This window comes from Colossoma macropomum, unplaced genomic scaffold (genome assembly GCF_904425465.1).
Source record: "Colossoma macropomum unplaced genomic scaffold, Colossoma_macropomum, whole genome shotgun sequence".
Classification (NCBI taxonomy): domain Eukaryota; kingdom Metazoa; phylum Chordata; class Actinopteri; order Characiformes; family Serrasalmidae; genus Colossoma; species Colossoma macropomum.
Window position 1 is genome coordinate 27,440,637 of NW_023494803.1, and position 142,591 is coordinate 27,583,227.

The 142,591-nt window shown below is 39.3% G+C and overlaps 10 protein-coding genes across 17 annotated transcripts; 2 read left to right on the top strand and 8 right to left on the bottom strand.

Annotated features, from left to right (window-relative positions):
- Positions 1-227: 227 nt before the first annotated feature.
- On the bottom strand, positions 228-12,851 carry egln3 (egl-9 family hypoxia-inducible factor 3). 2 transcript variants are annotated; one of them, XM_036592750.1, is made up of 5 exons: positions 12,019-12,851; positions 2,612-2,731; positions 2,365-2,501; positions 2,183-2,256; positions 228-2,082 (listed from the first exon to the last, which is right to left on the bottom strand). In XM_036592750.1, exons 1-5 carry the CDS (start codon positions 12,508-12,510, stop codon positions 2,054-2,056), a joined length of 852 nt encoding a protein of 283 aa, XP_036448643.1. In that variant the 5' UTR covers positions 12,511-12,851; the 3' UTR covers positions 228-2,053. The 2 variants fall into 2 exon arrangements, with proteins under 2 accessions (XP_036448643.1, XP_036448644.1); XM_036592751.1 differs by lacking the exon at positions 12,019-12,851 and adding an exon at positions 9,713-11,729 and having other exon boundaries at positions 232-2,082.
- A 3,271-nt stretch (positions 12,852-16,122) lies between these two features.
- Positions 16,123-19,661, bottom strand: sptssa (serine palmitoyltransferase, small subunit A). Its single transcript, XM_036593928.1, has 2 exons — positions 19,505-19,661; positions 16,123-16,516 (listed from the first exon to the last, which is right to left on the bottom strand). Exons 1-2 carry the CDS (start codon positions 19,605-19,607, stop codon positions 16,413-16,415), a joined length of 207 nt encoding a protein of 68 aa, XP_036449821.1. The 5' UTR covers positions 19,608-19,661; the 3' UTR covers positions 16,123-16,412.
- Positions 19,662-21,591: 1,930 nt separating this feature from the next.
- LOC118823630 (e2f-associated phosphoprotein) lies at positions 21,592-24,904 on the bottom strand. Its single transcript, XM_036593349.1, has 6 exons — positions 24,737-24,904; positions 23,083-23,267; positions 22,882-22,995; positions 22,674-22,788; positions 22,433-22,558; positions 21,592-22,274 (listed from the first exon to the last, which is right to left on the bottom strand). Exons 1-6 carry the CDS (start codon positions 24,802-24,804, stop codon positions 21,962-21,964), a joined length of 921 nt encoding a protein of 306 aa, XP_036449242.1. The 5' UTR covers positions 24,805-24,904; the 3' UTR covers positions 21,592-21,961.
- A 1,472-nt stretch (positions 24,905-26,376) lies between these two features.
- On the bottom strand, positions 26,377-31,173 carry snx6 (sorting nexin 6). Its single transcript, XM_036593616.1, has 11 exons — positions 31,056-31,173; positions 30,770-30,891; positions 30,547-30,670; positions 30,227-30,322; positions 29,850-29,955; positions 28,944-29,019; positions 28,760-28,799; positions 27,649-27,735; positions 27,294-27,453; positions 27,044-27,129; positions 26,377-26,884 (listed from the first exon to the last, which is right to left on the bottom strand). The coding sequence occupies exons 1-11, from the start codon at positions 31,068-31,070 to the stop codon at positions 26,831-26,833; spliced, it is 966 nt and encodes a 321-aa protein (XP_036449509.1). The 5' UTR covers positions 31,071-31,173; the 3' UTR covers positions 26,377-26,830.
- Positions 31,174-41,088: 9,915 nt separating this feature from the next.
- On the bottom strand, positions 41,089-44,182 carry cfl2 (cofilin 2 (muscle)). Its single transcript, XM_036593288.1, has 4 exons — positions 44,049-44,182; positions 42,407-42,714; positions 42,244-42,320; positions 41,089-42,069 (listed from the first exon to the last, which is right to left on the bottom strand). Exons 1-4 carry the CDS (start codon positions 44,049-44,051, stop codon positions 41,957-41,959), a joined length of 501 nt encoding a protein of 166 aa, XP_036449181.1. The 5' UTR covers positions 44,052-44,182; the 3' UTR covers positions 41,089-41,956.
- A 1,545-nt stretch (positions 44,183-45,727) lies between these two features.
- Positions 45,728-66,161, bottom strand: baz1a (bromodomain adjacent to zinc finger domain, 1A). 6 transcript variants are annotated; one of them, XM_036593576.1, is made up of 28 exons: positions 66,048-66,161; positions 65,508-65,688; positions 64,217-64,495; positions 60,259-60,405; positions 60,053-60,148; positions 59,388-59,475; positions 59,115-59,249; positions 58,728-58,815; positions 58,417-58,583; positions 58,139-58,234; positions 57,914-58,052; positions 57,604-57,750; positions 54,581-54,676; positions 54,086-54,310; positions 53,720-53,885; positions 53,430-53,537; positions 52,523-52,620; positions 50,936-51,475; positions 50,518-50,681; positions 50,145-50,287; positions 49,813-49,961; positions 49,568-49,648; positions 48,673-48,920; positions 48,367-48,575; positions 47,917-48,248; positions 47,198-47,370; positions 46,840-46,927; positions 45,728-46,662 (listed from the first exon to the last, which is right to left on the bottom strand). In XM_036593576.1, the coding sequence occupies exons 2-28, from the start codon at positions 65,618-65,620 to the stop codon at positions 46,490-46,492; spliced, it is 4,488 nt and encodes a 1,495-aa protein (XP_036449469.1). In that variant the 5' UTR covers positions 65,621-65,688; positions 66,048-66,161; the 3' UTR covers positions 45,728-46,489. The 6 variants fall into 6 exon arrangements, with proteins under 6 accessions (XP_036449469.1, XP_036449468.1, XP_036449464.1 ...); XM_036593575.1 differs by having other exon boundaries at positions 47,198-47,367; positions 60,053-60,151; XM_036593571.1 differs by having other exon boundaries at positions 60,053-60,151.
- A 2,915-nt stretch (positions 66,162-69,076) lies between these two features.
- zgc:109986 (uncharacterized protein LOC553566 homolog) lies at positions 69,077-75,392 on the bottom strand. Of its 2 annotated transcripts, XM_036593579.1 has the most exons (9): positions 75,199-75,392; positions 73,457-73,578; positions 73,237-73,375; positions 73,007-73,128; positions 70,726-70,836; positions 70,531-70,637; positions 70,147-70,169; positions 70,070-70,105; positions 69,077-69,702 (listed from the first exon to the last, which is right to left on the bottom strand). In XM_036593579.1, the coding sequence occupies exons 1-9, from the start codon at positions 75,293-75,295 to the stop codon at positions 69,659-69,661; spliced, it is 801 nt and encodes a 266-aa protein (XP_036449472.1). In that variant the 5' UTR covers positions 75,296-75,392; the 3' UTR covers positions 69,077-69,658. The 2 variants fall into 2 exon arrangements, with proteins under 2 accessions (XP_036449472.1, XP_036449471.1); XM_036593578.1 differs by having other exon boundaries at positions 70,070-70,169.
- A 452-nt stretch (positions 75,393-75,844) lies between these two features.
- On the top strand, positions 75,845-82,616 carry srp54 (signal recognition particle 54). The gene is made up of 17 exons (XM_036593581.1): positions 75,845-75,957; positions 77,363-77,494; positions 77,587-77,687; positions 77,838-77,929; positions 78,015-78,099; positions 78,403-78,507; positions 78,737-78,803; positions 78,906-78,963; positions 79,512-79,662; positions 79,782-79,930; positions 80,027-80,127; positions 80,221-80,307; positions 80,512-80,585; positions 80,703-80,811; positions 80,903-81,073; positions 81,379-81,474; positions 81,676-82,616. Exons 3-17 carry the CDS (start codon positions 77,610-77,612, stop codon positions 81,765-81,767), a joined length of 1,515 nt encoding a protein of 504 aa, XP_036449474.1. The 5' UTR covers positions 75,845-75,957; positions 77,363-77,494; positions 77,587-77,609; the 3' UTR covers positions 81,768-82,616.
- A 459-nt stretch (positions 82,617-83,075) lies between these two features.
- Positions 83,076-102,493, top strand: sec23a (Sec23 homolog A, coat complex II component). The gene is made up of 20 exons (XM_036593580.1): positions 83,076-83,183; positions 84,167-84,409; positions 85,002-85,059; positions 85,166-85,252; positions 85,997-86,233; positions 86,581-86,660; positions 87,287-87,431; positions 87,696-87,854; positions 89,518-89,633; positions 89,878-90,001; positions 90,095-90,175; positions 90,392-90,481; positions 96,707-96,813; positions 97,485-97,638; positions 97,781-97,858; positions 97,972-98,133; positions 100,237-100,323; positions 100,732-100,887; positions 101,257-101,322; positions 101,663-102,493. The coding sequence occupies exons 2-20, from the start codon at positions 84,189-84,191 to the stop codon at positions 101,750-101,752; spliced, it is 2,298 nt and encodes a 765-aa protein (XP_036449473.1). The 5' UTR covers positions 83,076-83,183; positions 84,167-84,188; the 3' UTR covers positions 101,753-102,493.
- LOC118823776 (histamine H2 receptor) lies at positions 92,119-94,555 on the bottom strand. Its single transcript, XM_036593582.1, has 2 exons — positions 93,862-94,555; positions 92,119-92,379 (listed from the first exon to the last, which is right to left on the bottom strand). The coding sequence occupies exons 1-2, from the start codon at positions 94,553-94,555 to the stop codon at positions 92,222-92,224; spliced, it is 852 nt and encodes a 283-aa protein (XP_036449475.1). The 3' UTR covers positions 92,119-92,221.
- Positions 102,494-142,591: the final 40,098 nt, after the last annotated feature.

Consider the following 142,591-nt stretch of genomic DNA (forward strand, 5'->3'; position numbering starts at 1 on the left):
CTTTGGGTTAATATTTTCCTTGCATCACCCTGCATGTACCCCTCTGCCATGAATGGTGGTGTTTACATCACATTGCGGTGATGTAAACCCCAGCTCCTGTGCCGCTAAAAGTAATGTGTATATACATATATATATATATATATATATATATTATTTTGTATATATGTGAGTGTGTGTGTGTGTGTGTGTGTGTGTGTACAGTTGAATTCAGAGAAGAAAAAGTTACATTTGTCAAGATTTAAGTTTTTTATTTGCCATTTACAAGAGGGCATTAGAAATCTTACTCACTGAGTCTGTCTAATTAGTGACATTGTTTAATCCGGTCATGTTACCATTTCAACAATGTTTCCTATGCCTATACAATTCTGTATACCCATCTGGTCACACTTTCTAGAATTCCTTTTCAAATATACATTTCAAATGTCACAAACACATCACATTTACAAGAGGACTAAGGCATGGTAAAAAAAAGAAACAAAACAAACAAAAAACTGAATGTCTTCCTCTAATAAGCATCAAATGCTGTGGAGCCATGAACAAAGGCATTTTTACAACAATATTATTAATTCAGTGTCCATAACCAGCATTGCTGACCAGCATGCAAGCTGTCTGACCATTTAAAACACATGGACATATAAGCATTCTATTCTTTCAAACAAAAAAGAAAATGGTGTGTGGGTGGGGGGGGGGGGGGGGGGGTCATACAGTCACTCACAATAAAGATGCATGTATTTATCAATAATAAACCTTGAGAGGAATAGCAAATCTGGATTAGTTGTATGGTCTATTTGCAAGCTGAGCTATTACACATTAGCCAGTGAGAAACGCATCTTAGTAGCCTAACCTAACCTACAGTACACGGTATTTAAAACAGCCGATAATAGGATAATAAAGATGTAACCAGTATAAATATGTTATAACTAATCCAGATGAATGTAATGTCTTAAAGCTGTGCCCTGTGATTTTAAGCCATTTTGTGTAAATCATTATACATTCATTCTCAGAGACATTACTGTCAGATGCCTCAGAAGTTAAGCACAACTTTCTTATCTATCACGTATTGATTCCAATGAACACAAACAATGATAGAGTAAACAAAGTGACTGGACCTTTGAAGTTGAAGATTTATTATTGGTCCTGTTCCAAAAACTCAAGCAACTCATTGAGCAAGGTAAAATCTCGTTTGATCCACTAGAAGACTTAGGACACATGCTAGCAGCAAAGCCACCATTTGTTGTTGCAAAATTATAGAATGTATCTTATATATAATTTTTTACAGATTTTAATCCAAATAATTGTCATTGCAATCACATTCATTAGGGGGAAAAGAATTCTGAAATCAAGACATACAAGCTGATACCTATAAACTGCCAGATGGCTATAACAGTCTTCTGCCTTTGTAGTGTTCACTGCCTGTCCATATGACACTTACATGGTGATAAATAGAAGAACAAAACAATTATAACCACCCACACTCACCACGTGTCAAGGCATCAGCAAAATGCATGACCTTGCTATATAACATAATGCTATAGCCTGTTTAACCGAATACTGTTTAACCATTTAACCATTTTCTTAAAACATCACCACTTTGAAACACAAATATGAAAACAGCTAAGTGACAAAACAGAATAAACGAAAGCTGATATTTCAAACACAGACGAACATTTCTTAAAAGAAAAATAACCAGTGTTATGACACCAAATTGTCATAGATTCTTTCATTTCATCCACACACACTTATTGGAAACCATTTAATCATGATTATCACAATAGGACTTAATCTGAATTCACTGTGGTAAAAATTTTTGTTTATAGAATTAGGTATCCTCCTATGGGACGCATAGCAGCAAAACAAACACAGAGTATACACAGCTCTAGTTTTCAAAGACGGCAACGCAATTGTGGCTTGGCAGAAGGAGGGGAGAGGAGGTACCTTAAGTGCACTATCACAAAGGGCCAAAAACCCCTAAAAAAATAAACAAAAACACACACAACTCACACACGCATAAAAAAAATCCTCTCAGTGAACAGTTGTGTCTTAAATTCTTCTGCTAAGACGTGGTGCTGCCTTGTGAAGAGGCTGAAATAAAAAAAAATGATTTACGTAAATTACTTTCTTTATCATGTCTTAGTTCTTTAGCAGTAAGGGGACACATCATATTTACAATAGCTAAACAAACCTGTTAAGTCTTTGAATCTTCTTTTTGCTTCAGCTCTTTCCTCTGAATCAAAGTACCACACTGTGATTGCATACCTACAACACAAAATCAAACAAAATCAAATTAAGAATTAAGTTTATATATAACTGCTATTTAGAAATCCAGACAAATTTGTATCCAAACACAGGCACACATCCACAGACCTGGTAGCAAATGATGGTTGTACTTCATGAGGGTTCCTACGGTCTGACCAGAAGAGCAGCAGTCGATCAAACAAAGGTTCAATGTCAGCTACATAGGATTTTCCTTCAGGAAATATCCGTAGAATTCCCCCATGCTCCTAAAAAGAACGAGAAACAGTACCATGATTTACTGTATATCTCAGGACTTATGAAGAACAACACAATGTAGAGGCTGGTAACTGGTAGAGGCTGGTAACATCCAGCGTACCTTGGCATTCCAGTTTTTGTTCAGGTAGTAGATGCAGGTGACACAGCGCCCGTCCGCATTAGGGTTATCTACATGTTTCACGTAACCTGCCCCATTGCCTGGATAGCATGCCACCATAGCCTGAAATGGAAGAATACAATCAAAACAACAGATTTGTGAGCCACTTATTAACCAAATTCCATTTCCATTTATTTTAAATCTCTGCTTTTATCAAGTTAAACAAGATGCTAACACATTGCACATTGTTTTATGAGATGGTCCTGTACCCAAAGCAGTACTAAGACTAAAATACTCTCAACCAACAATCGTGGAAGCTTCTGTTTTTTATCCTAAGACAGTCCTTAGGGTGACAGCAGACTCACATTACACATATGCTGGCTTTTTCTGCTTATCTGACTATTTGGAGCCTCTCCCTTCATCAATCACTCTTGGCCCCTGTGGAAAGTTCTAAAGGTCTGGCATACATACTTAGGCATGTCCTGGAGCTCGTGAGCGTGCCTGCTGTGTGGCCTTCCCTATGCAACACAATATCAACACGCCTCATTCTCACAATGAAACGGGAAGCAGAACTCCCTCCACATCACCTCACCCCCACCTGGCCTTCTGACCTTGCACAAAGTTTAGCACGCAATATACCCCGTTGACTATACCGTAGCGCACAGTCATTTCCTTCTATTATGAGACCCTGAAATCAAGTGCTCTACAAATGCTGTTTGTAAATACTATATTTGGCCAGTTCCTTATTACAGTATTTTAAAATAAGAAGTACAGTCATGGAATTATGCATTCTGAATAGCAAAACAGTAACTACAGTGGATTAAAAAAGGAAAAAGACAAAAAATATGATAACAGACATTTTTGAAAAATAAAGTGATTACTTTAAGGACTATAATAGGCTAATTTACAAAGTGTTTTTTCATTTGCACTGGAAGGCAATTAAAGTGGTAACGCTTTCTTTTACATTTCCTTACATTCTAGGCATTAACCAGGTAACTGTGAGGTACAAACTCTAAAGTACTATGTAATTGTTTTGGGTAACATAATGGTAAGTTCAGAGACTTTAGTTTAACTAAATTACACTGAAATGCCCAGCAGGTTCTAACTATTAACTGAGTAAGTAACAAGACAGTATAACTAAATTACACTGAAGTGACTAACAGGTTCTAGCTATTAAGCTGATAAGGGACGTAATAAAATACCTCATAAATATGTGGAACAACAAGGTGATAAATACAAACATACTAACACCAATGTCACACATTTAGGCAGGAAAGTAAATCAGACACACCTTCAATCACTAAACTATAAAGTTTTCTGAAGTAAATGGTAAGGACTGAGTAAAGCTATAAGAATCACTGATTTCTTTTAGGGCCCAGATTCAGTTTCGTTATAGGTAAAAGACAGGTACATACCACATAAGAATCATTGTACTTTCTTTGTGTGCCATCCTTTTATGCCATGTAACTGCACAGTACCTTTTACCCCAAATAATTACACAGCGCTGTGGAATTTGTACCATATACTCATCAAATTTATACCTAGAACCTGTTGGCATTTCAGTGTAGTTTAATAAGACTGCTGTGGAACTTACCATCATGTTACCCAAAATAATTACTTAGTTATTATTAAATTTAGATTTGGGTTTTCTCTTTACATGAGCTACATAAAATCTTAAGCTTTCAGTTTGTCCCTTAAGCATTTATCTTAAGATAAATACTTAAGGGGCTGGTTTCCTAGACCTGTATTAAAGCTAATCCTAGATTCAAAAGAATTTCCAGTTATGATTTACCACTGGCACGCTAATATAGTTTTACTCCTTCATGAAGTAATTACATTTCAGGGGAAAACGGGTGTGGAAATCTATGCAACCCAGTTTACAGGTTTAGTGAGTTAGTTCATGTTCCTTCCTGGAGTAACAAATAATTTGTTAGCTAACCTTAATGTCTTACTTTGACTAACTGCTATTGTGTTAACTTGAGGCACTGTTCTAATTTTAGCAATTAATTTTATTTCTTTGTTTTTGCAGTTGCCTTGGAATTGTTAACATCTGTGTATGACTCAGGAAAATGAGTCAAGGCTGCTTTTTAATATGTAACTGATTCCAGTAAAAAGGTAATCAGTAATCAGTAAAAAAATACAGTTTGTAAGTAGCCTTCCCAATCCTGCCAACATTAGTAATTATAGCCATAAATGGCCTGTAATATACACTTTTAAAGCTCTAGCTGCACGCTGATACTTCCGAAAATACGTCACAAACACAATAGCTAAATCTGTTTCAAAACATAACCCCATTTTCCCTTAATCATCGTCACGACAGACCCCGCCACACAAACGCAGCAGTAGCCATTCACTGGCGCTTGTGTTTACATTTCTGCAAACGAGTTTTTATCATGGTCTCTTTCCCACAATGAGGGCACACACGTAGGTTTGCCGTCATAGCACAATGTAAACATGTATGGAGAGGTCTGGACGGAGGAGAGTGTGTGTTTGTGCATGTGCATGTGTGTGTGTGTGTGTGTTGGTGGGGGGGGAGCGAGAGCAGGGCTGGCAGACTGCCAGCACTATGAAGGTTTAATGACAGTGCTACGTGTTGAGCGTGAGGCTGCTGCTACACCCTGCACTCAGTTCAGTACACAACAGCAGTATTCAGCTCCAGCTCCCAAGCTCCCTCCCCCAGGGGTCAGATAGCAAGTACATCCAGCCCTCTTTCACGGCATTCCGGCTAAAGACTACTCTTGGACAGCAAGCACGGGATCTTTCATTAGAACTTGAATTTGACCTCTTTTTTTTTTGTTTTACTTGCCCCGTTATAGGAACTTTTCTTCCCCGAAACATTACGTAATCACAGAGGGCGGCCTGTGCTTTTTTTCAAGGCTGCCATGCTGGGGTACCCATATAGATTCCCCTCTAATCCCTATAGAAACACTTTATGTTGGAGCTGCAGTGTAGCGTGACAAACTGCATGCATTCTTCACTTCAGTAGTTTTGCCAACAGTTCCAGTTTTTAAACTTTTTGTAATTTATACTATTAATACTTGACTGCAATTTCAATTAAATGTTCTACTTTTTACTCCACTACTTTTAAAACTATTTTCAGCTACACTGAACAATACTGCTGAGCACACACAATTAATTATCAGCCGGAATATGTTGACCATTCCCGTGCCGGTCAGGACCAGATGCATAGCTTCACGTCCACAGTCGGTTTTGCAATTTGGTGCCTCCCACATATTAGTTTCTGTTGTGTAATTAGATTCCAGATCTGCAATCAGCATAAACAACCGACACAGTACGTGACAAAAGTAGTGTACCCACACAGTTGACCAGCAAAAAATTAGAACGAAGTAAACATTTTACTTGCATGTTAAAAAATTATTTAGGCTAATTCTCTAGTAGTCTCTTGTAGGGTCATTTTATTTTATTTTTTCATGTTTTAAGTATTTTCTCCACTACTTCTCTGGTGAAATCTGCTGTTAAGTACTTTTATCAAGGACACAACAGCAGTGATCAGACAAAGGGCATCTCACCACAGGCAATATGAGGTTTAAGGGGATGGGGAGATATGCAGGGGCCCAGCAGCTGACTAAAGTGAAAGTGGCTCACTCACTCACTTCCCGTTGCCTCAGCCTTGGCTTCCTGTGAAGTGGAAGCTGTGGGGAGAGTCACGTACTACTCGTGGTACACTCTCGCATGGCTAGGTCTGACAGCCTATCTGTTGCATTCATCACCTACCACACCACAACATAACAAACAGCTACTGTAACTGTACTGAAAATTGCAGATAAAGGAGGACGATGAGAATGTATGTACTGTATGTAAGCTACAAATAATAAATACACTGGCCTTTTTTTAAATCGTTGTTTTTCCTGCTTTGTTTACCAGATATTCTGCAGATGTGCAGTCAAGCTGTTAATACAATGGTATAATGTACCTATAATAAAACATTTATTATTGACGATTGGAAATAAGAAAAGCTAATGAATTGTTGATAAAATTAGAGAGAAGCACAAAATCACTTGTACTGTGAGCCTTACAAGTAATGATACGTTTGGCATTTCAAGATACAGTGTGTGGTAATACATTAACAGTAAAATGAAAACAGTATCAGATACATATGAAATTGTATTCAAACAGATGTTTTATACTCATTGTTTACACTTTTAATACTTGTCATCACTCTTAGTTCAACATTCCAACAGTCACTAAAATTCAGAATTTCTGGAAAATGAATGACTATAATGACTCTTTTGAGCTACCCAACTGAACTCTGCATACTTTACATTGTGTTTAAAGTAGCCTCTTAAAGTATCAGAACACATGAAATATGAATACATGATTGAAATAAATGATGTTTTCTCGTATTTCTGCATATTACTGGGCATATTGTATGTGTGTTGTCTGATTAAAATAGCAGTACATTTTGTGCCTCCACTTCCAACAACTTAGACAATATGTACTTAAAGAGAGTGAAATTTAAATCTTTTATATTATAACAATATCATGCTGTAATTTCTTTGATTCCTGTCTTTGGACTATGTATGCATAAATCATAAAGACACAAGCGCTCTAGAATGTGGCAAGAATTCAAATCATACCCATACTACAGAAACTGAGCGTTGCACTGTCAACAATTTTAAGTATTTTTGGGGAAAAAGTTAAAAAAACAAGTAAAAATATAAAAATTAAATGAACAAAATTCAGAGGACTCAATATTACAAAAATACATACACTAGCATTCAAAAGTCTGAGGTGACTGCTTTCCATTCAAAAAAATAATAAAAAAGTTAACGATACATGTGTGAAAATGTATGAAATTGCTCTACAACTGCACAGATCTCAACTAACATGGAACTATGAAAAAAGAAGAAATGTTAATGTTTAGACGTGTCCGGAGTCATGAACAGAGTTGTCTATATTTGAGCATGAAATGAGCATGAAGAGCATAAAGTAATAGTGAAATTAACATAAAATACCTTCTTGTGTTTAGCAATTATATCAATCTACATGTTTACATCATTTTTGAATAAAATAACATGATATGACAAGTGATTTCAAACTTTTGCTAGTTGTTTATACAACTCAGAATATAAACAATTCAACAAGTGTGAACACTTTATTTCAGTGCTTTCGGAGAGCATTGCATTAGAACACACTGCAAATAAATGAAGTAGGAGCTGCCCAAATGGCTAAAGCAATCTGTTTAATCATAGAAAGTTTATATATTATATAGTGTTGTTGTCAACTTTTAAGTCAAGTTTAATAATGTTTTCCATTTTACAGTCTACAAAATTGGTAGTCATCATATACATTTGATTGCATCCTACTTTAATGAATTACTGTAATATTTAATATCTAATTTGGAGCTAAACTGTTGGGTTTTTTGTGGACCACAGATTAACTCTGTTAACTTTGTTTATCCCGTCCTTAACAGGTGACTATATTACAGTTCAGCATATCTGCTTCTTTCAGAAAGTACAGAAATTGATATTTTAACTGTGAGAAACAAACTCTAATGTCTGAATATTCGTTCCATCTGGACCTGTTTCCTCTTTGTTTACTTAAAAGGGAATTCCATCCATTTTTTCAAATGTTGAACTGTAAACAGTCATTCAGAGCGGTTTGGTGTGAAATTTATTGTTCATTTAAGAGAAACTTAGAAACTCAGATTTCATTACAGTAGTGGTGATACGAATCAGGTGTGATGTCTACAAAACAAATATAGCCACTTTATTTACTATCCAAAATGACCAGTGAATTCACAAGTCTTCCGAGTTGTTATATGTAACACTGATAATGGTAAAATAGTGGTAAATCTGAAGAACTAAGCTTTCTTTTGGGACTGTTTTGCCTGACAGCTCGATATGCACTGCTGTGAATAGGTTTTTATATACATCTTAGGCCTAAAGCTGATCTCAAAACTATTGTAAAACAATGTCTCAGGCATCAGACAGAATATTGATAACCATGTCATGTAATAACGTTCTGTGAGAATTAGCTTTTGGAGGCATTAAACTCCTCAGATGTCTGGTTCCCATCACAATTCTGACTCTGCAAGTTTCTCTAGAACTGAACACTTACATCAAAACGCTCTAAATGACTGTTTACCTCCTAATGGATTTAACTATGCAGACATGTTTGAAAAATCAGTGGAGTTCCCATTTAAACAAACAGTTCCATTTGTGCTTAATGGAGATCACCAAGCTGACACCAATCAGCTAAGTACACTCGTCAGCGATGCGCGTTCACGTTTCTGTGGTAAATAAAACGGGTGCACCTGCTGGGTTATTCTCATGCGCATGCGCACTGTACGCTACAGATGCTACAACTTCAGCCTGTGTCTCCTAGAGCATCTTAGTGGAGCTCTACTCGAATTTACCGCATCGTGCATGTGGAAAAAGGCAGAGCCGTCTGTTTCATGCATTTCACAAAACCTGTGAAAATCTCAGACTATATAGGATATGCAGGATATATAAAAAAGATTGGTGTGCTTTCATTTGGCTGCAGTGAAGACGAAAATCATTTTTTTAGCTCTTCTACACTTAAAAAAGATGGTTCTTCAAAGGGAATGGTTCTAGAGTAATGGGTTCTACATAGGATCTTTTCATGCTTAAATAGTTCTTTGCATGGTGAAATGGTTCTTCAGATTGATGGAGAATGTGTTGTATATGGTTCTATAGAACCTTTTTGAAAATGGTTCTATCTAGCACCAAAGGGGGTTCTTACATCGTAACAATAGAAGAACCCTTTTTGGCATTATACAGAAACATTGAAAAAGGTTCTATATAGAACCGTACACAACACATTCTTAATCAATCTGAAGAACAATTTCATTATGCAAAGAACTATTTAAGCATGAAATGATTCTATATAGCATCATGACTCTAAATAGAACCACTTCCTTTACTAAAGAACGCTTGAAGAGCCGTCTGTTTTAAGAGTTACAGGCTAAACAGCTGAACAGTAGCTGAAGAGAGTAAGTAAGGGTTAATCCTGAGTTCAGCTCAAAGTTAGCTCATATAAAATGCTCTACCTTCTTGGTGGTTATGTCTGAAAGAGACAGTATTTACTGTAAAAGAGCTATTTGGGCAGAAAGCCTCTCACCTTCGATCTCTCACGAATCACGTTTTTGCCCAGCCGTCCGATGCACAGAGAAACCAGCTTGTCGATCAGTTTGAGTAAGAAGTTGATGGCCTCCGCGCCCCTCTCTGTTCCGCTCACCCAGGCTATTTTATCGCCCCTTATGTGTCGTTTGGAAACGCCCGAGCCTCGACCAGCGAGCTGTCCGTCGTTCAGAAGCCCAGAACAGTGCATTTGCTTCACCTGCCCTAGCACCATACGTCCAACCGTGTCGCCCAAAAAATTATCCACGTAAAAAAACCCATGATCCCGGAGAGCGGGCACAATGTGCTCCAGAGCCAGCTGCTCCAACTTCATGTCCGCAAGATGCTGAAGAAACGGCATGTCTGCTCCGAGCTTTCTCCGCAAAATTACTGTCCTACAGCCTGCTGGTCCTTCAGCTTCACCAAAACGCTTCAGTCTCAGACAACTCGAGCCATTCAAAACAGCTAAAGAAGGTTAAAGTGAGTAACTCTAATCAGAGTTGTATCTGTTTACTTGTTACTGCAGACGTTGTACTCACGGAAGGAGCTGAAACACGCCCCCTTAACCTGCTTGGAAGTGTGCAACGTGCAGATCGTGTAGTAGCGCGCGACGGAGGGAGTGGGGCGGGGACCAGACCACCAGCATCAAACCCATTCACTGTGTTTTACTCTAAAGCGAGAGACCAACACGTTTGCCTGAAAAAAGCACCACTCAAACTTAATGAAGCTTATGAACGAGATCTGTAGAGTAACACGACACAGAGACACGACTCACTTCAACGACACGCGTCCAATATGACCAATAAATCTGACACGTCCAATGTGTGTTTATTTATTTATTTACGCTCGGCTACAGATGGTGGGCTATTGTAATGAGTTGTTCATATCGCGGTGGTATTTACGCTTTTATCATAAAGCACTGCTAGAAGTTGTCGTAAGGCGTCCTCCCGCCGCCCCCCGCCATTGAGGATGCGGACGGGAGCATGTAGGCTACAGCTCGCGCTGCACGTTCATCCAAACACACGTGCGCACCGTGTTTCCCTACCCGTGTTCCATCAGACTCCTGCCTCCTGTGATTGGCTAGTCGTACCGCTCCTAGTGTGATGATTGGCTAATCTAATCCCGCCCACCGGCATTAGGATTGGCCAGTAGTTCACACTCAGACCAAGTCTGTCGGAATATGGGTGGGAAACGTAATAACCCCGCCTTCTTTCATCTCGAAAACGTGTACAGTTGCAGTTGTTTCATGTCGAAAAAGTTTGGGCATTTTTTCTCTCGAATGGGCACAGCACAGCTGGAGCAATAACACAACACCACAGTATGTCTACATCATCATCATTCCCTTTTTATATGCTATTATGCAGAACTAACGACGGAAACCATCTCATTCTGTAAACATACATACTATATTACTCTAAAGAAATTACAAACAGCAACTAATAACTCCGTTATACAAATATAACACATTTGTTTACAAATGTAGCACAAGGTAATTACTGCTAAGACTCTACCCACAGAAACCAGTTCACTAAATTCTTATGAAGCATTCTTGTTCTTAACAAACCACCAACACAACTCGTATATTTTCATTACACTTTGTTTACATTATATTTGCTTACAGGTTCAGCGTAAGCTGGCCTTTTAGAAACAACCAACAACAACTGCCAACTCATTACATTTTGGCTATTATATGGCATATATTACACACACATTGTGTATTTAAGGGTCCTATATTATGTATTTGTTTACAGATGTCATTTATATACTTCAAGAAACTGCCAGCAGACCGTCCACTCTCAGAAAAAGGGTACTAAGCTGTCACTGGGAAGGTTCCCTCAAGGCTATGTCTTAAAAAAAACCTTTAGTAAAAGGACATAATATTAGTTTTCTAAGTTGTTTTGACTCCACACAGCCTGTCTGTCTTCGGCCTTTTTATTTTGTTGTTCTGTTTTAAAACACTGGGTTATGAAAAGGTACAAACGTGTACTTTCGCCTGAGAAAAACTTATTTAAGGTACTTAGTTGGACCTTAAAACAATTGTTGTGCCTTTGAGGGTGTATTTACGTTGTTTGTACCTTGATGGACAAAAATGTACGTACAGAGTACCTTTTTCTGACAGTGTTGTAGAGCAGTGCAGCCTTTAAATGTGTAATTAATGCACTTTTGTGCAGGCGGTCACTCTTGATTAAAGGGTGGTGGTGTAAAGGTTAGAGCCTAATTGTGCGGATACATGTGTGGCCATAAATCTTTAGTATTATTATTGTTGTTGTTGATGTTGAGGTTAAAGACATATACTGGAATCCTGACCTTGTGTCTCCCTCTGATCTTGTAGCTCCCAAGTTGGCCGTCCGCGACCGTGATGAGTTTGTCCATCCTGGACAGCAGGAAGCCGATGTTGTGGCAGCCCGCCTCGGTTCCGTCCACCCACGCGATCTTGTCCCCCCGAATGGCTTTGCTCTTGCCCCGCGTCTGGCACGCGAGCTGCCCGTCCTGCATCCTGCCGCCGTCGTGGATGCGCCGGACCTCGTGCAGTACCCGCTCTCCGATTCGGTTCCCTAGAAAGTTGTCCACGATGCACAGCCCGTACGACTTCATGCACGGCGCCACGTACTGCAGCACGAGCTTGTGCGTGTTGAGTCGCCGCCGCTCGCTGCTGACCGGCCGGTTGCTGCGCGGTTGCCGGAGCTCGCGCGGCACTCCGTCCTCGGTGTTGTCTCCTGAGCGCCGGCGCCTCGCGCCCCTCGCGCCCTCTCCAACCGCGCTGTCCTCAGCGCCGCTTCTCACGCTCGCGTCCTCCATCTGTCCGTGCGTTAACGGAGCTGCTGTGCGTCTCGCTGCTCGCCTTTCTCGCGCTGGATGGGCGCGCCCGCGCGTGCTACGTGAACGGGGAGCCGTGCGCCCGAGACCACATTTATCACTCTAGCACTCGCTCGCTTTAGGCTACCCTATATAACATATCAGCTGAGTCATGCATATGGAAGGCGTATAGGCAATAACTTCTCAGAAAACTCTGTGGTCCGCGTTAAGGCCTGTCCGAACGGTAAGAGGTCGCTCGGTGGCGCGCGCGATCGTGCGGAAAGTGTGCTCTGCACGCAGCTGCTTTTGCTTTTACTTTTCGAAATGCCGAAGTGTGAGGAGGAGGCAGCGCGCTGAGCGAAGCCTTTAACTTACAGATGTGTTCAAAGTGAAATTAGAGCGCAGTTAAACACTCTCTGTGAACTCCAGACTGGTCTTAAGTTTATTTTGGTGGAGTGAACGCGTGAGCCTGACATTAGTCCCTTTTTGTTTTATAGGCCACTAGCAAGAACCGCAAATGGTCATTTCGGTCATTTAGGCCTGCTGTACATTAAAATGGACCCTGCATGTACAGTCTGAAAGTTAAACCTGGCTGAGCATGAACTTCATCTGGTTGAACATGAATTTAACCCGATTAAACATGAATTTAACCCAGTTGAATACAAACTTCATCTGGTTAAACATGAATTTAACTTGATTGAACATGAATTTAACCTGATTGAACATGAATTTAACCCGATTGAGCATGAATTTAACCAAGCTAATATAGATTTGCTTTATTTGTGGCCACATAAAAAAATTGCAGTTCTGAACCTTTTTTGGCAGTTTACTAAGGTATGTTTAAATTGCATCTGTGTCCACATGCATACTGATTACATGCCATAAAGTAGGCTGTGATTCCAACATGGTAATAAACTCTCCTTTCATTCAAGTTTGATGTTGTTTACTTCTGAGCAATCAGCCTCCAGATCAGACACCATTTTTCCCAAGTGTTTATATTATACTCAATAATGACTTTCCTCACATGTTACTTAACTATTTCCTTTACACTTTTAGCAAATAGAGTTCTATACAGCACCAAAAAGGTTCTATAACTTTATAACAATACTGGAACCCTTTTTTGGTGCTATATCAAGAACCACACACTACAAGAACTGTTTTCCATCATAAAGAAGAACAATATAACTATGCAAAGAACAGTTTATGTATTTAAATAGTTCTTTGAGTAGTTTTTATGTTATCTTTGCTTTTACCTTGAATAAACCTTGAAGAGCCATTTTTAAGGGGTATACATGCATGTTTTCCACAATCTAATAGTAATCAGCACTCTATGCTTGCCTTTTATGGTGGTGTAGCAGTGGTTACCTATGATCAGCCTTGGGCTGAGTGTGTGTAATTTTACAGGAAGTGGGTAATTTTCTGGAGAGCCGCTATGGATATCTACTTAAAGCAGATGCATCTAAAAGGTTCCTTACAGGAATAAAAATAGACTTCTTTGCAAGGATATAACAGGAACATAAAATCAATGCATTGTTAAGGGAATAGCAAACCATCACATAATACTAAGGTTTAAATAATAATTGTACAAGTATTTTACCAGTGCCACGTTCAAAATTAGTAAGTCTATATGTGATTCTGATGCATTTAGCTGTGGCTGGTGAGGGACTTATATAGATTTGCCTTATATGCTGGCACTGAGCTGGGAGAGGCCTGTTAAAGGTTTGTTGGTCCTGTTTACTAACACCTTCAGGCAGTTGCTCAAAGCCAGTGGAGCAATTATAATTGCAGTGTTAGCAGGTCACTATATTTGCACTATATCTGAGGTGCAAACTCCAGGCAACCCATGAGCATGTACGTGAGAACATCCTCATCCTGCAGTTTAAACAGTAACCAGCTGCTATTTTCATTCTGAGTCCATGCCAGCAAGATGAATCTGAGAACTGGATTGAATGTCATTGGTTGGTCTGGAAGGTCCCACCCATAATACATCCTGCAGGTGGCAAGCCCACACAAGTAGTGCCTGTACGTATTCCTACACATTAAACGTAAGCTTCTGAAGATTAACCATACAGATCAAGCCACTTTGCCAAGACTTACATACTTGTTCTTGTCAAGAATCTGATTTGCTCTGCTCTCTGAGTGACCAGTCTTTTAAACTGCAACCACCATGAACAGCAAGCGTAGTGAACTATAATAATCAAAAGATTATCACACTCTTCATAGTTGTCAAGAAAACGTAATCTATACATAGCTTTAATAATGACACTTTTGGAAGGTAACGGGTGAACGTACGATCAGACTGTAGTCAGGTGACCTTAAAAACTCACATTTGTAACACCATCCCCCCTTTAGCCATATTCTGTCCAGGGTGTGGCATTATTCAGTACAAATTACAAACAAGATAAGAGCAACGCACTGAACAGTAACAGTGAAAGTTGTCACATTCAATAGAATTTGTTTATCCAAGAAAAGACTGACCTCACCAACTGAACCATGGTCGACCCTGACATTGGCCGATGACATTTCAAAAGAAAAAGTCGCCCTTTGTGTGTAAACAAGATTGTTGACGTTTAGAAATTCCAGGCATCCAAAATTTTTCCAGCATACAAGATTCCATTTCCTTTTCAAGAACACGATCAGTGGCATACTAGATGTAGCATATGAAACTCTCCATGGAGACTACGACAATGTCTCGATGGAAGAAAATGGGCCTGTACTACATTTTCCCTTCTTTATAATAAAAGCCTTTGATGTTATACTGTTAAAACTTTCAAAATGTACTGTACACCCTTTAGTCCATAGTCCATATATGCAAATGAAGCTATAAAAACATCCCATTTTGATATGTGTTTTTGTGATGTCACATTTACATATACAGACTAGCAGATTACTATTGAAGTGAGCAGTTTAGCCCTGTCCATTCATATTCAAGTTATAAGAAGTGTTTCAGACTAGACTGCTTTCTGAATGAGATACAATACAGGGCAACCAATCAGAACAGATGACATTTACATATACCTGCCTTAAAGGCACAATAACAAAAAAAACAGCCTGTGCAGCTATAAGGGACAATTGGAAAATGTCACATAAAAATGACCTCTGACAGTTTTTGTACATAAAATCACACAAATATCATAAATAGACCTCATGGGGAAAAAGTGCAAGAAAAAAAGGTTATGGGCTCTTTATCCAAATTTCTTTTCACATCTCATTTGTCACAGCAGTAAAAAAAAAATAAATAAAAAATAAAATGAAAAGGTGGACACGGTATAAAGTGATGGAAGTGTTTATTTAAGTAATATTTAAATACACATAAGGGAGAGGTGCCACACAGTTACCACCTGAGAAACTTGTTTAGTTTTAAATTAGTAACATTCATGAGACTGAACATACAGGCAGTTCTCTGCAAGGGGTCATACAGAAGATGAATGGCAGGGGGTGGAAAAAACACAGGTTATCTATACAACGCTACATTGTGGTAAAACAAAACTCATCACCAGCCAAAATAATTCTTTATAAAATATTACAAATATGTATACATTGAAATATACACATTATCACAAAATATTTACTATCTCAATAAACCACTGCCATCAAAGGAAATTGAAGCATTATAAAAGTGTCAGCATTATATAAAAAGATGCATCAGGGCAGTATGTGCTCAGAGTCTGAGAGACTGCACGCTTACATGGGGCTACACAGCCACAGACATTAACACTACAATGGATCTGTGTATTTGCCTCCTTTGCCGATTCCTCTTCAGGCTTCTCCACTGTCTCAGCCCACCAAACTGTTCATGTCTCCAGCGATTGTAGGCACAGGGTAAAAAGCCCTGCAAGAGAACTCCTCTTTCTAACCGCAAGGGGGAAACCATGGGCATCCTGAAGTGTCAGATGCTCAGACTGTCACTGGACCACTTCAAAGTAGTGTAAAATGGCCATGATGTGCTGGGGCATGAACACATAGCCTGTGTACACCGCCATTGCTGCTACAGAGATCAAGAGAGAATCTGACATGATGTTAAAGAAACTTTACTTTTTAGAGAAGAAATAACCAGGGTAATTTGACATGCTGTTTATTTGAAAGAAACACTGATGTTCACAGAACTTGTGCCATAAAGTCTGTTCTTAAATAGTGCATACAAGGGTATACCCTATTTTTATTCACAGAGTGAATAAAAGGTAATAATAATAAAACCTTCACCAAAAATAAAACAAATTATTCAGTTGTTGGGCTATAAACACCTAGAATAGGGGAACATAAGTACCATCACTAAAATACTGTTGTGCGGACAAGATCGGATATTATTATAATAATAAAAACAAGGAAGTGGAACAGGTTCATCTTTTGTACTCAAGGTGGAAACCATGATACCGCTCCAACAGGTGCCTTTACTGCCTGCTGTTAAACTGTGAGAAATTCTTTAATACTAACTAAGATCAAAGGTCACATGTTTTAAGATCACTTTTTAACAGCTACAGCCATAAACTCCTGTCCCAAAAGGCACCTTAGTGACATCACTTGAAGTCAACAAGATAAAAGCATATAGAAGATCTTAAGGACACATGGTTTAAAAGTATGCATTTGGGACTAGCGATCGGGGATCGATTCCAAAAAGAGTCCATTCCTTGACTCCAACACGTGTGGAAGTCAGGGTCAACTCTCAGCCCAGGACTCAGAGTGAACTCTTGGAGTCAACTATTTAACTCTGTTGACTTTGTGTTTTTTCACTGTAATTGGTTGAGCGACCTATTGACGGAGGTGTGTGTAATGCAGAAAAGAGTCCGAGTTTGAGGAGCATGACTTTGTTAATTAAACAAGCTTTAAACAATGGCAGCGCTGCTCCCCAGCCACTGACCAGCTGGTCACAAACTCTGCTCACAATCTTTCCGGTATGTCCTACACTGCTATGCCATCCATTTTCTTCATGATTAGGGGTCAATAAACAATGATTTGAAACAGTACAAGGGACAAAAAACAAAAACAAACAATATTTTTCACAGAACATTGTGGAAAAGAAGATGAAGCTGAAGTTGGCTTCTTATTTGCCAGCATTTCATTCTAATTTTCTGTTCCACTTGAAATGGTGTTGCAGTTAGGCTGGTGCACCATTAAGGTAACTGGTGCACCATTAGATCTATTCTACTCTAAACTATGTTTAGGATGGTTTAATCTCTGCTATATCCTTTAATCATCAGTTCTGGTGCTGACTTGGTAAAAAATAAATAAATAAATAAATAAATAAATAAAAAAAGACACATAGAGTCAAGAGTCTGAGTCAATGCCAGAAAACTATTTGTGCACTATTTGGGACAGACTTGTGCATTACACTGGTTATAAACATACTATACCCAGTGAAACAGTCATCCTTCATACTTTTTTTTTTTAATTAGCTAATTTGCTTATCTACAATGGCTCAACCCAGATTATTACAACAAATATATTTAGCAACAAATACATTCTGGCTCACACTTCAATATCATCTTCTCAGCCTTGTTGGTCAGACCCTATTCTAGCGCATGGAAAATTGGGCCAGAAGATGCAGAGGACAGTTGTGGCCCTTGCCAAAGTACCCCTTTGAATTGCAAAAGAGAAATGGGACACTCTGTGGCCTTGCAGGTATGTACAAATAAGGACCTGATAACCACCAACTGTGACCCTAGACTTCACTAGGCTAGTCTGCCTCACAACTTCTATGTGAAATAAAGTACTAAATACTTTGATAAAAGCAGTTTAACAGGAATAAATAACTTAGAGAAGTAGTGACATCCATTGTTGTTGAGTTAAAGGTGGGATCCCTGGGGGGCATATGTGGATTTCACAAAGCAGGATTTCTCAGTAAGCTGGACAACTTTAGCCAAAACTTGAGAACTGTCCAACAGGAATGTTCCTTAGCTCTTCTCCTATTTTACAGGCTTGATTTTGGCCTTTGTGAAGTTATGTTTCGTAAAATGCCTCCTGGGCTTGATACTGAGCTTTGTTAATGTTAGATTTATCTTAATTCTTCCTGAAAACCCGGAGTCACTATCACAAGCCTCTCAAAATGGTGGGCGTGGCGATCAATGAAAACACTTTGAACCGAGAATCATCTAATGTTTGCAAGCCCTACAAAAACTCGTTTAGATAAAATACAGATCATGTGTAAGATATTTCAAGCTTATTTTAAACCATTTCTGTCGTGATGCACGTAGGCCGAGTCTTGATATGGAACACAAACGCCCTTCTTCCGCACGGTGGCGGAACGACGTGATGACGTAGGAACGTAGCCATTAGCGCTGAGCAGATCTTGTGATCTCCAAGTCATAAGTTATGGAACTTTAAGGGAGACAACGATTTGAAGATCTGGCCATCAGCCCGCACGCAAGTCCCAACGTAAGAAACTGAACACGGCCATGTAGATCATTGTTCAGATTACTTAACTATTAGTAGTTACTACTTTATATTAGGAATATTACAGTACTATAATAATAGTGCTTCCTATTGTTACTGATGTTATAACTCTAGTAACTGTACAAAACTGTTAGTGTTCCTAGTAAGCTGATGCCTTGCTCTGATGAATCACCCCAGATAATTACACCATCCAAGTTTCTCAGCTTATTCTTCTTGAGTTACGGGGCTAAGCCGGTTATCAATGAAATGTTCGGTTCGTATTCGGTGTAAATTAAAAATCTAGAACGTAAAGACTTCTGCTAATATTATTAGCTGCTAAGCCTATGGGTGACTATTAATTATTTCGCTCACTTGTTGCTATCTGTGGCCACAGAGCTAGTTACTTACGAAGCTGAAGCCAGCTTCTTGTTCGAATTTCCCGGCCCACCTTAAATGGTGCAGCAGTTACATTCTGGCGCCTAATTTAAGGTGGAACGGAAAAATGCCAACAAGAAGCTGGCGAATAGGAAGCCGACTTCTGCCTTGAGCTAATTAGGTTAACGTAGGATAATGGCACAGAAAGTCACCAAAATAAAAAGGGAAAAAACACAATTTCAAGAAAGGATACTGAAGACGGTTCGCTCCCAAGGCTCCAACATGTACAGTGCGGTGACAAGCAGATATTGGTAGTAAAACCAAGATATTTGTTTCCAAGCATCTCCAATCGCCATGTTCTCCTTACTTGCTCGTCTTGATTCCTCCGCTCCCTTCCGGCTTCTTCACAAAACGCGGATTGGTGGAAGTGCACAGTGACGACACGGCGAATCACGCGCCTACTTTCACCCGATAGGACGTTTCTGTGTGGGGTGGCTGTACAAATTTACATACTCGTTTGCATACGGCTTTGTGATTAGATATTTATCCAGAGAAACAAACAATGGAGCTAGATAACATTTTATTAGAAAAATCAGGATTAAATATTACTCATAGAGATACATTTCGAGAAACGTTTAGAAATGATGTGGGAATTTTGCAACGCAAAATTAATTTAAGCTTGAAGCTTGAAAAAAATCGAGATTTGAAAAGAATTATTTTTGAAGAAAGAGGAGTTTCTTCTATAATGATCTGAGAAAGCTGAGTACGGGGCAGAGGAGAGAGGATTTAAGACCTCTATTTTTAAAAACGGACACTAGATGGCAGTATACCTGCATTTATTCTACTGTTGCGATATTATACACTATATGGCCAAAAGTATGCGGACACTTGACCATCACACTTAATTGAGGTTGTCGGACATCCTATTCCAAAACCATGGGCGTTAACATGGAGTTGGCCCTCCTTTTGCAACTATAACAACTTCCACTGTTCATACAAAGCTTTCCACAAGATTTTGAAGTGTGTCTGTGAAAATCTATGCCCATTTAGTCAAAGAGCATTTGTGAGGTCAAGACACACAGCATATTATCAATGAAATGTTCATATTCTGTCTTCTGCTAATCACATTAGTTCCAAGTTTATGAGTGAATATTAATAATTTTGCTCACATAGCGGTACCCACCAAGCTAGTTATGAAGCTGATGCTGGATGAAAAGGCTTGCAATCAACATTCCAATTCATCCCAAAGGTGTTCAGTGAGGTTGAGGTCATGGCTCTGTGCAGGCCACTGGAGCCCCTTCATACCAAACAGGACACACTTATGCTGGAACTGCAGAGTCTTCCCCAAACTGTTGCCACGAAGTTGGAAGCATGTAATTGTCTAAAATGTCTTTGTATGCTGTAGCAGTAACATTACTTTTTACTGGAACTAAGGGGCCGAGCCCAAACTCTGAAAAACAGTCCCAGACCATTATCCCTACTCCTCCAAACTTTACTGTTGGCACTGTGCATTCCAGTAGGTATGAGGTGTTCTCCTGGCATCCACCACACTCAGATTCATCCATCTGCCTGCCAGACAGTGAAGCATGATTCATTACTCCATAGTCCAGTGATGGCATGCTTTACAACGTCAGTCCATGCTCGACATTGCGCATAGTAATCTTATGCTTGTGTGCAGCTGCTTGACCATTGGAAACCCATTTCACAAAGTTCCCAACACACCGTTCCTGTACTTATGTTGCTTCCAGAGACGGTATGTAGTGAGTGATACAACAGAGGATAGGTGATTTTTAGGCACTACACAGCAGGCCCGCTCTGTGAGTTTGCATGGACTACAGGTTTGTGGCTGAGCTACTGTTGCTCCTAGATGTTTCTATTTCAAAATAATAGTACATGCAGTTGACTGGGGCAGATCTACCAGGAAAGAACTTTCACAAAGACAGTTTAAATTTCTACATCCGCCACCCAGAGGGAATGCAGTCTATGTTCATTTGCTCTTTGATGATGTGTAATTTTAGTAGGAAATGCGCTATGTTAAACAGGAGGAGTGTCACTCTATAAACTCAACCCCACACATGGAATTTACTATCACTATTAATGTAAATATGAGCATAAAGTCCTTGGTCATAGTACAGCTGAACAAACCCCCCAGGACTCTTGACAAATACATAAAACATACAATTTTACGATAAATCTTGGGATCTCAGTGAGCTATCGGTTACATTTGAAGATTGGAACAGAACCCAGTGTAAGGTTGCTACTAGTCCACAAATTCAGATTCACAGTCAATTCTTGTAACAGGTATCAGCCATTATAATACACCATCTTTAAAAACAGCAGTCTCAAAAAAAGATTTATTTAAATAATGCAAGAAGTGACTAACACAGAGTCTGTTTGCTTGTAACTGTTTGTGAGATATTATTCCTACTTTTTCATTCAATGTAAGACTATATCAAATGTCCTGCATCACTTAAAGTAAAAAAAAAGAAAGAAATACACGTAAATCTATTTGTAAATCAAAAAAAAAAACTAATTGTAAAAACTTTTTACACATATTTTACATTAACGTCCATGAATACAGAAGTGAAAAACAGATTAAATCCTTTTCTACAACATTCCCTTATTCTCACCTGCGTTTCATAATCAACCTGTAGACAGTGATTTTAGGAATAAAGGCTGTCTGGAGTCCTGTGTCACACACATTATCTCTTCAGCTGTGGCTTGCGAGGATGTTGAAAAAATGGTAGACCTCATCTTTATCAAACACAGCCACTTCGGTAGAACACTCTGTACATTTGACTGGATGATATATCTCTTCCTCATCCATTCCACTCAGTCTGGAATCAGTCAGACCTGCCTCTGCCTTTGTCTCTGTGGATGTAGATGTGGCCACAGAGCCTTGATGACCTTTCTTCCTGCGTCGGTTCTTCTGTTTGGCTGATTTATACTTCAGCACTTCATCCTTACTCACTGTACAGTTCATCACAAACATGGCTCGGTACTGCGTCCTATACTTCTCATGTCTGTGGACAAAGAGAAGAAGAATCCTTTACGTAAAATGTTATATATTTGCTATTTTCAAATGGGTGCGGGAAAGTAAAACCAGGTTTTGATTTGACAGTGACAATATAATTAATCAAAATGGGCAGCTACTGGTGGACTAGTGCAATAATGCCTTCACCTCTGACAGTCCAGACATAGTGTGGTCATACATGCAGGACAATTGAGGACAGCATCACTGCTCGGGAGAGGGCGAGATTTGTTTCTTTTGTCTGTAGATGATGTGGCCCTTCTGTGGCTTCTGTACCTGTATCCAAGCAAACGTTTATGCAGAAAACATGAGCTAATTTTATGCTTTTGTCTGTGTAAGCTAGAATTTGATTACTGTAGTAATTTTAGCTGTCCTTCGGTACAATACTCACTCTTTTCTTCTGGCATCTACCCATGCCTGATCCCGATCATCTTCATCTGGGTCATATAACAGCTCATCATTTGTAGGTTTAAGACGCTGCTTTCTCCTCTGACTCTGGGAGACACCTGAAACAGATCATCAAACCCACAATGAATACTGATGTCTCTAAGGGACAGCACGTAGCGCTGTTGCATTAGTGCTTTTCCTGGCATCCTTACCGGCTTGGCTGTCTTCATCTGAATCTGAATCAAAGTATATGTTGTCATACTGCTGAGGGTGCGTTCTTGCCATGTTTTGTGTTGCAGCATTGCCACCGGTTTGAGAGGTCTCACCTACAAGTAAAATGACTCTCTGTAAGTAATCACATAAGTCCTCCACAGATCAGGCACAGCTTCGACTGGGAATGTTATAATAGTAACCTTGAGTTGATGGAAAGTTCCAGTTGCACTCCATGGATTTCATAGTGCTGCTCAGCTCTGCCTCCATCTCTTTCTCAAACTCATCGCCACTGGATGACTCGCTTTCCCCAGTCAAATACTCTCGGATGAGCTTCTTCTTCTGATCTGGAGTTCCATTAAGAAGAATGTCGAGCTCATCTTCAGAGCTAAAGGACAATACATACAAACAAAGTCAACCATACTGCTTCATTTTTTGCGATTAGTGCATCAGGTCAGATGCAATCACACACACACACACACACACACACACACACACACATACATACATTATATATATACACCGATCAGGCATAACATTATGACTACCTCCTTGTTTCTATGCTCATTGTCCATTTTATCAGCTCCACTTACTAAATGGGTGCACTTGGTAGTTCTACAATTACAGACTGTAGTCCATCTGTTTCTCTGCATACTTTGTTAGCCCCCTTTACCCTGTTCTTAAGTGGTCAGGACCCCCATGGACCCTCACAGAGCAGGTACTATTTGGGTGGTGGATCATTCTCAGCACTGTAGTAAAACTGACGTGGTGGTGGTGTGTTAGTGTGTGTTGTGCTGGTACGAGTGGATCAGACACAGCAGTGCTGCTGGAGTTTTTAAACACTGTGTCCACTCTATTAGACACTCCTACCTTGTCAGTCCACCTTGTAGATGTAAAGTCAGAGACGGTAGCTCATCTGCTGCTGCACAGTTGGTGTTGGTCATCCTCTGGTCCTTCAGTAGTGGTCACAGGATGCTGCCCACAGGACGCTGCTAGCTGGATAGTTTTGGTTGGTGGACCATTACAGTGACACTGAGGTGTTTAAAAACTCCAGCAGCACTGCTGTGTCTGATCCACTCGTACCAGCACAACACACACCAACACCCCACCACCAGGTCAGTGTCACTCCAGTGCTGAGAATGATCCACCACCCAAATAATACCTGCTCTGCTGTGGTCCTGTCCTAACCATTGAAGAACAGGGTTAAAGGGGGGTAACTGTAGAACTACAAAGTGCGCTTATGTTAACTGGAGCTGATAAAATAAACAATGATAGGAGATACAAGGAAGCGTTCCTAATAAAGTAATCGGTTAGTGTGTGTGTATATAATCTAGCCAACTCCAGCCACGTTTTAATACTCTTGAAATCAGTGGTATTAATTTTCCTGAGGTAACAGTCTTTACACTTCTAGGAAGGCATTACACGAGAAGTTGGAACACTGCTGTGAGAATTTGGTTGCATTTAGCCACAACAGCATTAATGAGGGCAGGTAGTGATGTTGGATGATTAGTTCTGGATCTTAAATACCACTCCCAGCTCATCCCAAAGGTATTTAATGGTGCTTCATCACTCCAGAGAATGTAGTTCCACTGCCCCACAGCCCAACTGGGCACGATGACCGCAGACTCATGTGCAGCTGCTCGAGAGCGTCATTGCCATTCATTTGGCAATACTTTTCTATGAAGATTGTACAAGCTGTGTATGCTCTTAAAGCAGATTCCGTGTAGAGCTGCTGATCTTTAAGAATGTATCTGTACAGTTATATGGAGTGTAAACCACAACGTGTACATACAAAACTAAAAGCCACAGTCAAGTCCACACTGGTTCTGTTTACAACATTATTACAGCACTTTCTACCTGACTGCTCTCTCTTCGTCACTCGGTTCCTCAATCTCGTAGGAGTCATATTCTTCTTTTCGGTTCATTGTTTTTCTTTAATCCAGAAAAAGGATAATATAACAGAAAATTTCTTTCGCTCTGATAACGGCAAATATACCAGATGATGAGACGGGAGCACTGACTGATTCCGGGTTAATTATTTTCCGTCCATGCGATGCTTCAAAATAAAAGTCATTTGAGGCTACAGGTTAACTTTAAAAAAATATTTACCAGAGATGTAACGTTTATGAGTTTTTATGGCCGATTTCTTTACAACCATTTTTATTGAGTGAACAAAATGCTCTTTTATTATTGGCATTTTAAATTTCGTAAATGAAAAATCAAATAAAGTTCTACATTGAAAGTAAGAGGCAGCTGGCTGTTTACCACAATCAGTCATCAGTCATGCGGCGTGGTTACCTGACCTGTGAATGGACCAGGCCCCTGGATTTCAGTTGGAAGTCTATGAGCTGAGGTGGCGCATGACTTTTTTTATTATTTCATATACTAAGTCATTTGTATGTATCCAAGACCTTTTCATTCATTTCATTTTTTACATCTGTAGTGGATTGTCTTGAGTCTTTGAGCCTCAGGCCTTGTGATCAGAGGTCTCTTGGCGCTGGCCTCACTGGCCTTGTCCGTATTCCACCCCTAACAGGAGCATTCAAACACAGCAAGAGTGCACTTTCCTGCCCCAGTGTTTACAGTCACAATATTTACAGACATAAAATTTGGCATAAAACTATAACACAGATTTGTTTAAACTAATATCAAGTATTAAGCAATGAAATTTAGATTGAGACCCTTATTAGTCCCACAACAGGGAAATTTCACCTCCGCAATCTAACCCATCCATGCAGTGAAACACCACATACACACTCGTGAACACACATCTAGGGGGCAGTGAGCACACTTGCCTGGAGCAGTGGGCAGCCCTATCCACAGCACACAGGGAGTAGTTGGGGGTTAGGTGCCTTGCTTAAGGGCACCTCAGTCATGTACCGTCGGCTCAGGGGATCAAATCAGCGACCTTGCGGTCACAAGGCTGGTTCCATGACCTCCAGCCCACAACTGCCTGCTCTAATGAGTTAAGATTTTCTTCATATCTCAGTAGAACAGCATTCATATGGGCAGCAGTGTTGACGGTTAACGTTATTTCCTGGAATGTACCTGGCTAGAGTATGATTCAGAAGACTCTTAAAATTGAACAGAATTTTCTTCATGCTGAGCTTTTTCCACTCACATGAAATGAATTCTATCACATAAGGTAAACAGTATTATTTATTTTTGTCATGTTCATTACCATTTTATCACCATTTTTACTATTTATGTCAGCATTCCTCCATCTGAATAAATGGAAGCTTTGGTCACATACTGTGGAAAAAAACACATTCATATACAGTGCACTTAAAAAGCCGGGGATGTATTCATTTATGATTTTTACAATATCTGATTAGTCTACATATTAAGGCAAACAATGATCCATTATTTGTTAGGAATGAAAAAAAAGGAAAAAATGTATTAATTTTGCTAAAGAGCATGATACAAAAGGAAAACTATGAGTCTGATTAAGATGATCAACAGCAATACAGCGAAAACTAATACAACATGTACAAGGCTTTGAGTGACCATACACTTTAATCATAGTAACAATCAGCTCAACTTGAACAAGACAACTGAGCAGCATCCATACAAAAGGATTACCGAAACTAAAGACTCTGGGATTACAATAAGCAAAAATAAACACGTAAAAAGAAAACAATTAGACAGAAATTACAGGAACATAAATGTGTTCATGAAGCAATTGTCATGAAAAACGTCAATTAACAATCAGAAGTTACAAGACGCGATTAACTGAATTTGTTGGTTCTTGTGCTGTGTGGACTTGGGAAATCTTCCACAGTGGGCCGCGTCACTTTAAGGCGGCAGTGGAGGGAGTATGGTGTCTCTGGTAGTGATACATACAGATGTTTCTTGACAAACAGACCCCAGGTATGCTCTCTCCTCCAATCCTCCAAGTAAAGACGGGACCAAAGCAGGGAAAGCCCTAGACAGAGAAGCCTGTTCTAGGGTCTAAGTGTCCCCTTTTAGAACAGCCAGACAGCTTTGCAACAATTGTAGATTACCCTTTAAAAGAAGACAGTGAACAGTGAGTATCAGGGCAATGTAAAGATTTTCTCTGATTTTCTTCCATTAATACGCTCAGTGACATAAAACCACATTAAATTAGGTTATATTTCTGCTTTTAAACGAGGTGAAATCTTTCCATCATGGAATAAAATTTACCTTTGCATGTTTGAGTTCAAGCTCAGCTAGTTCCACCAAGTTCTTTCTGAATGCTGCTACTCTTCTTGTTTTGAAATCTATCAGTTCTGTTTTGGTTGGGGGAAAAAGTCCACACATAAGCAGCACCATAATTTAAACATTCCTTCTGTACAATAAGTCTTTAATCTATGGGAAATACAATACTGTTTATGTAAACTTCAAAAGGAAATTACTGTGAAACTGTGCAATGAAAGAAAATATCAACAAGTACCTTGTTTAGCTGATTCTGAGATTTTCTCAAACTTCTGACAGCACACCTGCTGGGTGGTTTCTGCTTGAAGGACGTCTTTGTTTTTGGCCCTGGCTTTGTCCAGAGCTTTGTTGGCATTCTCGTAATCAACTAATGCCCTTCCTCGTCTGTACAGAAGGTCCTGAAAGGCAGCAAAGGACAGATCAAATGAACTCAACTCTGCTGTTCAAACACAAAACTAACACTCTTGACCACACATGAAATGCTGAGCCTGTTATCACACATGCTGTAATCTAATAGTGTAAACAATCATGAAAGCAGCATCTGAAATGGCTTGCTATGTGATATGAGGGATGGTAAGGGTCAGACAGCATACCTTGGCAGCTTGCGACTCCCTGAGGTAATACTTCAACAAGTCAGCAAGTTTTAGGTCCTCATCAGCAGCAACTCGTGCTTCAATTTTCTGAGCAGGAAACATACAGACGGCATGAGATGGACTGACAGGAAGAGAGCAGATGACCTTATGATCCTTGACACACTGTGCTCAATTAGTATGGCCTTGTTGTAAAACTGCTGACGTTCACTGTGCATTCAGCACCAAATTAGCTGCCTCTCTCTTCAGAGAGAGAAAAGAGCTTTAAGGCACTTCCTCATTAAGAGTTGAAAGACTCTTATTCATGAGGGGCTACCTTCAGATCTCTCTTCAAACCTTCTCAAGGCTTAACTTGAAAAACTAAATTGGGCCATGGTGATACCACAGTTTGCAAACTAGCATAACCACAGTAAACTACAACATATAGTTAAATTAAATATGGTATTAAAGGGGGAATTCCACCATTTGTTTCAGAATTTCTGCATAATTAAATGGTTAGATGTAAGCAAGTAACTCAGAGTGGTTTGATGTCAAATTTTCCTAGCTAGAATTGTTCATAGCGTTGGTGATAGGAACCAGACATCCGAAGCTTTTAAAAAAGCTTTAAACGCCTCTAAAACTACCTCTCATAAAGTTATCACATGACATGGTTAAGAATACACTGCCTGATGTTGTGGATATTGATCTATATGGTTTTGAGCACATTTTTAAAGCCATTCATTGCAGAGAAGTACATGCAAAGTGTAAAAAATAAACAAATAAATAAAAGAGTATGTTTTTTCCCAGACATACCACTATTTTACCTTTATCAACATAACAAATAAATGCTCAGAAGAGATGCAGGATCACTGACGGTTTTGGATAGCATATGAAATGGCTATATGTTGCATGGTTTACATAGCAACCCCTGGTTCCTATCACTACCACTGTAAAGAAATGAGTCCGTAAGTTTTTCTACCACTCTGAATGATTTTGTTTACACTAACCAAATTATGCAAAAATATATGAATTCCTCTTTACTGTTGGAAACCATATACTAGTTCCTTCCTGTGGTTTACCATGCCTACAATAAAATGACACTGAAGTAAAGCAGTTAAAAATGCTTTGCACATACCCGTGTTTTCTCAAAAAGCTCTGACACTTTCAAGAAAAATCTGAAAAGAAAAAGGAAAAAAAAACGAATTCACCATAAGACACAAAGTTATGTTTATGGAGGCTAAAACAAGATTAAAAACTGTATATACAGCAGCTTGGTCGATCCATCAAGCTAAAGTGGGGGTGGGGACAGCGTTACATACTTGCACATATCCGTTGAGTCCTGGGTCCCTAAAGTGTATAGTGTGGAGGCAATTCTGTTGATGTCATCTGCAGCACCTGTAAAAGACCTTCTGTTACACCTCCATACGAAGCACACAGATATTCAGCAAAGTGCTCAGCTCTGCAAACTCAAGGCCAATACTTATCCATGCACTGACTCACTCAAGCCATTCATTCCTTCAGTTAAAAAGCACTCACTCTGATTTTCAATTTTCCACTTCAGTGTGTCATGTTTCACTGCCACAGAAAAGAATACACTTCACCCAAGACTCACACACCAAACAGGAGACAACTGATTAAAGAGGAGACATGCCAGGTGACTGCACATACGCTTGCCATAAACTGCTAGTTGCCGTGATGAACAGCATTAAAGTCGCCAGACGTATCTAAAGAACACTGACAGAGTTATATCAGATATACAGTGTGGCTCTCCTGCTCAGGCATACAGAGAAAACTGCACTTACCAGTTTCCACATTTGTAAGCAAATTAATGCAAAACAGAGTAGACATAAAATACTGTACAGAACATAACACACAATGAAACATGACACACGTGGCATTTTTGGAGAATTTTGGAGAGTTGCATGTTTGGTCCTCAGATTTATCAGTTTGGCCTGAGGTGAGGCATGAACTGTTGCCAGAAGACAAGATTATTTTCCATTCCAAGACTGTTTTCCATTTCCAAACGTACCACATATTGCTGACACCCCCCTGTGATGTGTGGTCAAACTATACCACTTCTTAGTGGTGATGATAGATCTTCACAAGTTAAAAATGCATAAGTGATATATTTTTCTGCTTACATATGTTGAAAGTGTATTACAAGCATGTAAGTGAAGAGCTTACCTTAAACAGTGACAGTTAAGAGAAGGGGAAGAGAAACTTACTTTTGTGAGACCTGATCATTCTGTCAGATTTGGCGGAGGCGTCTTTGACGCGGTTATGGTACTCTAAAAGGAATGTCTTCTCATGTTCAAAGAAGTCATCTACATCCTGTATTCAAATGGAGAGAGGGGATGAGGGCTGTTTAAGTGAAGATAAATTTATTCAGAGCAGTTTTCCTGAATATGCTTATAACCACTTTGGGTCAACATATTCAAAAACTTGTCCACAAAAAGACTACTCAGAGCTATAATTAACATTTAAAGAATCCTAAGCAGCCACTAGTAAATAATTTCCCAGAACAGTAATTTCCTCCTTTACACCTTCATCGCTCAACCTGTGTCACATGATAGTCATATGTCCCAATGCAGGGTGATCTCACCTTCACTCCTGCCACTATTACTCCATCTGCAGACTTCACCACATTCTTGAAGAAGTCCTCCAGTTTCTCCTTCTTGTTTTTGCCTCGTACGCTCAGCTGCCAATGCCAGAAACAAGCAATATGTCCAAGTCAGTTTACCTCTATTCAAAGCTTAACTGTTGCATGAAGTAATGAGTTTTAATGAAAAAGTAAAATGGGCTAAATTTTCTTTCTGTTTTTTTAGTGAATAAAATGCAGCTGAACAAAGGGAACACATTGGCAAGCAGAGGTGTACTTTCAAATAACAGGATAGAAAATGTGACACAAAAAATGGCACTTACATCCTGGTTGTACTCTAAGAAAACATGAAAGTTCAAGTCTTTGCGCAGGACAGGATGGGCAGCAACACGGCAGAGAAAGACTTCATGCATTGCCACAGTCTTCTTGAAGATGGCCAAGTATTCGCTGCAACACAATACACATTACTTCTAGTGTTGCAGAAACAAGCGTACATCAAAGCAACCGTAAAAACAAAGTAAAAATATATACATGAAAGTGACTTACGCCTCAAGTTCCTGTTTCATTTTAGTGAACTCCTCCTTGGTCATGGAGCCTTCTCCCTCACCCAGCTTCTGTAGCTTCTCTCGTGAGGCATCAAAGTCTGGTCTCGGAGGAGCAGGAGGAATCTGAGAATAAAACAACACTCCATCAGTCATGTAACTGTTCCGACGGTCTTTATGTTTCCAAAAACCTTTTGTCGTTTGACATTCAGAGAGTAATGCTGATGGAGCATACTAATGATATCAGTGTTCACTGTGTCAGTCTGCAAATGCATGAAGTAATCTCTCACAATGTTAAGTGACATGAATAATTCACTTCAGATGTGATGGTAGTGCAAAATGCTTTCCAGTGCCAAGAACCATGGCTGCCTACGTCTAAAGTATATTCCAAATGAAAGGGCAATAGATCAGACAGCAAGGGTGACCCATCCTGCAGAACATTAACCAGAGCCCATAAGACTTCGACAGCAATTTCCCAGTGCCACCCCAACCCATTCTTCTTCCATAAGAGCAGACCTTAGTTCTAAGAAACTGATTCAATTATAAATAATGCCGTATCAGCTCACTCAACTGGACTTTCAAAAAGCAAAATGTCAATTTTCCTTTTACTTTGTCTTCTATCCTACATAATGTTACAGGTACCTTTGCAAATAAACCCTAAGTATCTAATGCAAACAGTTTAATCTAGAGGTGGCACAATAACACTTTTTCCTTTTCCGATATCTATACCAATACTGAAACCTTGACTGCTGACCTATACTGATCAAACATTTCTTCTTTAAAAACTACTAAGCTTCATTGAAATTTTCATTGAAGCACTTCACTTAAGACGAACTTCTGAAAGTAGACGATCATGCTCAAATTACTCAAAAAACACTCTACTAGCCCTTAGGAAGGACAGATTTGTTACATTACTGGATCAGAGTCGTTCTTTTTTCATCTCCAATATCAGAGCCAGCATTTTCTGCTGATAACAACCCAATACTGATACCTATTATCGTAACGGAAGCCATCACCAGTTTAAGCAGTAGAAAACTGGTTTGCTACTGGTAGCACACAATGGCCCTGCTAGAAGGAGTTTTCAATGTAAAATATGCTCTGTCACGTTACAGTGAACACTGTGCTGTGATGTCTTTGCAGAAGTGGGCCAATGTCATTATTATGATTTTGCATGATGCACTGGACTACTGCTAGGTAAATTTAGCTTTATTAAAGGAGCACCATCCATCAGCTGCTGCATTAAACGTGTGCTTGTGTTCACCCTTTATAAATAACAAACTTTTTTTCTTCAGGGAAAAGTGAATGTTCAAAGAGCCACACTTTAGTAAAACTTATTTATAAGAATGAAGGCTTATATGTTCAGAGAGGCAGAGAAGTATGTTTTAACACAGACCTAGACCTTCTTTTAAATCAAAACAGCAAAACATTTCGACTTCCATTTGGACCACATCCATTCAATAATTGTTACATTTCTATGTAATGCTTATCCAGGTAGATGTAGTGCCATTTTAAAAAAATGTTTATTTGTTACACATCAGCAGATATGTACATGAAAATACTGGATACGTGCATCGGCACAAAACTCCTCATTTTTAAGCATCCCTACTTCAGATTTTAACAACTACTATCAACATAACCTCAGACCAGGAATGGCCTACATGACTGCCATACTTACAATAAAACCAGCATATTCTTCATTCTCTACAAAGGAGTCATGGAGCCAGATGAATTCTTCATGCTGTCTGACCACAGAGAACTCATTCTGCTTGAAGTTGGGTAGAGTGCTCTGGAGAAGCATAAAACACATGATAAATTCTTACACAACTCATTAAACAGTATTCACCTCTTAGTATTTCCAACGAGACACTAAGCTGAATATTTAAATGTGACTGAGATCAACAAGACCATTCAGAACACAAGGAGAATTACAAGCTCGACTTTTCCACCATTATTTCTGCAGATAATATAATTTGCAATTATTATAATTTGCATGTTTGAAGAAACTTTCTTGGCAGCAACCCGTTAGACAGTCCAGTCACAGGGACAAGAATAGAAACACATCTGCTTCCAGCACTAATTGACTTACCTTCGTATGGACGGTGAACTTCACTTTGTCTCTCTCACTCAGAGCATCTGAAATGTCCACTTGTAGTGTAGCATCGGTCTGAAGGTCCACATTGACAGCCCTGGGCTGTAAACCATGTTCAGTTAGACACTACAGACAGTGAAGGCTCTCATTTTCACTTTTCTCACATTTTTCCACTTGTGAACCATATGAAGGGTTTAAAACAAGTATTTTTTCTTTTTAAATGTAATAGCTGTGACCTCTCTGCGTGGCCGTTCCACTGTGAGATTATTCTATTTTATTCCTGACAGTTAAAGAAGGCTAACAGACCATGTATAATGAAAGTGTAGATTTTGTTTCCAGTGTAGATATTTTTGCAGCACTGTTTTAACAGTCTGCTTTGAACAAATGGCTTTAATGTGTGCACATGTACAGTGGCCCCGAAAATTATTTGAAAAATTCGTGACACACTTAAGTTCATTGTGTAGGACACAAAATGTCAGACCAAGTTACATTATTTTAAACAGACCATCCCAAGACCTTTTACAAGACCGGTTTGCATCCAAGCTGTCTTTGTTCATGATCCCATTGATGAACACAAACTCACTGGCACCTCTGTACAAAAAAACGTTCCAGACTTTGACATCGCCAGCTTTCCATGGCATGTTCACACAGAGTCTAACGTGCTAACATTTTCAGTTTTTCTCTGAAACAGATCTCAACTTATAAAGTAACCTAAAGAACAACAATAATGTATACCAGTGTTTTAATATGGGAAATATGAAATTATATATCGTTATCATCATGAATTACATCCCAATGTCACAGTATGCTTTTCTGACATTTCGTCAGTACTTAAAAACACTTCCTAACTGCATGTTTCATTACAGTTAGTCCTGTTTAACTGGATTTAGTGCAGCACAGTATGTGAAATTATTGTATTTCATAGCTTTTGCTAATATTTTAATTATATGCCAATACTGTTTTTTCCAACTTACTAAATATCAGAAAAAAATTCAAATCGTCATGTGTATCATGAAAGTGTCTTGTAGTATTGTGATATACATTTTGCCATATTGCCCACCTCTAAGTTTAGGTGTCCAAATAATTTTGGGGGCCACTGTATATCAAGTGAAGAAAACAAATGCAGATTAAAACGTAACTCATGTAGCTACAAAACACTGGCAATAAATCCCTGAAATCTGAGTATCATCAACAGCCTGCCAGAGATCAGTGCTATTGTCTGACCTACTGCTCAGCTAACTGGCTTCATTCTTCATTCTCTGAACTTTGTTTGCTGGCCTAAGGAGCAGCCCAGGCTCGTCTGTGTACAGTGACAGAGACAGGAGGCTCGCAGATAAACAGATTAATAACCCTCTTCTGCTCACAGCTCACAGACACCTGGCTAAACCTAATGTCAGTGGGTTAAACAGGCTAATCGTTATGCATGTTTGCGTTTCCCACAGTATCTTTATTTCCAGCCAGTAGGAAGTCAACTGACTATCAGACGCTTTGCTAATAGCTTGTAGCTCTCCAGCGACATTGAACGTGACTGACACGGCTAATCTGACACAGCCGTTAGCCTATTAAACCGCACAGGACAGAAAAAGGCGAAAATGCTTTAACAAACAGGACGGTACAGCTAACAGGAGACAAAAAAACGAAAAAAACTTACTCCTCTGTCCTCCTCGGAGAGGAAATCGGGACCATCGTCCAGCCCTTCTTGCTGTCAAAAGAAGAGACAGAAAAAAAGCACAACGTGCATAGCTTAGACATTAAATCGAGCATTTCACTGTGAAAATGACAAGGCGAAAAGCTCGCCCATTAAAAACCCTAAGCAGGCTACAGTAATTGTACAAAAACCCACCATCATGGCTGCTGCGGGTGGAGTACGAATGTGGCGATGTCGTGTGACGTGAGGCAGCGGATCCAGGAGGGCGGAGCCTGCAGGAGGACTCGGCCGCTACACTCCTCACTACAGGCGGCGGCGGAGAGAGGAAGACCACGGTGAAGGAACGAGCTCGCGGCGCTACTAGAGAAAAAGAAGAGTACGATAAAAAAATCTCATAAACACAAGAACTAAACTGTTTTTGTCGATGCAGCTGTACAAGAACAATTTTGAACCTAAAACAGTTTGCAATTCTGGGCTCAGTTTATATGAGAATTTCACCAAATTTTCGGAATAATCCAGTGGTTGAGATGTAAACAGAGTCACTCAGAGTGGTTTGATGTGAAGCAGGTCATTGTAGAGACTGATTCTTTAATTCTTTGTGTTTAACAACACAAATATAGCCATTTTATTTACTGTCCAAAACCACCAGTAAACGTACACTTGCCTTCTGAGTTTTTATATGTAATGTTGATGATGGTAAAATAGTCATATATCTGAAAATGAATGGATTAAAGTAAACGGCTTAAAGTACATTTTAAAACAAAAATCACAAAACTATCATAAAACTATGTGTTGAATCTCAGGCAGCATATATCTCACCACTTTATGTAATAACCTTCTGTGAGGGAGCTTTTAGAGGCATTAACTCTTCAGACGTTAGGTTCCTATCACCACCACTGTGAACAATTTGGACTCTGTAAGTTTCTCTAGAACAGAGCATTTCACACCAAATCACTCTGAATGACTTTGTTTACACCTCAACCATGTATTTATGTAGAATGTTTGAAAAATTGGTGGAGTTCCTATTTATGCCCGACAAAGGTTACTTTTATAAGACCACACATTTCTTTTACAGACGGTACTTATTATCTGATACCGATACTGAAACCGATAATAATGAGATTTGTTTCTTTAAAAAACTACTAAGGTTTAAAATGAATAATTTTTCAACTGAAGCACTTAATATGAACAGCTAAAAGTAGGGTGCCATGATCACACTACAAAAACACCCCACAAGTAGAAATACACAACGAACAACAGGACATCACACAATGTGGGTGTGTGCTGTTTCAGGCTAGATTTGTTACAGGATTCAATATTTTTTTCCCTTCGATATGTGATCCAGCACTGAAAAACAGTGTGTCATCTCCAGTTTCTAAAATTAGTTGATTTTCTTTCTAAAGTAAGATACAGCGCAAAAGGGTTCCAACAGGCATGCAAGAATTTGCCTGTAGAAATGTACTAATATACTGCTGATGCAGTGACACACTATTCTCCAACAGCTGAGTTATTATTTCCACCTTAAGGTAGACCTGGTGAAGAGCAAAATGTGTGTAATCTTATAACCTGTCTGGGTCTAATTCACTGCACAACACTCAGTTTAATGTTCTGGGTGTTAATGCATTTTCATACATTATCTCTTTTCACTGCAGTTGAGCTCTTACAGAAACAGAAGTATCTGAAGCTAATATGGGCCAAACATAACACTTTATGCACAAAAATGGTGAAGACATTAGAATACTAATTCATAATTCACTGAGGATATGACATTATTGAACTGTTTTTATGGATGTGGCTGTTTAAGGCCATTTTGAACCAGAAACTGTATGTAGCTCTAAGCCCATGGAAAGCTAAAGGAAGTTTACTTTAGAATCTCCCTTTAAAAGCACACATTGTACAAAAAACGGCTCACTTAAACCTGAAAAAAATCCTAAAACTTAAAATAACAAACCTGAAACCTATGAATAAAAGATGCTGGATTGTTCCTTCAAAAAGACGACACAAAATAAATAAAAAAGTAAATACTACACTAAATACAGTAACCAGTTAGTGTTTTTGGAGAGCAGATTCCATGCAGGAACATAAATGGTTCCTGTATATGTTTAGTGTTAAACTGTACTGCTGGAATGTGGTCCTTTAAAATCAGAAGTGGAATCAGTTTATTGGCCAACTATGCATGTAGAAAGAATTTGTCTTGGTTAAATTTGTGCATACATTCCACAATACAGATTACAAAATAGTAAACAAATAATACAAATAAATACAAAGACAGACCCACAAAGGGTAACACAAATTATACATCATAATCAGTATGGAAACTAAACATACAGGGTACATACAACAGTATAGATGCAGAGGGAGATACCTGTAAACAGGTGTACATATACAAGGACATTTAAAAAATACATATCCTCAGTAAACATAAATTAAATGCAAAGTGTATTTACAACAGTTTAGATCAGTGTAGGATTTGACTGTAACATTATATCAATTATTCTGTGGATGAAAATATTCAGAATATTCAGAATTTACTTGATTAGACAATGTTATGGAGTAAAAACTCACTGTGTCTTATTTTGCACAAAATATGGATTTGCAGTATTTGTGTGGAAGTACTATACATTTACATCATGTGCAAATGAAACTTTCTATTTTCCCATATTTTTCATTTACTGGTATTATGAGGATGTGAGAATTGCATTGGTTTGTGAAACGTAAGCTATGTATCAAAGGCATGACAGGCTAGATAGAGGGATGAAGTATCACTTATCAGACTGTGCTTTCTGTGCTTGCACTGTAAAATATAGTGTCTTATAAATTGTGACCTTAATCAATCAATGAATAAGTGAATCAGCTGGTTTGCTTAAAAGGGCTCTGCACAAATGTGCTGACTTATTTCCTTTTCCACCATCAAGTATACATGTTAAATCATTTTTACCACTTCTGCTGTCTGCAGTGAAATACTGAATAGAACAGGTTTTCCCACTATTTCTATTTATCCACATGTTTAGTAGTTTCTTTCCACTCTTTGCCTCTATTTATCTACACAGTTGACCATAAACGTTTCAGATACATTCACAGTCTCCCAATAAGGAGTGTACCTTGGTGATCTGCATTATTTGCATTAATGATACTTACTAATTAATAATACACTGCCTAATCCACCCATTTTTCTTGGGCAAAACAGCATTGAGGTATTCACATTACTGAATTAGGATAAGAAGCATTTGCAGTCTTAACCACTGGGTGGCACCTTAAGCATTAGCTTTAGGACCACACACATTTTGTCAACACTATCAACTGTTTTGCCAATAACAATGCAATGCCCCTATTGACCAATACCATTTACCTGACTATTTTCACAACACTGACAGCTGGAACCCACCAACCTAATTCCAGTTTCTCATCAGGACTGGAAGATCACCTGTAAGAACACATCAGTATGTATAAAACCCACCGCAGACCACTGATCAAACTACTGGTCAGATGTGGCCTTCAATATACAAAAGTGGTGATGACTTAAGGCATTTCTCACGTTAATGTCTTGATGTTCTCCACTATAAAAGGGTATGAATGGACACCTTCTCCACCCGACTGTTTCCTGGGACCAGATTGTGCCAGCATGTTCACTTACCTTCTGCCTTACAGTCATGTATCTGCCAGCTTTCATGGCCAGGACTCAGGTTAGTCAAAGTATATTGGTTCACAGTTAAATTCTTTACTCAATTTGGTGAGATTCTAGACATTCTTGGTCCAATTTCTGTCAATCTGGACCTTCACTCAGACACATTAGGTTAAAAAGGGTGATTCCAGACTGTAAGAAAAGTACTGGTCACAGTTTACAGGCTGGTGGATTTTGATACAGTACAATAAATTAGCTCTGCACAGACCATTATGACCATACGACCATTAAAGAATAGAAAACATACAATAATAAAACATAAATAACATTGTATTTAAGCAGTTATTAACACAGAGTGACTTATATGGGCGCTAAATGAAAGAAGTCAATATTCATACAACCTTTCATGCTGGATTGACATGATTCAATGAACATCATAAACACAAAACAACATCAAGATCAACCAAACGTCACCCCAGCTGTCACTCTCTCTAATAACACATTGAGTAACTTTGTACTGAGGTTTAATCTTGTGACCCTTATGCCGGCAATAACACGTCTATATTCTCTGCACAGGTCATGTTTCACTGCAAATAGCCTAAACATTATCACATGTTACTTATGCATAGAATGAGGGATTAAAACAGTGACTTTCAGCTGGTGGAGCTGTCTCCTGTGACCTGCTTAATTATGCACTAGAAAGCAAAACAGCTATTTAAACAGGCTGTGCTGTGCCACCACTCTGTGAATTGGGAAATATTGTTGTGAGCAAGTGAGTATTGCACCATCTCTCGTCTCCTCAGTTGCCACCATCCAGGCAGTAAAACCCACCAGACACTGTTTAAATTAGATGGAATTTCGGGAATTCGTTGACAGTATTTGTGCTTCAATCCTCACATGACTAGCATTCTAGTTCACTTTGCAATGGCGGCAAGCAATCACCAACCAGTGCTCATACCACATACCCTTTCAGAGCACAGAATCTTGTCGAGAGCAAGGAGAGGTCACTTGTTTATTTTCAGCACGTTTGTCCAGACACAGAGATTCAGGGGCTAACATAAAAGGCCCTTTGTTTCAGGCAGCAGTATACATAAAGGCCCTGACCAACTGACTTGATGTTTCACATGTTTTAGGCCACATCAGCCGTGTTCAAAGATTAAACAACATTTAATCTTTATAATCTACAGACCTCATGTGCTTATTGTAAGCACAAATGTATGTTAGCTTAAAATAAGCTTTAAAATGTTTTGTTCTTTTGCTTTATTAACAGCACAATTTTGGTTAATTTGTTGTCCAATGTGCCGTGACAGCTAAGGGTGGGGGGGTGCATTGGGCCAAAGTGCAAAAACATAATGAATACCCATCTACACAGCATATTTAAGCTTCATAGACTGGTGCAGAATAGTCTTTTAAATATTTACATTTCACAGAATAAGTCTGTTAAATTTTCTTCAAGTTAAAGGAAAAGTGAAACCATCAGCTCACAATAAAAGAACCTATGATAAAAGAGATTTGTGGCACTTCTTTCAAAGATAAAGCTGTCCATTGCTGCAGTTCGACCAAGCCCAGCAATATGTTCTTGCACACCTTTAGGGCTTGGACAGTTTCATAACCACTAATAGAAAGTTCCTGATCATTGGACACCAATAGGGACTATCTTTGAAAAACAGAATAGAATAAACTTTCCTCTAGGCAGCTTTTTAAAGATTCTTCGTAAGTAATGGAAGTGTTGACACAATCCATTTGTCTTCTTTTCAAAATGATTTAGTATGAGTAACCCTGACCCTGATATTTAGTTATAAAGCAGAGCAATATTGCTTTAAATGCACCACTTTGTTTGCTGCCCACATTCCACACTGTGAAAAACACTTTTTGTAAGTACTGCACAGGCTGCTGAACGAGGCTTCCCTTTCACAGCTCTTTGGAGGCATGTTCAGTTTTGCCATTTGTGGACAACGATGACAAGACACAAAAGCATGTTGGCCATAAATAGCACCGAGCAGCAGAGGATTGCTCGCTGCCGGCGGATCAAATTCTCCAAAGGGAGAAGCAGCCTCTGGCCTCAAGCCCAGTTCCACTGAAAGACACACACACCACTCTGACAGAAACTTTTGGACCATATGAAGGTGGGCGGGTGGTCCATTAAAGCTTTCGAAACATCAGGAAAGAGACCGCCCCAGGTCGGAACAGGTCACGTCTGGCAACATGAATGACGGCAAGTAGGACATGAAACCTCACAAAAAAGGTTGAAAGCTGAAAGTGCTCCCAGGAAAGCATGTCCTAGCAGCTAAAACATTTTAGTGGCTATCTAAGCCTATATGGCAAATGTTAAATATGGTATTTTTATAAACAGCTGGTGCTTAATTTCTGCAACAGCTGAGTAATTCAGAGAACTTACACCAAAAAAGGTACAACACATACAGCAGTGTAAATTTTACCTGGGAAAATATTTAAAATGCAACCTAATTGGGTAGTAAGTGATTATTTGCTCAGAAAACAAATAATAAGAAGTAGTGATTTTGGAGTCACTATGTTTCTTTAACCACTTTCAAACCTCTCCTCAAGACAGCCTAGTATTATTTGTAGTTATAATCGAATAACAAGTTTAGTAAATCTATTTTTCATAAAGTTATATCAGGTGTGCTGGTCATGGAATTTAACAAATTCATGTGATAACTGGGGACAACAAAGATCTGGAATGAAACTTTGTTATTCAAACTAGCTCACAAAATATTAACTATTTTTTTGAAATTCTTGTTATTTTCCGAAAAAAATTTAAAGTTATGTGGTGATTTTACAAGCACAAACACTTACTGGCCACAAAAGTGGCTTTAATAATGTGTTGATATGCCTTTAACTTTAGGACAGTGTTATATTTACTTTGGGTTTGAATTCAGATGGTATGTCACATAACACCAGAACCTGAAGAGGTGAACCATGCAAACCAGCCCAAAGAAACATGTCCATGTGGTATGCCACAAGGTTTTATTGCAAAGTGGCAACTCCACCAATCTCAAAAACAATGTTCCATTTAAGGCTGCGACTGCAGATATTGCCATCTTTACAGATATTTTGCATTCTTTTTAGTGATTAAAAAAACAATAACCAAGCAGCACCCCCTTCTTCTTATTCAGTGGTGTACTGTACATTCGAATGAAAGTAAGGCTGCAACGGAACAGTTAATATGTATCTGTCTTTGTCCATATGTATTAACAGGAATGAAAAGTGTGGTAACTTCAATCCGGTGACAAACACAGAAATTCCACAGTCCCCTTAACAGTTTTGTCTCAACTTGTAGTGTATAAACAAAAAAGTGCTTTCAAATCTGCATAGTATTAAATGTGTTTGCCATGTCAAATGAGTCAGATTAGGTAGAACAGTTCAAATAAATAGTTCAAAACTCAAGAGTGCAAAGTGCTTGCTATTGGTTAATGCATCCGTGCGAAGCATTAACAGAAAGCATTCTCGCATGTCTATTACAGTAGAAGATTGCTGTAGTATCTCTGTGAATATATCAAAAAAGATAAACGCTGGTATGGGAAGTACTGATACTGTGTGATACTGATGATTTCCAATGTTGTTTGGCAAAACACTTTATGAGAACTTTCTTGGGGACATAAAAAAAAACTACCAGAATTTGAAAAAGTCAGCTGGCAATAAACTGGTAGATTCTTTGTATATCTTTACAAGATCTCCTTAATATGAAAAGAAAAGGAAAAAAAAACAAAAAAAAAAAAACAGACAACCTAAACTATTCCTTCGGGGTCAAAAGATAGATACAGCTGCTAAGATAGAAAGCGTGTGGAATCCAGATGGCACGTGTCTTTTCTGTTTACAATGGTCGCCCTTCCAAAGATACAACCACATTGCCTCCCAATTTCTCTGCCAGGGTAGAGCGGTCCTGAATGTCATCTAAACCGTTGACTTGCCACTCATGTTTGATACCTGGAAAAGAGTGACGCACATCATGAGAATGTATTACAATATCTGCCTGCCTGCACAAAAACATCTGAACCACTTTAAAATAATCAGCAATGTAAATTCCTCTCCTGAACTTGAGTTAGTATGACACAGTACATCAAGTACTTGGGATAAATTTAACAACAAAGCAGAACTTACCTGTAAACTTCTTTTTAATGGCATCTTTAGAGCTAGCATAAATCATCTTGCTTTTTAATGGCGCTCCCTCAGGGGCCCTGAGTGACAAGGATAGTGACTTTAAGCTCACGCCTACAAAGCATCATTGGTATAAAGTATAAATGCTTACACAGAGGCCACATACCAAAATATAAATACCAAGTCTTCTTTCTTGGACTCTTTTGTTTCGTAAGTGGCATCATACAAGCCATATCTGCAGTCGTTAAGAGGTAGGAGCTTTACAAAGCAGGCATAGGGATCATCCACAGTCTCTCCAATATCGCCAACCAGAATTTGCTTGCCTTCCTCTACGATAATCTTCTTCTTGTCTTCGCTGAGACAGAACAGCACTGCCTTTTTGCGTTTTTTTACCTCGTCCGAGGTTGAGGACTTTCGCACCTTCATGTCGTTGAAGACTTTGATGACTTCATCGTTCACTGTAACTCCTGAAGCCTGAGGAGAAGAGACAGTGAGACTACCTTAGTGAGGAAGACACAACCGAAAGCCTAGCCAGGGTTAGGTTACGGAAACAATGGTGCTTCATTATGAATCCTTCATAATATACAATATGTACAGAGCCCAAATACATAATGAATAGACCAACATAGCAAAGGTGACAGGTAATAACCGGTTATAGCAATCATTTTCCACTTGTTGTGTTAACAGCAATGACAAAGCCAACCTAATGACTCACAACACTTTCTATGCGTCCTGAACATAGTAGTTTCTCGAGAGACAGCAACCTCCTGTCTGTTGAAAGGGTAACTCCAGCCATTTAAAAGAAAAACCTATATAATTAAATGTCAAAGATATAAACAAAGTCATTCAGAGTGGTTTCATATGAAATGCTCTGTTTTAGAAAAACTTGCCGATTCAGAATCGTTAACAGTGGTGGTGATAGGAACCAGACGTCAGAAGCGTTCACTGCCTCTAAAAGCTCCCTCACAGAAAGCTATTACATGAAATGGTTAGATAAACTAAAGTCCCGATGGCTTTACATGTATTTTAATCCACTCATGGCTGATGGGTACATGCAGGACGTTGAAAAGTGTTTCCTTCTCCGTATAAACCTTTTTAAAGTGAGTTAGCTGGAGTGAGTTAGCCCTCAGCTCCACTGCTGTAGAGACACGCGCCGCTCAGGTAGCTAGCAGTGCTCAGAGTTAGCTCGCTGCTAAAGGCAGCTGTCAGTCTGTCTGTAGGGCCACCTAAATCCTATTGAGTCATGGCTACAAATACCCGTCTTCAGCTCTAATGGTAACTGATTTTACACGCCATGAGGACGTTCACATCCCTCACTGCGGGCGAAGCCCTGCTTTGGCAGCGAGCTGGAGTTCAGCGCGGCCAAAGAGCCGACAAACCGCACATTCTGCCGCACGATAACCGTTTACCGGCCCCGGTAACGTTAGAGAAGAAAAGTTAGTTAGCGAGCAGGCTAGATTAAAAGTGATTAGCGTTATAGACTATCGGCTAAAATTAGGTTAAAATGGCCGCCTAGGGTTCAAGGCCCTGACCATAGCTATCCCAAACTGGAACTGATTTAATTAGCTATCGGCCACGAACAAGATTAGTCCACAAAATCACACACCGGCACCGGCGATCGGCGAAAATGCGTCGTTAGTTATTAAAACAACGGCTTGCCGAATTACATTCCAGTGACTGGCTACTCAGAGTTAACCTACAAAAGTTAACTGCTCAAGAGTTGTTAAAATAACGTCCTGAGTGTCGCATACTCAGCCGGCAGCGATCAAACTGAGATCAGGCGGGTATGGGAAACAATGCAGACTCACCATGTTGTCCGACGGTAGTTTGCAATTGAATGTGCGAGTATTTTCTTGGTAGTTCTATCAGGGGAATGTGAACAGCGGAGCGAGAGAGGGAGAGAGAGAGAGAGAGGGAGGGAGGGGGAGCAGGAGCGTGGCAGCACTGCACAGTCGCAGTGAGGGAATCTGCAGTGCAGCCGGCGAGCGGGGACAGGCGGGCAAAGAGGCGCTCTGCAGAGCAGCCGGGCAGGCAGTGATGGACTGAGCAGTGACGGGCTCTGCAGTCCAGCAGTAAAGGGCCCTACACTGTAGCCTGATAAGCGCTGATGGACCAGGTGAGACGGGCGGCAGCTCCTCACTGCATCCAGGTGAGCATTGACGATCTTCAGAATCAACCAGTTGAGCAGTAAAAGGGCTCTGCACTGTAACCTGTTAAGGGGTTACAAACGCTGCAGTGCACCAGGTGAACTTGAAACGTGAGACACTCTGCACTGCAAATAGATGAGCAATGATGTGCACTGCACAGCAGCCAAGTAAGCAGTGACAGGTTGTGCACTGCAACCATGAGTGGGTACAGGTTTTGTACTGTAACCAGGTAAACAGTGACAGGTTCTGCACTGTAACCATCTGAGAGGGGACAGGTCCTGCACTGTAATGAGGTAACCAGTGGAGTCAGCACAGGTTCTGCACCTTAACTAGGTGAGTGGGTACGGGTTCTGCACTGTGACCAGGTAAGCAGTGACAGGTTCCGCACTGCAATGAGGCAAGCAGTGACAAGTTCTGTACTGTAACCATGTTAGAACTGACAGGTTCTGTACTGCAACCACATGTGTGGGCACAGGTTCTGTACTGTAACCATGTGAGAGGGTACAGGTTCTGCACTGTAACCAGGTAAGCAGTGACAGGTTCTGCTCTGTAACCATGTGAGAGGGAACAGGTTCCTCACTGTAATGAGGTAACCAGTTGAGTTGGTACAGGTTCTGCACTGTAACAAGGTAAGCAGTGACAGTTCCACAAGCAGTGACTGCAACCACATGAGTTGGTACAGGTTCTGTACTGTAACCATGTGAGAGGGTACAGGTTCTGCAGTGTAACCATGTGAGAGGGTACAGGTTCCTCACTGTAATGAGGTAACCAGTTGAGTCGGTACAGGTTCCACACTGTAACCATGTCAGAGGGTACAAGTTCCTCACTGTTATGAGGTAACCAGTTGAGTCGGTACAGGTTCTGCAGTCTAACCACGAGTTGGTTCAGGTTCTGTACTGTTACCATGTGAGAGGGTACAGGTTCTGCACTGTAACAGAGGTGAGCAGTGACAGGTTTTGCACTGTAACAGAGGTGAGCAGTGACAGGTTTTGCACTGTACTGAGGTGAGCAGTGTGGTTTTGCACTGTAAATTAGGTGAACAGTGGCAGGTTCTGTACTGTAACCACATGAGGGTTCAGGTTCTGCACTGTAATGAGGTAAGCAGTGAGGTTTTTCACTGTATTGAGGTGAGCAGTGGCAGGCTCTGTACAGGTAAGTTCTGTCCTACAGTGTGCCTTTGATAACACCAAACATAAAACTGAGGTATCTAAAATACAAGCTCATCTTTTTTTCCTCTTACAGTAAAGTTTTTCCTCCCCAACACATTTAGGTGTTTTTTTAAATTACTACAAGTCCATGAGTATGGGTTTAAAATTTGAAAGACAAACCAAAACAATATAGTCGTTGCAACAAACAAAATATTAACAAAGTCAATTTATTGATTCATAAAGGAAAATGTACACAATTGCTCGGAAATAAGCTTAAGAGTCTGAACAAGGAACCCCCTCTTACCCAGGTTTCTACTGTTTGGAATCCAATGCTGGTAATACATTACAAAAAACAAACAAGGTATACAAACACAGCCTATAAAAACAAAAGAACACTGTTCATAAATAAAGCAAGTTGTCAATTTTCAAATTATATCCAAAACTAAAATAAATAACTAATTAGTCACATGGAAAAGTATTCAGAAAAGAAAGAAGCAGGTTTTGGTTCCTATGTAGTGTTTAACCAAGCTATAGGGACCCGACAAGGTATTTTTAGTTATTTTACTATTCACAACTACACAAGAAAAAAGCTATTTTGCAAGACTTTACAATGCAACAAAGATTTAATGTTGGGAAAATCTATACAAACAGTAGTCTAGAAATGCAGCAAAGGTATAAAATACAAATGCACCATTTAGAAAGTATTTTCAAAAACAATGTTCTTCTTGTCCTGAGTCAATGTGGATGGAAAGGACTTTTCAAGAAACAGTGCAAATATTTTTCACAGCACAGGTTTGTCCTGGATCACCTTAGACAACAAATGCTTTTTTGCATTACTATATAGTTTTAGAAACGTGTTTCATCCTCTTGTTATGTGGATGTTTAACAGAACGTCTTATTTAAAAACTGTTGTGCCCATCAGTCTGCTGGTGAAAATGAGAAAGAAGTGCTAGTTTACAGCCTGGGTCGCTTTTGTGGAGGGGTCATACGGTCAGCCAGGCCAAGCCTCTGCAACTCAGAGTGGAAGAAGGATTGAAGTCTGAGGCCAGCCTTTGCTTCATTGGTGTTACGAGGGTTGTACTCAAGGCAGTTGGAAAACATCAGCTCCACATCTGCTATATACTCCGCTGCAAGGAAACACAAAGGCAGAAGTGAGATGCGAGTGTGGTGGAGCAACTGTTTCCAGTTGAGATGGCAGATGTAGAAATGAGCCAACAGTATGGTTTAGACAGGTATTCAAATATTGGCCTCTAGCATATCAGTGTAAATTTAGACATGTATACCCAACCAGTCAGATGACTTACATGCAGTTTGGTATTCACAGTTGTTCACCTTTTCCCTGATTGTACTCAAAGCAATGGGCTTCTTGATGATATCATAGTAATCCGGTACCTGCAGGGATCAACAATAAAACCAGTATGTCAACTTTAAAACCCACACACCAAGAATGCAGAACAGGAAAAGCAACGTACCAGGGTGTGATCAAGAAAGCACAGCACTGACATAAGCATCCTTATGTCTAGAGTGCTTTTTGAAATATATGTACATTAGTCTGAATTCTCTATTTTTGAGTACAATATGGTTAGTAATTAATGTAAGTCTGATGTGTATGTACACAACAGGTGGACTGTCTATATTAATGTCAATCTCTATATGATGTACCTGAGTCCTGGACACGAGTTTCATGAAGGGCCAGCTATCCTCATGTCTGACCAAGTCCACAGTGAGCTGTTCACATGCTGACAGCTCATGGACGCCAAGATTTCTGCCTGAGCTGCGACGACTTGAGTTGTTGTTTGGGGCCAGGACCACCTTGGATTTTGGGGAGACCTCTGCTGGCGAAACACAAAAAAGCAGCTTAAGGGGACAACAAAAATATCACTTGAACCAATACTGTACATAGCACTGGTAACTCTAACTTCATATTCAATACACTTTAAGCAATTCATTAAAACAAAAAAAACAGAGTTAACCCTTAAAAATCTGAGGCTTATTACATACTAAGGCTTATTATTCAGTAACTACAGGGACTCAAGTGCAAACTGGTTGAGCTGTTCTTAGGTTATAGAATGTGTGATAAAACTTTAAGCCTTTTACACAGAAGTATGGGCAAATAAATTAATGAATATTTTTCCCAACGGTTTGCTTTTTTAGTTTTGCACTGAAGATGCGAGACTAGTGTTGCTAAAAAATAATGAAGTCACGTGAAACATTTCATGGTGACAAACGTATTATTTTAGCCCTGTAGATTGAGGTAAGGGAGGAAAATTTATATTTTTACTAATACATAATTGATTAAACCCAGCCAAACAAAAGCTTACTAATTTCTTAAAAACAGTACTTCATTAGTAATGTCTTACCGCATCACCAGTGTCACTTACCAGAGCTGGGTCTTTTCCTGGAGTCTGTATGGGCTGCAGCAGGGCTGGCCTGAGTATTTGCTTTAGCCGAGGTATCACCGGTGCTCAGTACCTCCAGGCTAAGACGGGCACTAGAGCGGTTACCAGCCCGAGGAGGTGGTCTGCCATTAGACACTGGGGTGGCCTTCTTCCCTGAGCTTTTGGAGCCTTTACTGGCAGAGAGGCTCTGCTTGGGTGTGTTCTGCTGGCTGCGAGGTGTGGAATGATTTGATTCAGCTTGTTTGGATTTACTACTTGACTTACTACCTTTAGTGGTCTGTAGGGGAAGCTTCACAGCGGTCTTCTTAGAAACACTAGAGAAAGAGTGATGTATTTAGACAACATTTATATCTTTCTCATGTATTTCTATTACAGTGAATGAACTATTCTATATGTCACAGATGACTAACTAAATAACCCAAATCAGCTAACCTTTCTTTCTCTTGCTCTTCCTCCTCCTCCTCTTCTTCAGACTCCTCCTCCTCTTCCTCTTCCTCAGACTCTTCTTCCTCTTCTTCAGACTCTTCATCTTCTTCTAGCTCCTCTTCAGAGTCAATGGAGGACCGCTGGCGAGAGTTTATGCGGTGAGAACGTTGTTTGGGACGGCACTCTGGGCAGAACCAGTCTTCAGTGGGAACAGCCTAGGCACCAACACACACATTATCCATTTAGTTCTACAGAAAGATGCTTATTTATAATTCTACATGTAGTAGAAGCATCTGGAAGAGGGCAGTATACCTTCAGTTTAGGACGCACACAATAGATATGATGGCCCCTGTCACAACCATCACACAACAGCATGTTCTCCGCATCTCCCTTCCTGCGGCACACCTTGCAGCGGGCATTCAGGATTGACTTGGCCCAAACCACACTGCGTTCCAGGGTGGACAGATGCATGAAAATCTGTGAGAGGCTGGAGCAGCCAAGGAGAGATTCCCTCCAGCGCTCCAGCACGGTCTTCACCTGCCGCCCACAGTCACTGCCATCTGCAGCACAGGAGACATATGGGTAGAGAGAATATTAGCCATTTATTTGCCAGATGTTTGTTTGGAAATGCATCTTGTAGCATCTCAGAAGAGAGTCTCTCCTAAACTTTACAACTCAGACAGTTTGTCCCTCAAATAAATCCCTGAAACAAGCACTATTAGCTAGCCCTCAAATTAAAAAATCTCTCAAGCAGATAGATATTAAAAAATGTGAGTATATTCTTTACTGAGTATAAAAAGTGGCTCATTTTCAAAAAAGGCATGCTTTACAGCTCATTTGGGGCTTAGAAGAGTGAAGGCTGCTCTAGCAGGCACAGCCCATTATGTGCTATGATCCAACTAGTTGCATAGTTACGAAAAATCTGTAGGTATCTATATTTACAAATGAACACATGAATTCCTGTATAAAACCCTGCCTTGATTATGCCCCATGTGTCACTGACAAATGTCAATAACATCAACAAAAAATTTAAATGCAAAATTCCCTCCTTTTTAGAGTAGAGTAGGGCTAAACTTAATCATTCTTAGTTGAACAACCCTCAAATGGTTCTCACAATACACTGAGTAATCTGGAATTTCTCAAGAGTGAGAATTATAGTAATTACTGTATATTGTTAATAACGTATAAAGGCATATTTGTAACACACCATCCTTCTCACTGGACTGGTCATCATCTTTCTTCTTCTCTTTTTTCTTCATTTTTTGGTCTTTTTTGCTGTCCTCGTCACCTGGTTTGAGAACAAAACAACTGCTGTTACAATTTTTTTTTCCAAAATGCAACTTCCATTGCCCAGCACTGCTGATGACTGTTGTGCAAAAATATCTACTGATCCATCCCATGGAGCCAAGGCTACTCTCCCTCAGAGTAATATTAGTTAGCAAGCTGTCTTACCAAGTGGAGCTTTGAGGAATTTGCGTTCAATGCCCTGCTCTATCTGAGCCAGGGCTTGTGCGAGGTAGTGCACATTGTTGTTGACAGGCTGGGGTGTGCTGGCACTGGTGGAGGCTGCACTCTGGCTTTCACTCTTTAACTCCTGCAGCCTGGACAACCAACAGACACAAGCTCTAAGATCAGATGAAGTGTACTAAATACAGCAAATACTGGCTGACCATGTGTTGTGTCCAAGTAGTGTTTGTCTTCATGCTTAAAACTTTTCCTTCTAACCATTAACAATCACTTTGTTTCTGGTTTGGTTCCAGACAACAGTTCTAAGCTGCTTTTACCTGTCTTTGACTCTGATGTGGCTCTCGTCTATTTCCATGGCCTCCTCCTCACCACTGAGTACTCCGTTCTCCTTAGCCTCAGAAACCAGTAGTTCATAGTTGCCACTTTCCAGTGCTGCTCTCCAGGCACTTCTCTCCATCGTCTGATAATTAGAGCAGTGGGCAGAACTGAATACCCTTATCCATCATTCATTTTTACCAATATCAGACTGTAGTCACATTGAGTAATGACACAAACTACTTAGGTCTGTATAGATTTGGTAAAAGGTTTAATCATCTCAAATCAAGCCACTTTAATCCAGACAAATATTTTCATTCTTAATGAGAACAGTCTATAACAGTAGATCACCTCAGAGGCAATAGGGCAGCATACCTTTACTGCACCCAGAGTTCCCTGATAAATGCGGTCCTCAATGTCCAACAGCAGATCCCTTAGACGATTCTCCATGTGGTGATCAGCAGGTGCAGTGCTTTCTGGGGCAGGGGGTCCATTTTTAGACTTCACAGTGCTACCTTTGGCCTCTGTCAGTACTTTATCTGTAAAATTACATCACAAATCAATGAGATCAGAGATTCATTAATAACCTTTTTGCACAAAGAGACTTATTTTTGCATCCTGTGCCACAATGCTACTGCACAAACAGTAACTTATTCCAGTCCTGTCCAAAAACAGACTTGTGGCCCATATTTTAAGACATTCTGCCTTGTCCACCATTGTGCTGGTGAATTTGATACAGAACCTGCCTTTCTCCTAAACCTGAATGCATATATTTGCTTTTAATGTAATATACCTGTTTGGTGGTAGCGCTCTGCCGCACTACTGCTGAGCATTTGAACGATGCGTTCTTTCTCCTGCACTAGAGCCTCTTTGAGGGAGCTCTCGCGGTGTCCTCGCGGGTTAAGAGACTCAATCAGCTGCTCCAGCTCAGCAGGTGTGCTGTAGAAAGCCCACTGATTAGGCCGGTTCACAGGGGGAGAGTTGCTCTGACATGGGCTGGGCTCTTCCATCAGCTCTTCAGTCTTAGTAGGGCTCTGGACAGAAGAGAGCTCTTCTGTTTTGGGTTCAGGAACAGGACGGGGCTGCAGCATGTCCTCAGTTAGGCCGAAAAAGTCATCCTCAACAAAAAGTGCTCCGGCAGAAGGGAACAGCCAGTAGCGGCGGTAGAGGCGGTCACGGCCCAGCGGAAGGATGTAAGTGCAGGCTGCAGCTTTATGGATCCGCTCCAGAAGCTCCTTCTCCTTCAGCTGCTGCTGTTGGAGCTCCTCTGGGCTCAGGCCATCCTTCACCTCCTCCTCATTAGTCTGCTTCTCTTTTGAAGTGCTGCTCTTAGCTAAAGAGTAAATAACACAAGCCATGTTTCCATATATGTGCAACAATCTGATAAAAGAATAGCTAGCCAAACATGGTGGCATGGCAGCCACCAATTAGCATGATAACTGCATAGTTGTCTGGCGGCTATTTGCTTACATTAACTTTCTTTAGCTTCAGTATTGACTGAATGCATCCTTTAATACTGATTAAGCCTTGGGTAAACTACACAACTTTTAAAGTCTTAACAGATTATAAGAAGACTGGGCATCTCATACGATCTGTTTTTGCAGATTTTTTTTGGGCGACAGAAATATTGGGGATCACACACTAAACGACACTGAATCAAACACAAACTCATGCTCTCTCACGTTACTAGGGACCCAAATAAACAAATGTGGAGCTGCTTGCTGCTGTCTTTTTTTTGTTACTTTTTTCTTTGTTTACTTGCTGTATTTTCTTCTTTCGCGCTCTTAGTTTTCATTGGCTGTTGCAGGAGTCTGTTGAGATTGAGCCTTCGACCAGTTTACATTACTAGATTGCGCTCAGAATCGAGTAGACAAAATCAAACATGTCTGATATACTCCGACTGGTCTGAAACACAATCGGGAGGCTAAAAATCTCGCCCCTCGCACACTACTTCATTCTCTCTCCAACTGTCAACTCTGACTGACCCAAAAATCTGCAGACTAAAGCCAACTAGCACAGACTCGGCCAGACTAAGAATCAGGGCTAAATTCGGGGAAAAGGTCATGTAGTGTAACCCCAGCTTTACACAGTTTGAATGTTTTGCAAGCAAAACTTGTAAGATTCTTGTTTACAAGCAAAAAGAACAGTGAAATAGTGTACCACTAATTTTAGAAAAAGCAATGTAACACAAAGAAGGCACAAAGATCAAAGGCCTCCATGTCTTTGACTGAATGGTAAATGAAGAAAAATCTTCCAGACGTCATCAAAAACATTAGTTATGCAAAACAATTAATAAACCTGTAAAGACCAGTTTGACATGTAAGGGATTCACAGGCTAAAAAACAAGGTGAAAAATCCACATGTTGCAATCTTCAAATACCTTTTTTAGATCTGCCTTGTTGTACATGCTCCCCTTCATCCTCTGTCTGCTGGTCAGCATTACCCTCCTGACTCTCTGTACTAGTGTCCATCTCCTCTCTGCAAAGAGTTAACATTATGGAGTTGAGTTTCAAGTAGAGCTTGACAGATAAATTTGGTGTGCCGATATGAGCTAATTGCAGATAAATCTGTATTGGCCCATAAATGCGAATTCAAAACAAGAAACAGAAGAAAGAAAGATCCTTCAACCATGTTATGACTTGTCGTTGCATAATTTGTCCATTAGAGGGCACTCACTCTGCAACCTGTTGGCAACACGTGTTTGGAACGCCTTAAATCACAACAAATCAGCTGACCCAAGCAGAGTCGAGCAGAGTAGGGTTCTTCTATGCTATACAACCCTTTTCAAAAAGGGTTCAAATCAAATCAATCTCAAGAACCATTTCTGAAACATTTAAGCATGCAAATGGTGTAGTGTTCATGGTTCTGTATAGATCCATTGTCTTTACTAAAGAACCATTTACTAAACATCTTTTTAAAGAGTACAGTGTGTGTTGTCACTATTTTGTATTTTTATACAATTCAATTATTATATCATTACCAAAATTTTAATATATTTTGTGGTACTTTTGTTTGTATTACTATGGATCTGATAATTTTTAGAACTTGTATTTTTATACATATTACTCTCATCAAAACTAATATATTTTGTTGTACTTTTTTCAAAGTACCATTTTTGACAATAAGAGTTTTCTTTTAACTGTATAATGTCATCATCTGGGTGAGGACTCTTAAATAACCACACATAAATGTTATAGAAAATCACTATTGGTCAGGCTTTAATCTCTAGTTCTTTAACAAGTTGCTTCATCGTGTGGTCTTGGCTAATGACTCCATTATTGTCTTACCCTGCTACATGTGTGCCATTCCTTGCTTCCTCTTCTTTGAGTTTCTCATGCTTTTCTTTTAGTTTCAGTTCTTGCTCTCGCAACTTCTCCTCCTTTCTCTTTCGAACTCTGCAGGTATAACAAAGTATTTATAAACTGAAAAAAAATTCTAAAAGTTTCCACCACTATTCATTCTTTTAGTTTCATTTATGTCAAAAGCAAATACAAGTTTCTCATGGATAGACAGTGTGAATAGATTTTGAATGGTGAGAAGCTACTGTGTGTATATCGGTCGCAGAAAGTGAGAGTACCTGTTAGCAGCCTCCTCTCTCTCTCTGCGGTGCTGTTCTGCTTTGATCTCACGAAGCTCCATCTTGGCTGCTCTCTGCTCATCAGCACAGTCCTCAATGAAATCTCTTGTGGAGACCAGAGTCAGCAGCTTCCCACACAGAGCATGCAGGATTTTCAGTTTCTCACCTGTCATTGCATTCACACCATTAGCAGCTAGTCACTGAAAATTGTCCACTCAAACACAAATGTTGGCTGATAAAGCAGTTCTTAGGTGAATACCCAACTATAGAAGAAACAGAGCAGGGTTCAGTGGTAGTTAGTAGTGTGAGAAATGGCCAGACTAGAGTTAAAGAGCATTAGTTGTGAGTATTAGCGTAAGCACCCACCAGGCAGCAGATCATAAACAGCAGTGCAGGAGAGCTTCTTGAGCAGGCCAGGGTTAGAGAGCCGCAGCTCCACACAGGGGTCATCTGTTGAGGCAAAACCCCCTTGCTTCTGGTAGCGGAATTTTGCATTGGTGGAGATGCATTCTGCCCCTGAAGCCAGAATGTGCAGTCTTAGGATCTCAGAGAGAGTACAGCTGTCCAGATCCAGCTGTTTCAGACTGCAGCCTGTAAAAAAATGGGAAAAGTCTATTTGAACTTTAATTTTTACAAATTTAAATAAATTTTTTAAAGCCACCAATTTACATACATTTACTAAACATATAGCATCTTTATACTGATGAAAGAAAACACTGAGAAAACTCAAAGTTTAAATCCATTCTGTTCAAAGGATGGAATATCTTTTGCATCCATGTTTGTCATGGCCAAAAGACTCTTAGGTCCCCCACTGTACTCTCTCTATTAAGGGTTCCAATCTCCTCAGTAATGTTTTCTCACCCTGATGGAGCTGAGGCCAGGCAGCAGCCAATGAAGCTACAGCACTGATGGCAGACTGTGTAGGGTCAACATCATCCTCCAATGCCTCACTCAGATCTGACAAAAGACACAGAAAAAGTTAGTCTCAACTTGGAGAACACTGTTAGGAAGGCTTATTTGGTGTTATCCTTAGGGATGCATCGATACTATTTTTTCAGACCGAGTACAAGCATACCGAGTACAAGCATACATACGGAGTACATTGTTTTTTAGTCCTTGCAGATACCAAGTCCGATACCATACTGAGTAGCCTACTTAGAATTAGGTAGTTGTTAGTGTAAATGAGAGTGATGTACCTTAACTGTCAAATCATTAAAATCTACGCTATGCTATATTATTTAAGGTTATTGAGTAGCGCTGCAGTGGAGAAGAGCAGGTTTTGTTCCGTGTCAGAAAAGCACTACTGCATTGGTGTAGCTTTGCTCCTCATCTGTATCTTTCAACAACAGTCTCTGAAGTGTGACAGCAGGAATCACCTCTGAGGCTAATGCAGCCAAGGCCAATGCATCCAAGGAGCTCACGTGTGGAGTTTTACGTCTTCTGTTTGGCTGATTAAGCTGTAGTTGAATGTCCCCTAAAGCCTGACATATACTGTGTGTAGAAATCTTGTTCTATGGTGAATCACACTGTACATTTGAATTGACCACTGTGTGCAGGCAAAGCCTACGATCTACATACACTGTACAAAAACGCTTGGTCCACACTATGTGCAATGCAGCGTCTACAGACAGCTGTCTACAGACAATTTCAAATAAAGTCGTTTCATTCAAAATAACATGCTGAGAAATTGAGCAGCACTGCTAACACTGTGCACTGAACCTAATGAGGTGGTGATGTACATTGTAGACCAATACAGCCTCTCTAACAGTCTATTTTACAAATCACCATAATGTTTATACCTTGCTATTCTAGTCAGTCAAACAGTGTAAAGTTGGCACAAACGGACTTCAGGAGCAAATGTTGACTTTTTCTGCCTCTGTTTAGCTGGCCTATGTGTCTCCACCTGTGTTGGGGAAGTGGTTGTGATTGTGTGTTTAAAAACAGGCTAAACATCACACAGTGTATTCCTGGTAGGAATATACCAAGCTGGAATGTTTAAAGTGACCAGTAACTTTGTGTCTGACTGTTACGGAGTCAGTAAGTCATCAGGGTGGCAGCAAACACTCTGCGTACATCACATTGGTATCAGCTGGTATCGGAATGTTGGTATAGATAAATTTTCATGAGTATGAGTGAACGCGCGCAGTATCGGCCCAATACCTGATACAGGAATCAGTATCAATGAATCCTAGTTACCCTACAAATACAGGGCTGGGGAGCATGTCTTGACATGAGTCGTTGTTTCTTGCCATAGTTACACTCTGCTTACAGCACAACCAAACTAATCACCTAGGCCAGGAGGCATTCTCCTGATATTTTTAGCAAAGGCTACATTCACATTACCAGGTTGAAGTGGCACAAATCCTATTTTTGCCCTAATGGGACTCAGATCTGATGTTTTCAGGGCTGTGTGGAAACGCAAATCTAATCTTTTCAAATCCGACCTTAGCCACTTTCATATGTGGCCCTAGATTGGATACGCATCCTATTCGTAGCCATGCGACCTTAACGTGAACGCTCAGATTGGTATTCATGTGCTTTTATCCCCCTGTGCGTGCGCCACCATTCATTGCGTTACCATGGCAGCAGCGTCGAACAGAGGTTAAAGTCTGTAAATGGTGGAAAAGCAACACATCTCACCTTTTTCGGATTCAGTGCACTCTAATAATGCAGCTGAGAGCTGTTCAGAATTAATTATCTTCGCAGCGAAGGCTCGTTCTTCTCGTTAAATTTGTTTGCTGATGATGCTTGTGACACACGTTATTCATTCAAGTGACGTTACTAAGTAGGATGTGCATATGCGGGTCATTTCAGGACACCAGTTCGTTCACATTAAATGACAGATTTTAATCACTTTCCTAAACGAGTGTGAACCATCGTGTCAGAGAGATCAGATTTGAGCAAGAAATCAGATTTGAGCAATGAGGCTTGTAATGTGAACGTAGCAAGAAAACCATGTCTATAATCATGTTGTGGCATAACTTACTATCTAGAGCTGGGAGGCAGAAGGAATGCTGGAGTGAGTTGTTGATTGGTGCTGATTATTTGCAAACTTTGGTGCTCAAACATAATTAACAGAATATCCAGTCTCCACAATACATTGTCAGTTTTGCACTATGATAAATATGAACACAGCAAAGAGTGAAATCTCAAGCGCCAACATGTCTTATAAAGGTCTAAAAAACATTAGAGCCTACATATGCTTTTGCTAGGAAACAATGTATGTGTATTGCATTTACATTAACATTTATGGCATTTTGCAGACGTTCTTATCCAAAGCAACTTACAACTTTTTTTTTTTTTGACACAGGTAGGCGAAGGTAGTTTTAGGAGTCTTGCCCAAGGACTCTTATTGGTATAGTGTAGGGTGCTTGCCCAATCAGGGGATTGAACCCCAGTCTACAGCGTAGAAAAATAGGTACACTATGTATTGGCATAGTCAACATAAATACAGGGACCTGCAGGAGGCACTAGATGCTGCATCATCCAGCTGCAGTCTGCTGCAGGATTAGGGAGTTTGAAAACAAGAATACTGCTGAATCATTCGCATTGGCTACTGGATTTCATTAGCTCATGTGAGTGCCAAACAAAATGAATAGCAATGTAAATATGGCTGATATTACTGAGCCAATGTAGAATTGTTTTAACCTTCGAAAGTTAACCATTTATTGTACAGAAACCATTACTACCATCACTAATGTCTCAAGAATTTAATGCATTTTACTAAATCTCTATGATAAACTACTGACTCTTAATTTTAATAAACGCTGTGTTGTAACCAGCATCCATGTGGTTATATATTATTTTTTCTTTTTGGTATACATTTTTTTTAATAAAAAAAAATCACTTTAGTTTTATAGTATTGTATCATAACATGCTCTGACCTTTGGTGTCTGCTTCAGCCACTTGCTCCTTCGCCACCTCCTCCTGCTCCTCAGCCTGTGCCTGAAAAATGGCAGACAGGAAGAAGAAGAGCAGCTCGCACAGTGGCCCCTCTGGATCACAGCCCACCAGGGCTTCCTCCAGAACCTCTGTCATCATCAGAACACAGAACTTATTAATGGACCTGGGAGAAGTCTTAAAACTGCTGTAAGATATTCAGCATGAACATTCAGCTGGCATTGCTGTTTCAGTCCCCTCCTCAAAAGACAATTTGATCATTATATGCAGAGTGTGTTGATATTCCTCTCTCACCTAGTGTGATACCATCAGGAAACTCATCCTTCAGGTCAAAGATATCACCAAATGCCTTCAGGAATTCCAGCACCATCAGTGCATCTCCAAATAGATCAGGAGGCAGACGGGTCTTCACCGGCAGTGGGTTTGGCAGTTCCTGCACAAACATGCACACAGATCAATGACTATAATCATACAAAGACTGACTGACAAGTAGTCACTAATAGAGAAGAGCACTCCTACCCTGAGATCATCACACTCCATGTCCTCTCGAGGTTTACTCCACAACTTCAGCCGTTCAGCATATTTCTTCTTCTCTTCCTTTAGCTTTTCTCGCTCCTGAGTAAGTGAATGACAAACATGGTGCATACAAGACTGCAAAATAACACTTGGCAAGAACATGCTACATTAAGTGTGCTGTAATCCACAGTAAATTACTGTAGTAATTGATGTAATTTTAGTAAAGTCCCAATCAAAGTGCTCTCCGTTAGTCTCTCGGAGCACAGGGCTACTGAACTCACCCTCTCTTTCTCCACCTTCATTCGTTCCTTCTCTTCTTTTCTCTTCTGTCTCTCCTCCTCAACAATTCTCTTGAGCTCTTCTTTCCTTCTTTCTTTGTCCTCCTTTTCCTTCTTTTTGGCTTCCAGTATATCCTCTCTCTCCCTCTTTAATTTTGATTTTTCATGTGCTGAGCAATCAAAAACCATGAAAACATTCAAACGTACAGTACACAAAGGCTGTCCACCTTTTGGTAACTTAAAATAACTTTGTATAATTTAAATTACATTTATGAACATATTATATAAGAACATATTAAACATCATAGGCTTACCCATTGCCAACATTTCTTCTTTTTGTTGCATCAGTCTTAACTTTTCTTCTGCAGCTCGCATCACGTTTGCCCCTTCAACATAACTCATCTGAAGGTAAAGGAATGCAGCATCTATTAAGGACGCTCAGAAGTCTCTGGTTTAAATTAGCACGCTTCCAGCTCCCAGGATTTATAAAACACACTGCACTGTTATATTGAGTTTTGTCAGTTTTTGCTATAAATTATTTTTCTTTGAAAATGTTCTTGGCATAATGGCCCTCATGTGGTGGACACCTGGCATGACCACTTTAAAGTCAAATCAGACCAGTGTGGAATGAGTTTCCCTTAGACATCCTTGTGCTAAGATCTTAATTAACATCTGCAGAACAAAGCAACAGCTGCACCCACCTCCCCAGGAGATGTAATATTGGGGCGGCGACCTCTGCCCTTGCTAGGAGGACTGAAGGCAAACACTGGAGGCTCATCTGGGAAGAACTGAGAGAAACTTTGTTCTGACAGCTTGTATTTTGCAACTGTTGATGGCTAGGAAAGAAAAAAACAACAGCATAAGCTTCTGAATATCCCATGATGACTATAAGTGATATATTTACAAGTAACAATAACAGTGATATACCAGCCAACTTAAATTAGCTCACACTGGAAGAGGTTAAAAAGGCGTACTTTGAGTCTGATGGTCCCATGCATTAGTTCACAGTGCTGTTTAAGGAGCAGTTTCAGTCGGTCTCGGGAAAACACATTCTTCTTACGACTACAGCAGAGAGCCAATAAAAAAGAACTGCATTAGGGTTTCACTAACGAAATCCGGTTAAATACTGTTGAATGTAAGCTGTACAAAGTACACTGTCAAATGTAAACAATGTAAGTGGACAAGAACAGTTACAGCTCCATCATTTTGGGGGATTTTAAAAAGTTCTTTCAGAAATTCTTTTAAAACATTTCTCACAGCAAAAACCACGACCACTGGAGTTTGTTGGCTCTAAGCACATTGGAACATGGTCATTACACATCTACTATATTATTTTTCCACAATGTCGACATTTTATAATGGTGTGCTAATATCTACACAGTATGTTTCCAAGTAGTTTAGTTCTCAAACATATCATGATTGGGGCATTTCTAGTCCAAACACTGAACCTACAGAAGAACTGTTCAAGCTGCCATTTTATTTTAACTGTATAGAACATAACGTAGACAATAAATAAGCTAAATGGATCATAGCATAAAATAAAAGCTGTAAATAAGGCAAGCAAAATGTCATTTCATCACATCTTATATAACCAGTTTCACTTTATAAAACATATCGAACAAAAATATAAACAACTCACCACAATTGAGCAGCTTTTACAAGTATAGGTTCACAGTCTTCTGACTTCACAGGCTGAATCTTATACTTAAATGAGGATGGACTGAGGGGCTTCTTCCTGCTTCAGTAAAACAAAGGACAAGAAACTGATCTCAGCCAAAACACAAATTACATGTGTAAAATAACTGAAAGAGACATTCCAGGACATCTGAATTTTTGAAAACTCACCCACTGGGCGTCTTGGGTGAAGTGACTGTGCTCTCATCATCACTGTCACTGATGACAATGGAATCCCCCTCCATCCGGTGTTTGATATGACCATTAACTGTCCCATTGGAATGAGGAGGAATGACCTCTAAGATCTTGTAGGGATGTCTGTGAAACATGATTATATATGAAAAAGCTGGACGAAACAGAGAATCTGCCTTTTAAATAAGACATTTATGACATACCCAAAACCTGCAACTGAAACTAGAGACACCAGAAACACAAAGCTAAAAAGCTTCCAGCATATTTATTCTATAAACTACTGCCATTTTCATGCTGTTTTCTTGCTCCAACATGGCCGTTTACTACTAATGAAGGACTTGTTCATTAGTTAATCAATCAATCAGGTGTGTTGGGAGCAAATAAACTTTCCTGAAGTGTCTGGGGTTTATATGCACAAAAATAATGTTGAGGAACTACAAAAAAAGGAAAGAGCGATATTTTAAAAAGTGAAATTTGACATAAGAGTGTGCATCATAATAGGCTTATATCCTACATTTTCCCCTCTGAGATCCACTGACAATGTCTGTGGTTTTATGAACCAAAACCAATTGTTCTGCGACATCACAAAACAACAAACAGGCTGTTTTAGCAACTTAGTTTGTATAACTGGACTGTAAGGATTGGAGAGTGAACAGTACATTTTGATGTCTGTTCACATACAACCTCAAATGCTTACTTTGAGGTTTTCCATGAATGTACTTTTTTGCCACATAGTATTAAGTTCACTGGTTAGAGTAATATTTGAAATATTCTCAGATAAATATGATCACTATCCCAAAGCCCCCGACCCCCAGCGGGAGACATAAAATATGATTAAATAATAAAAAGAAGAGTTCTTTTTTTATTACTAATAAATCAAGTATTCCACCAAGAAACATAGTTCCTTCAGAGTATGGCAACGCTGCCAAGCAACCATGAACTGCTGAACGAGAAGAAGATTGTCACCCATCATATTGCGGTCATTTCATGAACGTTTTAACTTTTTTGTTGTATAACATCGAACATATCAGAACACAGTACTGTTTAGTGCAAAAACTGTTGCTTTATAAGTACTTTTTGGTCACTTCCACAAATCTTATTTAGCACCAATGTAATAGCACCTCTCTTACCATGCTGAGGCTGAATCTCAAATGGCTCAATGGCTCCCTACTCCCTACATAGTGCAGTATGTAGGAACAGTGCACAATATAGCTAAAATTGTAGTCATTTGGGATTAAGCCACATCCATACTCGACAAATACAGCTCTATTTGGCTGTAGACACTAGAATTTCAAAACTTCTCTAGCACACCATTTAGGGAGTACGGAGCCGAGATTCAGCCTGGGTTTGATGCTACTTAAGGAAGATCCGAGTGAAACACAGACATCTGAAGCATATAAGCCATTCAAGTCACAATCTTTAGCCTTTTTATTGCCGTTTTACAGTGAATCATATTCCAAGTACTTTAATTCAAGCCTGTAATATTAATGATAGCGCTGTTTAAGCATATTTGCTACCTTTTAGCCTGTTAGCTAGCTGGCCAGCCTAGTTCTAGTTGAGAAAATAAGTTTTCAGACCCTCAGTTTCAACAAAAACGGGTTCTCACTTCATTAGTACACTCGGAGGCCCACGCGAGCAGCATGAGAGGCAGAGATTATTCCAGCGCAAGGATTTTTCGTGCATGATGCAGTATGTTGAGTTGGTCATAGGTGTGTGCTTATTGTGTATTTTAGAACAGCTTTGAATGTGGCTCAGCCAATCAGATGTTAGAACCAGAACTATTAATTTTAAAATAATGGGTTAATTATGGGCATCTTCTAACTTTTCATGGGTAAACATGGAAAGTGAATATGCCCGTCTGCACACTGATCGAAATCAATGCTGATTTCTCTATCCTTTCTCTGATTTACGATTAGAAACAGGTGTGCAGGGCTTTCAATAAACCTGATGAAAACGTCCATTCAGACAAAATTAGAAATGCACGTATGCATCACTTTAGTGGTGTTCTACATATGACTTCATATAATGGCCCCTGGTCTCTTTTTGAAAGTTCAATCACATGACTTTATAATCAGTGCATACTAATGAACCTATGCCCTACAAAACATACACCTCAATCCCACTGTCAAAACAAAAACAGTCAACTGTCCTAAATTTCAATAACCATAAACATGGCCAGGACGTCAGAAAGGAACCCATGCAAATAAAGTATACCTGAGCAATGGCAAAGCCAACCAACAAGCACCGCCAGAGTGCGTCAGACACACCCCAGTATCCCTAAAAGTCTCCCCAGCTCCCTCTAAAAAAGCTCCCCTCCTCTCCCCTGCTGGGACTCCGTGTTGCTGCATGTCTGGCTGCCGCTGAGCAGGCCATGATGATGTGATGTCTGAGACAACTCCTTATGCTAGGCCAGCCTATCAGAATGCCTCTTTTAGCTCCACCCACACTTTGGTTATCTCCAAATGGCAAAGTCAGCTTGTGATGGCTGCCTCTATCCTCTCTCACAACTGAGGACAGCTCAGTAATTCAGAAGCTCTACAGGCTATACTAGACATACTGTTTTCACCGTGAAATATACGCCTTTTCAAACACTGTCAAAAGTACGGAGAGTAGGGCTGAGCGAACTGAAGAACATATCTAATTGTGACTATTTTATTCTCTCTCTTGCTCTATATTTTTTTTTTTTGCTCAGAAGACCAGCATATCCATGTTTTCTGGCCTGAAGCCTGAACGAGGTACATAGTGCACTGAACCGTCAGTTAGCTGTGGTTGTGTTGTCATGTACACAGTACATGGGTGTTTGGTTGCTTTTGATTGGTCTAAATCTACAGGCAGATCACAAGCTCCATGTCATTAGGTTTCCCCTTTTGAACAACTTTGATAATATAGGCTATAATTAAAACTGTAGCTTTTGTAATTTGAAAACTGCACTCAGGTCAGTGTAGAGGCATCACATACATTAAAAATCAAAAAGGCTGTTTTGTGCAGAACAGACTGAGAAGCCAAATGCATCTCAAGCCAAAATTACCACAAATAATTTTACCTTGATTTTTTTTCACATTGCTATGGAAAGGCTCTGACAGAAGAGACTTCATCTTTGATTTGTACCATTTAAACAAAATTTAAGATTACTAACCATCTGGTAATTACTCTCTTTTAAAACTGAAATTAAATTGTATAATTTCAGTCATGAAACCCATGGTGATGAGGGCATTATAACTGCATTCCTCAGGAATGTTAATATTAACTAAGAGACTCCAAATACAACTTGTGTAGTCTTGTGTTCTTCCTATGCCATGAAACCAGCTACAATTTGTCATAAGAAGAAAGTTCACTAACTGAGGAAAGTCTGATTTGACAGAATCTGGGAGCAAAACAGTAATTCCTTGTTTATTTTTACATAAAGCAGAGTAGACATGGAACCGAACATGATGACAACAAATGAAGGCCAGATCTTTACTACAGCAGACGGAGTGACAATAGAAGTTGCAGACCATTCATTCGTAGTGACGTCATGTGGACTGTCACATCACTAACAAAGAGCACAGACAACTAAAAAGCTGAAATAATAGCCCAACTTGGAACTTAATGCCTTTTTACTTTAAGAGTGTTGTTCATATTCATGGACTAGATCTTTTGTCACAAGCAAAGCCATCACACGATTCTATTCAAGACTATATCACTGTTGTCAGAAGAAAACCTCGTATCTCCAAAATAGTAGCTTTACAGGAAAAGGAAAAAAACTACTTTTAATGTAATGTCAATGGAACCAGACTTTTTTCCAAAGTAATTTTAGGTCATTTATTTTAGTCCATTCATCATGAAATTTACATACAATATAAAGGGTAATAGGTATTTCTTCCAACAACAGTGATTTTACATGTCGGTGCTGTATTTAAAAAAAAAACAACAAAAAAACATTTGTTCAATACATTACCTGGCACCGGAACGACTCACAAGATCCACCATCTCCCCAGGAAAGAAACGCTCTTTCACAAAAGCATAGATGTCATCGCATATCTCATGCAGGCGTGCACGGTGGGTGAGAGCAGTCAGGTGCAAGAGGGGGAGCATCAATGTAGTAGGAAAGTTCTGAAGATTAAGCTTGGCTTTCTTCTCACTCTCCAGGGCTTCCTGGTAAGTCAGACCCGGCTTGCCTGTCACCGCACAGCTCCACACCAAACTGTTACAAAGGATGGTCCTCTCAAAGAACTCACTGTAGAAACAGCATATCAAGACCCACAGTCTCAGTAACTACCAATTTGGCTTTAAAAGAGACATACAGGCGACGGTTCACATTAACCATTATACTTCTGCCCGTTAATGTCAAAACTGAACTCCATGGTACTCTTTAATTGACTGCACTTTGCTGTAAGGAATGTATTCGTAATTAAAAATGAGGTCAAAGCATGGTCACAACGCGGAGTATGATGACCCAAAATCACCATTTCTATTTACATCGTGTGCATCTGTTTATAATTGGTGTTCAGGACTTCAATACAAACATGCACTGGATGAGTTCTCGCTGTTTGGTTTTCTTGGTGTGTAGTAAATGCCTTTGTCATCCCGATTTTCTACGTCTCGTCTTGTAACACTTTGTCAAGTTACATAGGAGCAAGAAACACCGACAGTGCAGAAGCATTAGAGGGGTCTTATCATCTTGCTAATTGCCTTCCAACAATAGCTGCTACCACGTTTCTAGCTGAACATCCTGTGAGTGTCGAGAACTTAACAACACACTTCATAACAACAAAAACAATGAAGACGCTTTTAAACTCGGTCAACTCCGTTAATCTTTACTGCTACAACCCAAATGACCCCTATATGAAAAACAAGGGGGACATTTTTCATTTTACAGCAGCTTTTAGGAGTACGGCGCTAACTAGCACAAGGGCCTAGCGAGCTAAGGCTAGCGCCGAGTTCATCCGTCCAGGCAACTCACACCTGCCACTTCGTAAGGCTTATAAATCCACACAGCAGCGAAATAAACCCTGATTTATTTCTGTACTCTAAAAGGCACATTTAAACTAAGTGCTTAGCTGTTAACGACATATGAAACAAGAACAGTTAGTCAACTCAACGAAAACAAAAACTTTGCAGGACGTCCCCGGGCTGTCACTCTGTTGTCTGACTTCGAAACAGTTTGATGCCGTTAGCTAACCTAGCTAGCTAACTTACAGCTAACGTCCTATTAAGTTCAGATGGAGCAGAAGTTGAAAGTCACTCACTCGTAGGTTCTGAATATCTCGTGAGTCACTTTACAAAGGAAAACTTCTTCGTCTGGCTTGAGATCAGCAGGAGGTTTCTGTCGGACGAAGGGCTTTTTGTGAAGAAGCGGCATCTTTCTTTATCTCGGCGCCTGTGCTGCTGCTGTTGATGCTGTGCCGCTGTTGGCGGTGGCGGTGTGTCCTATACTTTCAAAAAAGGGAGGGAAACAGAAAGTAAGAAATGTTTAATTCTGAGCTTTCACGCGATACGGAAAGACCCGTTTACATTCTCACACGAACCATCCAGAGCTGACGACGTGAAAAGGGTTAAAAATAAAAGCGCCAAACTACGAGAATTTTCAAGAGGAAATCCAGCCTTTGTTAATGACACACGCTTCCCACTCCCGGTCTCTCACACACACAGGGTGACGTTAAACCCAGCCCACATGAAAATGTGCTCTCAATGAGAGCGTGTGTCGGCTGTAACCGACTGGAAAAACGACATAATTAATAGAAAACAACGACGCCCACAAAACACTGTCGAACAGCAGGCACCTTTACCCGTTGTATAATGCAGAAAAGTAGTCCGTTTGTGGGGCAAAAAAGAGAGAACTCAGGTCCTGCCCCACTTCTCCGAGCGGGCTGAGCGTGTTGACGACAAGTTTTGATCCGTTCTAGTTCAGTTACAGACAAGGAAGGGGTGTGGGAGGAGCTTGTGAGATAATCTTGTTCTCCTATTGGTTATTCACACTGCCATTCACATGCTCATGGCCAATGGTGATGACTGGAGATGTGGGATAAGGGACTTCATCATAGCGCTTCACCTATTGTATTCTCTGACTTACCGGTAGGGTGAGATGGGAAGAAGTGAGACATCAGGTGGGACGAATAAGATTGATGCTACATGGCTATTTGAGTGACAGGGGCCAATCAAATGTAACTGTCATAAATAATTACTGCAAATATGCTTGTCATTTAGCATTTGTTTTCACTGGCCTAGCATCACTGCTACCGATCATAATTTGACATCAGCGTGATTTCACTGGAAGTCTGACAAATCAGAATTACTTTTTATAAGAATGTATAAATGTGTACAAATCAAAGTGTTTTTAAAACTCTATGAAATACAGTATTTCTTGTTACAAAATTAGATTTTATCATTTGACAAAGTAGATTTCTAGTACAGCTTTACTTTTGCTAAACATGCTAGGAAAACTGAGAAGCCATTGTGCTGTACTTAGATCATTTTTCACTGCACTATTAAGAGCTATTACGATATGGTCACTATGGCGTGACTTTATCAGTGTTTTTTAGCCAGGGTGTTTAATAACAGGCCTTATCATGCATGTATACACAGATGGGTGAGAAATGAAAAGGAAAACACTATGAAGTGTCTTAGTGATGTGTTGGGCCACGACAGGCCACCAGAACAGCTTCAGTGCACCTTGGAATAGATTGTTCAAGTCTCTAAAACTGTACTTGACAGATGGAACGTTCTTCCAAAAGATTTTCATCAAGTGTTTTGATGATAGGTTGAGATGTGGTGACTGCGAAGGCCAGAGCAAATGACTGACATCATTTTCATACTCATCAAACCATTCAGTGACCCTTTAGGCCCTCCACTGTCATCCTGGACGAAAGCACTCTCATCAGGATAGAATGAGGTGATCAGTCAGAATAACTTTGTATTGATTAGCAGTGACCCTATCCTCTAAAGTGTCAAGTGAACTCACACCATGCCAGATAAATACTCCCTACAGCAGAACCACTGAAATGCATCACTGTAGGGGTCAAGCATTCAGGCCTGTTTCATTCTCTTGGTGTATACTGCACATGCACTCAAATGCGATGAAGTATGACTCATTATCACTTTTTCCCTACATCTCTTTGTCTAAGGTTTTTGCACCACTGAAGTCTTAGTAATGAGATATTTCTGCACTGTGTGCCTTCAACCACAATTTCCAATCCTTTCCCATAGATCTAAATGCAGATGTCACTTCTGTCACACTGTTCCTATTGAAACACTAGACAGCTGAGCAGCCTGTGACTGAAGCTCCTGTCATTAGGCCTCAAATATTAAACCCTCTTGTTAAGGTCATGCTTTTCCTCTTTCTATTCTTATCTAAAATGAAAGTCAACTGGACCTGCTCAGCATTTTTACAAATGCCACAGACCATTGTAGGATGTTGTTTAGCAGTATCATGCAGGACAGCTGTCTGAAGTATGTGCACTCATTTTGTTTCTCCACTCATTTTTTGTGTGGAATCATGTTGCATGTAGACCTAATTAAAAAACATTCTTTATCGCAATATAAAAATTATATAGTTTTAACACACACATTTAGGAGGCATGTGACAACTCATAAAAAGGATTTGGTATTTAACAGGTCCTCCAGTGCAAATGGTGTTCCGCTGTACAGTTCTCCCTACAATGTTTAGCAAACATACCATGATGAATTAGAAAGAAAAATGGAATCCTTATTTGTATACAGAGAACAACTAATATGACACAGTCAATGAACCTAAGTAACTATTATTGTTACCAATACCAACTTTTTTTGACCCCAATTGCTAAGTACACTATATAAAAGTATGTGAACAACCTGCCTAATTATTGAAAACCTCAAAGGGCTGCCAAGTGCTGAAGTGCACAGCATGTAAAAATCACCAATCCTCTGCTGTATCACTCACCACAGAATTCCCAACTGCTCCTGTAAGCAACAAGAACTGTGTGTCAGGAGCTTCATGAAATGGGTTTCTAAGGCTGAGCAGCTGCTCACAAGCGCAATGCCAAGTGTCAGCTGATGGAAAGCACGCTGCCACTGGACTCCGGAGCAGTGAAAATTTGTTCTCTGGTGTGATGTATTATGCTTCTCTATCTGGCAGTCTGATAACAAATCTAGGTTTGGCAGATGTCAGGACAACACTAACTACTGGAATGTATATTGCCAGCAGTAAAGTTTGGTGGAGGAGGGATAATGGTCTGGGGGTGTTTTTCAGGGTTTGGGCCCCTTAGTTCCAGTGAAGGATAATGTTAATTCTACAGAATGCAAAGATATTTTTAGATAATTACAAGCTTCCAAGTTTGTGTCAACAGTTTGGGGAAGGCCATTTCCTGCTCCAGCACGACTGTGCCCCTGTGCACAAAGAGAGGTCCATAAAGACATGGATTGACAAGTTTAGTATGGAGGAACTCCAGTTGTCTGCACCGAGCCCTGACCGCAACCCCACTGACCACCTTTGGGACAAACTCGAATGCTGATTGTGAGCCAGGCCGGCCTTCTTATCCAACATCAGTGCCTTACCTTACAAATGCTCTCTTGACCAAATGGTCACAAATTTCTACAGACACACTTCAAAATCTTGTGGCTTCTGTAGCTGCCAAGGGGTGCGAAATTCATATTAATGCCCATGGTTTTGGAATGAGATGTCCAAAAAACTCACATAGGTGTGACGGTCAGGTATCCACATACTTTTGGCTATATAGTGTATTTAATCAAATCTGCTTTTTAAAATTATGATGAACTTATGAGTTATGAAATATGAGTTATGACTACAAGAGTTTTTAAACATCAAGCAAAATGAGCGAGCAGTGACTGAAGTTTTTTAATTGATAATTGCTTGATCTTCGAAGATCTTAGGCGGGTGACAGTCCATGTTCTTTTCTTGTGCTCTAAAAGACATTAACTATAGACAAAGTCAACAAGTTCTGGTACAAAATCCCCAAATGTTGCAGAATATTTACATTTACAGCATTTAGTTATCCAGAGTGACTTTCAAAAGTGCTGAACTATGGCAATTAATTCAACAGTGAACTATACAATAGTGATAACAGTCTAACAAAGCACTGTTGTCCTATCAGATTAATGGCCCACTGCATGTACTGCCAGCTGGTTGTTTTAAATGTAGATGTGTTGATGTATTTCATTAAATGTGCAACACTAGCAACATATCTGCCAAAAATTCATCTGTGTATTTATAGACAGATATCATTGGAATCTAGCGAGTCTAATTGTGCATGGTTCTATGGCAATATCCATTTCCCAAAATCTTACTGTTCCAAGAAGTCCATTTTGAGTCTCTTGTGTCTGAGTTCCAGGTCAGAGTACTCTGTAGAGATGTATTTGTTTGAGGGAATCTGCGTCTGCGTCATTTTTCAGATAAACACTATAATCAAGCGGCACTTCCTCTAACCAGTGTCCAATCGCTGACAGTCCCTGAAACACAAAGAAAAGTATCAGTCATAATAAAAAAGCATCAGTGTCATTAAATATGCATGACATTCAGGGAAATATAGCTTATTATTGTTAAATAACGTCACTGTCCAAAAGAAAACCCCTCCTTTTTTATTTTCATTTTTCTATATTTTGAGCACAGCAGCTGCCCTTTACATTGTGTGAAAATGTTATGATAAATGGTCCAATAGAAATGCTCCAAAATTGCTTGTAATAAAATCTCTTTACATTAACTTACATTAAAAGTAAAGAACATTTTTGCAATCTCCTGTAAAGTTGCCATTTTGGAGATACTAGTTTTTCTTTGGACAGTGACAATATTAAAATTACAAACATCTGTGCTGCTCACATTGGTGTCTTGCAGTGACATGAGAGCTTCTTGAATGCTGGGAACAGTTACCAACAGTGCACCTTTCTTTAGAAAATTTTGGCTTATAAACTGCCAGGCCCTGTTATAAAAATAGGAATGAAAGAAAGAAATTCTGATAAGTGAACATTCAAGTAAAATGTATAATATTCAACTGGATATATATATCAAGTGCACTGCATCCTGATTTTTTGGTTCTATTCCATATTATTATTATGGGTGCATCTGTATCCCTTCTGATACCCTTATAAAATAGAAATAAGAAAAAATACAGAAATAAGAGCTTATCACAGCGTACTATCCTGCCTGAAGGTTCTTATATTTGCATCTTGTTTCAAATATTCAAATAAACATTTACAGTTTCATCACAATCAGCAGTGATAGCAGGTTAAAGTCCATGCAGCTACAGTATCAAAGAAGAGCCTACTAATAGTGCACCTTACCTTAGCTGATCTTTGAGCTCCATAAAGTACTCAAACACATTATTCATGATCAGCACATCTGCATTTTGCACTAATGCAGCCTGAGAGCAGATATCTGCATGAATCACCTGTGGAAGGCACACAGAAATAACTCTCAAGGCATGTCAAGTGCAGCACTGATCATGACATAAGCAGTACAATAAAACAGTCTGCTACCTGAATTCTGTCACTGAAGCCATACTTCTCCACAGCGATTGTCTGAAGCTTGACAAACTCTTCACTTATTTCTACTCCAACAAGTTGTGCTGCTGCACTGTAGACATAACCCTACTAAAGGAAAGGTTATCTGTTTAGAATTTGTAGTAAATATAAAATATTACTTCAAATTGTTGAAATCAATCTGCTTGTGAGTATGAACGAGTATGAGTAGGAAGTCTATGCAGAGATCAAAGCGAATATTAAGATATTCATGGTAGGGCAGGGCAATATGACAGTATTTTATTTTTATCGGAACAAATTACATCACAAAATGCTTTTTTTCCTAAGCGTTTCCTTGTGGCTGTTGTCAGTAATTAAAGAACACTGACCATCTTTATTTCATTACATAAGAGAATTCATTACATAAGAGAATTAGAGATTATTAATCCTGTTTGACTGGATTTAGTGCAGCACAGTAGATGAAATACTGAATAAAAATGATCATACTGACAGTTTTTGGTAGAAATTATAAACAACGTGGCACTAGTGGTGCTTTGCACAGTGCAGTGAGAAAGCATTTACTTTATTACAGCATACATATGACAGTGAATGCTTTTAGATATTTAAACAAATTTTAATACTAGACAACCAGACCAGAGACAAAACTATTTTAAAATTATTATTTAAGCAGCAATAACTGCAACCAACGTTTCTTATGATTTACCATAATTTGTGCTCACTCCTCTTTGCAGAACTGCTTTAATTCAGATATATTGGTAGGTTTTTGCCTGTGAACTACTTGTCCGAGGCCACACCAAGGCCATGCACAGCATCTCAGGACTACCACCACCATGTTTTGAATGGCATGAATTTTCAACTGTGAAATGCAGAACTTACTTTATGGCAGATACAGTGCTGTAAAAAAAGTACTTGCCCCTCACCCGATTTAATCTATTTTGCCTAATTTGTCACATTTAAATGTTTAACTAAATTTAATATAAGATAAAGACGAATAAACGCAAAATGCAGCCTTTTTTTTTCAATTTTTACCCGATTTTCTCCCCAATTTAGTCGTCTCCAATTCCACCCGCTAGTTAGGACCTGCTGCAAGACCCAACTGTGCTTGAGCTTTAAGTCACAAACTGACAGGCAGACATTCTCCTTCAGGATTTTCTGATAAAGAGCAGAATTCATGGTTCCATCAGTTATGTCAAGTAGGGCCAGACAGGGCTGTACAACATTTTTCTTTCAAATTAAATCATTTAAAAACAGCATTTTGTGTTTACTTGGGTTATCTTTGTCTAATATTAAAAGTAGTTTGATGATCTGAAACATTCATATATAGGAAATATTTGCAAAAATAGATGAGCACTATATAAAAGAACCTCCATGTGTCCATTCAGACTGGTCTATCCATAGAACATCATTCCAAAAGGCTTAGGGAATATCCAAGAGCTTTGTTTTTTTGCTGATGTCACATTAGTACTGATGTTTCTTTAGGTTAGCAGTGTTTCTGCCTGGCTGTTCTTCCATTCCCCTTTTGCCCAGACACTTTCTTGCTGCAGAAACAACAACCTTAGAAAAGACTAAAGACATCTACATCTCCTTGGATCTTCACCTGGAACCTTTGGTGACTTTCTGAATGATTTGCTGCTGCACCCTTGGGGAAATTGTGGCAAGTTGGCCACTCCTTCACCAAGCGTTCGCTTCTCATTTTGTAGATAATGGCTCTCACTGTGGATGTCCTAGATACTTAGATACGGTTTTATAACCCTTTCCAGTCTGATGTATTAAAACACTTTTTCCCTTATCTCGTTTGGAATTTCTTTTCATTAAGGCCAAGTGTTCTTGTACTTTGCAACTACATCACTCTGATTGTAATATGTGTGAGATTTCAAACCTTGCTGTGTTCAATCAGCTGAATCTCATTATCAATGAAATTTGGTTGATTTGATGTTTGAGTAACTAAGGAGCAATTACTTTTTCCACTACATGTAAGTGATCTGCATGTTGGAAACTTTGATGTTTAAATAAATGAACAGTAATTTAAAAAGTGTGCTTTGTGTCTGAAAAGGTTCTCTTTGCATCATATTTCATTTAGTTTAAAGATGTAAAAGTATTCATTGTGAAAAATAAAAAATAAGAATGGGGCAAATACCTTTTTCATATCATTGTATCAGTTTATCAATATACTGTGATAAATAACATTTACCATGAAAATGTCATTAAGTATGTGATATATTTTTGCCATATTGCCGAACATGATAATTATTCCTCCAATCTCCCAGTAGTACTTTACCCCATAGAGCACCGCTCCTAGTCTGGAACCCACATCCACAACCAACTTTCCTGTCAGGTCTGGGAGAACGTGATGAAACAGGTACTGGAGCTCCGAAATGGAAAAGGAATGCGAGATGAACTCTGCAGGACATTGCAATCTGAGCCTGAAAATTTGCTACTATATTCAGCAAAGTGGAATGACTTGAAAAGTACAACATTCAGTTAAGCTAAAGAGTGTTTACAACTTACCCAGAGGGGCTGTTCTATGTGATCCACAGTTGAGACAGTAGTTGCGACTCATTTTACCCTCTTCACAGATGGAATCAACTGCTTCCTCATCGTACAAAAATGCATCCACATGCACAGTAGGTTTAGAGTTCTGCTGGGTCTGCAATAAAAAGTGGACTTTAGGAGATGCCAGTTATGGTTTAGTTGCCTATGTGAAGATAAACAGGCTGAAAAGGCAGACCTTCTGGATAGCCATGGTCTCTGAAGGAAACATAGCCTCAAGGGGAAGACAAGGCCTGAGATCGTCTGCAATACTTTTGAGTATAGTCCTTTGATTGTCAACCAAGTAGTCATCAAGATCATCTGAAACACAAATTACAGTATTTAACTAAAGCAGTAATTGCCCTGTAAAACCCCATATAGAAAAATGTTGCGAAAAAAATAAGTGAGCAAAAACATTCATCAAATATAGGTAAAACATACAATGACTATTTTTCCCCACAAATGTTTGGAGAAATTGCAAACTATTCATTCAATAAAAATAATTCCTGCAAAATGTATATCGGGAATAGTTCATTCTGTCAAAAAATATATTTTGCAAAATTATTGGCACCCTTGAAGAATAGTATAAATAAAACCAAATGAATGTGTGTTGGGAATAAATGTTTCTTGATATTGGTTTTAGTATTTAGGAACTTTATTGCTGTCTATGATCATTTTCTGTTTCAATTATCAGTAAGCACAATCAGAGCCAGAGTAAAGAAATTTCAAAAGCATGGGACAGTTGAAAATTAGCCAGGAAGGGGACATATCTGCATATTGCCCCGATGCACAGTAAGGAGTACGCCAAGAGAGGCAAAGAGAAGCACAAAGGTCACAGCATCACAACTGCAAAGTTTAGTTATTGGGGTTTCACCATTTCAGTGTGATGCCACCACGATGACCAGAAACCTTTTGGATGAGTTCAACCAAATAAGCCCTTCCTGAGACCAAGACAGTAATCCAGCATCTGAACTTTGCCAAGCAACATTGGATGTACAACTGGAATCATGTGTTGTGGTCAGATGAAACAAAAATTGAGCTTTCTGGTCATGCACACCATCGTCATGTTTGGCAAAAAAAAAAGAGGACAGAGTACAGAGAACAGCACCTTGTACCCACTGTAAAATATGGTGGTGGCTCTTTGATGCTTTGGGGCTGTTTTGCTGCCAGTGGTCCAGGGGCTCTTGTTAAGGTCAGAGGCATAATGAATTCCATTCAATACCAGAACATCTTAGGTGAAAATCTGGTTGCCTCTGCCAGAAGGCTCAAACTGGGCTGTGCTTCCAACAAGACAATGACACAAAGCACACTTCAAAATCGACAAAGATATGGTTGCAGCAACTCAAGATTTTGCAATGGCCAACTCAGTGTCCAGACTTGAACCCAATTGAAAATCTGTGGTCTCAACTGAAGGGTCAGTTCACAAGAGAAAACCCAAGAATCTCAATGAGTTGGAAATGTTCTGCAAGGAAGAATGGACCAAGATCCCTCCATACAAGTTCTCCACCAACACTACAGAAAGAGGCTGAGCACTGTCATTCTCACCAGGGGAGGCTCCACCAAATACTGAAATTTGAGGTGGCAATATTTTTGGAATCTGCATATGTATATGTTGCTATATGGCTGAAATATATGCCCATATTTGAAAATGGCCAGTTTCAAGTTGGCATATATGTCTCACATATGTCCATATGTGACAGGTTAAGGGAAATCCATGTAAATTACACTAATATATGCCATATATTAAATATCCATATATTGTCATATATCATATTCCCGTATGAGACAGCACAACAGTGAGTAGGTGTATTTAATCAAATATCTTATTTTAGTGCATCCAGCTATGAAACATAAAAGCTAACCGTACTTTTGCTGCAATGCAAACAAACCTACACGTAACTTTTACTCTCGACAGAGACATAAAAACAGAAAGCGAATTACCGGAATTTTTCACCCAGTCGATGAGCTTAGCGAGATCCTGAGGCTCCGTTCTGCCTAATATATGCAGAATTTCATTCTTAGCCTCGTTAAAGTTCATTTTCAACCGTCAATTTTAGATTTAGATGGTTAAATCTGAAACTCGAGCAGCACATGTACCCGCAGCACTTCAGTTTAGGGAGGAGCCAAACATGCTCTTATTTTTTAAGGTGGCTCTAGAAAACAACGCTCAGTGATGCTAACTAATAAGACCGTAAATCAAAGTGAATTGCATTTCTCAGCATGAAATTAATATATCACTGGCAAGTAATAATATAAAATAAAATAATCTCATATTATATTTGCTACTAATCTTCCTAAATGCAGTTCCACCTTAAGTACGCGTTTACGTTGGCTGGCTGGTTCAGACAACTTTAGTTATGGAGCATTTTCTCAAATAAAAAGGTTGAAAAAGAGTAATAAACAACATCATGTCATTCTCCTTATTTTACCGTGAATAAGAATAAAATATTAAGAAATATACTGAATATTTGTTTACGATAGTACAAAAGCGGTCTACAAAGAGCCGTTTAACGCTGATTCTGGATCAGCTTTCGTTGCCATATCACTTCCTCAGCCTGTTGACGAGTGACGATAACAACTGACCCCAGATCAGCACAAAACATCCAAATCCGGCGTTTGCCTCGGAAGTAGAAAGGTTTTATGGGAGTTTGTGTGTTAGATGACGTCTACCTGCTCTCTGCCGAAACAGCTGTGTCGAAGGTAAGACAAGGAAATAAAATCCGGATAAAATTAACCACATAAAGACTTTTTCACTGTTTATCAACGCATGTATGTTGTCTCTGTGATTTATGTGTATATAAACCTTAAAGGATGTGAGGATGGTCCTCTTTTTGCTCGAGTCTTGGCCAATCGAGCCTCCAGCAGCGAGCTAACGCTAACGATCCGAGAAAAACAAGCTAACCAAACGTAGGTTAGCTAAGTTACACACGAGGAAGCTTAATCACTTCATTCAGGGTGGATTAGAGTTGTTTCTGCTTGAATTAACTCGCATTTGCTTTACTTTAAAGTGGAAATCGCAGAAGACCAGCGTTAGCTATGATGTTTTTCTGATAGACGCTGAACAGCGACCCGCGAACATGACTGTAATGTTTAATACCGCTAACGTTACTAAGTAACGCACTGAACCGTTATCATTATTTATTTAATAAATCCGCCTCTTGCTAACTGGCAAAAGATGACCAGAACATGTTGTCCCTAGTATCTCTGTTATCGACAGACCGTCTGTGCCTCATGATCCCTTTATACAGCTGTGTGGGGTTTTATATTGAAGGCATGTTACTGTGCACTTTTCCTTTACTGGTGTAGCTTCTTGTTTTCTACTTATGTTTAGATTTTTTCTGATGTGCGTATTTGTTTCCTGTGTTTGAGTTTGGGGTTTTTTACTGGTAGGCAGGCGACTGTTTTTTGTGTTTGTTGTATTCGTTTTAGTGGTGGTGGACATGTTTGGGTCTTATGTTTGGAGCTTTTTTCCTGTGGTTTGGTTCTCGGGTTTGTTTATTATTTATTTAACTGATGGATATGTGTTTGGTTACTGTATTCGGAGCATTTGTGTTTGGTTTCTTGTTTTTGTGTTTTTTCCTTTTTATTTATTTAAACTTACTGCTTTGGTTCTGGCTCGTATGTTTGAGTTTTTAACTGAGCATGTGTGCTAGACCGTATCGCTAATGGGCCAAGACTCCTTGCGAATGTGAAAACGTTTCCCTTCTGCAATTTTAATGCCAATTCCTAAGTGTTTATACTAAAGGGAAATGTCAATATTATAGCATTACTTACGATAGTCGTACATTTCTGCAACCTACAATAAATATCTTTAGTATTACTAGAAGAAACAATAAGATTTTTATAATGCTGGATGATTCATCTGTCACTTATTTTTTAATATTTTCACCTTCTTCAAAATTCTTTTGATACTGTTTAATAGTAATATATAATACTTGTGTAGTATCTTTTAGGAAACTATAGTAATTCTTACAGAAATCCTGTAGAAATTCATGTAATGTTTCTATAGATACTGTTCATAGAAGAAACTTGTGGCCAAGCACTCAGAAAATACATTAAAGGAGTAAGTCTTTTGTGTTAAATTAACTCTTTGTGTTTGTCCTAGGAAACACTGTGGTTTATTTGCTGACTTAACTGGGTCATTTGCACCCATATATAACTATCGGTGGGATCTTTGAACGACAGTTTCCCTGGGGGGAACCCCCACCTTACTGAAGAGGTTGCATTTGCCTAACACGTATGGAAATGCCCTTTACTTCATGATTATAACTACGGCCACCTAATAATAAGTGCAGAAGATCATTACAGCATCATGTTTTCATGTTACAGGTAGCCAACTCTAAACCGCAAACATGGTGTTAGCTGACTTGGGAAGAAAAATAACCTCGGCGCTGAGATCGCTCAGCAATGCCACAATCATCAATGAGGAGGTAACTGACCAGTATAGTTTTTCTAAAAGGTTTTTTTGGCTGGTAACATTTACTCTGGGAGGTTCTTTGGGTCTCTGCTTTAGGGATTGTCTTTGTCTCTCAACACTCCTTGTCACTAGTGTTTATGAAGTAAACCTCTGTCTTTCCCAGGTTTTAAATGCTATGCTAAAAGAAGTTTGTGCTGCCTTGCTGGAAGCTGATGTCAACATCAAACTGGTGAAGCAGCTCCGAGAGAATGTCAAGTAAGATTGGGGTTTTAGATTTTTGTATGTAATGAAGTTTTCCTTTTCTCAAAGGAAATGCTTAGTCATATTTGATCATTCTTAGGGCAGCTATTGATCTGGAGGAGATGGCCTCTGGGCTGAATAAGAGAAGAATGATCCAGCATGCTGTTTTCAAGGAGCTTGTCAAGGTTTGTGCTATGTTATTGCAGAGTAGCTTGTGTTTTTTGGCAATACATGATACATTGTTAAAAGTTAATGTTGCATTCTAAGATGTGTTTTGCTTTCTGCAGCAAAAAAATAAAGGGGGTGCTCTACTGTTAACTAGATTTTACATGCAACAAAATGTACTTAACCCACTTTTGGTAGTGAAGTGAGCAATGCTTTATCTGACTTGCTTTATGCTTTATCGTAAGCCCAAAGTTTTTATTTTGATGCAAGCACATGTAGATGTGAATGTTTCAAGAAGCCAGACTGAGTGATTTCTCTTGTAGCTGGTGGACCCTGGAGTAAAGGCATGGACACCTACCAAGGGAAAAAACAATATCATCATGTTTGTGGGCCTTCAGGGCAGTGGGAAAACCACAACATGTTCTAAGGTGAGTCAAAACTGTAAGCACACAGACTCCTCTGTGACAGGAGGGACATGTCATTTCCTATTAGTGCTTTTACTGAATGATTCGATTCTTGCCCATTATTATTAGCACAGACACGCTGTTATCTTTTAATTAAGGAAGTGTAAGAAATACATTTACAGATTTAGCTGTGTGAGTTACTTTGGGTTTGTGAATGAGCCCTTTGTCATCAAGTTTCTCTTTATTTCCTCAGTTGGCATACTACTACCAAAGAAAAGGATGGAAAACATGTTTGATTTGTGCTGACACTTTCAGAGCAGGTATAGTTTGTTCCTCCTGCAACTTTCTTTGGAGTATCAGAACTTCAAAAGTATTAATATGCAACTAAAATGTTATATTTTGCTGTTAATTGCTTTTATAAGGTGCCTTTGATCAGCTGAAGCAAAATGCAACGAAAGCCAGAATTCCCTTTTATGGAAGGTAATGTTATCTTTAATACACTGTTGTTGCACATATGAGAAATTTTTTAGATGTGAAGCACCTCATTGACCTGGCTTGTAACTTACTTAAGGCTGAATTATACTTGCGCATCTGTGTATCTGAAAATATGTGGGTGTCTTCCTGTCTCTCTCTCTCCCTCCAAGAATAATACTCACTTCAAAATTTTTGTAATCTTGATCTTGAAATTGAGTTCTGTAAAAAAACAGAAAGTTCTGTGTTGGGATTGATGGGTCTTGTCCCACCCCCAACACTAAAGGATAGCCAATCAGAATTAAATTGGTGCTTAGCTGCCCAGATTGACATGTTGCTAAATTTCCCCCTTCTCTGCATCTCAGTGTGCATACGTAGATTTTTGCTGAAACATAAATTAGCCTTCACTCACTCTGTCACTCACATTTAGCAAACTGAAGATTATCCGCAAGAGAACTCAAGTAGCATTTGGTGCTTCACATCTGTGACACTTTTTCCTTGTCTTTGTTCGAGATACAACATGATTGTTTGATCTTCAAAATTGTGTTTACCAACAGTTACACAGAGATGGATCCAGTCATCATAGCTTCTGAGGGAGTGGAAAAATTCAAATCAGAAAACTTTGAAATAATAATTGTTGACACCAGTGGTCGACATAAGCAAGAAGACTCGCTGTTTGAAGAAATGCTTCAGGTTTCAAATGCTGTGGTAAGTGTGTAATGAGTCTCATTGGTTTTACTAAAGCTAGGTCGAGCCATAACAGAAACCATGGTTCTGAAATTATAGTACTGCATGTGACTTAATTTGTGCTTTCATTGTTCCCACAGCAACCCGATAACATTGTGTATGTGATGGATGCATCCATCGGTCAGGCTTGTGAAGCTCAAGCTAAAGCCTTCAAGGACAAGGTAGATGTGGCCTCTGTCATTATCACAAAGTTGGATGGTCATGCTAAGGGCGGTGGTGCACTCAGCGCGTAAGTGCATGTTTCACTTTTAAGATAAAACCCATATGAAGTACTGTCACTTTATTAGACAAAGAGTCATAATTGCTTTAAATTTCATTTTAACAGAGTTGCTGCCACAAAGAGTCCCATCATTTTCATTGGCACAGGCGAGCACATTGATGACTTTGAACCTTTTAAAACTCAGCCCTTCATAAGCAAGCTGCTAGGTATGTTTTTTTCCCCCCTTTTATTTTAATCCTAGTATTTTTTCAAATTCTTAGCATTCGTTTGGGCTAATTTTTTTTCTTTTGATTTTACAGGTATGGGAGACATTGAAGGACTGATAGACAAAGTGAACGAACTTAAGCTTGATGACAACGAGGAGCTGATTGACAAGCTCAAACATGGTAAGAATTCAATTCTACTATTTTTCTCAACATTTGCCATCAGAGATCATAAATATTTACAAGCTATGATTTCCTTTGCATACATATGTAATCCTTTAAATAAATATTGTAAGCAGTTGTGTCCAGTTATAGAGAATGAACTGCATTTTGTTTAAATTTTGCAGTGCTAATCCATCATTGCCATTTTGTCTGTTTCACTATCAGGCCAGTTTACACTCAGAGACATGTATGAGCAGTTCCAGAACATCATGAAAATGGGACCTTTTGGGCAGATCATGGTATGGTCAGCCTACTCTTGAAATATGTAACATTTTTATATACCATTATATGTTTTCTGTAACTTCACAATCTGTCTGTGTATGGTTGAATATCCTGTTGTATAATATTGCCTGTAGGGTATGATCCCAGGCTTTGGAACTGACTTTATGAGCAAAGGCAATGAACAGGAATCCATGGCCAGGCTAAAGAAACTCATGACAATTATGGACAGCATGAATGACCAAGGTATGATTATTTATTTATTTATTTATTTATTTATTTAATAATACTCATTGTTCTTATGAATCTTAGAAAAGTCCACATTTAATATGTGCAGAACTTGACAACAAAGATGGTGCCAAGCTCTTCAGTAAGCAGCCAAACCGGGTTCAGAGGGTGGCGCGAGGATCTGGCGTGGCCACCAGAGACGTGCAGGAGCTGCTCACCCAATACACAAAGTTTGCTCAGATGGTAAAGAAAATGGGTGGCATTAAAGGCTTATTCAAAGGTGAGTTCTTAAGTTTATTCATGTTGTTTTTGCACACCTGTACAGATGTTAAATTTCTGTAAATATTCATATTCATATATAGTATGTCATAAGACCTGCATATGTACAGATATTCACACACCTCATGGCTCTTTCATGACTATTCATTTCTTTATTCTATTTATTGTATTTTTATTTTAATGTAGGAATTAACAAATTATTTTTAGAGGGAGACATTCAGTACGTCTTGCTCATTCATGGCAAACAGAGAGATTTCATGGTAACAAATAAAAAAAATTTTTTTTTTTTTTATTTCTTCCCTCCAGGAGGGGACATGTCAAAGAACGTCAACCCATCTCAGATGGCCAAGTTGAACCAGCAGATGGCGAAGATGATGGACCCCAGAGTGCTCCACCACATGGGTATGCACCACCCCCACCCTCTGAATAAGCCATTTGTAATTTGCTAGCCTGGTTGGCGCCCAGAGTTGAACGTTTAGGCCTAAGAAAGAAGAGAGATTTGGCTTTTAATTAAAATTTACCTTGTACAAATGTAAGTCATTAGTCTGCGGTCTTTGTTGCAAAGAGACCTTTTGGTGATTTATTGTATTTATCTTGATGCAGGTGGAATGGCTGGGCTACAATCAATGATGCGGCAGTTTCAGCAAGGGGCTGCCGGCAACATGAAAGGAATGATGGGATTCAACAACATGTGAACTTCTGAGCCTTAAATAAAAGATGAAAAACAACCTGATGGGTTTTTAAGAAGCAAAACCTAAGTGGAGGAAGATTGTTTATTTTTTTTTTTGCCTCAAATAGTACAGTAATTAATTAAACCATGTAAAATATTTAAAGGCTTAAATATTTCTTAAGCCTAGTTAGCCTTGGCTAAACAAACTGTTTTACTGGAAGGTTTAATCAACGAGAAGCATGTAATTTTAAACATGTTTAAAGCCAACAGGATACGATGCTCAAATCAGGTTGTTTGTTTTTATTTTTTCCCCCTTTACCAGAACAAATTTGTGGCAAGCTGTCAGAATTGCAGCTCAATGTTTGCTTAAATGGCTGTGTTGGAATGTGAATGTGGTCTAAATTATAATTGACAAGGTATAGTTAAATGTCCTGTTCTTTGAAGAAAGATTAAATGTTTGCAGTGCAGATTTGACAGCTTTGCTTGTCTAAAGAGGTACTGGTGATTGTTACACAGACTGACACACACACAGACACACAGACACACACACAGACACACACACACACACAGACACACAGACAGACATGTTCATCCTTTTTCAAGACGTTGCCAGAAATGGGCCTAGCTGCTTTCACCATGTATGAACCAAATTTGAGGAATACAAATTCTGTATGTATTTTCTCTCCCTATTGTGATGGAGATGGTTACGGTTGGAATAATTACTAGGCGATCATGGTTTATTGTCTTGAGTGTTTCCTTTTTCTGAATTTGCCATAGAGAAGCTTTGGCTTTGTATCTGAAATACAGTAGTGGCAGATTAGTCTGTGGCAATATTTTGTCATAACATTAATAAATTTATATAGCAACATTTTAACAACTGTTGTTCATTTATTTTGGTATGTTTACATAATGTGTATGCACATCAGATTGCTCATGTAACTTGAACTAATTCAGTGTTATATAGAACAGAATAAAGTGGTTCTGATGAAATGCTTGAACAGGCCAAAGTGAAAAAGATACAATGTAAAATTACACTTTATTAGTATTCTTAAGTTTGAGACATCCACGTAATGTAACTGAAGTATTTTGAAAATAAGCTCTTTTGCTACATGTAAGGACATTTTAGACATTTGAATATTATAAATGGCCTTATTATGGGATGGGAAGGTTAGCCTCTTGAGGCTTCTGAAAGTCTTCAAAAGTACATTTGCATAATGTACATTAAAATTAAATCACTGACTTCACGTTGAGGCTGCCGGAGTGAACTGATGAGATGAACCAAGTTTTTCTGAGAAAGGGAAGGCATCTCCTTTGACACACACCTTCTCGACGTGGCAGTGCCTCTTCAGCCATGTTGGTTGCTACGTCAGCGCCCGAGTCCGTTCAGCGAGCTTGGAGAGCAAACCGAGAAAGCTGAGCTCAGAGATACCGGTGGCTTTGGGTACGTACAGTCGGCTGTTTGGGTTTTCATTGGAATATTTCAGTGTGGTGTTGCCTCAAAGAGTGGTATACTGTCATTGAGGTATTAGCCTGGTTGTTGCGAGGGAAAATACTGAGCGGACATTTGCCAGCTAGACGCGATGAAAACTAACTCTGGTTTAGCCAGCTAGCATGTTGACGAATTTGAACCCTGACTACTGTTACTTCTAGCTGAACTTACCTGGCTAGCTAACGTTAGCTCTCACCGAGGGGTGTGGAGATGTCTTATTTTCTCGTTATCACTACAATCTAAGTGGGCTACGTATTGAAGAGCAGATTGATTTAGCTAGCTGGAGGAGATATTTATTTACTGACGGTGAACTGTTTAGCTGACGAATGCAGCTCGATGTAAAGCTAGCGTTAACTGTAGCTAAATTCGCTTAGTGGGTCAGTTCACTCTTAAAAACATTTAACGTTAAACGGTTCAGACCTTATTCAGACAGACATAAGGGTTTTTTTTAGAACATGGCATTAACAGTTAAACTTCGCTGCTGTGCTGAAGAGTCGACAAGCTTGTGATAACCGTTTGAATTAAAAGATAAACAGTTCGTTTAAATTAGTGCATTACTTTAATTACAGTGTCAGAAGTGTGAAATATGTGCGGATTTCCAAAAGAAATACGCGCTGTTTGCGGTGCGTACCGGTCAGCAAAGGTTAAGCATCATATTGGCATTTTTCCATAGCTGAAAGTTCTACTCATTTGTACATGTGGCATGTACTTGGTGCTCCAGTTTATCTTTGATACACCCTCTTTATTACAGCTTTTTATGTACCAGACCTGTTTGATCATTGGCAACCTACACGAGTATGTGCATCTCTGCTATCTCAACTATTGATCCCACTCAGTGCAGCTGTTTACCTTCTCCTCCACATTCTGGGTTTCTTATCTTGATCTCATCGCACTTTATATGAATTCTGTTCATTCTTCCAACACTTTTCTTACAGCTCACAGTTGCTCGAGGGTGCCATGACAACCTTCCCAGAGTTCATTCAGCAGAACGAGGACCGAGATGGGGTGCGTTTCAGCTGGAACGTTTGGCCCTCTAGTCGACTGGAGGCCACTCGTATGGTGGTCCCCGTGGCATCTCTTTTCACCCCTCTAAAAGAGCGCCCAGATCTCCCACCAATACAGTACGAACCACTCCTGTGTAGCCGGGCCACCTGCCGAGCCGTGCTCAATCCTTTATGGTGAGTCACTTCAGTGAAGGCTGATAGACAGTTGAGTGTGCTCATTCTCCTGTTCATTTTTTATCAACATAATGGGTTCATAGATGGAGGATCTGTCCATCAGCATCGAGAACGGCAAGTTTTTGCCTCTCATAGCACTGCCTACATGTGACTACAGTACACTCTTAAAAATGATGGTTTTTCAAGACTTCTTAGTAAATGGTTTTCTTTAGAGCCATGAACACTCAGAGAAACCTTTGATTCTTTGAAGGATTAAAAGGTTCTTTGCATTGTAAAAGTGTTTATCAGATTGTACTGTAGATGGTTCTAATTAGAACCTTCTTGAAAAGGTTTCTCCTGTTGTTATGATATGAGCTTATAAGAATAGAAGAATTCTTTTCAAAAAGGTTCTATATAGAACCATCTACAGCACATTCACTGTCAATCTGAAGAACGCTTTCATGATGCAAAGTATCCTTTAATCATGTAAAGGGTCCTTTGAGTGTTTGTGGTTTCATATAAAACCATTTTCTTTACTAAGGAAACTTTTGAAGAACAGAGTATATGTCAGATTCTAAAATGTACTTTTTTTTGTCTTTTCTCCCTCAAACAGTCAAGTGGATTACAGAGCAAAACTGTGGGCTTGCAATTTCTGTTATCAAAGAAATCAGGTAGGAGCTAAAAGAGTGAGCAGTGATTAGATCACATTTTACTCATCAAAGGCTTCAAAGTCTTGTATTTGTCCCTCCTTAATGACATTATGTACATTTTGTCTAGTTCCCACCAACTTATGCTGGGATATCTGAGGTGAACCAACCAGCTGAACTACTTCCACAGTTCTCCACCATTGAATATGTAGTACAGGTAAAACTATTGAGTTGTGGAATAGTGAATAAATCTGTAAAAAAATAAATACATTATTAAAAACCATACGTGAATGTAAAGGGGAGTTCCACCAATTATTCAGCAGTTCTGCATAATGTTCTGTTTAAGATCTAAGCAGACATGTTTGGGGTACTTTGATGTGAAATGCAATATTCTGAAGAAACTTAACAAGTCAGAATTGCTTACAGCGCGGGTGATAGGAACCAGACGTCCAAAGTGTTTGATGCTTCTAAAAGCTACAACACACAAAGCTAGAACACTAAACGGTTACAAATGTGCTACTTAATGCTTGAGACATTGTATTGCAGTAGTTTTACAATTTTTAATGCCCATTAATGGCTGACGGGTGCATGCAGGGCTTTGTACATTTTAAAATAGACCCCAAAAAAGGCTCAGAAAACACATTTAGGCTCACTCTTCATTTTGCATAGTAAATAGAATGGCTGTTTAGAATGGTGTTATAGACATTGCAACCCCTGGTTCCTATCACCACCACTGTAGGTTTCTCTACAATGGATCATTTCATCTAAGTCCACTTTGAATGAATTTAATTATGCAGAAATTTTTAAAAATATGTGGAATTACCCTTTAGTCCTAAAGAGAGTAAAAGTATAAAAGTAACCCATTTAGCACTGTTCAGAGCTTAAACATTGATGAAACAATAGAATGTGGAAATAGCAAAAGCAATGAAATAAAATGTCAGCTGTGTCTGGTCATCCACAGCGAGGTCCTCAGATGCCTCTGAACTTCCTGTATGTGGTGGACACATGCATGGAAGATGAAGACTTGCAGGCTCTGAAGGAATCTCTGCAGATGTCTCTGAGTCTGCTGCCCCCCACAGCCCTTGTGGGGCTCATCACATTTGGTCGAATGATCCAGGTCCATGAGCTGGGCTGTGAAGGCATCTCTAAAAGCTATGTCTTTAGAGGAACCAAAGACCTCAATGCAAAGCAGCTTCAGGTGAAGTTTTTTTTTTTAGACAAAGATATATTTTGAAAGTCAAATAATGCAAGTAATGACAGTTTTTATCAGTTCTGTTAATTAATAGATAGTCTTCCTTATTTATAAACCATTCACTAGTAAAACTAAAGAGTGCAGTACAGTATGCTGTTTTGAAAAGTATTTTTGATGGGACTGGGCAGAATATGCAAACAGATTTAGGGTTTGGGGTGTTAGTGCTGTGCAGAACATGACAAGTATAACAACAAATTTGTTGACCTGTATAATAACACTTTCTGAAAAATTGCCTGAATGTCTGTTGAATTATGTGGTTTATTCAGTAGAATTGCTCTGTATGTTAACTACAGGAGATGCTTGGATTGACCAAACCAACTGCAGCTCAGGCAAGTCGAGGACCACAACAACCCCAAGCTCCTCCTTCTAACAGGTGCCTTTATATTTTTCATTTTTCTTTTGTTTTGTAGTGTGAATGGGTGTATTATGATCTTGGGAAATGGGAACATCATGGAGATGCAGTGTTTGCATTGTAGAGAGCACCTAGTGCTGTAAAATGACACCATATTCCTTATGTTTTGCAACAGTGTTTAACATCTGGGCTGTTGAACAGCAGGTATCAGCTCACAATACCAATTTCAGTGCATCTTTAATAGAATTATCTAAGACTGAGTCCTCTTTGATATTGTGGCATGTATATGTTTAAGCATGCATTTCGTATACTGATTAGCATTCTTATTCTCGTCATTGATCGATAAAGCTAGGTGAATACATGGATGTGAGATGTGGGCTGTTCTATTGAATTTGGATGTTTTTAACATCACACAGCTTTGTTGGTTCAGTCACAGTTTTTGAGCTTTTTGAAAGCTCACACGTTTGGAGAATAACTATTTCAAAGGCTGTAATCCATCACAGTCGGCTAAGCCTACACTACAGTTAATCATCTTAGAGTTTTCAGTTGTTTTTGAGATTTAGCTATCTGTCTTTTTGAGTCTCAGTTAAAGATTTACTGGATTATAGCCTAGTAAAATATACACTGAAGAATGATGTGTTCCGTAGGTTTCTGCAGCCAGTGCAGAAGATTGATATGAACTTGACTGATCTTTTGGGAGAGCTGCAGAGAGACCCATGGCCCGTCACTCAGGGCAAACGACCCCTCAGATCTTTAGGAGTAGCGTTGTCCATTGCTGTTGGACTGCTGGAGGTAAATCTAATTGTTAATGCAGTGTTTCCAGTACTGTTGGTCTTACATAAACTGTATAATATTTTTGGCCTGCAGAATATTTTGTGTTTATCATAGCACTCGTAACATCAAATGCAGAAACTGTAGAAAAAATGGTATGCTGATAGTGAAGTGTCTAATTTGTGAGGATTGCTTCTGGTGTTGACATACATTTGCATTACTGTTTATAGTGTTTTTGGTGTTAATTCACAACTGCATTTTTTTTCATCTCTTCTCTTTTGATAGTGCACGTTCCCTAACACAGGGGCCAGAATTATGACCTTCATTGGTGGTCCAGCCACCCAGGGCCCAGGCATGGTGGTAGGAGATGAGCTGAAAACACCTATTCGCTCTTGGCATGACATAGAAAAGGACAATGCAAAGTTCATGAAGAAAGCAACTAAAGTAAGTCGTCTTTATGTCTTTTGAAAATAAAAAATAGGGTAAAAAATAAATGGGACTGTCAGGTAATTCACTTAGAAATAAGAAAAGGTTGTGGAAATATGTTTTTTTTTTACCAGTCAGCCAGATGAAGATAATGCACATTCACATAGAAACAGAAATACAAAGTAGATGAGGGCTGCCTAGCCTGTGTGAGACATAAGAACAACTGTTAGTCTCCGACAGCTGCTGTATGTCGCTGTTAAGGAATATGCTGTCACTAAATGTCATAGGTATCTATGCACAGTGCTTTTGAAGGAAAGCTTAGACCTTTCTACAGATAAGAGATGGGATTGGGCAGTGTACAAATATTGGCACCCCTGGTAATCATGAACAAAATGAGCTGTAAAAAAATAATCTTAATTACTTATACTTTTGATCTTTCTTTTAAAATATTAGCAAAAAATTTAAGGTATAATGATCAAAAGAAAAAAAAACTAAATCTTGTCCTGAAATAAATATGTTTCTTAAATCTGTGTGCCACAGTTGTTGGCTTACAGTTGAAAATGCCCATTTCCACTATCAGGTCAATAATTAAGTAGTTTAAAAGAAATGAAGATGTTAAGAATCTGCCAGGAACATGACGTATGTCTATACTGACCCCACACACGCCGAATCTAAAGGATCTGTATGGAGAAATGGTCTCGGATCTCTTGCCATGTGATCTCTAGTCTCATTATGCATTACAGGAGACTCAGAGCTGTTATCATTGCAAAGGGAGGCTGCATAAATTATTAAATGAAGGAATGCCAACAATTGTGGCCACATGGATTTGAGAAAAGCATTTATTTCTTAAGATTTAGTTTTTTTTAATCATTGTATTTCAAAGATTTTTTGTTAATATTTATAAGCAATAAAGAATTTTTTATTTTTTACAGCCTGTTTTGCTCATGTTTGCCAGGGGTGCCAGTATTTGTGGAGGGCACTGTATTATGTTTTTCCATATGTTAAACTCAGCAAGTAAATAGTGTGAAAAATTTTTAAGCAATTGAGAAATTGTGCTCTAAAATGTACTGAAAATGCCATATTTAGGTTTGTTCTCTGTAGAGGGTGTGTTCACTTATTTTCGCATAGAAAATCAACAAACATGTCATTTGAACTCAGGGTGCATTTTGCTGTTGTTGACCTAAGAACTACATTTTTGAGGTTTGGAGAAATAAATGCAAAACACTTTGCATAATTATTGAGTACATGTCTAACTGATGTCTAACTTGTCATAATGAACATTTTTTGTAGTTTTGCCATTTTAATGTGATTATTCATTTTAAGTAAAACAGGAAAATCCAGTGTTCAGAATGTTCAGAATCTGCACTATTTAAACATTTACATTAACATCTACTGAAAACCTGGGATTTGGTTCCCCAAATCATGGTAGTGCTAAGGTCATTATAAACTTGTGTAAACTGTGTGACTTGATTAATAGTTTTTCTGTTTATGTAATTTGTCAGTGTCCATCAGTTACTAATGTTTTTGACAAGAAGTGATTGTTTTCCCCCCCTATGGACCTGGTTTCTTGTGGTTATGACACAGGCTTAATTGGCTTAATGCAGGGTGTTTCATTTAATCTAGAAGATAATGTTAAATCTAAGACTCGTTTGCTAAAGACAGTTTTATTATTGCCTTATAGCATTATGAGGCCTTGGCCAACAGGGCTGCAGCTAATGGTCACATTATTGACATCTATGCCTGCGCCCTGGATCAGACAGGACTAGCGGAGATGAAGTGCTGTACCAACTACACAGGGTGAGAACCACAACATATGCATTAACTTCAGTATAGAGTTAGAGTTGGAGACTAAAGGTCTGCCTCCTTTTCTTTGCCTCCTTTCCTGTAATTAGCTCATGTTACAATCTGTGATTTAATCTCTAGAAACAAGTGTGTTGTTTGTGGTGTTAATAGTTGTGTTCCAGGCACTAACTCTGCCTTTAGGTGTTGTGGTGTTATTTATCTGAATGTAACACATTTTTATTGTGGTCTGGTCCTACAGGGGCTACATGGTGATGGCAGACTCATTTAATACATCCCTCTTTAAGCAGACCTTCCAGAGGGTTTTCACTAAGGATGTCCAGGGGACTTTTAAGATGGCCTTTGCAGGAACTCTAGAGATTAAGGTAAGGTCTTAGCTTTATACTCCATTGTCTTAACTGTTCAGCCAGTGTGCTATTTAAAGCTTTCTTCAAGCCAGATGGTTGTGTTTATTTCAGACATCAAGAGAGATTAAGATATCTGGAGCAATTGGCCCGTGCATCTCACTGAATGCTAAAGGACCCTGCGTATCAGAAAATGTGAGTTACACTTGAGTCATACGTTGGATTTAAGGGAAGAACAGAAAAATCACTTGAACTAATACGGCATGTAGCATTGGTATTTTTTTTAACTATGTAGTTAATACACTTTCAACACAATTATGTGTTCAAGGACGTTTTGTTCTTTTTGATGATGTCAGTAATTAAACATTTGCTCTGCAAAATTTTGACCTCTCCTGTTAACATTTGTTTCAGGAAATTGGAACGGGTGGTACTTGCCAGTGGAAGATCTGTGGTCTGGATCCCAACACCACACTGGCGATTTACTTTGAAGTTGTCAATCAGGTATAAATGTCTGTAACTCACCTGACTCATACATGCCTCACTAAACCATGTGCTACATTCACTGCATTTTTTTGTGCTGTGTCATAAGTTGACCTCATTATAAATGATAAGGTATGACCAAATGGCTCTTGCCCCAGTTATCTGTGCCAGCTAGGCTAGGTTTGAGTAATGCTTTACATGAGTTGGTAAAATAAAGATAAAATGAGCACAGTAATTTTAGGTATCAGATATTGTATGGTCTCATCCACTAGGGGGCAGGTTCTATCAAGAAACAAGAACGAAAAAGCTGATGTGTGAAATTAAATTAGTTTATCTTTTTTGGGGTAGTGGGGGGTGTGTACAGTGATCCATGTGCAAAACATTTTTACCAGAAATATAAAATGCACACAAAGACTATTTGCAGTTAATTATTGATAGCTCTTCAACAGTGCTGATGATTGCAATTTTGTTTCCTTCGGCACCCCTATTAGTATGGTAGATAAAGTTCCTCAAGTCAAAGACTCAGTATTTCTTAAGTAATTTTGTAACTGTTTAAGGCAGACACAAAACCACATTCATTTCTGCTGTTTCATCTACTCCTTTCCGAATTTGAATGCTCTTGTTCTCAATGCTTTTGTTGCCTTTATTTGATATGTAAAGAATGTGATTTAGCAAAGCACAAAATGTTCTGAGATTTTTATTCAATTTGCATCACATACTACCTTTTTGAACAAGAGAACATGTGAAAAGAAATATTAATCACACATTACTCACATTTTACTGTTGCTCTGCATAAACATGTCAATAACAACTGCTTACTGATCTAAATAGCACTTTGAATGAGGGCATGTGCTTGCTTAGCAAAAAAAAGAGGGGGGTGCATCCAACAAAATAGACTTATGCATGTTTTATGTAGTGATGAACATGGTAGCACACAGAGAGCTCCATTTCTACATGCTGAAAATGATTTTAATGCCAACAGGACTGTACACATTCCTGATGAGAGGTTTAAATGAACAGCTTTTTTTGAGGGGGTGTGGGGTGGGGTACTGGGTGTGATGGGTTCAGAGGGTTAAAAGAATGGAACTGAAAGTGTGTCATTCAGTGTTCTATAATAACAGATCCTTTTTTGATGGAGGCAACTGAAACACATTGTTGGCATTGCTCAGTGTGAAAGTTGCTCCAGAAGGAGCTGCTGTGTGAGTTATCACAATTTCTGTTTACACCGCAAATTATTACAGAGGCAAGTTTGCTCTTGTTAGTCCCACCAGGTCCATTTAATTACTTGGACAGCTGCTTCTGTAGATCACTGAATTTTTGTATCCTCTTCAGATAGTTCCCACATCAGCCAGAGGTGTTATAATAGACACGCTCAGCTCCCTGCAGGCTCGTGGAAAGGCTCAGTATGTGTTTGTAGTGCAGGAAGTGCACTGGGTGTTGAGGACAGGCAGTTGTGACTCTTGCTGCCCGCCTGTGTAGTTGTGCTCTTGGGAAGGGGGTTCTTGTGAGCATGCGCCAACGTCTGTCGGATTTTTTTCACAGTCCTGCGTAGGGCGGCTCTGTACCTCCTGAGAGAATCAAACAAGGTCATGATTAACCACCCACACACACACTCACTCAGCTTGTTCTGTTATCCCCTGACTGCATAGCAACAGCACTGTTTCGTGTGTGGCATCAGGTTTGCACGTGAACTGTAAACTGCCTTGTTATGGAGCTGCATGCTGTTGTGGTTTATATTTGGGTATAAATGACATCCACTGCTTACGTTTGGGTCATGGAGATGATCCATGGGTTGAGTGCGGAGGTGAACAGTGCTAGCCAGGTGGCTATGGCGGAGGCAGACTGAGGGCTCTCTTGCCCTGTCAAGGTCTCGTAGAAGCAGATGGTGATGTATGGCAACCAACAAATAAGCAGGCACACTATACATAAACACACACACATAGACACACACACAAATCATATGATTCAGTTAATGATTAAGGGCAGGACATATTTGATTACATGCGGGGGATATTATATTACTGTCTTGTATGCATGTTGCGTGTGTGATAACTTTGTTTTGTTAGCTACCCTGTGCAGCCTGCTTGCCCTTGTTAGCTTTTATGTGTATCTTCTGTATTTATGAGTGCTATATACAGGTAGTGCCAACCTAGAAATGTATTTTCAAGCTTGCAGACAGAGAATGAAGGGCAGTCTGTTCTTTGGTGAATTTACATTACTGTGCAAAAGTCAGAGACCACCTTTGACTTATTTCATTTACAGCTGAAACAGCCATTAATCACAAGTTTTTTCGTTTTTCAGAAGATATTTCTGAGGGGATTGGATATAAGATAATCTACTTGCATAAGAAAATGGAAAGTCAAAGGAAAACAAGTAAACTGGAGTTCAGCGGTAGTGCTGTGGGTCCAAAAGAATGTGTAGCTGTCAAGAAATCATTACTGAGAAAAGGAAATAAACAAAAAAGAAGAAGATCTGCAAATTAAGCAATGAAGCTGCAGGTGTTGTCTGAACAATGGCCTGGCCACCCTAGAGTTCAGCCCTCAGTGTTTGGGATTACTTGGATCAGGGTTTCTCAACCTGTGGTCCAGGGACCAAAGCCCGCTGTAGTGGTCTACGGGCCTGTAGGTCATAGTGGGCTGGAAACGTCATAAAAACTTACGCGGAAAAAAGATTAACTTAGTAATTAAGAAGCGAAGAAACGAATGTTATATATAAAATTATAACAAATATACATATAAATAAAAACACTGCAGGACTAGGCTAAGTAAACGTCATACGTTTGAGACAACACAGATACGGGCATGCAATACAGACAATTAGCAAGTTTCTCAGGGTGCTTTCACACCTGCCTTATTTGGGGTGGACCTACCAGACTTTTTCTTTAGTTCGCTCTGTTTTGACATCTGTGAATATTCCACCCGTATTCGGGTCTGCAACAGACAGCTGAACTGTGGTCCGTCAAAAACTGCAGGTCTCAGTCCACTTCTGTGTAGTTTTCTGTTAAATATGTTGTATGCTTTTTTTTTCTTTATGCCAAAGAATGAGTAACTTGTACTTATTGGATGTTTTGTCTAGAAATTCAGTTAATTAATTATGGTCTCTGACTTTTGCACAGTATTGTATTTAACTTAATTATTATTAGCAGGAGTGGGCAATGACTAGGTTTAATCATATTGTGATCAGTTACATCATGATACCCTTTTTAAGCATAGGATTCATATTGTTAATACTTGTTAAACTTTAATTTTAATTTGTTTCAAACTACTACTATTTGTTTCAAACTAATGTTTCATTACAAAAGAGAGTAATTAGTCCTGTATAACAGGATTTACTCTAGCACAGTATGTAAAACATTCAAGATCAGTGCTGAGTGATTTCTCTGTGGTTTTCATTCAGCTTACCTATGGTTGTCACCATAACTATGGAGCTCTTGATGTAATTATTGGCAGGCACATAAAAGCAGTGCTGCTCATTGCAAACAAACGTCCCTCGTCGTACTTGATTCCTTGCTATGTACACTATATATCCATACATGGAGCACATTGCCAGAATGGGCATGATGACTCCCACCACTATGAAGAGCATGTTAAAGCCTATACTAGCAGGCTTGAAGCTGGGTGAGCAGAGGAACCTGCTGCTGCTGTAGCCATAGTTTCCAAAGCCTAGCAGTGGCAGAGCTGCGTTCAAGAGCGAGTACATCCAAATGATGACAAGAATAACTCTAGTCCTGTGTGCGGTGAATATATTTGCGTAGTTTAGAGCGAAGCAGATCTCTATGAACTTGTCGACGGTTGCCCAGGTGAGTGAGTGGATGGAGGCCAGCTGTAGCAGCAAGAAGAAGAAACCACTGCCTTGGCACAGTGCACTGCTACTGGGGTAGCCCTGTGGCCGGAACAGGCTGTTATAAGCCCCAAAGGGGATGGTGGACAAGCCCAGAGCCAGATCGCACATGCTGAAGCTCAGTGTAAGAGTCCATGTCTCTGTGTGTAGGCTCCTGTTGAGCAGCAACACGAGGAGCAGCACAGCGTTTCCACACACAGAACAGAGGCTGGAGCCAATCATCAGCACGGCGTAAACCCCCGCCATCCACTGCATTGTGCCCACCTTAGAAAGTTTCTCTCCTGCTATGTTTATATGCACATCTGAACACAGGCATCTACAGGTCCTAATTTGCCATGGTTGCATCCATAGTTTGCCACCACTGTCAAGCCATAGTCTGAGACTGAGACTTCTGGCTGTGAAGAAGTCAGGTCAGGTTATCCCGTGATGAGGGGAATTTTCCAAAGCTCCGGAGAGTGCTGGTTATGCAGGTGTTGGCCTCATGCTGTGCCTCATAAGTGGATGATCCAATGCAGTCACTCGATTACTACATGCTAATCTCTGTGGGATGTGTCAGTTTAGCCCTCCTCTTTTCACCTGCCAGCCCCAGCAAGAAAACAAAGCCACTTTAAGAGAAAACTATGCAACCCACTACGGTCACTCTTAATGTAATAAAGTGTCAAACATATTAAGAGGGTAAAGTCTGTGGACACAAACTGCGGACAGCTACAGTAACTGGGCTGTTCTGTCAACAAGAAGCTCCAGATTTAATATCCTCTCCTGCAATGGCTGCTGGCTGCCAAGTTAATGAGCCATTCTGCACCCAAGTGCTGTTGGGGTAATTGGCAAGAAGCATGACTCTAAAGCAGTTTAAGCCTTAATCATTAATTATTGCTGTGCTGCCTTCACTAAGCTTAAGCCTTCTCTCCAATTATATTCTGTTGTTTTGCCCTTCGTATGTCTCTTTTATTGTAAGTGTTGTCTGGATTAGTTTTGTTTTTCCTCAGTATGTCCGCAACATTTGCGATACCTTGTTGACTGAAGTCTTTTTGATGCAACTTTTCATTTTCATTGTTTAAATGCTCAAACTGAATGAAAGCTGCAATTGTCATCGTAAACCGAAGTAGTAGTGTCAAAATGGGCTTTTTCCGGCCATAGCTGCGCAGAGATTTTCCCTTCTTTTTACCACTCTTCTAACACTCTGAATTCAACTTTTGCTAATTAATTAGCTGATGAGTTGAATCAAGTGAGGTTAGTGAGACAACTCTGCGGAGGTGTACCCCGGAAGGAACCCAGTTTGACACCCCTGAACCTAGAGCAATTTCAGAGTTGCACCAGAAAAAAATGTAAAGCTACATTATGTAGCAATTTTACCTTCAAATAACAACTTCAAAATCATTTTGATAATACACTGAATTATAATAGAGAGAGTGGCATATTTGTTATTGCCACTCTGGGCCTGGAGTGCCTGCTACAGTACTATGTAACTTTGGAGAAGTGAGCACAAGACGTCTCGCGAAAAACTGCGTAATCACTTATGGTACCACATCACAGACCGAATAGCCTGAAGAAGATATTATAGGAGGAAGTGAGGAAGGAAAAAAAAGAGAGAGTGACTGAGCAAGAGACCAGACAAGAGTTATTCTTGGACTGGTTTTTACCTGTTGGCAATAGATAAAAGGATGGAAGACTGTCTCACAGCTCATGGGAAATGACAGCAGTGTACATCCCTGCAAATGTTTTTATAGAAGATTGCAGCGTAGGCTGTAACATTATCTATGTCATCTGTCTCATGTGTTTTGTAGTTTTTGCAAATGCCAAATGCCAAAAGCCATCTAACCTCACTCCCATTTCAGGCTAGAATGCAAAGAAATAAATTCACTCTAACTATCTTAGCCTCTTATCCTCCTGGGTTGTGGGGGGTGCCCACTAGGACACAGGGAGAACATGCAAAATCCATACAGAATCATCCGGTCATCCAGCTGGTGAATCAAACTCAAAAAGTTTGGTCAGTCTTAGTCAATCTCTTGCCATATAAGCCCTGAAAGTTTGCAGCGTCCTGTAATAAAATCCTGTAATATTTCTCTACCTTGTAATTTCTCTTCTTGTGTTATCTTAGCGAATATTGTGCTGAACTCCAGCTCTCCTGCAGAATCTGACTACGTTTCACGAGCAGTGAACAGTGGGAACTTGGTTGTACACACATAGAAACAACCAAAATCACAAGTGTAATCTGTAGCATCCATATGCCTGCAGTCAGATTCTGTATCCTTCAGCTTGTATACAACTTTCCATGAGGGGGGTTGAAAGTGTGATTTGTATTTACATTTTACAACTGTAGGGGGACACTAAGAGCAAAAACTGTGCCTTATACATTTACAAGCACCCCTCTGTACAAAACTCAACAAGTTTTCCTTCTTTTTGCAGCACAATGCTCCAATTCCTCAGGGGGGCCGAGGGGCCATACAGTATGTGACTCAGTACCAGCACTCCAGTGGACAGAGACGCATCAGAGTCACCACTATTGCCAGAAAGTTAGTAGTTCTTCCTACATTGTACATTCATTTGCCCAAGCTATTCCAGCAAATAGGTTACATATTAAGTGAACTGTCTTGGGTCCCTTATCAGCCTTTACCTTGTTTCCAGATTTTAGACTACTTCCAAACATATGATTTTTATTCAGAGTGTTAAAAGATCTTGTTTACCTGTTGTATCTTTAAATAAAGGAATTCTAGAGGGAATCTCATATGAATTTTGTGACATTGTAGACTGTGTTTGAAGGAATGAAATGAGTGCATGGCTTGCAGAGTTACAATTCAGTCATCACCTCTCCTCATATTCCATTTGTTGTCAACAGACTGGCCCAGTTTCTATGACAACTTGTGTATTTGGCCATTAAACGTTTCCACTTTTAGCATGTGGAATTTGTTTGACTGTGCACCTCCAAAAAGTATGTCTTATACTGACACTGTTGGATTGGTTTAAGCTCAGTTTACGCTAAAAGCTTAAGTCAAGAAGAGCGTAAATACTCCCTAAACAGTCATTTTCTAAATGATCGTTGACCTTAGGTCCTCTCTTATTGAGCACACTTGTTATACTTATTTAACATGCATACAATGGTAGATAAATCGATGTGGCTTAAATTGATGAGGCAGTAGCATGTGTGCAAAGGTCAGTGTGTTCTGATGCATTATTTCTTCCTCAGCTGGGCGGATGCACAGACGCAGATTCAGAACATCGCAGCGTCTTTCGATCAGGAAGCTTCTGCTATTCTCATGGCCCGCCTTGCTGTGTACAGAGCTGAGTCAGAGGAGGGGCCAGATGTCTTGCGCTGGCTGGATAGACAGCTCATTCGCCTGGTGAGGAGAGCCTGACCTCTCTAGCTGTCAATATGATTGCCAGTGAAGCATAAAACTCATGGATTATTTTCTTGCAAGCTCATTGCCCTCTGTTCTGAGCCTATTTTGAGACTGATTCTTAAATATTTGTCTCCTTTTTCAGTGTCAGAAATTTGGAGATTACCACAAAGATGACCCAAACTCTTTCCGTTTCTCTGAGACTTTCTCTCTGTATCCCCAGGTAGGCCCCTCTGTCTCTAACTCTAGCTCTGTGAGCTCACAGCCCAAATCTCATCTTCCAGCTGTGACAGCACAACACTACTGTAATGAAATATAGATTTTCTGTATCAACAGTTTATGTTCCATCTGAGAAGGTCTCCGTTTCTCCAAGTGTTCAACAATAGCCCAGATGAGAGCTCCTACTACAGACACCATTTCATGAGACAGGATCTGACCCAGTCTCTTATCATGATTCAGCCAATCCTTTACGCCTACTCCTTCAGTGGTCCACCTGAGGTAGACCCACACTTTTTTCATTAAGTTGTTTATATTTGTGTAGAATCAACTTTTTTAGTACTTTATAAATGGTATGTTATTGTAAACACATAAGTTTGCTGAACAAATGTAAGAAAATATAGACTTTTTTATTTGTTTGGTTTCTCTGTTTTTTATCAGTGGTAAGCTATTATATTACAGAGTGTTCCAATAGTGTATTTGATTAACTAGCTGCATTGATTTCCCATGAAAGCAAAGTAAGAACTCTTATGTTGATACTTACATTAGCCCTCAACTAAAGGAGCAGCTATTATCTAAACAGGAGAGAACTGAAGAACAGCATAGCTGTATTAGCAACAGTGATGTGCACATTTAACAGTAAAGTGTCGTTTTACTTCTTCCACTGGTTTGCCCAATCAGAGATGAGCTTTTGGTAATATTTGTAGGACCGTTCTGAGAACATTCTATATTGTAAAAGGCCCATTATTTGCTCTGGCTTCAAGAAACAAAATATTGACGTAGATGTAATATGCAATTTATTAATTATCTCTACTTTAACATCAGAGTCTGTTCCCAAAGTCTGACATCATGTTCTAATGTGAAGTAGACAGTTGTGTATCTGAAATGCACTGTCATGGTGATGTCTCTTAAATCCCATGACCCTGCAGATTATTGTCCTGTGTCTCTTATCACAAGCTGTACTTGTGTTTAATTAGTAAACTTCAGGTAGCTTTCCATTATGAAAGACATTTTTATTATTTTCTTCTGTCAACCCTGTAACAGTATAACAAGCTGCTGTTCGTCGATTACTCTCAATTACCAGTGAACATTGAGTGATTGTTTCCAAGAGATTGAACGTTGCATCTATTTTCACACTCAACTTGGAGGTTGTGTGTATGTGAGGGAGGGGGCACCCATAATTGCTATCCTTGGATCAGTTCTTGCTGAAGTGTGTAATTTTCACAGTTGAGGCTGCCAGCGAAAACTCTAAATAACGGCTGAGGGCTCCTCAGCTGCACACCAGGTTAAACCATTATATATAACGCAGAGGTGTGCACTGTGGTTGCGATGCACATCTGTGCGACGTGTCATGCGTGGCCTCTAGCCAATTTCCCACAGGATAGGACTTGGATGGTAGGGAGTCACTCTCCTCTGTTAAATGATGCAGACTAGTGAATGGGTTGGGAGATAAGAACTCAAAAGTACTGAGACGTTGAGAAATGAGCAAGACTTCATGATGCTTTGAAAAGAAGATGTAGAAAGCGCGTCTTGAAGGACCAGACATGATCTTGTAATTAGAATACACTTCTAGGGACAATTTGTTGAACCCTTTGTGTGAAATCTGAACTAACAAGGTGCGTCCCCTCTAAAACCCACCCCTGTGCTCTTTCAGCATTGCAAGGACAAACGATAATACAACCAAAACATGCTATCTAGTAGAATGTTATTGTTAGTTAACGGAACTGTTCTGCCCTTGCTAGAATGTTTATTTTTGCCCTATGAAATATGTTCTCTGCATACTCGACACACATCTAAATGGTTATTTGGAGCTATTTTGGGGGTCCTTTTCAGCCATGCTAACTTGCATTACATTCCATTGGCTAACAACAGTCTTATTGTTCTTCAGACATTGTTGATTAACACACGGTTGCATGCTACTTTGAACACTTCAAGGTGTTGAATCGGTCTAGAAATTTCACTCCCAGTTTGTTCTCATCCTAATAAGTATTAATTTCCTCACACAATTAGTCCAGAATTTCTCATGACAAGATCACTTCCGGTCCTTCGAAACTAGCAGAAAGTGTCTTGGCAAACAAAAAAATAGATTTGCAAGCAACCTGTTGGTAGCAAGTTGAGTGTTCTTTAGACTCATGTACAAGTGTGGTGTGAGTGCTATACATATATTACACTGTAGTTGTGAGTCTGTCATCAAGACAGTTTGTGTGAAGGATTAGAACTGTAGGTGTTTGAGCTTAATGTGCTTTTAATGGAGAGCTTTACCCTTTATTATCCACTCTGGCTTTCTCCTGAGACGACAGTGCGAATGCTTAGAAAAGCTTCCACAGTAACTAGCACCTGTCAAAAGAGAGTGCTAAATTATGGGTTTTCTTTCCTTGCCTGCAGCCGGTGCTGTTGGACAGCAGTAGCATTCTTCCGGACAGAATTCTCTTGATGGACACGTTCTTCCAGATCCTCATCTACCATGGAGAGGTGAGCACAGCCTTTCCACTGAGAGAAACTAAGAGTCAGCTGGCCATACACACTCCATAGACCATATATATTAGATCAGTATAATTTGTCTCTCTGATATTGTGCTATACTTATGAAATGGAGTCAACATAGCTGTAGTCATTATGTGTCGCTAGTGCTAGGAAAGAAATTGTCTGATGGCGAGAGCTGGTGCTGAAATGCGTGATAATGAAGTTTGAGTGCAGTGTTATTTTTACAGAAATCTACATTTCTAGCAGCAATAAATGTTTTGCTGCTGTTCCTCCTGAGTGTGGATGGCCAGTTCACACATAAGCTGAATTTCTTTACAGTTGTCATGTATGTTTGAATGCTTTGAATATTTGCAGTATGCTAGGGACAATTCCAGAGTCTTTTTTTTTTCCTTTGCAGACAGTAGCTCAGTGGCGTAAAGCGGGCTACCAGGACATGCCCGAGTATGAGAACTTCCGCCACCTACTGCAGGCTCCAGTGGATGATGCTCAGGAGATCCTGCACTCACGCTTCCCTATGCCCCGCTACATTGACACTGAGCATGGGGGCAGCCAGGTAACCCTACTAAATTGATTGAAGACACCTAGAAACAAATGGGACATTTCCAATTAAGGGAATAGTTTAAGAGTTAAGAGTTCAGTATGTCAGGTGATCTCTGAGATGCATGCAAAGCCCAAGCTTGGACTTGGAGCTTCTAGCAGTTTAGAGAAAATGACCCTCTAGGAGTTTACAAGGAGGCTGTAATTTAAAGAGTGTCAGAGGGATTCTCCTTAATCAGGCCAAGAGTGTAATGGCTTATTCAGCAGCCTGTGCTGTTATGCATTAATGACCATGTTTAATCTGCCTCAGGGCTCAGACTGAGATCATGGTTTTGCCTGCAGCAGGCTACTGATTTGTTTATTCTTCACCCATGCTATCCTCCAGGCTCGGTTCTTGCTGTCCAAAGTCAACCCCTCTCAGACTCACAACAACATGTATGCCTGGGGACAGGTGAGTGCATCAGTGACAGTAATCAGTCTTTTTCTTTGTGCCACTATGTTTGCGTTGTCCCTCGCTTCAAGCATGTTGCACAAAGCATAATCATTACATTATTACTTCTTTGATTTCTAATGAACTTGCATCCAGGTACGAGGCTGCAGTAAGCTTCTTATTTGAATGTTACATTCTGCTTTAAATAGTGCAGCAGTTACATTCTAGTGACTGTACAGATGTCAGAATATAACGGTTCACCATTTAATGTGGAACAGAATAGGTAGCCAACCTCATCATCCAGGTCCTCTGACATATTTGGCTTCTTGCAGTAGTAGAATGACTCTGTTTGTGTGTGCAGGAGTCAGGAGCCCCCATCTTAACAGACGACGTGAGTTTGCAGGTGTTCATGGATCATCTGAAGAAGCTTGCTGTGTCCAGTGCTGCCTAAGAGCTTACCTAGACCACCCAAATGCACACCTTTTCACCTCTCCTGCATCAACCAAGTAATGCCATAAATCCCTACGAGAGCAACACTAGGAACGACTTTTGACCTTTCCCCTTTTATTTCATGTTTATGTGAAGCCCAAGCCCTTTAGGCTGCACAGTTTCTGTGTGGAGACAATAACATATACAGTTGTTTCTGCTGAGTAATGAATGAATGTTCATGAGATTTAGTGGATACAATATAAAAGATGCATCTCCGTTTCATAACACTACATGGGAATTGTGCTACAGGACAAATGATGTTTTGTTAATAACGTCACTGAATTATTTAGTCAGAATCTAATGGCAGCAAAAATGGCTTTGATGTATTTATGTTGCTGAGTTTCAGTTGACAGCAGTGATGTAATCTCATATTAAACATTTGTGGGGGGGGGATTGAATATCACAGCTTACCTACAGCTGCACTAGATTGTTTGGCAAAAGATTGTGGTAACAGTGCCATTGTAGCCAATTAAATGTGAATGCGTTAGTGCTGCCTCAAGCCCCCAGCTGAGTTTGTCTTACAGAATCTGTTTCTGATTTCTATCATAGTTTCTGTGTGGTGCAGGAATAAAGTCCCAGCCACAAACTTGCAGGCTTGCAGAATATGCCTTATTCCATCTGATGTCCTTCTATTTATGCCTCATTTCTAACAGTATTATAGAATTATTTACCAAATATTTCTAATAAAACAGCTTAATTGTCATATGTGTTTGAGTCATTTTGTGTGAAACAGTGTGGATGCACAGAAAGAACCCTCGCCTTTTTTCTTTACTCTCTCGCTCTCTTTCTGTACTGACACTTAGACCTGTAGACGGGGTATGTCAGTTTGCTGGTTGTGAATATTTTTTTTATGCATTTACTACCCAAGACAATTAGCGTCAACTTTTTGTGTTTGCTTTTTTTCCTTTTCCTTTGTATGTGTAACTGTTGACATGAAATTCTTGATGAAAGTCTTCATCATAAATTAAGCACCTCCAGCATGAAAGACAAGCCTATCAGTATATTATGTGGTTCCCAGAATTAGCTTTCTATTGTCTATGAGTTTAACTCCCAGTGAATTAACCTAGAGTATAATAAATGGTTAAAAAAGCTCCAGGATGCACTGTCCTGGTCTGCTGTGTGTGTACTTCTCCCAGCAGGAGAAACTGTGATGCCTGTAAACATGGCATTCTGCAGGCTGGGGAGTTACTTGGCAGAGTTTCTGAGGTGCTGATTGTATTATGGTATTTGAAGTCTCAGAAGTAGTCTACAGAAGTCTCTTTAGGAAAGCAAATAGTTTCTGATGTCCCAGTTTGGACCATTCTTCTTCTATTTATTTCCAGAGAAGCTATGTAGCAGCTTTGTATTTTGGCTGGAGTACCGATGGGAGTTTCAAGACACTTCCAATATCTACAAAGGTGTAAACTGAGAATATTTATTTTAGTTGTTGAAATAAACAAGCAGTTGTAAAGGCTTCTTTATACTGTGGTTGAAGAAAAGTTATGGTTACCCCATTTCACCCCTGCCCCATAACCCAATCCCCCCATTTAAACTATGAAGTGGCTCCAACAGTTTTAAAGAAGCCAGATCAGCAGTGAAGCCCATGATTTACATAAACTGCACAGGTATCTTCAGCAAGGTCACCTTAGATATCCTCTCATGTACCCATTTATTCCATTATTCTGTTCATTTCCAAAAACTAAAAAATGTGAGTGGTTTCAGAAGTAGGTGTGCACATCTGCAGTGAAATGAATAGCACCGTATGTTGGAGGCCTTTCTTTTCTGCAGGTTTAAATGCAACCTATCATGACTGTTTTCAAAGATGGCCACATGGGAGCACTAATGTATCTCATGATCTAATGCAACAGAATCAATATGCCACACTTCCATTATCAAACTGGTGTAAAAATGATCTCAGGAGTTTTGAAATCAACTTAGCATCCAAGTCCTGTGGAAGCACCGGTCACAAATTGCATCTCTAGTGCTCATTATTTTAAACCCTCATCTCCCTGAATGCCACAGTGTCCTCATTACTGAACCAGTTGCTTTTGTTCCTCAGTGGTGAATGTATTGACATGTGGATAGACCCCAGCTTGTGCCTCTGAAGAAAGCTGCTTTGGAGGGAAATCTAAATGTCTGTTGCAGCCTAAAAACACAATTTTGCCTCAATTTTGTCAGAAGACGTCAAGCAGTGTTGATGTACTAAAACGTTATGGTACCTTGGCTGCTTGAATTTCCAAACATTTGTGTATTTCTCTCTCTCTCGCTCTCGCTCTCTTTCTCTCTCTCCCTCTCTTTCTCTCTCTCGCTCTCTTTCTCTCTCTCTCTCTCTCTCGCTCTCGCTCTCTTTCTCTCTCTCCCTCTCTTTCTCTCTCTCCCTCTCTCTGTCTTTCGCTCTCTCTCTCTTTCGCTCTCTCTCTCTTTCGCTCTCTCTCCCTCTCTCTCATACTTTGTAAAACTTGGTGTTCTTGTTCTTTTAAAGTCTTTTTCCTGTAGCGATGAGTCCCTTTGTCTGGTTTAGCAAAAACACTGGGAGCAGACTGAGGCAGAGCAGCAACAGCAGGTTGCCGTGGAGACGGCAGTAGAAAGTAAAGGCTGGGCTGGTGGAGGGCAAGAAGAAACATATATATATATATATATCCTCGTATGTTTTGTGTCGGGCGTTCAGCTCAACTGCTGGATAAAAGTGAGCAATGTGCATCTAGAGTGAAGTTACAGCTCTCAGTGCCTCTGTAAAGCATGTAGTAGTTATGGAGACGACAGACATGATCTGAGGAGGAAGGCTGGACCACTTCCCTCAAAGCATCCGCAACACTGCAGCGTGCAGAACGTGACATCACATCCATAAAGACTACAACCAAAAATAGACATCTGTGCTTAGAAAATGGATGTAGTTCACTGGTGTTGTCAATTACAAATAGTTTGCTGGAATTGTTGCCAGGAGCAGTGAGCAGAAATACCACATCTAAAGGGTCTTAATCTGTGCTCAACTCGGCTGCAACACTGCTGAATTTGTGCACTAAAGCCACTGAAACGGTTTATCAGTCACTCTTATTGAGCTAGGCAGGGTTTAGGAATCCATTACTTATAGGAATCCATTACTTATAACAAGGTTACATAACGCTTTAATTTTAATTAACATCCTTTGATAATGATGCTATGTGAACTGAAGGTAACAGTATTTTATCTGAAAACAAAAGGCAATTGAGAACTTCCAGGTGCTAAAGACGGGAGTGAGATCTAAAGCACGTTTATTGAATTTCAGGTTTGTTCAAATTTCAACTAAATACATGGCTATTCACAACAATTATTAATCAATCTCATTGTCATATTTTTTTCAACTCCAGGACAGAATTCTGAACATGTAAAACTGTCCCTGTCGGATAAACAGCACTTAAAGCTTTCATCTTTGTAAGAGAAGAGACAATCAAGCTCCACTCTTGCTTCAGATCTGAAAAAAATCCACAGGCTAAAAGAGAGAGACCACATTAAAAGAATTAGAGATCCGGAACAAGGACAGTAGAAGGCCCAAGAGAAATGCCGGATGTCTCAGATTGAGAAACTAAAAGCAGAGTTGAAGAAGAAGGAAATGGACAAGGCTAAGAGCCGTTCAGAGAGGAAGCAGAGAGGTTAAGAGAGAACGAATGAATCAGAACAAATGAAAACGCTATCCTAGTACAATGCATTCTGAATCTTGAAGCTGCTAATCAGTAGCTTGAAGATTGGCAATTGAAGCGATGGAGGAGGAAGGAGAGAAGTGGAGAGCAGAAAAGGAAGAGAAGGAAGAGAGAATTTGGAAATTACATGAGCTCAGCTCAAATAATGTGGATGTGATTACCCAGTACAAAGCCTTGATAAAAAGAAAAGAGGCTGAGCAGGTTAATAGGAAGAGCGATAAAAGGGAGAGGAGATATGATTCTATCAGCAATTCCTGCTACTTGTTTCTGCTTCAGCTCCTTCACTGCTGAAACATAGAATGGTGAAGGAGCTGAAGCAGAAACACAAGTGTAACAAGAGTAAAGATTCAAAGCAGCTTTCGAAAAAAAGAATCAGACTGTACAAGTGTTACAAACCTTGATAAACACATTAATAAACACATGTGTTCTTTATTGCTTATCCTTTGAGCTTTCATTCAAAATATTAATAAAAATCTAACCTTTATTTGAAATACGCTGATTAAAAAACTAAATCTCATCAGGAAATAGATGTTTTTCTCAAATCCGTGTGCCACAGTTGCTGACGTCCATTCATTTAATACTTTGTGCAGCCTCCCTTTGCAATGATAACAGCTCTGAGTCATCTTCTGTAAAGCTTAATGAGACTGGAGAACACATGGCAAGAGATCTGAGACCATTCCTCCATACAGAACCTCTCCAGATCCAGCTCATCTCACAGGTTTTCTATTAGGTTTAGGTCAGGGGACTCGGGTGTCCATGGCAAAACCTTAATTCTGTGGTCAGTGAACCATTTTTCTGTTGATTTTGAGGTGTGCTTTGGATCATTGTCCTGATGTAAGATCCAAACTATGGCCCAGTTTAAGCTTCCTGGCTGAGGCAGTCAGGTTTTGATTTTATTTCTGCTGGTATTTAATGGAGTCTGTGATAAAATGCTTCTGAATAAATTGTCCAGGGCCTCTGGAAGTAAAACAGGTCCACAGTATCACAGATCCACCACCATACTTCACAGTGGGGATGAGGAACTTTCCTGCATGGCTATCTTTGTGCCCACGTCAAACTCACCTCTGGCATTTGTTGCCAAAAATCTCTATTTTGGTATCATCTGGCCACAGAACACAGTCTCACTGAATTTCCAGTAGCATCTGGCAAATTGTAGATGCTTGAGTTTAATGGTCCTTGACAGCAGAAGATTTCTTCTGGTAAACCCCCTAAACAACTTGTGGTTATATAGATGGTATTTGTTTGTGGTTTAGGAGACATTTTGACACCAAGACCTAACTAATATCTGCAATACTCTCTCTGTGATCCCTGGAGATTCTTTGTCCATTTGAATCATCCTCCTTGCTGTGTCTGGGGTCAGTGTAGAAATATTTTCTCTTTCAATCATTATTCTTTAAATAAAGCTTAGATTTTTGCTAATATTTTCAATGAAAGATCAAAAGAATAAGTAATTAAGAACATTTTTTACAGCTCATTTTGCTCATGATTACCAGAGGTCCCAATATTTGTGCGGACATGAACGATTCTGAATCGATTCACAAATGTCAAAAATCGATTTTCTGAATATTTAATTGATAACATAATGTTGACGGAACGCAAAAGGTGGAACTTGGAAGTGCGGAAGTGCAGCGCCCGGACAGTCTGTGGTGGCACACAACAAAAACACTACTGGATGAGTGAGAAATCCGACCGGCTCCCTCTGCATTAAAAGCCAGGTTAGGTCAGGAGTCACAACCCAAATGATAAGAAGAGCCATTTTGTCCTTTCAACAAAAATCAAACCAGCTTGGGAGCCACAACATTTAATGTCCAGTATGTCTCAGTATGGGATAATGTCCTAGTATAGGCTAAACAATATAAACGAAAACGCAGATTTACTTCGCTCTGCTTTAAGCTTTAGCCACAGCCGCTCAACGACTGTTTTACGAGGCTGAAGTCGCTTCTTATTCTCCAGCTTCCTGTTCGAATTTACCCGTTCCACCTTAAATTTTAACTGAGGTGCCGAATGTAAATGCGGCACCATTTAAGGTGGAACGGGAGAATTCGAAAGAGAAGCTGACTTCAGCTTCAGCTTTAGTGTGTGACAGTCTCTCGTTACAGATTTAACGTACCAGGAAACCAATTGCGCTGCTTATAAAAGCGAATAACGCATCGTGGCTATGTGACCTGCAGTCTACACGCCACTTCTCAGTCGTTGCGAAACAGGGCTTTTGCGCTATGTTGCACACGTCCCGCCTCAAAGATATTTTACTGACACAGCGATCCCCCCCCGTCTCTACAATGAGACCAAAACCTAAGTTATAAAATCACTAAAGAAAACGGGCAGAATAGCTGTAACGTGCTGCGTGGACATCCATTACCACTGGATCTTATTTCACCCTAACTGCAGCGTCTCGTGTGCTCCAAACAAGAGCAGTGAATGAGAGCCTTCCAGTTCACTTGCCACATCACTTGCATTTGTTTTATTAAAAAAGATATTGGAAGCAAATTCATTATGGATCATTACAAATACTTTGCTTTAAAAGTACCAAGTCACTTTAAATAAAAATAACACTGAGTCAATTTAAAATGTATATTATCTCTATATTCCGTGTATATTTTGTGTATATTTAATATATTTCAGTTGGTTATTCCTGTATTTTTCATTCTTACTTATTTACTTTCTGTAGAGTGATTACCTGAGCCTTACCATATAGAAAATGCTATATAGAAAAAAAGATGCATCAATAATCGTTTTATAATCGCATCGCAGCCCTCTGAATCGTAATCGAATCATGAGGTGCCTAGAGATTCCCACCCCTAATATATATATATATATGTACATATCGGACCCCCAGTTGCGCTGGTACAAGTGGATCAGACACAGCAGTGCTGCTGGAGTTTTTAACACCTCAGTGTCACTGCGTTTCAGAATAGTCCACCAACCAAAAATATCCAGCCAACAGCGTCCTGTGGGCAGCGTCTTGTGACTACTGATTAAGGACTAGAGTATCCACCACCCTGATAATACCTGCTCTGTGGTGGTACTGACCATTAAATAACTAGGTAAAAGGGGCTAACAAAGTATGCAGATCAACAGATGGACAACAGTCTGTAATTGTAGAACTACAAAGTGCTCCTATATGGTAAGTAGAGCTGATAAAATGGACCTTTTGTGTAGAAAAAAGGATTTGTGGTTTTAAGGCTATGGTATAATGCACCATATGGCTTCTATGGCTGATTGGTATAATGCACAGTGCTAACTTTAAAATTTTGGTGGAGGAGGGATAAGTGGCCAGTCGGTGTATAAATATATCTCACTTATCCCTCCTCCACCAAAATCGAATGTTGGCACTATGTATTATACTGATCATCGTTGTTTTATCACAGAGTACTGATATATGTATCTCTATATAACATAATTCATTGTTATACAACAGAATTGTGTCACAATATCTAATTTGAAATATATGTCTGAAATATTGGCCATGGAGTTTAATGTGACTTTATTTATGATCTGGATTTGGTAAAAACAGTATTTAAAGTTTAGGGGTGAAATGGTGTGGAGTGGAGTGTGTGACTAGCATTGCATCTACTAGTAAAATTCTGGAAATGGTATTATTTTTCCTATGTTGAGATCTTAAAAAGGTATTAAAAAGCATTAGTTTTGATTTTTCAGAAATGCACAGCAGCCCTGTACACATAAATAAAACATTTTATATAATTTGCAGTTGCAGTGACATAATTATAGATGAGGAACGACATTGGATTGTGGTTTCTAAACGTCTGGCCAGGCTACAGCTGGTACCACACCAACATATCCCTCTGATTGGGCTCTTCAGCTGTGATGAATCCAGCTTATTAAGCAGTGTACTAACACAGCACAAATCTGTACACTCCTCTTCCCTTCAAACAGAGTGTTGCCCAGATTAATCAACCAAGCGATCCTTTTCATCCAGTCCTGTGTTAATAACATTTCTCTGAGTTATTTGTGGCATGAATGTGCCGTCTCAGTTTTTCCACTGGAACTAAAAAACAGAACAGAATGAATGCCCGCTGTAGGAGGGCTGAAATAGCAGCTAAAATAAGTGATGCTGTGCCTGCATCATTTGCAGTAAACAGGAAAGATATATATATATATATGTGTGTATAATCAGATGGTCTTTGAGAGAAGCTGCAGGTAATCAGGAGAAGTACCTGTGTGTGTGTGTTTGTCTTCTATGGAGCAGCTTCCATCACTTGTGTATGAGGGGGAAAGAAACTGAGAAATGGCTCTACGGAATGTCACTAAGACCCCTAGCAACAGGCCAAAATGAGCTCCATCTCCAGCTGTAGGAGACTTCAGAGGAAATTCAGATCAGTGATGTTATTTAGGCTGGCGAAAAGAAAGGGAGGCTGTTAGAGCCTCTATGTTTTACAGTCTTCTAATATGTGTATGTGATGTGCAGTTTCTGTTTACTGTTATAACAACAATTTCCTTCAGCATCAATACAATTTCTCTCTAGATTGTTATGACAAGTAAATAAAGCTGTTATTTGTCAGTCTTTTTTGTGCGCTAGAGTAATTGTTTTTTAAAACTGCAGTTACGATGGATAAATTCAGCTACAGCTTTTCAGATGTCACTGATGTCCTGATGATTAACTTGACATTCTTTGGTCATCTAAATCGATCCAGGTCAATAAGCCGCAGATAAGAATCAGATTGGTTCTACAGGTTTGCAGGTTTTACAGGTTTACAGGTTTTACATTCAGCAACATCTCTGCAGAGAAGACGTTTAAGCCCTTAAACCACCCTAAATTATTCTTCGTAACACAGATAGCATTCTTTCATTTCTCGTTATTTAAATACAAAACACATAACAGTGACTTGAGAAATTTGCAACTGCAACACATGCTCTGATAGACTAAATGGAATCTAGAACAAATGAGGTCCAGAACAAAATCCATGTGCTTTACATCTATTAAAAAAAAGTTTTCCATGTTATGATGAAAGGGCTTTGTCATTCTGTCATTCATTCAGCTATACACTATATGGCCAAAAGTATGTAGACACTATGTCATTCTGTCATTCAGCTATACACTATATGGCCAAAAGTATGTAGACTCTATGTCGTTCTGTCATTCAGCTATACAATATATGGTCAAAAGTATGTAGACACTATGTCATTCTGTCATTCAGCTATACACTATATGGCCAAAAGTATGTAGACTCTATGTCGTTCTGTCATTCAGCTATACAATATATGACCAAAAGTATGTAGACACTCCTTCTAAATACTGAGTTCAGGTGTTTCAGCTACACCTTCAGCTAACAGGTGTGTAAAATCAAGCACATAGCCATGCAATCTCCATAGACAAACATAAGCAGTTGAATGGGTCATACTGAAGAGCTCATTTGACTTTAAAATGTGGCACTACATACCCAGCTGTCACTGTGTCTTAAGATGTCTTGACAGTATTTATAAGATGTCTTGAGACATTTTCTTATGCCAAGACATCTCAAGAACGTCTTAAGACGTATGAGTGAAGACACTGTCTTTGTCTTGAGACATGTAAGCTAACGTCTTAACACAAAGAAGTAATTATTTTGTGTGTCTTGAAGATGGGGCATGACTTAAGACATCACTTTGTGATAAGTTAAGACAGTTCAGTTAAGACCAAAGAGTGGTCCATTACAAAAGGTCCTGTGGTATGAGCATGGTATTCCTGTGGTACTGCCAAACTGAAAATTACAACTGAGGATTACCAGGATTACCACAGCACTGCCTAATGTAAAATATAATAGGAATATAACAAGTATGTCCTCAAGAAACAGCCATAATGTTATAGTTTTGTGTGACATTACTAAAAGAACATTCACTAAGTTTTTACTTGCTGTACTTTTGTGATTCTTTTTTTGTTTTGTTTTGTTTTTTGATTATTGCAGAAATGTGTTTACAGTAGCAAAAGAACAAAAGGAAAAATCAATTCTTAAACCATTTACTTTACCTTAAAATGTTTAAACTCATTTCCTTATATCATTGAAGTTCGTGGCAGAATAACTTTTCATTTATCTCCATTGGTAAATGTTACAATCACAGTCAGCCACAGCCTTTTGCTCATTTGCAGAAAACATGCCATGATTAACACAACATTGATCTATTTTCAAATGTACAATTGTAACCAGAGACAACAAGCTAGCAACCAAGATAAAACAACTTTGAACTAATAGGAAGTAAATGTACTTAACAGCTAACCTGAGTACTTTAGAGATCACATACCGCCGGTCCTCCTTTTAAAGCCAAACGCGACCGTTACGAGCCGTTTACAGTGAGTGACTCACTCGCGTCGCTAACGCGGGGAGTTTTATCGAGTTTGTTTAGCGAGTGTTAATCCTCGATAAGAGTCTTTTACATTCCTTACTAAGACAGCGCCGCCTGCCGGGTGACGTTTTCAGCTCCCAAAAACGAGCATTTTCAGCTGCGTAGCTAGCTGACGTTAACTGACTGGATCGAGTGGAGTGGCGACTGGAGTTACGACTGCAACGGTCAGAATCTGCTTTTAAAAGGTGAGTAGTGACCGAATGAGATAAGCAGCCTCACTAACAGTCAGCTGGAGAAAACATTTTTTGGATATTTCTGGGTCGATCTGCCGAGTGAAGATACCAGCGATAGGTTAGCGTATGTAGTTAGCTAGCTAGCTGGCTAGCGGCTAAGCGGCTTGTCTGTTTATGCCTCGCGGCTGCGTCAGATGTCGCCTAGCCAGCGCACTGTAACCATACCGCCCAGCTTCAGCTCTGTACAGCTGTCTGATCCCAGCAGCGCAGCCATGGACGCTCATAAGGTTGGAGGATGGACAGGTGAGATGTTATGCTAGTGTGCAGCAGAATCAGTCAGTTGAAGCATTTAGGTAGCTGGAACAAATGCAAGGCTGCCTCAGAATTAAATCTAAGATTGATCACAGTGCAGCGAGGTTAGCACACTGAACAATACAACAATGAAACAACATAGTCCGTCAGTCTGTGTAGTTCAGAGAGGGTAGTAATCATTTTAATTTGCTTAGTTACATTTACTCTAGTAACATCTTGGTGGATTTGTACTTATTAATATTTAAGAATATTTTTAAAAGATATTATTTGTGCTTTAGATTAATAATCTATGTTTTACTCAGCTACATTTTAGTCAGTAATATATAATGACCAGTTTGGTTTTTGTTTACGTTCATTGTTATGCCCTGCTGTTATTGTTTTGCTGCATTTACCTCATGTGTCTGTTTTATGTGTCTCATGTGTCTCATCAGAAATCATCTGAAGCTGAGCAACTGGTGAGACTCAAGTTTTAATTTTTTAAATAAAACTATATGAATGTCAGACAGATGTTTAGATTTGGTGGGTATTCCAAACAAATATATTTCATGAAGTATTTATTGTAATACAGAAGAGCAGAATGTTTAGGTAAAGCTGGGTTAGAGAATTCAAATATCTGCGCTGTGTTAATATAATTTATTAATATGTTATTTGCCATTACAGCTGTGTTCAAAATATCGATATGGCAATATCACCAACACTGTATCAATATTTATAAATTTACTTTTTCATGGTACTTTAATGTGTAATACTGCAAGTCTCAGAGCGCTACAATTTATAGCATACAGCATGTGGTAAACATGCTGTAATAGAGTTTAGCGCTTATTAATAATAATTTCATGTAATAATTCTCAGTGAGAGACATTAGAGGCATTGAACTCTTCAAACATCTGGTTCTTGTCACTGCCACTGTGAATAACTCTGACTCTGTAAGTTTTTCCACAATGGAACATTTCGTATCAGACTACTTTTTTGCATCTTAATGATGAAATTGTGCTTAAAAATTGTGTAGTTCTCCTTTAACACAGCTTTTAACAGATACAGATATCAGTACTAAGCTCACACCTGCCTCAACTGCAAATGATCATTTCTGTTATGTGTTGACTGAGGCATGTTAGAGGATGAAAACAATAGAATTGTGAATTATCTAATCAACTTTGTTGTTTTCAATCCTTCCAAAGGAACATCCTCTCTTTGGGCCTCATCCAGTATGGTGGCAGTCCATATCATTCTCAACACTCAACTGTGCTCTTACCCAAGTGGCCTCATCCTGATGCTTCTTTCATTACACTGAACATCATTGTCTGAACATCAGCTATGCGTGTGAGCTGGGTGCCACGCTGGAGTTCATGCATAGGTATTATTTAAAGCCTTGTCACATTTCTTTGTGTACTAAATGCCTGAGTTGATTTTAGATGAGTAATCGTATGTATACTGTACATTATATTCTACTTATAAAGGGAATATATAATGCTTTCCCTTTCATTTATTGTGTTATGTAGCTTTTTGTTGCATGTAAGATACAAAGCTGAAAGTATATGCCAGAGGGAGAAACTCTTTCCCACAGAAACCACTTTTCTCAGCTGCCTGAGGGCTGGAGTTCCCCAGCCCTTTTCCTTTGTTACAAGATGATGTAATCCCATAACACAATCCTTATTGCCCACCCACCAGCAAGCTTGGCATGCCCTCACACAACGTAGCGCATCTGCCGGAGGCCGTGTATTGGCGGAACCGCTCTGGCGCTTAATCAGTCAGAACCAAGTGAGCAAGCTGACTAATCAGAGCGTACTGGGGTTATCAGGAAGGAGGGGCTTAAAGACACAGGAGCTCTAACAGAGCATTTCAGACAGAGGGTGAGTAGAGATTTACAGTATGAAAAAAATAATGTGTTTCTGCAACACTGAAGCATGTAAATGTATTATAGTAGACCCCAAGAATAAAATTATGAACATTGGAAATTAGCATAATAGGTCCCCTTTAAATTTAGCCTGCTTGTGTATGCAGATCCAAAAGTAATTTCAAATTTATTGTCTTAAAATTGATTTTTCAACAGATGCATTTTCCTCATATCTCTGACAAAGAAGACTAACACAAAAAAACAGAGGAAGAAGTGATGGGCTGTGAATATGACAGTTCTCTCACTCATCATGGATTTAACTCTAAAAGGAGAGATCGGGAACATTAGCAGTGTGATATCAGTAATGTTAGTGTTCAGGCATTATGGCATGGACATATGCACATCGAGTTATCTGTGTCCTGTTTCCTGTGTCCATGTATGTCCACATAAAATGTCCACAGCTTGGCTCTATTCCAGCTACCAGCACATTTGAGTCTGGTATTGTTTGACAGCTGATCATTATCTGGCTCAGGTATGTTAGGAGTGCTGCTGGGGTTCAGACCTCTGTATTACTCTGTTGGTCAGTTTTTCTTTTTAGTCCATATGAATTTGTCTTAAAATTGTTGCCCATCATTTATAGTTGTTCATAGTACTATGTTGCTAATAACTTTGGCATAACTTATATACAGAATAACAGCAGACCTTAAAATCAGATTCATTGGTTTGTGGAACTGTGTATTTATTGCAGTATATTTCAAATTTCTACACAAAGTCATTTAACATGTTTTTCCTTGTCTGTAGAACATATCAAGTGTGATGACGATATGCATGATTGTACCATGCATATACACAGTTGTAAAAACTATAAACAATAACTGTAATCTATATTTTTTGAAAGCTATGTGGGTGCTTTTTCCTTTAAATTACATTACTGTAGTTTATGCATACTTATTATTGTTCTTGTTCTCCTGCTTATTATTATTATTTTAGAAGTCGATAAAATGATACCTTTATTAAAAAATGAAGCAACTATAAAATAGTAACAGAAAAAAAAAGTATTTTTACCCCATTTTTTTAAAAGCACTGAATTAGATTTCTAAATTTTGCAGCAACGCTGTATTACAAAATAGTTGCATAAGAGTCTTCCCTCATACTACCACCATGTTGAAGGCATGGTCTGAACTCACAAATAAATTTTCACTGATGCCATAAGCTTTTCTAATGCAACAGAAACATTTAAAGGGGAATTCCACATTTTTCTAAACTGGGCATAATTCTGTCATTGCAATGTAAACAAAGTCATTTAGTGGTTTCATATAAAATGGCTCATTGTAGAGAAAGCTACAGACTGGGAACCATGTGCCTATTATTATTATTATTATTATTATTACTTTTGTTGTTAAATTTGTTTCGAAATTTATAACTGTAGTATGTACTAATGTATGTAATGTTTGTTTATAAAATAATATACAATATATATTAAAATACATTATACCATTTTGCATCCTACATAGAATAAAACAAATAAATAAAAAAGATTAATTACTAGAATTTTTGCTATAAATAATGTTACGTTTTAAAATTCCCTAAAAAATATTTAAAAGTAAAAGATTTCTTTTTAAAAAAAATGAGGTAAAATGTAAAAATACATATTGTGCATTCTACATCTTGAGACATCCTGGGATGTTATTATATCCAAGACATCTTAAGACCAGTGTCTATAGACATGTCTTAAAGACATGTCTTCATTTCTTAAGACATGCCTCAAGATGTCCTAAGACGTCTTCATAATGTGTCTTTACACATGTCTTAAGACATCCCAAGACATGGTAATGGCTGGGTATATATCATAGGATGCCACCTTCACCAGAAGTCAATATATGAAATTTCTGCCCTGCTAGATTTGTCCTAGTCAACTGTAAGTGCTATTATTGTAAAAAGGAAGCATCTAGGTGGAACAACAACTCAGCCACGAAGCTGAGTGCTGAAGAGCATTGCGCGTAAAAAAAGGCCATCATCTGTTGCATCACTCACTAAGTTTCAAACTGCCAACATCAGCACAAGATCTGTGCACTGAGAGCTTCATGAAATGGGTTTCCATGGCCATGCAGCTGGACCCAAGCCTAAGATCAGTGTCAGAACCCATCAATGCCAAGTGATGGCTGGAGTGGTGTAAAGCATACTGCCAATGGACTCTGGAGTGGTAGAAATGTCTTCTCTGGAATGATGAATAATGCTTCACTTTCTAGCAGTGTGATGGACAAATCTGAGTCTGGCGGATGCCAGGAGAACACCACCTACCAGAATGCATAGTGCCAACAGTAAAGTTTGGTGAAGGAGGGATTATAGTCAGGGGCTGGTTTTCAGGGTTTGGGTCCCTTAATTCCAGTGAAGGATAGTGTTAAAGCTACAACATACAAAGACATTTTTACAATTATATCCTCATATAGCAATATTATCAACTGTATCTTCAACTGGAACTCCAGTGGCCTGCACAAAGCCCTGACCTCAGTCACAAACACCTTTGGGATGAATTAGAGTGTTGATCACGAGCCAGGCCTTTTCATTCAACATTAATACCTGACCCCATAAATGCTTTTTTGACTAATTTGGCACACATTTGCAAAAACACACTCCAAAATCCTTCCTGGAAGAGTGGAGGCTGTTATACTTGCTCATATAGGTGTGATGGTACTTTTGGCGATATAGTGTAGATGCCTATGAAGTATTATATTTTATTTCATTTTACAACTCATCTGAGCCACTGGGATGCTTACACAGTATGGAGAATTTTCTTCACTACATGTATATATACTGTATGTCCCTCTGGGAAAAACCCAGCATATTTTTTTACTTTGTATGCTGCAGCTTTTACTTCATTTACATGAAATCTGTGATCAATTTGTGATTGCAAACATATTTGCATTAGTGAGATCCTGCATTTGCTTTCCTCCTCCAAGACTGTACCCTAGTATCCTACTTTATACAGTGTCTGGCTGCACACAAGATTTCTTTTACATAAGGAAGAATGCAAAGCCTGTAATTAATTCTAAGATTTGATTATTTTTCCCACCTCTACTGAGCCATGTTCAAATCCAATGTGAAATACTTGATGTAAACACATATTTACATTTATTTAAGCCATAAAGATTTGTTTTATCCTATCCATCCACATAACATTTCAGAAGACTTCTGACTCATCCAGGTGGTCCTTAAGAAACTTAATGTTCCTCCTAAAGAGTAGTGCTTTTATTCCATGCTATCATTCCATACCTACTATTCTTGTTCAGTGTTTGCCTGATTGTGGGCTCATGAACACTGACATTAGTCAGTGTAAGAGAGGAGTGCACATATTTAGATGTTACCTTGCGTTTCTTTGTGATCTCCCAGAATATTATATGCCTTAGTCTTGGAGTCATTTTTGTTGGATGATCACGTCTAGCAGGTGTTGAATTTCCTCCATTTTTACACATCTGCTTGACAGCCCATTGGTGAAGCCCACACTTTTTAGAAATTGTTCACCTTCCAAACTAATGAGCATTTTATGTTGTTGTTAAGAAATACCTAACTTACCCAAGAAATGTTTGTGATTATTATTAATAATAAATGAAATTATTTATTAAACGTTACTCTATGTACATCATTTTGTTTATTCCTGCTGTTTTGTAAAAGCTATATTGTGGTAAAGATCACTGTAGTGCATAACATTGCTTTAGTAACTACAATGTTATGAGAGTGAAGTGTGGAGTATTCATTACATCCTAGTTGTAGCTGGTGGTCCCTTTTAAGATTAAAACTGCATTAAGGGCATAATGAAAACAATGTGAGACTGCTAACATGACTAACAGTTAATTAAAGCTTGGGGGCAGGGGTCAGCTTCAGCTTATGTGCGTCATGCTGAAAGGCCCTCACTGTCGCTTACATCGATCTTTGGCACCGTTATCGTCTTTGACTGAAGTGCCTCTTTAAGTTGTGTGGCCTACTTGGGATAGGAGTATTTGCACTGATACAATTTCCATAAGCTGCTGTGGTGATAAACTGCAGTTAAGGTTTCCATGGCAACGCTGCTTCTCAGGTTATTTTCTACCCTGTAATGCCTTGAGAGGGTCCGATCCTCAGGTCTAACATAATGAGAAAGCTTATAATGCTTTGATGTCGTTCTGGCCACTGGCAAGGTATCAACCTAATTGTTATGTTCATAGTACTGTGTGTTTTGTGGGTGAACCTCAGGCAAAGGGATGAAAAAAACAGCTGCTATATGAGAAAACATGCTTCTGCTCGTGCACTTGTCTGCAAAAAACACTGTAAGCTATGCTTGGCCTGAATGAATGTGCTATTTGGTGAAGCATAAGAATACCTGTGTGATGGTTTGATAAATCAAAATAACAGGCTACCTGGCCTAGTAAGATGAAGAATACTAGCACAAGTATGCTGAGGGTGTAGGGTTAGAAAGCCAGCATTAGAATGCAAAGAGCCCACAGCTGATCCAGTTCCAGGCTTTGTAATGAAACACATAAGCTATTATTTCAGCATCAAAGAGCACTGAAAGTACACTGAGTCTGGCTGGATCAGAGGAGAAGCAGCGGTCTCCTGCAGTGGTGGGCAGAGTAGTCCAAACCCATTGGCCACTATCAAATAATAGTTAATAATATCAAAATTAGAATTAGTTAAATTGAATAATAACTGAATTAAAAGTATAAGTACCTTAGCTTTTATAAAATGCTAAACCTCAAAATGTCAGAGGTGTGACCAATTACAAAGCAGCTACTATATGTAAATGACTAAAATTGAACTGACACATACAGTACTGTGCAAAAGTCTAAGAGCATTTATTTAATTTCCACTCAAAACAGCTATTAAGTACAAGGTAATCATGTTTCAAAGTCAGAAAAAAAGCAGGAAATATATTTAATGGAAAATTACAAAGAAGCCTCAGGATCTAAATATAACGTCACATTGTCCAAGCTTTGCCTTTATTAGGATGGACAGAAACACCTGTGGATGTTTTCAGATTTGAAGCAAGAGTGGAGCTTGATTTTCTCCTCTCTCTCAAAGATGAAAGTCCTGTTAATCTGATCGAGACAGTGTTGGTGGTCTACCAGATCTTGCAGGGTTGTTAGGAGTCCCATTTTCTCCATATGTTTTAAACATTTTTGAACTTTTTTTTTAATTTTTGAGCTGTTTTGTAAATTTATATTTTTTTTACTTTTCTTTGACTTTGTCCTTCTTTTTGAAATGTAGATTTTCATATCTAATCTTCTCAGAAATATCTCCTTTAGCCATATTAGATGACACATGAGAGAGAACTTTGGGTAGTTGCTTGTGTGAATGTTTGTGTCTCTTTGAAGGGGAACATAATATTAGAGCTTTAGCATCAGCTTTTGTTGGGAGGGCACAGATGTAACTGGTTGGTTTTAAGATTTGAAGGTTATTTTATTTGAAAATGCTTTGGGAAGTAAAAATCCATTGAAATCTTACATGTCACTTAGTGAATGGAACTAGCACAAGTATCCACCTCTGATCTCCTCTAGTGCTGAACGTGTTGCTCTTTCGGCTCTGTGCTAGACTGCTGAGCTCAGCCTGCTGAAACGTCATTGAAAGCAGTTGTGAAACTCTTCTGGAACTGAACACTTCCTTCTTCAGTGTGGCTCAGTGGCGGCCAGCAGAGACGTGAGAGATCTGTCCTTCATAAATGGAGTGACTCATACTTATTCATCAGAACATAGACGTGTAGAGACAAACATAGAATACATTTATTACTTATGGAAGCTAAATATAATGAGACATTTCATAATGTGCAGATTATGAATAAGCAGGAAGATTTGTAGGTCATTATTATTTGTCTCATTTATTCAGGCCAAACCTACTGGTTTATTTTTGTAAGCAAGTTATTCAGATAAAACTATTAAACCAATGATGAACCAACAGACTTTCTATGTAAATTATTAATAACATAGGCAGAAGTGGAAATCAACAAGCATGATTGTATCACACAAGCACAAAAACAGCTCATAACCCAAATATTAGGAGACCAGCAAGCATGAGCTGAGAGTTTGATCATTGTTGGATTACTTATGCCAGAAGCAGTCATGTGACTAACTGACACATGCCTCAACAAAAGATATGAGAGCATGTCACATCTTCTTATGCATAAATAGTACTTCAGGCACATCATGGTACATAGCATATATTAGGCTTTCAGAGAGAGTATCAAAGCCCTGCTGCGTCTGGAGCTCCTCACATCTCTCTCAGCACAGCTCCACCCTCTATGCTGGAGTGTGAAATCACAGGTTGCTGCTAAATACATTCTTCTTTTTTATCACAAGTGCACTCGCCTGCTGCATTTTTAGTAGGTTAAGACTTTTAGAAATATAGTGTAGTGAAAAAGTATTTGCCTCCTTCCTGATTTTCTCTTTTATCAGTGGAGAATCATTACTGGTATAGGCCTTCAGTTCAGGTCATGAATGTAAGAATTTGGTTAAAAAAGAGGAAAAAAAAAAGCACTTCTATGATGGAGCTAATTTCTGCTGGTGCCCCTATGGGATTCCAGTAGTATGTTATCAGAATGCTAAAATCAACAAACCTTTTTGTCTGTTCTAGATTAAACACAAACACTTAAAACCTTTCCATGTTTTATTTGATGCTTGTAACGTACATGTTCACATATATTTTGGCTTGAACGTGGCAGTTTCATAGTGACTTTCAGTAAAAGGCCGTGGCATAGAGCTGCCGTCACTGTTTTTCATTTCAAACAACTAACTGAAACTGGTTAGATGGCTCTTATTCACAGTCTTCTTGAGGACTTGATTGACAAGAGTTTTTTCTACCAAAACTGGTCCCACCCATTGCAAATCAACAATGTGATTGGTCATTTAACAATTATGTCAGTGGTTACTCTGACGTGTTAGGAGTAGAAAAGAAAAACATCTGAATTGGAAGACCCCGAGGGTTCTCCTCTGCCTATTACTGCATAGTTGTCACAGCTGTGAGTTTTACATCCACCTGTTTTTGCAAATTTTGAAAATATGCTTAAAAAAACTGGATGGAAAAGCTAGAAAAATTGTGTAAATACTGCAAAGAAGGTTTTACACTTCAATGAGATAGAAAAGTTGCTATAAAGGAGAAATACAAAAATCTGAAATTTTCAAACGGTTTGAATAAAAACACAGCTAGTGAACGCTTTTAGATCAGAGGTTCTGAACCTTTTTCACAGTGTGACCCTTTTTGGGGTTAAAAACATTTTGCGACCCCTTCTTTACTATCCCATCCCCCTGCAGAAAAATGATCATATAGTAAGTCTATCACTTACTGGGACTACATGCCTTAGCTAGCCCTTCACCAGCCTGGCACTAAAAAAAAACCATCCAGTTAAGTGTTAAATCAAGACCCTCCCTCAGTAACAATCTTGCCCAATAAAAATTCATAATCGACATTAGCCTGTCTTCCACGGCCTGTAGGTGGAGCCATTCAGCAGAGCTTGTTTGCACTTGTCAAAATGATTTTCTGTTTGATAAGATCTATGCCCTGTAGCATCACTCTCACAACCCCAAGTTTAAGAACCTTTGATTCTTTGGTGGAAATCATCCACCAAAGGCTCCAAGAGATCACTGAATGAGCTGCAGGTCTCTCTAGCCTCACTGTTCATGTCTCCACAGTGAGAAAGTGTCTAGGCAAAAGTGTCAATCAGCATCAATGTTTGTCTCACATTTGCAAGAAAAGGACCAGAACAACCTCGGAGCCTTTTGAAAGAATGTTCTATGGAAACACCTGTCTGAATATACAGCACATGTTCCTTTATATCCGTAAAGTAGAATTCAGAGCCATTCAGAACACGTAGGCAGTGGGATGGTGTGGGGATGTTTTGCTGCCACAGGACTTGCACAACTTGCTGTTATTGAAGGAAACATGAATTCTGTTGCCTATTAGAGAAGTATTAAATATTGACTGTATGTTCATGTGTCTATGAGCTGAAGCTGAAACATAATCGAAGAGCAAATCCACATCTGAATGGCTGAAAAAAAACAACGTTTTGGAATGGCCTTGACAAAGTCCTGGCTTGAACCTAGCAGTACCTGAGCTGCTGTGGCACGGCCTCAACTGAGCAGTTCATGATTGAAAACCTAAGCAGCAAGCAAAAATTATTCCTCCGCAACAGTGTGAATGGCTGATATCAAACTATAGGAAATGTTGACTGCAGTTATTGATGCTAAAGATCATGAAGCAAGTTGTTCATTTTAAAGGGGCAGTTACTTTTTCATACATTTGATAAGGTTCTTTTTGTCTTATGTTACATTTTGTTGATGTAAAAGCATTTGCTGTGACAAATATGCTGCAATAGAGAAAATCAGGAAAGGGCAAATACTTTTTCACAGCAGTGTTTATCGTCTTGGTCATATCAAAGCCTCCATTTTTTTATACATTTTAAAACCATATGGAAATGCCAGCTGCCCTTCACATTGTGTGAACATTTCAAGACTGCAAAATTACTTGGAATAAAGTCCCTTTACATCAAAGTACATTCGAGTTCAGAATGTTTTTCCTTCTTTTATGAAGTCACCATTTCGGAGACACACAAAAAAGGTTATGATAATGAATATATGTTGAAATTAGATGTGTATATTGAATTAACAGTGCTATGGATAACTCTGCATGAAAGCTCAACAAATGCAAGGAGTAATATTCTCAGGCTTTGTAATATAGAGAATTGGGCCTCATTCACCAAACATTCCTAAGAAGAAAGTTCTTCTAAAACTCACTTATGCAGTTTCAGGAAGACCCTACCATTCAGTTCTGGGCTTTAAGAACACGCCATGAATCTGACGTAGACATTTTCTTAGGACCTTTCTCAAGAACACATTTAAGAACAAACTTAGGAAGATATTGGAGAATGAGGCCCATTTTTCCTTTTGACCACTGGGATGCTCAGATAAGCATAACTCATGTTTTACCCCTGCAGTGTTCATAGTGCTGACTGTCAGAAAGTGTTAAAAAGGAGTGTCTCAAAACTGTATCTGGGTGGAAAGAGAGGACACAGGGAAGCAGGAAGAAAGGCAATAACTGGTGTTTTACAACTCCATCCTGGGAGGCTGGTGTGGGAAAACACAAAGCAAAATGAACACAGCTCAAGGCTAAGGACAAAACAATATCTGTTCACACACTGTGTCACTGTGTCGTTTTCTCACAGCAGCGGCTTATGGCCCCTGTCTCCAATCACCTGCTGAGCAGAAAAAAACAACATAAATACTTTCACTGAAACATCAAAACAGGTGACAATCAGCCCCTAATTACCCACTTAGTGCCCACTGGCTCCACCCTCCTGCCAGCTGCCAGACTTGCTGCAGAGTAAATCAGCTGCTTAGAATTCGACCTCAAGGATACAGTCATATCTGTGAGCTCCCACAGTTTGATACAAATTTCAAAATGAAGACAAAAGAACTTTATACAGAGACATGATTTATAAAGAAGCTCACACCTGACAAAAAGCACAAAAGCATTTCAAAACCATAGAACATGCTTCAGGATTTAGTGTTGTCAGTGGAGTCTGTTTTATAGAAGCTGAAGTACTATAAAAGTAACAGTGCCTACATCACTACCTTCCATTTAGATTTAGCTCTAGTGGTCAGAAGAAATACTTTTTGGAGATACTACTGCCAGGCCATCTGTGGAGTCCAGAGTCTATGGCTGTTAAGTCAACACCATGAACAAAGAGATATGAGGAAAGAAATGGGGGCTGAATAAATTTCTGATATCACTGTTTATTTTTCATAATATTCTATAGTAGGATAACTCAGCAAACAGTCCAAGGGAAACGTTTGTACAAATGTTTGTAGACACATGTTCAGCCAGCATTGCTTCTGAAATCAAGGGTATTAATACATACTTTGTCCCCTTGTGCTGCAGTAACAGCCTCTGCTCTTCTGATTAGGCTTTACTCTAGATGTTGGAACATTGCTTTGAGGATGTGATTGCATTCAGCCATGAGAGCGTTAGTGAGGTCAGGTACTGATGCTGGATGATTAGTTCTGGATCACTCCAGCTCATACCAGAGGTACAGGATGGAACTCACTTCAGAGAATACAGCTCCCCGCTCCACAGCCTCCACAGCTGGGGGGCTTTATACCTATCTAGCCAACACTTGGCATTGAGCATGGTGACCTTAGGCTCATTTCCAGCTCTCCCATTCTAGCAGTGCTTTTCTATTGAGGTTGTACAAGCTGTGTGTGCAAAATTGAATGCCTGTGTCAGCACCTGAAAGAAGCTGAACTCAGTAATTAGAAGGGGTGTCTACAGGCCTGGCATCAGGGGGTCATTTAGTGGGGCAATGCCTACCCAGTATTTTGTGCATGCCTCTATAACGGCAAAAAAATCAAAGTGAAACTAAACTTCATGCTCTCTGCTGCACTGCATGCCACATACACCTGGAATAAAAGGCTACATTGATTAACATAGTGCTGCATGCTATGGAGAGAAAGATTAGCAGACAGATTTCCTAAATGAGTAGACCTTTGGTGATTTGCTGTAAATGTGACTCTCCTGTTGATTCTCTACCGAATCTGTGGCTCCTTTTGACAGATTCACCATACATTTCTTGCCTGTATTTTCCATTTTTTTCTCTTTTTTTCCACTTTTTTGCTGTGTGGAAGTGCTACCTCCAGCCCTGCAGTGGTTTTCAGATGCCCCACTCATGATTAAGTTCTGGCTCTGGGTCTGGGTCTCTACAGGTTTTGGACATATAACGTAGGTCAAATAGTGTGTAAATAGCTTTACTCTACTATTACTACTACTACAACTACTCCTACTAATAATAATACCCTGAACAAAAATATAAACACAACATTTTTTACATAAAAGATTTTATTGAAACTCAAGTGGGTCATGAAACAGAATTCCCACATTAGTATCTGGTGTGACCACCACTAATAGGAAAAAATCCTGTTATTAAACTGCAGTAAAATGTGAGAAAAACCAAAAGTGTTGCTTTTATATTTTTGTTCAGTATAAATATGATAATAATAATAGACCTTTGACATATACAGTAGTATGCAAAATTTAGAAATGATTTTAATTGATTTTGTAAGTGAAAATAAGCTAACAAACTTTTTACAGACAACACACTTTTACACATCTTAATTCACAATTCCTGTTCATTTGCTAAATTTAACATATATACACTGTTAAACTCAGCCAATAAATAGAAATTGTGCACAAACATTTGCAGAAAAATGTCATATTTCAGTGTGCTCTCTGTAGAGGATGCATTAACTTTTTCACTTACAAAATCAATTAAACATGTCATTTGACCAGCGGTGTTCAAACTATTGCACACCACTGTATTTGTTTCTTCCCTAGTATGATGTCTTTATTAGACTTTTTTTTCTACCTGTCATGGATAACAGTTATTGAAAACCGATGTCAATCACTTCTTTGTTTATTAGTGCAAATCATCATTTAACAGAGAAACGGCCTCAGGACTGCAGTCCTCGAGGATCATACTTAGTCAACAGCATTCACCAAACACAATATCTTCTGGACAGAATATCAACATACATCTGTCCCTCGCTTTTTCCTCTGTGAATCTGTGTATGTGTTAATTATTAATTGAGTAATGCTGGGAGCTCTCAGCTCAAACTTGGTTTCATCTTGTTTATCTGTGTCTCTATCTGGGGCTATGATTGCTGGGCCCGGGTGAGGCAGTAAATCTCTCGGGCGAGCGGCGGTGCTCCAGGAGAGGGAACTAATTGGAAGAGAAGGCCATGGTGGCTTTATACCAGCATCCAAAAAAGATAAGACACTGCCATCAATTTGTGGATGAATCTCCTTGTCCTGACACTGCACACACACACACATGCACACACACACACACGGCTGTGCCTGGCCTGCCTGGACTGTCACTGCAAATCCTGCTCATCGGTTACGGAGTTGTCACTAGGCCAAGAAAAAAGAGATTAATCAGAGATCACTTTCCCTGACTGAGGGTTTTTAAATGTATGGAGAGTAGCTCAAACAAAAGGTCAGATGCAGTCAAGATTGCAAATTTTTTGCCTTTCCAATGTGTTAAAGTCTGAATTCAGAAACCTCTGAATATGTTTATCTTTGCCGCATTACCTGTTTATCTTTTGCGCATTGTTTCACATCATAAATTATGCAAACATTGGTCTTTATGTTTATCTGTTTATCTGTGGTTTGTTTGCATATATTTGTGTCTCATGTGTGCATATCTTTCTGTACCTGAAAAAATACATAACTCTACGCAAAATTTGTTTACAAACAAGTTTATATGAACGTACTTTCTCCTTTATGTATGAAATATTTATTCAAAACATTTCCTCCAAAGATCCAGCTCTAATTTGTCACATCTGCTCCAGCTAATTAGTGCTGTTTCATGATGTTTTTTTTTTTTTTCCTTTTTTGGGGGAATGTGGAGTTTTAAGTTGAAGATAAACTCAGTAGGACATTTCTCTGCTGTCTAAGCTCAGCGTCAAAAGTTTGAAACAGCAAAACCTTTTAATTCACCAAAGCGATGTTGTATGGAACAACTTGCATGCATTCTATGTGTGTAATGTGCCAAAGATGAAACATTTACTGAGCCACAACTTCTGAAGCCCTCTCTCCACAGGTTATCCTGGGCTTAGGCAGAGTTAATGATGTGTAAACCACCAATGCTTGTGTCCATGAACCCACCCCACTGCTCCCCCTCTGTCTACCAGTGGTGGGTCTTCTTAATTACCAAACCTGGAGACCATACTGCTTCTCTCTGCAGACATCAAATCATCATTATCAAGATGTCAAGATGTTTTTCTGTCTGGGAAACTATCTGTAGCCTTTAAATGACTCCATAGACGATGGTCTGAAGCTTTCCAGGCATTACATTTGCTTTTGTTTCTCACTCAACCTGAAAATGTCTTTCTATGTAGAAGCCCTCATGTGAACCAGACTCTTGTGTGAGCCGGTGTTATGAGATAAAGCGATAAGATGGTATATGACAGCAGATATTAACACCAGGGCTACACTCTTTATCTGATACTCAAGCTGAAATTCTAACCACGGTCCTCTAACTTCTCTAAATCTACCCACAGAGCTGATTTAAGAGTATGATTATTTAACCCTTGGTGGCCTGTGCCCTGTGATGGTTAATCGACATACCCCAGAAATGAATTAATTTACTGTCAGTTAAAAGAAAAGTTCACTTATTGATTTATTTCCAGCAAACGGTAGTAAGACAGCAGTTTTCACCCACATAAACATAACTGAACTTTTAAACGTTGGGTGATGTGATATCCTCAGGCCCAGATTATCCCATGGGTTTTATGGGCGCATGCAGGGGCCTGAGTCACTATGAGGCCCCCATCAGCAGTTATGACAAAATCTGAACAGATGTCTTGGCTTGCAGTGGGAACTTTAATAGCGGCACAGCAAAAAACAAAAGCCATTTCACATTTGTTATTGTGTTATGGCCAATCATAATCCAGATGCTCTCCATGTCTTTCCTAAATGTCTACTTTATTTTCTCCTTCACTCACTGCTTAGCAGGGTATACACTTTCGCCATTACCTCGGTCAAGCTTTCAGTGTTCAGTGTTCAGTTGTCTTTGTGGGTAGTGATCTGTGAACTGTCTACTTCGTACCTTTCAGTTCATAAAGTCATCAGATGTAAGATTTAAATTCAAAAAATCATTTTTCACACCCACTGCGGAAGTATGCTTTAGCTTAAGATGTTTGACAGTTTGAGTTTTTAAGTTTGTTGCTTTCTTTTATCTGTATTATGTTCATTTCAGCTGTCCGATTTTAATTTGTAATCTTCACTAGGTGAAATGTTTTGTTTGAGTGGGCACATGCTCTGTACAGAAGTGTTGTATTGGTTGTCGGGTTTGTGTTAACCTGTGCTCCTGTTAATAAATGCACAATTTTGCTATTGTTTTGTCTCAATTGAGGAAAAAAATGTGCTGTGACGTGTCAACAGTGCGGTTAGTGTGCTACCAACGTGGTGCTGCATAGCCCTCAAATAACCTGCTGTGATGTAAAAAATTCCCTGACCACCCAAAAAAGATATCCCGGTAGGGACCCACCTAACATTTGTACCCAGAGGCTGATAATTAACCAGTTAAAACCATGTTTGATGTGCCTAACATAAGGTTGTTCTAGAAATGTAGCTATGCTGGTTAGACGACTCTGTGCTGCAGGCAGATATCATGCCTGCACAAAACACTGCCTGTGGTATGGAGTACATTTTAGGACATCCTCAGACCACAGCATCAGGTTTCAGACAAAAAAAGGACTTTGGTCTCAGGAAAAACACAAATAAAGCATGTCTTAGTTCTCATTCATCAGATGAAACAGGATGCTTCAAAGGGCCTCAGGCGAAATGGCTTCAGAGAACCAGACAAAGGACTAAGTTAAGCAGCCACAAACTCTCAGACAGTAAAGTTCATGTGACATTTGCAATTCTGTTCTTTCTTACTAGATTACAGCTTTGTGGCTAAATTAAAGATGAAGATATACCACAACCAAAACTTTTACTGAACTGCACTTTATTGTGTCCTAAGATTAATATGACGAAGATTAAAACTGAACATGTCACATGGTATCGCTGCGTTTTCTCCTACATCCTCTTCAGTGTATGAGACTCTTGGAAATTTCAGAACTAAAAGGTCAAGCAAAGGAAAATATGATTACCCAAATAAGAGGACTTCGTTACCAACACAGGCCCAAACTCTCGTGTTCTGTTTGCTACTATGTAATGGATGTACTCTTCATGGGTCATGTTGACTCATGTCCCCTACTTTGCCAGGACAATTATTGACTTTATTTGTAAAATAGCTAAGATTATCTCAATGATTTGTGTAGTTGAAAAACCATAGGGCTGTGAACAAGGAGGGGGGAGTTACATATACACATGCAGTGGGGTCCAAAAGTTTGAGACCACTAGTAAAAATGCTTTTATTTGCAGTGGTATCAATATGACGTTTTTCATTACAAATTATATCATTAGCAAAAAATGTGAGTGAAAAGAAAAAATATTTACATGAATTTCACAATTTTCTAGAATTTCTTATTTCTCTAATGACAGTGTGAACTTGTGCTGGAATGAACTACATACGTTTGTGTATAAGGCTCTGATGAGTAGATCAAATTCACCTGAGAGTCGTCTCAACATGAGCTTCAATGAAAGATATAAGACTCGAAGAAATTTTGACCTTTGTGTACAAAGGCCTTAACATGGTCAATTTGCTTAAATATGAATAAAATCTTCAATATTTCTTCTCCACTTTACTTATATATAACATTTTTAGTGGTTTATTTGTGGTCTCAATCTTTTGCACCCCATAATATATATATATATATACACACACACACACACACACACATATATATATATATATATATATATATATATATATTATATGGCTATAAATATTGGTGCAACAAATACTACAACTACTACATACTACAAATGTATGCAACATTCAGACACCTGCCTGTTCAACCATTCAAACCATTCAAACTGAGGAACATACTGTGTAAAGACAAAAAACTCTAGATTGGCTACACAACTGGCATTAACCTGACAGTGAGGAAGCTTTAAATTGATGGTCTGACAGGAGTGTGACAATGAGGGCCAAACCCAAAACCAAACCCGGACACAAATAGCTACTGATGGTCAGGCCCAGACTGGCAATCAAGGAAATAGGGATACATCCCAGTGGTAGTTTGCAACCTATTGAGTGTACACTATAATTTCACCACAATTAAGTTCTTATAATTCCCCTTGTTAGACTAAAAGAAAATGTTATTACAGACCTGACAGGTGAATGACCCTGCTGAAGAGCACTTGAAGCACTTGCTGAACTGAAGACCACTGAATAGCCAACACACTAATACCAACACAGCAAAAGAGTAGGTTTTATGTATTAACTGCTCCAAAATACAGAGAAGCAGAAGGCAGTATTAGTGGAGGTCTGTGTTTGAGTTATAGAGTCCTGACCTGAATACTATTTTCCCGGTCCGATCCTGATGGCAGCTATAATGAGAGCATAGCAGTGAACTACTCTGACCGTTCCCACAAGGCACACTGATGATTTCTGTCAGCTGTACACACATTTTTTCTCATGTATGTCATTTTATTCTGTTGTACAGTACTGTTCAGTACTGTGATTGTAAATGTTTCAGGTTGGTGTTGGTGGATCAGTTGCCCTGCAAGCGCATAAACATACTTGTGTTATTAAGTATAATAGCATGCTTTTAACATATGAAACCAATAAGGTGAAGACATCTATTTGTAGTGATGTCACACACACATTACGTGCTCTACATATCACATATATTTTCCTAAGTATGACATCTGGAAGATTTTCTTAGGCAAAAAAATGTCTAGCCCTGAACTGGAACTTGAATTGATAAAGATCAGTTTTCATTGGAAAACCTGGACTTAAATCAGCACTTCAGGTCTTAATTCAACGGTGGTGATTTTACTGTACTGTGATAATAACTATAACCAAGTATTCAGACACTTTTGTTTTTGTTACTTAATATACTTCCAGTGCATATATCCACTTCAAATTCACACAGATAATATATAAATACAAACAAAAAGTATGTATTCCTAAGTATAAACAAAGACAGGTTTTAAAATGAAACTGATATGGAAAAAAATATTCAGACACCAAAAATTAATAACATTAGTGCCTTGTTGCAAAGCTGTTGTTGGCAAAAGCTTTGAGACGTCTCCAGTGATAAGTTATTAGCTTTGTGCAGCTCCTCTTGGCAAACTCTCTTCAATTCCCCAAAAGTACTGAAGACCTTGGACTTGCAATTTCAGAATCATTCATACATTTTCAGTTCAGGAATTGATGTCAGGAGATTGAATGGGCTATGCAAGCACCTTCACCCTTTTCAGACACTAATCTTGAGTTGTTTTGGCTGTATGTTTGGGGTCGCTGTCTTGTTGAAACATCCATCTTCTCCCTTTTTTTGGCTGACAAGATTAAATTCTCATCTGTGATATGTCACAGTACATCTCTGCATTCAGGTTTCCTTCAATGGTGTGTAATGCCCCCGTACCATTTGCAGAGAAGCAGCAAATCTTGATGTTCCCTCCACCATACTTCACTGTGGCTACCCTGTGCTTGGATCACACACACAATCCTTCTTTCTCCAAACATGACGAGCTGAATTATTGCCAAAAACTTCTATTTTTGTTTTGTATGATCAGAGTATATTGTTCCAAAACACTTCTTCTTCAGCAGAGGAGTTTTGCATAAAATGTAGGCACACCGATGATTGCGTTGATTATTATCTGTTGCTTCCCAACCAATAGCAACATCATTTATAATGACACCAGGTGCAATTTGCCTGAGAACATCTTTTTTTTTGCAGCAGCAGTAATATCTAACCTATTGATATGTAACCATATGTGTATTTATTGCCTGAATACTTGTTTCCCTATTGATTTTTTTTAACTTGTCTAAGTTTATGCTGATGAATACATACTTTTTGTTTATGTTCATTTTATTTTTCTACAAACTTAAAAGACATTGTTTCTGTAAAGTCGATATATGCAATGGAAGTATATTAAAAAACAAAAAACAAAAGTGTTACAGTACTTGTTTCTCCTCACTGTAGTTATATGGCCATTAAGGAGTTGAGGAGTCTATTCTCATTATATCTTTAGATCTTGGTATATCTTATTTATTCTCTAATTAACAAATTAAAGAGGACCCAAAATGCTAAGATTTAAATGTAATGAGATGCAAAATATTACCAAGAAATAACTGTGCAAGATGATTATGCCTGATCTTTCTGCTTGGTGGGTGGTTGTGACTGCACTCAAAGTGTATCACGGATGTTAACTGCACAAGATACCATCTGGTATCCTGCAGTTTTTAAAAATATGTCGCTTCTTTATTTTGGGGCACAGACAGGGCAGTGAGGTAGATCAAATTGGAAGCATAATGATAAACAAACAGAAAAATCGTCAGTCGTCATATTGAGCGTTTGTATTGTACTGTGTCTACGACCCAGCAGAGCAGGGAACTGAGGAAACTATAAAACCGTTGATTTGTGCTGGCTTTTCCTCGAGCCACAAATTAATCATCACAGCATGATCCATATTCCGGGGCTGTGCTAGTGCTACAGCAGCTAGTTGTGATGAGGTTTTTCTTTCCTCCTGGCAGACTGCCAAATAGCGAAGGGTGTCCTGTCCCAGACTTAGTGCTGTAGCTCCTGCTAACAATTACACTGTTCCATTCAGAAAAGGAATCCTCAATATGGCAAGGCAAAGAAAGTTTTGTGTGAGCTGGTAGGTTTTGTATTGTGCTCTTCTAGCCCAGTCTGAGAGAGCTGGCACTGAAGGAAATGAGATCAGGAGCAGTCTGCCTGGTTTCACAGATGGGGTGGAGAACTGCCAGTCAAAGCCAGTACTGTCATTCTTTTTAATCTCTGAGCTTCTGCTAGCTGAGACATTAGAGTACTTTATGATGGAGAGTGGAATCCAAATCCACTTCTAGATATCATTGTCCCCATTCTCTCTCTCTCTCTCTCTTTCTCTCTCTCTCTCCATCTTAACATCTCTTATGATTTGCTTCATTTTCAATTCTATTGCCAAAGCATTGCAACAATCATATATACACATAATAAAAAATACATTTGTGACATATACATGGACAAACTTTAATTCAAAGAAATTAGACAGTGTGTGAAATTGAAATAAAAACAGAAAGCAGTGATTAGTAAGTTCTGTAGAATTTTTTTGCCATTCTTCCATTATACAAGCCCTCACCTGCATAACAGCACGGGGCCTTCATTGACGTACTTCACGCTTCATAATGCGCCACACGTTTTCAGTGGGACGGGTCTGGACTGCAGGCAGGCCAGTCTAACACCCGCACACTCTGATTATGCAGCCATGCTGTTGTAACATGAGCAGAATGCGGCTTGGCAATGTTATGTTGAAATAAGTATGGATGTCCCTGACAAAAAGTCATCTAGAAGGCAGCATATGCTGCTCTAAAATGTGTAAACATCTTTCAGTGTTAATGGTGCCTTCACAGATGTGCAAGTCACACGCGGCATGACAGACACTGGCTTTTGAACTTTACGCTGGTAACAATCTGGATGAAGGAACAACCAGGAGAGGGAAAAAAGCATTCTAAATATTCTTTCAGTGTAAGTCAATGGAACAAAGTCTGGAGCATTTTTATGGGTCCGTTGACACAGTGCAAACAGTAGCTGTTAAAAAATGTGCGTGTTTCTGTGTGTTGTGGTTTGGTGTTGAGACATGCTGACTCTATCCTGTAGTGTATGGCATCACATATCTGGCTTCAGTGCATATCTGCATCTCTCTCTTTCTCTCTCTCCCTCCCTCTCTCAATTTCTCTCTGGCTGCATTAAGTCACGTTCTATGATTAATTAGTCCTGAAGTGGGCCAGGTAATTATTTTCTTTCAAAATCTTGACCCAGTTGGCCAGTTTAGAGTCTAGTTGCCTGAAAACTATAAGGCAGTACATTTTAACATTGCCTATAATTTTAACCATGACTCACACTGTTGTTACAGAGTCGTCACATCTTTACATAAGAGCTCCAGTTGCACTGAAGGAGAAATTTCAGATTAAGCCCACTTGATGTCAGCTGCAAGGATTTTAAGAACAGTAGCTATATCTATCCAAGGCCGTATTATTCATTATTTATTACATGAGCTGGTTTTCACAATATGAAAACAATACAGCAATGGAGCAATGTTTGACAAACAAAAACTACTGATACCCTATTAATGCTTCAGAAATATCGTCATCTATTCAAATTCTATCATTTTTTGTGAAGGGCACAGAGTCAGACATGTTTCAGCAGCCCCTGGAGAAGCTTAGAGTGAGGAGCTTTGCTCATGGGCGTTGTGGTGCTTGCTTGATGTTACTACTGAATTACTGACTGAACCCACATTCCACAACCACATGTTCTTTGTGGGCTTCCCTTATGGAGGCAATGAAAAATAGAGGGCATAGACGAAATACGTGCCTATAATACAATGACATATTATGCATGCGTGCAGTCATTACGCTCTAATATACCACCTCCACCTCTTTCTGTCTGTTGCCATAGTGAAACCATTCTTCTCCACCAGCCAAAATACATGCAAAACAGAACCCACTTTCATCACACGCTCTCATCTCTATGGCGATGACCGTTATGAGGGACCTTTGGTACTTTGAGTTATGTGCGCTAAAGCCACAAAAGAATGACACTGTTTGACGTCAAAATCAGTGAACATGGAGCACTGAGCGTGTACAAAGGCGAGCCCCATATCTACTGTCAACACAAAGCTTATTCAAACATTGGAGCATAAATTCTTGATTTAACATACTGACACCTTGCGCCCCGGCTGAGGTGAAAAAACAAACATTGCCTTAGTGAGCGTGCTCTGGCAGCGTGCTGGCTGAGAGACTTGCTGTAGCCTATTTCTATCATTCACGCAGCATTACCTGCACAGACGATACTCTGCATGGTGTCTAGATAAATCAGCGTAGCCTGGCAAGGCTGCCAACTGTCACTCCGCCTGATCAAGCTACTGGGAGGTTCTCCAGATTGAAGCTGTCTGTTTGTGCATGCCACATACTAAACTCAATTCAGAAAATACAGAAGGTGACCAACTGCCCCTCTACCTGTCAGAGGAAAAAAAAAAGAATGTGGTCAGATTACAACGTTCAGCCATCCAAGTGACAACCTTTTAAGTTCCACATCCTATTGAGACTGCTGCTGCACTCTTCTGAAGTCTGTTCAGCTTCTGTTCAGTCCCAGTCAGAAATCAGTGGAGGCTGCAGGCTGGGTTTCAAATAATACAGCCCCCCAAAAAGTGCCAAACGCACAAAATAAAAACACATTTACACATGTGATGATTTTTGTAAGTGACCAGCACTTCTGTTATCATCCTTAGGACAAGCCAATACAAATATCTGGAGTCATCATAATAAAATATAGGAAATCTATATATATATATATATATATATATATATATATAGGTATATATATACACACACACACGAAGAGGGAGCTTTCTGCTTACCGGTTGGTCTACATCCTAACCCTCACCTATGGTCATGAGCTGGGGGGAATGACCAAAAGATCGAGATCGTGAATGCAAGCGGCTGCAATGATCATTCTTTGCAGGGTGCCAGGCTACATTCTGCTTCATAGGGTAAGAAGCTCGGTCATCTGGGAGGAGCTCAGAGTAGGGCCGCTACTCTTCCACACTGAGAGAAGCCAGTTGAGGTGGTTCAGGCATCTGATCAGGATGCCCCCTGGCCGCCTCCCGGTGGGGGTTTACCAGGCACGGCCTACTGGGATGAGACCCCAGCGTTGTCCTAGGACCCGGGAGATTAGAATTATATTGGAATTATACCTATAAGTTAGCCTAGGAGCGGCTCGAGGTACCCCGGAATAAGTTGGAGAAAGTTGTGGGGGACAGTGTCATCTGGGATTCTCTGCTCTCCCAACTGCTACCGCAACCCTATCTGGATTAAGCGGTTTAAGATGATGAATGAATGTTTCTGACATGTACATACATATTATAAATTGACGCCATTACCTATATATTTAATCTACATATATTTGTACAAATATGTATACTGGCATATATTCAAATGCTATAAAATGAGTCTTGCCAGAAATGGGGCTTGAAAGTTAGTCTCCCATGTGAGAAATATGAAAGTTAACCACCAACTAATAAAGTGCTAACTAATAAAATCATTTTCAAAATAATAATAAAGTGAGGGCTGATTTTTCTGGCCTAATCTTTACTTGATAGCATCATTAAAGTTTTTGTTTAACTTTGATTACCAAGTTAGACTCTTAAGAAGGAAAATAAAAAAAAACATAAAAACTCTCTTGATGTCTCTGATAATATACATTATTGTTTCATTGTCATTTAAATAGACTTGATACACAATGTTGCACTTATATTTTGGATATGAGGAAATATATGTACACATATTTTTCTTTGTTTGGAATTGGCACTAGATATGTTGAAATATTTTGATATGCATCTTGGATGTGAAAGAAATGCATGTATATAATTTTGTTCTGTGAAATTCACCACATAACTTAGGAACCCAAAGATTATTGAAATGAGGCTGACGGTCATATATAAAAAGAATATGCACACATTTACCAAGCTCTGTAAGCAGACTCAGAGCTAATCCTCAAAGAGCTGAGGTGTTGTTTCATATTTCTGTAGCAGGAGTTTTTAAAGATTACAGACTTCAGGCCATATTGCCGTTCATTTATATTTCATTGCTGTCATATGTCATACTTCATAGGAGAAGGAAAAACCATTATTTACTTTTATGTATGTAACAATAACTTGGGCTATTTCAATTGGTCCATTCATCATGAACTTTTCACAGAATGTAAAGAGCAGCTGGTGTCTTCAAATGGAGCGAAGAGATATATTGTGAGTTGTGAAGACGAAGGTGATGATCTGTTTCTGTTTAAAACTGCATTAACAATTATAGCAGTAAATTAGAGCAACATGTTCTCACCATGTCCAGCACTGTCCAATTCACAGCTAATGTGCAATTTATGAATGCTGGAGTCAAAGGCGTACAATAACTGTAAATAAAGAGCTGAGAGAGAGCAGTGTTGTAGTTCAATAAAGATATTAGCTCTTAGCTATTGAGCATATGGTATGTGTCCCGGCAGCATCACTCTAAAGCTGTCTTTTATCTTCAAATGGGTTTATGTGCAAGCCTGCAGGAAGGAACTGCTGATCCCTGAAGGGCAGTGAAATACTTAAACTGTTGATGACTGTAACTGTTGCAGTGCAGCAGTTCAGCCGCTCATAAATAGACAATGTGGCTGAAATGTCATCCATAATAACAACACTCAATCGGGACACCTCTCAGCACTGCCTAATGACCCAGAGGTGGAGGGTCACTGTAGCGAGAGGGGTGGAAAGAGAGAGAGACAGAGAGAGAGACACACAGAGAGACAGAGAAAGAGACATAGACAGAGAGACAGACAGAGACAGAGAGAGGGGGGAGAGAGAGAGAGAGAGAGAGAAGGAGATACACAGACAGAGACAGAGAGAGAGAGGGAACATGGTAGAAAGAGGGGCAACGGAGGAGAGAGTGAGGTAGAAAGGGGTGGAGAAAGGAGACAGCGAGGTAGAAAGAGAGGGGTGAGAGCGAGAAGGAGAGAGTGAGAGGGGCAGAAAAAGAGAGAAAGAGCAGGAGATAGAGTGAGAATGACAGAGTGAGAGAGTGCAAGAAAGAGAGAGAGGGAGGGATGAAAGAGAGACAGAGAGACAGAAAGGGAGAGACAGAGAAAGAGAGACAAACTGAGGGATTATTTGAGGAGAGAGAGGATAAATGTTGTTTTCTGTGAAAAGCTAAATGCACTTATATTTAATTAAACATTAAATCAGAGTTCATGACTAAATCTGTCAGGTATCCTGTTGCTTCAGTCACAGAAAATAAACGTTAAAGGAAATTTGAAAGGCAATTAGTGGCAACAATTGATCTGCTCATTATCACTAAATGTGAATATCAGTTTGTATCATTGTTTGGTGAAGAAATCAATATTAATTACATACGGCCTTCGTGTCATATATTGGCCTTTAGAGTGTTCCTGGTCGTAATTGCTGCTCGTGTATGCTCAGTGGCCAGCCTAATCACTGGTGAGAGATTAAGTGGGAGGTTGACTGGGCAGCTGAAATTTCACACATGCCAAATCAGATTTCGATCAAGAGTGAGATGTTGACGTTATTTAATGCTTGTATACTGCAGCATTCAAGTCTCCATTATGGATCATGACTGCACATCCTCCAGCACTGTGAGCTTGTGAGTGTGTGTGCATGTAGGACAAAAGTCACTGGAAGGTTGAAGAGTTCATCCATTGCTCAGCAAGCTTAGATAAGTGTAGGTGGTCAATCTGATCAATCAAGGCCGCGGTCCACTGGATATATTTAATGAAATCTTACTCACAGTTATAAACAGCATTGGCTTGTCATGAGTTTGCCAAAAGCTCTGAAAGAGTTATTACACTTTATTTCATTACAGCTCTCCCTCATGGTCACTTTCAATCTGTAGGCAATCTGCACAAAGTCATCATTCTCTCCCAACTACTGCTGCTAGCCAGTTCATCTGCTAATTAAGCAATTTCATTTAAATAAGTGTCTGCTCTGTTAAACAAGTAAAGAGCAACAGTAGACAGTGGCAGAACTGGAGCTATAAGAACACCTAATGCATTTTGCTTGTGAGGCTTTGTAAAAGGCCTTCTAAGCAAAGGCATGTTATTAGTCCTTGTTGGAAATGCGAGTAGGAAATGCACAGCGGTGCTAAGCCATAACTGTCAATCATAGCTGAACTGTACTCCAAATATAGCGTCAGGTTAATGGATTAATGACTGCACAACCAATAAACGGCAGTCTTGCCTTAATTACCTCCCTTTAATGGAGAATAACACACAGCCATTAAAACTCAACACCTGTACTGCAGTGCGATGTGCTCCATTTAAACACACATCAAATCAGATGTAAGCTGGAGGTGAAATTTTGCTGCTGCTCCATAGGACAAATTTGAAAACAGTGTAAAGAACCCAGTGATCTCAAAGTAGCTGTAGTTAAAGGATAAATGTCACTGCATGTGCCTTGTGGCTATAGCTTTTTAATAAGCACTACATGGTACTTTCTATCATGCACATGAATGAATAACTGCTAGGCCTTCAGTGTGGGCCATAAATACCAACATATGGTGAAAAATGAAGAAAGAACATCTCTATAGTAATGCCAACTTCTGCTAGCACCTCTACGGGATTCTAGTAGTATGTTAGCGCAAAGCAGATGAACATGAAAAATGTTTGTCATTTTAAAATTAAACTCATTTAAAGCTTGTAAAAGACATTGCACATCTCCATGTCTTATAGTCACTGATGTATAAAAATTGGCCCCTCCCACTGGAAATCAAAGCAAGATTAGTTGATTCCACTGTCAGTTCCTAATTCTATTAATGGTTAATTGGATGCATTAGGCCTTCAGTTCAACTCCTGAAGTCCTAACCAATGGGAACGCTTGCTTGGCTGTATCTATCAAGATACCGCAGAGAAAAAATTCTGATTAGCCAATTTTGCAAGGTTCAAGAATTTAACCCTTTGTTTCAAACCAAAAAGTTTAAATACAGCAAGCATTAACTTAGTTATGTATTTCTTTAACAGAAATCATTAGCTTCCAATCTGCCGACCAAAAAAACACTTTGTTACTTGAAATTATTGAGGTATAAAGGTCCCAGGCATTTGACAGGCGTGAACTCCATTTATAAAATCTATTATGATATTATAATAAATTCAGAAACTATAAGATTTCTACAGTACTATGTAATGCTTCTATAATAATTTAGAATATTTTTGCATCCTATAATTTTCCTATAGCACTGTCTTATAGTATTCTACAGTACTTCTATATAGTATCCTGTAATTTATTATAGCTTTTGTCAAAATTTCCTATAAAAGGAAATTCCTTTAGTATTGCTATGGATCTTTTTTCATAAGCACTCCATTACCTAATGAGTAAGGCTTTGTTGTAATTTGGTGCAGTTTAAATTAGCATTCCAACTTTGGCCACCATTTGTATTTTGTGCCTGCTGCAATAAACATAGGAGGCATTTAGTAATTGATGAGGTACAGCCCAGGCTGGGGCATTTAAATAGGGGGTGATGAATAGCGCATGGACAGGCTGACCTCTCACTAGCTTTACTTCTGAATGGGCTGCAGCCCCATGCAATACATCATCTGACATTTTACTACCCAATTTCTCTCTGTATTCACTCCCACAAAGGCAGATCCCTGTGCATGCATTAATATTCATATATGATGTAATATGCTAACCACAAACAGCTGGTAAACATGCTAGAAGCTGAAGTACTTAGTGGAATTAGATGTTTGGCTCTGTGGCTGAGGAGCAGCAGGGCAGGGCTAATAATGTTTGTACTTGAAAGGCAGACTTGTTACAGGAGCACTGAATAAGTGTTACAGCAAGCGCATTTGGGGTGAGGGATCGTTTAGATCTGAAAGAACGTTTTGCTGAGCTCTGTAGCACCACAGCCGGTGCTCAGCCTGTGAGCTACCTGACAGATGACCTTCTGAGCTAATTTGGAATTATGGCTTTAATTACCGTGCTATGGACCACTCATTGGCACTAGCTTCTACAGAACGAGGGGGTCACCTTGATGGTTGATTGGCCACCACTGTGTGTGTGTGTTAGAGAAAGAGCAACGCCTGAGTTGGCATTGCTGATACTTTTATTGCAACGGCTTGACAGCAACCCTTTCAATCATGGGGATATTAATCATTTTCTATCCAGCTAATTTGAAGGACCACACCTATTTCCACAGGCTCCATTTTACACTCTTAAAAATCAAGGTGCCAAAAGTGTTCTTTGGAGCAATGCCAAAGAAGAACCACATTTGGTTCCCTAAAGAACCATTGAGATAAGTGGTTTTAATTGAGTTTTTGTAAGAACTGTCCATTGAACCACCCCTAAATGTTGGAATCGCTAAAAAGAACCTTTTTTTTTTTTTAATATTTTTGCCCATTTTTTTTTTACCAGTTTAGTTGTAGCCAATTCTACCTACTAGCAAGGTGGAATTCCTACCAATCTGAAAAGATGAAGGCTAGAACATGCTTCCTCCAAGACATAAGAAACGTCACCTCATCTTTCTAAACTGCTGCTGGTGCAACGTCATTACACAGCTCAATACACCCACGCCGAGAGAATGAGGCCAATGGAGCATTTGCAGAATTATGATTCACACGCCTCTCAGCCAATCACAGTCATCTCTAAATGCTCATTTCTCTATTAAGCAAAAAAAACCTTTGAAATAACTCTCGAACAAACCTGTAGTGATAATTATGCTAAGAAATGTTGGAGAGGTGTTACTGAGGAATGCATAGTGCCTGACACTATCCTGATCATCAATAAGGGTTCTTTCAACTGTCTAAGCACTGGCTCTATCGTTGAATAATTGAGTTCAATCCCCAGTGATGCCACACTCATCTGTGGCCAGAAGCCCAAGAAAGCACCATTTTAAATGACCATTTAAAAACTCTAAGAAAGTTTAGTCATCCATCAAACTTTCAGCTCAGGTACCTGGTATCATCCATAACAGATTAAGGGAATGAGATAATTAAGTTGTGGCCATGACTTAGTAAGGTGTGGGGATGACATAATTAAGCCTTGACCACAGCTTAATAAGGCATGATCTCGTTCCCACGCCTTACTAAGTCGCATTATTTCATGGATGTCACCAGCACCAGAAGGTGGCAGCATTTCTGGATCCTGTATATTTATGGTTTCTTCTTCGCATGGTACAGCTTTAACTTGCATTTGTGGATGCAGCGATGAACTGTGTTCACAGGCAATGGTTTGCAGAAGTGAAAATGAAAATGATTATTATCACTACCAAGAATAATATCATACAAATATTAGTTTGTTTGAATAGCCATGCAATGAACAATGAAGTGGTTCTTTTTCAGAATTGCTCCATAGAACCTCTTATTTTTAACAGTTGTTTTTGTGTGTAAGCTCAGAATGCATTGAGGCAGTCAGATGTAACTCCAAACCTAGTGCAGCTATTTTCTAAAGCCTCCACTCCATAAAGTAAAAAGCAAACTCAAAAATGAAGAGATGAAGCTGAGAGTACAGTCAGGGGAATGTGTATTTGATACATGTACCTGCCTTTAAATTCATTTCACTACTTTTCTCTCATGCATCCTATCAGTGAAAGAGGGTGAGTCTACAGCAAAACTGTTCTGAAGTATTCCAGGAAGAGCATTCTCAATAGGAGAGCTACTGGTACATTTCTAACCAGCACTACTTACAACAGAGAAGGAGAGGCTTGAAGGAAGGAGCTCTTGTCCTATAACTGGGTAGCAAATAAGAGCCATTAGCCAGGCTTAATAGGCACCAAAGCCATTAGCAAGCGCATGAATAAAAGGGCTGATCAATACTCACGGAGAGGCTAGACAATGCAAAATGGTAACCGCGGGTTGATAGATATACATGCTTTGTTCACGGCTTTAATTTGTGTTTCTTTGAAAGCTTTTAGTGCCCTACAGCACATACAGTGTGACAAACGTGAATGTACGTGTTTATTATTTGCTGCATAACTGAACTGCAGCAGAGTTCCATGTTGACCTCAAATTTCAGTGAATATAGCAGTTTCTTTCAAGCAGAGCTTTTGGTCATGTTAATATTTTGTACATGAATATCAGAAAATACATGTATTACAGTGTGTGAAGGTATGTGCTGTGGCAGCAGCTTCTTTCAGTCCATTTCCTATATATGCATGACAAACTGATTGATCTCAAGTACAATGTTGCCAAGGCACACAAAGCTACAGCTTCAAAAATAATGTAAAACTGCTTGAGTTGTTGACCTCACTTATGACCACATACTTCTGTTTATTTTATTATTATTACGTTTTTTTGGCTCTGGTCACTGAGCCTCTA

What these genes read in the sequence shown, in the direction of transcription:
- baz1a (XM_036593571.1), bottom strand. Translation starts at nt 65,620, where the DNA reads ATGCCGCTTCTTCACAAAAAGCCCTTCGTCCGACAGAAACCTCCTGCT. An exon ending in TCCTGATGGTATCACACTAG is followed by an intron (nt 57,751 to 57,913) that starts GTGAGAGAGGAA and finishes TGATGATGACAG; the next exon opens with AGGTTCTGGAGGAAGCCCTG. An exon ending in GTGTGCGTCCTAAACTGAAG is followed by an intron (nt 48,576 to 48,672) that starts GTATACTGCCCT and finishes GTTGGTGCCTAG; the next exon opens with GCTGTTCCCACTGAAGACTG.
- LOC118823630 (XM_036593349.1), bottom strand. Translation starts at nt 24,804, where the DNA reads ATGAACCGAAAAGAAGAATATGACTCCTACGAGATTGAGGAACCGAGT. An exon ending in GAACTTTCCATCAACTCAAG is followed by an intron (nt 22,996 to 23,082) that starts GTTACTATTATA and finishes TTTTACTTGTAG; the next exon opens with GTGAGACCTCTCAAACCGGT. An exon ending in GTAGATGCCAGAAGAAAAGA is followed by an intron (nt 22,559 to 22,673) that starts GTGAGTATTGTA and finishes GCTTGGATACAG; the next exon opens with GTACAGAAGCCACAGAAGGG.
- egln3 (XM_036592750.1), bottom strand. Translation starts at nt 12,510, where the DNA reads ATGGAGGACGCGAGCGTGAGAAGCGGCGCTGAGGACAGCGCGGTTGGA. An exon ending in AGATCAGAGGGAGACACAAG is followed by an intron (nt 2,732 to 12,018) that starts GTCAGGATTCCA and finishes CTTCCATTTCAG; the next exon opens with GCTATGGTGGCATGCTATCC. An exon ending in CAACCATCATTTGCTACCAG is followed by an intron (nt 2,257 to 2,364) that starts GTCTGTGGATGT and finishes TTTGTGTTGTAG; the next exon opens with GTATGCAATCACAGTGTGGT.
- sec23a (XM_036593580.1), top strand. Translation starts at nt 84,189, where the DNA reads ATGACAACCTTCCCAGAGTTCATTCAGCAGAACGAGGACCGAGATGGG. An exon ending in TCATGAAGAAAGCAACTAAA is followed by an intron (nt 87,855 to 89,517) that starts GTAAGTCGTCTT and finishes ATTGCCTTATAG; the next exon opens with CATTATGAGGCCTTGGCCAA. An exon ending in CTTTCTCTCTGTATCCCCAG is followed by an intron (nt 97,859 to 97,971) that starts GTAGGCCCCTCT and finishes CTGTATCAACAG; the next exon opens with TTTATGTTCCATCTGAGAAG.
- LOC118823776 (XM_036593582.1), bottom strand. Translation starts at nt 94,555, where the DNA reads ATGCAGTGGATGGCGGGGGTTTACGCCGTGCTGATGATTGGCTCCAGC. An exon ending in AGTTATGGTGACAACCATAG is followed by an intron (nt 92,380 to 93,861) that starts GTAAGCTGAATG and finishes GTTTATGTATAG; the next exon opens with TGTGCCTGCTTATTTGTTGG.
- srp54 (XM_036593581.1), top strand. Translation starts at nt 77,610, where the DNA reads ATGGTGTTAGCTGACTTGGGAAGAAAAATAACCTCGGCGCTGAGATCG. An exon ending in TTTTCAAGGAGCTTGTCAAG is followed by an intron (nt 78,100 to 78,402) that starts GTTTGTGCTATG and finishes TTTCTCTTGTAG; the next exon opens with CTGGTGGACCCTGGAGTAAA. An exon ending in CTTCATAAGCAAGCTGCTAG is followed by an intron (nt 80,128 to 80,220) that starts GTATGTTTTTTT and finishes TTGATTTTACAG; the next exon opens with GTATGGGAGACATTGAAGGA.
- zgc:109986 (XM_036593578.1), bottom strand. Translation starts at nt 75,295, where the DNA reads ATGAACTTTAACGAGGCTAAGAATGAAATTCTGCATATATTAGGCAGA. An exon ending in ACATAGAACAGCCCCTCTGG is followed by an intron (nt 73,129 to 73,236) that starts GTAAGTTGTAAA and finishes AATGTCCTGCAG; the next exon opens with AGTTCATCTCGCATTCCTTT. An exon ending in TGTCACTGCAAGACACCAAT is followed by an intron (nt 69,703 to 70,069) that starts GTGAGCAGCACA and finishes TTTGTGTTTCAG; the next exon opens with GGACTGTCAGCGATTGGACA.
- cfl2 (XM_036593288.1), bottom strand. An exon ending in GACTTGGTATTTATATTTTG is followed by an intron (nt 42,321 to 42,406) that starts GTATGTGGCCTC and finishes CTTGTCACTCAG; the next exon opens with GGCCCCTGAGGGAGCGCCAT. An exon ending in CATTAAAAAGAAGTTTACAG is followed by an intron (nt 42,070 to 42,243) that starts GTAAGTTCTGCT and finishes ACTCTTTTCCAG; the next exon opens with GTATCAAACATGAGTGGCAA.
- sptssa (XM_036593928.1), bottom strand. Translation starts at nt 19,607, where the DNA reads ATGGCGATTGGAGATGCTTGGAAACAAATATCTTGGTTTTACTACCAA. An exon ending in TTGGGAGCGAACCGTCTTCA is followed by an intron (nt 16,517 to 19,504) that starts GTATCCTTTCTT and finishes ACATCATGTCAG; the next exon opens with ATTCTCTCTTGATCTCTGTA.
- snx6 (XM_036593616.1), bottom strand. An exon ending in ATGAAACAGGAACTTGAGGC is followed by an intron (nt 30,671 to 30,769) that starts GTAAGTCACTTT and finishes ATTGTGTTGCAG; the next exon opens with CGAATACTTGGCCATCTTCA. An exon ending in AGCTTTTTGAGAAAACACGG is followed by an intron (nt 27,736 to 28,759) that starts GTATGTGCAAAG and finishes TTTCCTGCTCAG; the next exon opens with AAAATTGAAGCACGAGTTGC.